This window comes from Nipponia nippon, unplaced genomic scaffold, assembly GCF_047370975.1.
Source record: "Nipponia nippon isolate SJK-2023a ecotype South Korea unplaced genomic scaffold, ASM4737097v1 scaffold_30, whole genome shotgun sequence".
NCBI classification, from domain to species: Eukaryota; Metazoa; Chordata; class Aves; order Pelecaniformes; family Threskiornithidae; genus Nipponia; species Nipponia nippon.
Window position 1 is genome coordinate 3551771 of NW_028262348.1, and position 144179 is coordinate 3695949.

Below are 144179 nucleotides of genomic sequence, written 5' to 3' on the forward strand. Positions count from 1 at the left end.
GGAGACGAAAAGAAGAATTTTAAGTAACACTAGATTACCAAAGCAACATGTAAGGCCATGTAGAAGGAAAAATTTCTGGAGTTACTAAAAGCAGAAAGCCATAAGGGTTTTATAATACCCCAGCTAATTCTTGGAGGAACGCTTATCCCAGATACTTGTTTGCCAGACAAGACCAACAGCAGCTGTAAAGACCTTGGTAGATAATGCTGTGAGACAATCCAGTAGTAATGAGCGAGGTGAAAGGAAGCGTCACCAGAGGTGTAACTACTGAGGAGCTAAAGTTAGTAAAGGCAAATGTGAATTTTTCCAGTTCTCCATACTTGAGTAATGCAACTGATGCCAATGGTTATATGAAAGCAACCAAACCATCCACTTACAGCAGATGTCCTTTCTCCAAAAGACATACTTCTCTGAGTCACTAGACTTGCAAGGGAAGAGTCTCCTTCGCGGTCCTTAAACACCTATTCAATACTCAGGAAGCCTGTGGTTCAGGTATGGACTCTTCTGCTTTTCTCTCCAGATTCCACCAACTGCAGAAAAGGTCAAAGGGCCACAGACCCCATTTCAGGCATCTAAATTGAAGGTCCAAAGTTAAAATGAATGTATTTTCCCGCAGCGCAGAACTTCCAGAAGTGTTTAAATGAATCAGGTAGAGAAACTCTCTGTAGTCAATCACACTTATGTTTGTAAATGCTTTTGACTTTGCCATTACTCATCTGACTCCAGTGCTTTGTGCTCTCCTCAATACATCAATATATAAAGCCAGGTCATGGACAGATGGGTGTTACAATGCTTCCCCAAATATTAGTGATTTATTTCCAGTCTCTGAGATATTATTTTAATATATCTTACTTTGTCAATATAATTGTGATGGAATGCCCCTTCAGGTGAGTTGTAAAGGTGAAAAGAAAAGCACCTCTGTTCAAAGTAGCAAAGAAATGAGGAAAAGCAAACAAGCAAGATGTGTTAGATACTGTCTTATAAACACCTGTGTTTCAACAGCAGTTAAATGGATGTAGACACAACGTCTATCAGGTCAGGTTTAGATCTTATATGGCTCTCCCACCACAACCTTTGACACGCTAGACAGGCATGGCAAGTCATGCAGAGTAATAGAGACTGGGGTATGCTTTTGTGTGAAATAAAATCTAGACTACTAAACCTACTTGTCTCACTGATTTTAGAGCAATAGGGAGGTACCTGGAAATATCCTATGGAAAGTGCAGGCCTCCTGTACACTTTAGCTCAAAGGTGATACATAGTAACCTAGGTATTATAAACAAGAATATTAAGTAAAAAAACAAAAACAAAACCCCAACAGAAACAGTGATACAATTTCACCATTTTAAAAGATCACAGTGTAAGGAAATGCAAATGTTGTTATTAACTATTACAGTCTTTTCTACAGCGTAAGTCTTACACGTTCCTGCATTTCCTACCAAGTTAAGGGACCTAATATAGTATTCTCTACATGAAAAGATGCTTATCAGAAGACAGCCATGACAGCCTGAGTAAACATCATGGTTCATAATTTGTATTTTTTGACATTTTGTGCAGCCTTAACGTTAAATTAATCTTGTTTTATTGCATTTAACTGAGCAGTAGTTGGAGCTGACAGCTAAGTTGCTACCACCATCGGAGCTCTGGGAACTGAATTTCTTTTCTCTTCATTTAAACCAACCTTCTACAAGCTTCATTGATTTTGGTAGAAGAACTACCAGGTCATACCTTCATGATGACAGAAAACGAGGCACAAAGTCTTTCTGAGAGCCTTTCACCAACTGACAGATAACTCGTTTCAAATGTGCTTTGTGAGAAGCAGATTAAATACCTTAAAATCTTTGGGCTTCTCTTGGAGCTTCTCCCAGCTCCAAACCCTAAGCACTTCCCTGGCATCTCTGGATCCAAGCAACGGCCATCAAAGTCAACAGCATCTTACAGGAAGAAAACCCCAACTGCCTTTATCTGCAAATTGGGCCCTGAAGTTTACCTACCCAGAGTGTCAGGCTGGATTACCCATGGCTGACCAAGACTGACACTCTCTCACAAAGCCTCATTATAATTTGATTCTTCTTTTAGTAGACTGTTAATGGACACAGATATGCAGTAAGGGACAAGAATAAGAGTATAAAATGTAAATGCCCATGTATAGTTTTTCTTTTGCTTTCTCCCTCTCTTTCACTGTGTATAAATACAGCTTCTCTATATATAAATATATAACTATGCATCTTTGTGTACTGGAGCCCAGGGCTAATGTTGAGCTGACAATAGTGGCACTAATGCTAATGAATTCTGATTATTCGGATCGGTCATTAAACTAATAAGCCCATCTCCAAATTAGCGTGGCTGCTTCAGCCAGCGAAAATTTAATCAAATCTGCTTCATTATTTCAGACGTGGTGCACTTGGCGAAAGTGACTGCGGGAAAGGAGAATGGGACCCTCATCTGATAATTTTATCACTTGACTGCCAGACCATGAAAAAATCGGTGCGATGAATTTTTTTTTTTCTGGGGGGTGAGGGTGTGGAGCAGAGGGTGTGTGCGTGCGTGTGTGTGCGTGTGCTGTTTGAGCTTTCTCTCTTGTTCCCTCCTAATTAAACTAAACCCATCCTCCCTTCCTCTGCCCTGTAACTGTTTTGGTTTTTCCACATCTTCCCCACCCCCTTCAACATCTTTGCTCTCTTCTCTTCCTTCCCCCAGGTCCTACTCTGCCCCCATCTCATAGCCTTTGCACGCATGACCAAGGAACAGCTTTCAGCATCCGAGACAGAGGTTGATGAGACTTTCATGAGCTATACAGCAATACAGGCTCTGTCTTTCTCAACTCCAGCCTCCTTGCACACAGATTTGCCCCCCTCCCTTTGCCTCCTCACCATTATTTTTCTCTTCATTTCTGAAGAAAACAAAAGCAGCAAACGTATCTCCAGGCAAAAAAAAAAAAAGAAAATTTTTTTTGGTTTCCCTCCCTTGTTTTCTCTTTTCTCTTGGATTATTAACATTTTCATTTTGATGGGGAACATAGGGCCTATGACTACACACATTTCTACGCGCAGGAGCACGGGGTGCGCATAACAGTCAAACTGAGGACACAGAATCCCAGTATGTGTAACCACAGACACAAGCACATTCTTAAATGCAAACTCAAAATTACCTTTCGTGGTTGTATTTTGTAGTACTCTTACACCTGTGCATAAATTAGAAGCACATTTCTCGATTTCAATAGCTACACTGCAAATTAACCACATGTGTCTACAACTACAATTTCTTGCCCACCCCTCCGTCCTCCTGCAGGTCCACCACCGCTCTAAGAATGAAGGCAAGCCCACCTTGGCAAGAGAGACTCATCCTTTACAGAAATCTATCCCACTCACACACGTCTAGAAGGTAAAGAGACTCATTAATTCCTCCAGGTACTAAAGCTAAACGAAACATTAAAGTATTCTCCCAACCAGATATGGATATAAAACCAATACTCCAAAGCCGGAACGTAAATAAATTATGAAAAAAAGATCAGGCCTCACAAATGCATGAGCCTCATCAACGTGCAGCCATGCTCAGTGCTCTTCTCTCAGTAACTATGTTGAGAAAGACAAATCTCGCACTCCTTTCAGTACTGGATAGCCCTGCTGGAAATTAAATAGAGAAATATATCTTGTCCGTACAGAAGTAATCAAGCACTGGCCATCCCAATAGCCAGGAACAGGGAAGGAGCCAAGGCAAAGCACCACCTTCTCCACTACCACACCACTGTCCAAAACCCGGCAACACATGCAAAGGAAGAACAGTCATTTCAAACAGCACGAGCCATTCCTGCCACAGCACGTAGCGGATTTAGCAGGACTTTATTGGCAATGGTATTAAAGGCACCTGAACACCTTACATTGCTCCCAGAGGTACTCAAGGTTCAACATCTAGCGCAGATTTCCTCTCAAAAGTTGGGATTCATTTACCCTTGACTAATAGCTTTCCAGATCTAAATTAGTCACCTGGATTCCCTTTATCTGCAGAAGACAAAACAGGTGCTTCCAAAGGGCTACTGCTTGATTTCAGTCATCCATCTTAGATTTCAAGATAGGATGAAACCCCTTGGAGCCTGTTTTTCTTCACTATTAGAAATACAGACAGTTCACTTTGACTTGACAAAAGTTACGTGTCTAAAATTAGGTAAGTTGAGGTCTGGACCAAGGAAAAATTATACATCCTAGCCTGACAAGGTTTATGAACATCTGAAGCATCTACGTGCACAAGATAGATCTGCAACAGAAATTCTTATAACTGAAATCAGACACTGAAGATAAAGTTGACTGGCAGCCGACCAGGCTGTCAACAGCATCAAATACAATTGTACAGATGCCTTCTGAAGAAAGGTACCAGAACGATACTCTGCCATCAAGCATATGAGCTCTAAATACTAACAGGAAAGCAGAAAGAAAGGCTATGGATCTAATGCCATCAGTTCAATGAGGCAAGCAAAATGTATGCCCTCTCAGTTGAATCTCAGCCTGTTTGCTGCCTACTAGGTGTCAAGCTTCAGCATGTTACATTTTCCACTTTGCTAAAGTACTCTTCCTTTCCATCACCTACTACTTCCATGTCCTATCTAGTCATCTCTCCTTATGCAAAACACAGCCTATGGATCTCCTAATAGACAGATATCTCATCTAAATGCTCTTTGATTTTGCACAGAGGGTTCCAAATAGCCTGGTCTTATCCCAAACAACAGTCAGGGCTCTCAAACAGGACCTTACTGCAATCTCCTTCCCCCGACCTTGTTTAGGCTATTAAGTGGTTCAGAGCGACTCTGCTCCTCCTCCTCCTCGCCGCCCTGGTAAGCCTTCAGAGCTCACTTATTCAGTAAGACATTTCAATCCAATTTTAGATTTGAAGAACTGCGAAGCTAAAAGGCAATTAGTCTGACTAAAGCTATAGAAGATAGTAGCTAGGAATGGAACTGAGATCTTGTGCCTCATAGTTTTACCTATTAGACAACTCTTCCTTTCAAGATTCACACTGATTACACTCAGAGAAGGATCTTTCTCACTGGGCCACATAAGAAAGGAGGAGAGGGTACAAGTGACAGGTACACACGTCAAGTCTCCACTAAAAAGAACACATGGTCAGTATGGGAAGCAATGCAAAAAGGAGCCTCACAGCCAAGTGTGGAAACCGTAATAGCACAGAGTATCTGTGCTCTGCTCCCCTGGAGAAGGAAGTCTGAAGTCAAGCAAGCTCAAAAGCAAACTCAGAGAACGAATGGCGCAAAACCCAACGCAGAAGTTAGGGGAAAAATATTATTGTGGAAACAAAAGAGCTAGAGAGAGAATATAAGCAAGCAGCTCACAGAACAGAATGAGGAACCAGGCTCTGCTACTTGCTTTGATGAGTGTCATCAGAATCACACAGCAGCGTTTGAAAAAGTTTGAAAAAGTCCAAGATTTAGCAAGACAATGTAAAGAACATTCTGGATGCAAGGTACCAACAGCAATAACAATCTATCATTTAGGAAGATCTTTTTCTGTCACCACAGTCTTTCCAAGACCTTATCGATTCCACCCTCCAAAAAAATTAAAATAGCATAAACTTGGAACTAGACCTTACAAAACACGGTGCACCTGGAATAAGAATTACTACCTTCATTCTTCAGTGACCCAAGAGCAGAGGTGAAAGCACTCAGCAGTATGCCAAAGAAAGATGTAACACAGACTTTCAGACATTAGAGGAACCAAAGAACAGACAATTTGAAATTAAGCTCAAGAACTGCAAAGCAGCCTTGCTCAGCCAGAGAGACCAGCTGCATCTCAGTCATTACCTCCCACTTCTACCCTCTTGTGAGAGACACATCACAGAAAAGGAGCCAGAAAACACTTGTAAAGCCAAGACCGTGCAAAGGCATTTAGAAAAACATTTCTCTAAGTAAGGCTGGTTGACCCTACTATCCTTTCAAATCAACACTGCAGAAACGATTCATTTTCTTTTTTGCCCAGGAATTAGTGACAGTCAAGATATAGGTGTATGTACAGATACACATACACACACACAGAGCAGGTTTGCGACGAGAAAGGTTCAAGCTCTCATGTCCTGTTGCCTGGAGGAGGCCGGGACATTTAGATCGTCCTCTGAGAGGGCCAGTGAGACCTTTAAAAAATGACACACACTTTGGGATTCCTCAGATTCAAAGAGACAGGTATTCCGGTGGCCTTCTCAACTCTCTCTTCAGTCGTCAAGACAAAACTTCATTGCAGACATGAACTATCCCCTCCTCTAAAAGGCCTCGCAATAGATCTGTGTCAACAGTGATTAGCTGTTGCCTGGCACGTCATCCATTTGCCATTTGTTAGGCCAAACATGCCAACATTGGTAATCTAATCTTTGGCCAGCAACGGCCTCTTCCAGGTTAAATGTATTAAAGGAGTCGAGGAAACCGGGCTTATTTCACAGGCTGTGGCCTGCAGCTTTCTAACATGGCCTGACCCCCCTTCCCGCCCCCTTCCCCTGGAGATTGCAGGGGTCAGGACCTCCACAGCATGGAGCTGAGTAAAACACTAACAGAGAGAGATGAGAGGATATTGGAAACATATTCTCAAGGCCTCAGTGCTTTGGAAATCTGAGAAGAACATGAGGCGTTAAGTTAGAGCTTTCACTGCTGGGTTGTGTGTGTATGGTTTTTTTTTTTTTAAAAACATGTTTCAACAAGAATTTGATAAAGATATCAGCAAGACAAGGTTGAGGGTTTTTAACACAGCAGCAGCAAAAAATGTAGTGCTCTGTTCATGGGAGAATCCATGCTACAAGACACCTTAACCCACAGCTTCATGTTGGGAAGAGGGATATTTTGTTTTTAAGGAAATATTTCAAGTGTATCAAGTATATCTTCTCCAGCAAAACTTTCACTTTTATCTGCCATAGATTCCAATGCATCCAGAGCATTGTTTGGTGGCCTGGCAGGAAGGGATGTTCCCAGGAATTCTTAAAACTGAGGATTATGTATCTGAAACCAAGCAAAATAGCCATCGGGATTCTCAGAGAGTTGTTTTTTCCCCCTAGAGGTAAGGGAACTCTTCTACAGAGGTGCCACGTACCTGTTTGTGCGAGACCCCGTGGAGCTCTGTCTCAGGCACAGAAGCAGACTGAATGCCCTAATGAGATAATTTCACTGAAGTTAGGGGTGAGGAATGAACAAAAGGCTTTAGCACAAAAAAATGTACACAGGGCCAGTACTGAATACCGGTCTCTGCAGCAGTTTGACATCAAATTACAGATGAAAACACTTACGAAAGATTTCCCAGAAAGTTCCCTTGCTTTGCACACAATACTCAGGATGTTCCATAAACGACCCCAAAAAAGACAGATTCCTCTGGCTTTAGTCCACCACAGCAGCCAGGATTGTGTTGGTTCCCAAAAAGCTCATGGACACGAGCTGCCCATTCTCATTATTATCACTGCTTTTATTTGCATGTTTCTCTCCAAAGACGAGCTTGGGACACACGTATCCTCTGTCCTGTCAACATCCATGTACTTGGAGGAAATTTCATACTTAGACGCATAAAAACCGTAACAAGTATGCAATGCCCATTCTGAATGAAAGACAACTTCCTTGTGTAGTGTGAAACTCCACACTTACGTGATGGAAACCCTTTATTTTGAGTGCCGCAGCGCAAAACACCATTTGTGTGTTGGAACCGGTTCTTTCCTTTGGGAGAAATTTTTAATCAAGCTAAAACATTTGTGGCAAAATGTAGTCTGTTCCTAGACACTGAGAGTTCCCAGATGCTTACTGAATGCTAACTTCAGGAAGCCAATTTCTTCTTTGTAGTTTGCTTAGTGGTAATGTGTATTTTTTATCCGTTATTTCTTTGGTGCTAATTCATTCAACATCAAATAGGCTGCTGACACTCGTCAGTGGGGTAGGAAACAGATACAAAGGTGGAACCAATCAGCGAAGGGAGAGCGATCAGCGCATTGGATTGTGCTGGCAATTTGGTGCTATGCACATACAGAACCTGACACCCAAAAGAAGGCATTTAATACCACTGATGCTAAGTGGAACAGACAGGACATAGCAGCTGCAAGCAAACTTCACTTTCTTTAATCCTGTGTTCCTGCTTAACATCCCCTTTAAGAGAAGAATGGACTGGGGGAGATGTCTATGATCTGTCTGAAGAGATGACAGACACGACCGAGGCTTCGGGGGGTTGCTAAAGGACAATGACTCTGGGCACTGAAAGATAGGTGCCATCCCGTTCACCAGTTACGCTTAGCATAATAGTCTGGTAGCTCAGGCATCCAAAAATCACTATATAGATTTAATTCGCACTGCTTCGGCCTGCCTTCCCCAATACCAATGTTACGAGAACAAGACTTTTCAAATGAGATCATCCTATGATATTCAAATGCTACAAAAAATGTTCTCTGAGTTTTGCACTTTCTGATTCACACGTAGAAGTAGAAAAGGCAGAACTGTGGCAAAAAGGCAGTTTACCTCACTTTTGCCAATTGCTTGCCTCAAAGTCAAAATAAAAACTCACGGCTGAAGGACCTATTTTACCTAGTAAATCCACCTACAACACAGACACGTAGCAAGGTCCCCTGAGAAAGATCACATTCTCATCTGGGTGCGATTCAAAGACCTGAGAGCTATAGGAAGTCTCTCATTTATATTGAGGACTTGGGAGAGACTGCTGCAGAGTCCAGCTGAAATGCTCCAACCATCAACCCCTCAGGACAGGTCCTTCCTCAGGTCTGGAATCTGGAAAACACTTGCCTTATTCACATCCCCTTCAAATGATCTGCAAGGTCTGGCTACAAAGCTTACCTCTCCCCTAGATTTTATTTCTCCCCCAGAAAGAAAAGTTCAGTGAGTTCAGGAAATGTTTTCTATTTTGGACAATGGTTCTATTTTCCCCATTTACTATGTGAATTCTCTACGCAAAGCCAGAGCCGAGTATGACTGTATTTATAAATATGTTTACTTTAATGAGTTTGATGGGATAACTCAACATTTCCTGGTCTGGCCCAAGTCCATCCTTCAAAATATCGTTTTCCTTGCTGCTCTCCAGGTTTGAGTTTTTTTGTTTTGTTTCTGTTTTCTAATCGACAAAGGTGAAATGCACTGAAACCTGAACCAGACACAAATCTGAGACCTACTGGTGGCAAACAGGTTTGGTATCAGATTTGTACAAAGATTACTTAAATTAGTGTTTACTGACTGCTGTGCATTTTGGATCAGGCCCTTGAACTGCAGGCATGCTTTTTTCAGAAGGAAGCTGTTTAGGGTTCTTTAGGGCAGTTAAGAAACAGAAAGGGAGCTGCAGTGGTGAATTATTGGCATGACATTACTCTTGGGACCCCAAAAAAGAAATCCTATTAAATAGAGTCCTTGTGATCTCATCGCTGTGTATTTCAGGACTCTTCAAGAGGTTCTGCTAAAGTCATTCACAGAAAATTTCCCCTGGAAAGGCTCAGGGGAGAAAGGGGCTGGATCACCAGTTGGTCTGTTTAGCATTTACTGCCTCTGAAAGCAAGAGGGTTTTTTCTATGAGCAGCACCACTGTCTAAAGATGCATGGAGATTCCTGGAGGAAAAAGAAAATGTAGCCAGGATGCAGTATTTCACAACGTTCTCCCTTTACAGGGAGCCCTCAGGTCACAGTACACCTTCACATATTAGAAGTATACTACTGACACTGTTCCCACTAATAACAATTACTTTTCATATACATAGTTAGCCAAAAGTCATGGTGTGGCATAACAAGGGCACGCACTACTAAATGCCTGAAATCTTAAATAATCATAACCCCTAAGTAAAGGGCCAGAGCGAGCTATCTCTAGGATACTGCCGATGTTCATTTTTACAGAGGAATCCCAAACTAATTCACTCCCTGGCAATTAACGTAGAGGTTTTAATAAAGTTCTCCTTTACAAAAGGGCTCCTTGGTAAGACCACTGTTCACTACTGATCTAATCCCTCTGGATGTTTTCTCTCTGTTACAGACCCTGGTTACTAATTACAGTAATTCAGCAATTGTAGGAAATTAATTCTTACCAAGACGTGATCTGGAATCACTCATCCTTTCTCACTTTCATTATCTTTTCTCACTCTTTTTAAGCAGATCAGTCAGGATAAAGTCGGAACTGTAAAACTCCTCTTCTTATTGCTTGCACAGCCAAACTCAAGTCTGTGGCACTCTCCGTAGCTGCAACTGGGAATAGTGGGGGAAGAAGTAACGACAGCCTCACCTGAGCCTACCCCAACACTACTTTGAAGGCTCAATTTCAAATCTACAAACCCAGCCCTCCTGGGCAGGCTGTATACATGCAATAAAGGACAGGTTGGAGGGTTGGAAGCCCCAAATTTAAATAAGGAGCCGAGGACAAGTCTCAGAGACACAGCAAGACACAGGATGAAAAAGCAAAGAGCTTTTCCAAAACAGTGAGTTCATTTCATTGCCAGCTGCTCTGGTATCTTAATGAGACTACAGCAGAGAAATCTCAATAATTTTATCTAGTTTTATATTCTCTCAGATGCAGAAAAAAAAAATCTCTCACTGAAGGAAAACTGTACATACAAAGAAAAATATGTCGAATAGCTAAGATTGTTATTATATTACATTCTATGTATATAATTAATCCTATGTTTAAGAGCTACACACAAGCTGCAGCTTTACAGATTGGTATTGGCATCAGGCAGTGCTGTTTCCCCCTTTACGCCCAGAACCGGCCAGTCCGGTGGTTGCTCCGTTGCAGGAGGTGCAGGTCTTGCGCACCGTGCCACCCCAGAAACCCAGCACGCGCTTAGGGAAGAGCGGGGGGCAGGTGAATCTCCGTCCCCTCAAGCGCCCCAGGCACACGCGCACAGCCCCCGGGACGCTGCCGCAAGCTCACCCTAAGCAACCCCTCCTGCGGACGGTGCGCACCTTTGCTGTGAGCCACGCAAGGGCTTGGGCGTTACTGCACTTTCACACACAGTTACAAAGATGAAAGCCAAAAGAAGCATTTTTAGCTGCTCAGAACAGTTTTATCAGATGACTGTTCCATACAGTTTCAGATGAAGTCCCTGTTAGAAATATCTCTGTTTCTTCTACATATTTAAAAGAACAAGGTACCTGTAACATTCTGTACAGAATCCTTGACAGCATAAGAAAGAAATCTGTTTCTGTTCAAGTTTCCTTACCCCATGGTCCTAGGCTGCAGTCTAGGTTGGGATGACTACTCATAACAGACGTATTTTGTAGTTTTTTCATTCTGACACTTTCCACAGGAAAACTGGTGGTGTAAAGTTCAAAGCTCAACGCTACTTGAAGCACAAATGCTCCAAATGACGTTTGACTGAAGTGCAAATGAAGCATAAACTACTCCTAAGTTTTCTTTGCTCACCAGCAGGTATTAGCAGAGAGCTCCCTCACCTTGACCTTTACTGTGGGATGTTGATGTTTTCTCCTGCCACAAGCAGATGTCATTAGCAGACTTCACCGACTGTCACTGAAACAGTGACATCAAGTGACACAAAAGGCTGGAAGAACTTGAGAAGGAAAGGAATTTGGCAACAAACCATTTAGTGTCCTCCGGCTTTGGGGTTTTTTTTCTGTCAATACTTAACACTATTAATGTTAACATATCAGACATAAATAACTTTTCTTAAAAATTCACTTGTCTCTTCAGTTAAGATTCTAGAGCACCTAGTATCTCTGGCAAATGCAAGCCCTCTTCCAGGAAAACGCAGGAAAGGTAACTGTATTTCTGATCTTTTCAAGACACAAGCAATACACCTTTTTTTAAAATATAGAACAAACATACAAACAGAAAACCCTTAGAGGCTTTCATTATAAAGAAGGCCAACCTCAAAAAACAAACAAACAAAAATAAAAACAGAAGGGAAGTCTTTTGCAAGTCACCTTCAAGCACACGTTTGCTTCATGGCTGTCTGCGCAGTCATCAGCATAAAACTCCTGTTTCCATGCAGCCAGCACCATTTTTCTAGAAACTGGTTGAATCAGACTCTGTCCTGGATGATAGCTGCATCACCCCCTCATCCGCAGAGGATGAAGGCAGCACTGCAGAGAACTGAGAGATATTTTCCCTTCATTTGAAAATCACCCTTTCTCTGCAACATAAAAAAAACGAAAAGAAGGGAGAAAAACAAGTGTTTCATGCTGGGAAATACTAAGCAAGATATAGAATATACTCAAAACGATAAAATCACATTCATCTTTAACTGTGAAGTTGTTAGGTTTTTAGCTGGATCCAGTTTGTACTGGATGTTGCTTTTCGGCTGTCATGTAGTGTACAGACTCCTCCAAGTGGGAGTGTGTGACAGCTAGTCCCATAGCGCGATTTGTGTGAGCTATCCGCGTAATGAAAATTGGGCCTTATCCCTTATTTCTTTTTTTTCCCCTTCTTCTTCTTTTCCTCTTCTCCTTTCTTCAGAGGAGACAAAATTTATCAGTGCTGCCAGTCGCAGGGGCAAACGTGGGGAGAGAGAAAAACAGGAAAGAAGGGGTAAGATTATAGTTCACTGGGGTTATAAAGTCCCAACAGAGCAAAATATATTTGGGCTGCTCCATTGTAGGCATTGTCTCAAGGATTTTTCCCTCTGATAATCTGTTCCTTCCGGTGAGAGCGCTCCATACGTGAGCTTTGCCTGTAGCGCCCTTCACATCCCATAAGGAAAGACAATATATCCTAAATACCTTCTTGATATATGGCAAATAGCCGCTTCCCATTTCCAATCACTCTCTTCACTTTTGCCCATATGCTGATTGGACTTTTCTGAAGATGATGCGTATTTATTTTCTGGGCTGGGTATAAAGTGGGGGAAGCTCACAGAAGTTAACTTTCTGGGGAATTTAAGAAATGGCTCTAAATTACAGCTGAATGGAGGGACTTTCCGATACAAATCGTTCCCCCAGCTCGGCAGTAAATCACATGGCAGGCATCTTTCATGCAGCTGCAAGAGGAGAGGAAGGTGGTCTTTCTTATCAGGAATAAGAGTTACAAAACATTAAGCTGAGAAGTAAGGCAAAGGAGGATGACTAAGGAAATAAGTGGAAACTTTCATCTGTACAGAACAGTCAATTTCCACAAGTGTCATGATCTGGGGAATGTAAAAGTTTAGGAGGGGAGGAAGAGTGAGGAATCCCTGTCCTTTTCATAAGACAATTTTTAGCAAGGCTTTCTCATTGTACAGTATTTTGTCTTTCCCTGCTATCCTGCCTCTCGTAGGAAAGTAGGCTAGAGATCACTCTTTATATTTTCAGAGTGGGGAAGGTAGAGAGAAATTTTGTTTTCAACTATTGTTAGTGTGAGGAGTGCGATGCTCTTGGGATTATTTCAGCACAGTTTAGACTCCTGTAAAATTTCTTGCGATGTGGCAGGGATTTTCCCAAACTCCCAGTGCTTAGGCTGACATCACAATCCCATATCCAAAGAGAAGGAATTAATGAGACATTTAGTCCAGCCTGGGCTCCTTATCACCTTGAATCTCATCCTAACATTATCAAGTTGCAGAGAGCCTCATTTTCTACAAGAGAAAACTCTAACAGCTCGCAGTCACCAGATTCACTGCTGTAATAAGCCCAAAGTGAAGAACAAGGTCATCCCTATGAATGAGACAAAGCCAAGCAACGAACTGAAATACAAGATCGGAACCCGAGGAAGTGACGAATGTGATCCTGAACACTGTTTCATTTCAGCTTCACATCCTTTCTTTTTCCAGTGACTCCTGCTCACAGCTGGTCTTATTAGAAACAGTCAAGAAATTTTATTTAAAAAAAAAAAAAAAAATCTTGAAAAAGACACTGGCTTGCTTTCTTCTTTGTTTCTTTCACATAATGTGCGTGCCTTTAAAAGATTACAATCAGAATCTCATTAGTAATTTCCATCCAATTCAAATTAAAATGTCATTAAAAAACGTTCATTTTGTCATTCATTGTTTTCCTGAGAAGCAAGGGCAACACAGCGTTTCACTCACAACAGATATCCAACATCCATATTTGTACAAGAAATAAAATCCATCCTTCCTGACTCGTAATACTTACTTTGCATGAGCAAATATAGAAATACCTTAAAATTTGGGAGTACATCCATTTGTTAATTTATTATTTAAAATTAGTCAAGCAATTTTTATAACCCTTTTCATGACCTCTAGCTAACAAATGACTTGTTACTAACCCTTCAAACTTTCCACACAATTAAAAAATGATTAACAACTGATGAATGGGCTACAATTGAAGAAATTAGGTTGCAGTTAAGAAGACATTTAAATGAATGTTTAAAACTACTTGGATTATAATTAGAACCAGATCAACTACGAAGGTCACTCTAGAGTGGTGTTCTTGTGGCATCAGAGATAATTCAGCCAATAAAGCTGAGCAGTGAGATTTTAGTGGTCACGATTGGCACGGGACCACGCGTGGCTGAAATCCTCCTCAAAGGATTAACTGAGCCAGCCAATGCCAGATGCTAATCTTAAAAGTGACCCTAGGCCTCACCCTTTAAGCTGCAGCCTTGTCAGTGCGGTCCTTTCAGAAGCAAAAGTTGCTGCATTTCTCTCCCGAGAGCATCTCAGAGCTGTACCCAGAAAGGATATAAGAAACGCGATGGCATGAGAATAGAAGAGATACCAGAATCTACCAGTTTCTCCAAGACACAACGCTAGACCCTTCCCACAGCTGTAAGTGAGCGAGATGTTACCCACAATTTTAGCCCACTACAGTAGTGTTGTCAGTCATGGTGACAGAGAGTCCTTTATCAACGCAGGGCTGAAAGCAAGGTAATTGCACATAAAGTACCGGGAATAGATTATTATTCTTGGCTGTTCTGCCAATCTCGGCCATATTTCAAGGCACTCAAAGGAAAGGATTTTCAATCTTTCAAGGGGGCTTGGACACTCATTTCAAATGGCTTAAGGCAGTTCTGAAGATCTCAGTCAAGAGCTAATACTTAACCAACTCAGCACACTAAAAGCTGTCCCTCACTTTTTAAAAAAAATTACCATCAATATTTATTATTCAGTTTACCGTTTATGCACAGCAATTGCTCTACGCAAAGCCAGTAATTACTAAATTCAAGTCAAGAAAATGTAAATATTCATGTGACAAACCTTTGGGCTCACACAAGAAACCACAGAAAACAAAAATTAAGAAACACAAAAAAGAGAAAACCAACGATTTTGATCACTCATTTTCTTCAGAAAAGTAACCAACTACAGTACAGCTATCAAACGCAAGAACTTGTGGAGATACACTGTGGTCTGCATTTAGCCTTGCGGTCATTCCTTGTAAATGTTCCATCTGGCCCGTTGCCACTGACCAAAACATTGCCTTTTACTGCACTCTTGTTTCCATCATAATTGCTTCTCCCTCCTCATCACCAAAAAGAAATGACATCACATTTTTAATCAAATTATTACTCCAGAAGACTTCATCCTCTGTGAATCTTCTCCATTTTTGTGCTCTGGGGGACAAGTTACACCCTTCTTTTGTATTTTGACCAGTTCCTAGCATGCAGTCAGACCTTAGCAAACAGCAGGACACATGGCTGCATCCGTTATCACAACGGAATGGTGCGTAGGCAAGTCAGTTAGAAGCACATATTTTCCAAAGACGTTGTCGTATCGGAGCCTCCGACAGCACCTTTAAGAGAGACTAAAGACTCTGTTGGCCATGTTGACAGCTCTCCAGCTGGAGTGGATGGCACGAACCGGTTCTGTATAATGAAAGGCAGTTGCTTCTTAGTACCCTTCAACCCTATTTTGGGGAAAAACACTGCCTTCTTTTGCACCATGTCCCATTAACCATTTCATCCCAAATCCAGCTCCTCACAATGTATCAAACACCTAAGGAAGGATAATGCAAGTGAAATTACTGATTTGCTATTAACAATAACTTATGCTTTCACCTTACTTGTCACTTCAGGATCTCAAAACAGATAGCAAGGGACGGGGAAACACCACTACAGTTAGTTCCCTACAAGCACTGACTTACCAAGAAGAGGGCAACTAGGCTAGCCCATGGCTGACTTGTGTAGCTGCCTTTACAGGAGCTCTGGATAAGATTTTTCCATGTAACTCCTTGTAGCTCATTTGGTTTTTTCCAGGACACAGGCTGAAGGCTCTTTCTAATATTCAAAACTTGTAAGACTAAACCATTAATTAGCTCAACTACTATGCCTGGTAAGGAAGGAGACAGCAAGTGTTAAAGTAGAGAGATTTTCAGACACTCGGTGCCTGTGCTGGAACCGTACGTCTGAGACCGCTCACGTAACAGATAAGGCTGGCTGCACATTTTTAAAACTGAGGCCTGCATGTATGTGATGTATCATGGGAACTCTTCAGCCTCACCTGCATGGAGCAGAATTCAGTCCTTGATTTGAGTACCGATTGCCATCCTCAGGTTTGTTGCACAAAACTGAAGCAACATTCAGCTCAGCTGAGTGTTTTTTGCCCTAAACAGGGAGACTGTTGCAGAACAGAAAAGACAGAGCTTTGCAGATTTAAAATAGACAGAGAAAGCTATATAAAGGAGCTACAAACCAGACTGAGGTTTGAATTGGGGAAGCTGAATCTTAAAATGGAATAGAGCAAGGGGCGATCTACAAACTAGCACAAATAAGCATTTCCACAGAAAGTGGAAACCAGTCAGGTCAGAAATAACTACGGATGCCTTCATTCATGTATCAAACACAGGAGGAGGAGAACGTATGGACAAGAAAAAAGACACATTGCTAGACAGAAGGAGAAACTCTGAAACTCTGTGTTGTCCCAGATCTTTTCAAACTAGCATCACCAGCCTTTCTCTGTCCAGAGAATTCAATATTCATTGAATTCACTATTAAATTGCAAAGGGTAGGTAGGAAAACAAAACAAAATGACCCTTTGAGACCAAATCCAGAGCTGATGTAAAGCCTACAGGGTAGTTCCAGCTTCCCCTAGGCCTGAACTGAGCTCCCACCATCCACTGTCCCTTCTGATGTCAAGTTGATGGATTACAACTTCCTAATGCAGGACTGATGCATTATGACATCCTAATGTTGGGACGATTGATTGTGACTCTTTTTTTAAGTATGGCTTACTAGGCAATTATTGACACCATCCATGCATTAGAGCCCTAATTCAGCAAAAAGGGGCTGACAGGCCAGTGCTGTGGGAAAAGATTAACCTATTCCAAATTTTATAGATCAGGGTGAGACAGGGCTTGTTCTGGGACAGGGCCACCCTCTCATTACAGGCCTTCGGAGACAGCAAAAACTAAACAGTTTATGCCACATCTTGAAGAAAATTGCTTTATCCCTTCACCTTTAAGTGGATTCAGACGCTGCCAGTTGACTTGGGAGTGCTTTGGGGTCAGTGCACACACGCCGGAACATGGAGAGGGGAAAAAATCCAACTAAAGGAAAGAGAGAGGTAAAAGCCAGTGCCGTCAGCTCCTACCCTCTAACATCTGTGAATAATGGAAGCGCGGAACCAAGGCTGGGAGTGGGGAGGTGAAGGGAGAAAGGGATGGTTGTAACAGTGACAAACAAGTCTAAAGGGACTTCTCTCCTCTCAAATGTCACTGGGGGAAGCAGACAGGAGACGGGGGAGGTAAGGAAGAGAGAAGGTCATGGCTGTAATACCCAGAGCGAGTGGACAATCAAATGTTTGCAGCTGGGCTAGGAAATGGCAATCCAGTTGCAGAGCACATCTGGCTCCCTTGCTGCACGCCATGGGGGCCACCTGGTTTTAATCATGCTGGGATCACCTTTGAAAAACAGAACTTAATCATAGGCCTAGTCCTAGCAATAGTGTTACATCCAGACTTCTCTCCAGGGGAGCAGAGGGCGGGAAGGGGGGAGAAGATGAGTTTTTTAAAAAAAAAAAAAAAAAAAAAAAATTCTTCTGTGTTTTGCTCAATCAAGCCTGGAACTTTGTCAACAATTTCCTCTTTGTCAGGTTAAAGGGAGTCACTTTTGATTTTCTGCCTCTTTGCATTTGATTCCTGCTTAGTTTACACTTTCCACTTTCCTTATTATTATTTAGACGTGTTACATGGGCGTGGGTGCTAAAGAGCACAGCAAGCAGAGGAGAAGCTATTTAAGGAGGCATTGTCTCTCCACCCCACCTCTGCCACCAGAGATGGACAAATGCATCGCACTTTGGATTAAGAGGCCTTACACCTTTCCTGGACACTCTTCAAGAACTCAGCTAGGGGTGCCATGAGGAAAAGCCTCCCTTGGCTCAGAAAAGGCCCAAACAGCAACATCCTTCACCATAATGGCCACACTGGGTCAAGACGAAAGTCCACGCCGCCCACACTTTCCTTACAACACTGCCTGGTAGCAGATGCTCAGGAGAAGGATTCAAGAAACTGTGCAAATACAGAGTAACCAGCCCTGGCACCACCTCACAGGTTTTATCAATCAAAATTTTGAAGACATGCTTTCTCTCCCAGATTAATGAAAATCAATCAACACATTTTGATCTGAAAAATGCTGGGGGGGAAGGAGGAAGACATACTGATCGAACCTTGGACACGGTACATCTTGAGAGGACCAAACCAGTTCAGCTGTTGCAAAATGTCCACATCATTTGCTCTTCTAGTATCGTCTAGAATCAATCCATGTCAGTATCTGAGAAAAAAAAAAAACAAACAACAAAACCCCAGCCCTCCTCTTCATCTTCACTTTCTTTGCATCCTCACATCTAATCTCTATCGTTCCTCATCTCTAGAAAAGAAGCACCTGAACAGCCTGTGATAGAGGTCATGAGAATCTGAGACATGGTAGAAAATAAGCATTCATTGTTTTTTCATAATACTTTTCCGTAATAATTTGACGGCATCAAATAGAGGCAGCAGATGTCAAGTTCAGAATAAGAAAGGCAGCACTTCTTTACCCAGACCACGGTTAAACGATGGAACTCATTGCCACAGGATGTGATACACGCCAAAAGTTTACACAGAGAACAGACGAGATCAGAAAGAAGGGAGAAGAGGCAGGAATCAATCTTTAAATGAAAGCATTCTAGGGGCAGAGACAAAGGTACTGCAACCACAGCATTCCTCAACAAAAATCAAACTTCTAATTCTTGCTGACTAGTTGCTGGAGCAACAGTAGGTTGGTTCATAAAGCCAAGGTCTCAGCCTTATTTCTTTCCCTTCATATAGAGGGCAAAACATATGTTATTTCTGAGCAGCTCTCACTTGAGCCAACTACTGTAGTTAAAAAAAAAAAAAGAGAGAGAGAGAGAGAAATCTAAAGAAAGATTCCTTAGGCTAACAGAAGTTTTCACAACCATAGAAACCCTCAGTTCAGCTCTTTACAGTCTAGTCTGCAGTGTAGGACCAAGAAGCATCCTGGATATAAGTGTGCATGAAGACACGACCTGACAAGACTCAAGATGTGTGCTTTACACCTTCTGGTAATGGAAAGGAAACCTCAAACCTTCAGTCCTACTTATCAAATGCTTCAAATAACTAACCTTTCTGCTAGAGTTAAGATCAGATCATGAATAATCTTCTGTGCACGTAGTTCATTTTGTCACAGATACTGGGGTTAGATTCACTGGAATGTTTCAGCTACTTCACACTCTTGTCATGCTGCAAAGGAGCTTTAAACTCAGCTTAACCACACCAACCACAAGTTGTTTTATATCTCATTAGAAAAATGACCTAATTTCCGGTGTAATCTTGTACAGGAGCTCAAATCTGCAACAGCAACAGCGTCAGTATTGTAATATAATCTAGAAGTATTATAATAAAAATAAACATAGTCAAAGAGTATTTTACAAATGTTAATTATTACTAGGGGAGAAAATCCTGTCAGGTAGGTATGTGATAGTAATAGTTATCTTATTTTACAGGCAGAGAAACTGAGCCAGAGATTAAGAAGGTAAGTGACTTGCCCAAGGCCATGAAGAGAAGCAAAGTTAGAGGAAGAACTAATAAGCAGGAATTCCCAGCAGCCCTCCAGGCTACAGGCCCTTTTCTATGCACCTTTTTCACAATTCCCAAATCAAGTTCCACTTGACTCCAATGGCTTCTGAAGAGATTTTCTGATAACAAGACCTGCCTGACAGAGAATACATAAAGAACGTGCAACTAAGACTTTAAAAAGTTATCTTGATTTTTAGGAGGTTGGCTGCACCTTCTTTCTCAACTTTAGCATGGAAGTAGGGTAAGGGCATCCAAAACTTCTTGACGCAGTGAAAAGAAAATTATCTGTTTTCTCTGTACCTGTCTAAAGCAAAGCCCTGGAAATAGCCTGAGAAAAGGCATGATGTTTTGGTAGCCAGCATATCACGCTACTCTTTTTTTCTATACTAAAAGTCTTTCCCATCACAGCTGCTTTTGCACTGTAAAACGATAGGAAGGGAAGACAGCGACTGCTAACATTGCTTGGAAACACAAGGCTCGCTGTGCCACCTGCAGGGCTAGCTTGAAAAAAATGCCCGTTGTAGGGATTAGCACCGTCTTGGAAGTCAGAAGCCACTGTTTCTATCCAGGATGGAGCAGCTTCACAACGTCTAATTAGGCTGGTGAGCAAGAACATAAAATGGACTATAGAACAATCCTGTCTCATTCCATTGGGATGTTTCACTCCGTTCCTGCCTGGGCTCACCTACCTGGGAAATTTATGTTCTGTTGAATGGGGGAACCTAAGAAAACAAAATGCAGATGAGAATCAAAAGCAGAGTTACAGTTTACATATGAGTTCTGTGGAACCATCTCCTACCTGTATCTGCCTCCATTTGCCTCTGCACTGAGCTGCAGTTCTTCCCCAGGACTTTCACATTATGTTTTGCTTCTGATTTAATGCAATTATCACCCCATAATTAGTTACTAATAGTTGTCCAAACGTACACTTTTATCCAGTGTTTTGCTGGAGCAAATAACCTGAACAAAGGAGTTCAGGATTTGGCCTAAATATATCCCTATATAGAAAAAGATCAAAGTTTTTCTGGATGGTTACAAATATATGTTCCATTTTGGCTGGGGCTTGCTCTACTTTCTTTTTGGGTTGTGAGAACCTACAGTGGAGGACAGCAGCAGTCTGAAGCTGAAAGAGATCTATTCAGTCATTGTGCTTTCGCTCACAGTGGTACATGCTGGACAGGCAGTCCAGAATAATGAAGTCCTCTTTATTTGATCCTTCTGCCAACATGTGATTATTCCCCAACACACTGATTGCTAGTGCTTTCTGCAGCCGAGTTTTAAATGTCCCAAGAGATAGGGTTTCTACCACTTTCACTAGAAAATCGTTTACATAGCCTAGTAGATTTGGTCCCTGGAGAGACTTTTTTATTGTGTTTGGTTTCACTAAGAGCCTTGAAGGTGTTGGTCAGTGATTGATTATTGTTTGTATTGTGGTAGCACCTAGAGGCACCAGCTGAAACTGCAGACCTGTTGTGCTAGGTACTGTACGTAAGCAAAGTGAGGAACTGTCTCTTCCCAAACACCTTGCAGTAAGCCAAGCAAAGAGGCACAGAGAGATAAAATGATTTACCAAGACAAAACAGTGGCGCGTAAACACAGCGAGGAGTGGAAGCAAGTCGCTATAAATCTGAGTCAATTCCTGCATTCACACCTGGGCACAACGTCCAGAACACCACCTTGAACACCCAGGTGATATGTGCATACCCACAGGAGTTGTTTCTGATGAAAGGAGCACAAAAAATAATTATGCTACAAAGTAGAACAATAATCCCATAAAAACTAAAGCCCATTAGGGGTGAGGCTTGTTTTACATTGCTCCAGTGCTTCAGCAGAAGCCACTTGCAAAGAGGTTAAACCTCCGCTGCACGATTTTCTCTCAAGCCATGGGGGAAACAGCGAGAATTCTGAGGACAGTAACAGAAATGAAGAAAAATAAAGAAAGTATCAAAGGTTAAGCCACCAGATGAGGTTGCAGGACGTGGTAGATTATATGACCCTCTCGTATTTTAATTCAATTCTTCCCTTCCCACTTTAAACAAATCCTCTCTTTTGGAAACCAATGGCCTCCTTCCCATTTGTTCTCAGATGAGGTTTATTATGAGAAGCAAGCACCCAGACTAAACCATCATTCCAGAGTTCAGGCAAATCATTTGCTGACTTCTCAAAGGGCAAGGGGGACATAGGTATTAAGATCAAGGTTAACACCTTCATTCAACCATCAGGCTCTCCATTCAGTTAGAGAATCACTCAACGGCTCTGCAAACAGAATCCAAGATCTCATTGATTTCATTACTTTCCTCCTTCCCTGTGCAACTCTTATCCACAAGCCATCAGAGAACAGAAATACAGCACCACATCTGAAGAATAAAAAAAATTACTACACTGCGGTGTCTGTTAATCTGATGAATGGTTAAAAGAGAAGTTGAGATGCATAAATAACTGATTTTGCTTTTACTTGCATTACAGAAAAATGAAGGAAGAGAGATCAGCTGGGCAGCAACGCAAAATGAACATAATTTTTTTAGATTTTTTTCAGTGAACTGAAAAACAAACAAGTAACATCTTGGCCTCAAACAAAACATTACATTTGACCCAGGGAAAAAAACTTTAAAAATAACACTGAAGTTAATTTCTTAGTTTCTAATTTGAAACAAAAATACCAAACTGCTTTTTTCTCCCACTGTCCAAGTGTTTTGACTATTTTCAAAAACTAGTAGCAGGGCACGTTGCCTCTGCTTTAACCAATGTATTTCAGCACCTATTTGTGAGATACATCATCTGACCCAAATCTGTATTTCCTGAGGGGGAAAAGAAGAGAAGAGAAGAGAAGAGATTTTGGCCAACAAGCGCCTTAGCTTTGGTCAGTAGAGATTGCACTTGCCATCCTCACTCCTGACACAGCCTTCCGCTTGTTTACTACCCTGGAAAGCACAAACACAGTGACATTCAGAAGACCCTCTCTCCCCAGGAAACTAAACACACATTCACTGAATCTATCTACATTCCTACAAACAAAATACCTTGTTGGGCTGCCCCTGATGACACCATGCTGGACTTGCCTGCTGTCCTGTGACAGACATTCTGCCCAGAGGGTGGTACGGGCTGGTTGCAGTTTTGCCGGCACCAAACCTCACAGGCTACACCCAAAGTTTTCTAATCGTTAGGTTCCCCATTTCCCAAGAGCGTTCACAGGTATCTTTCCCCAAGAGCAAGGAAAACCAGAGAACGTGAGGATCTTGTCAAAAGATTAAAGCTCCATTTCTTGTGTCAACATTAAGTCAGACTGGAGAGGACGCTGAGGCATACATTGAAATGAAGCGCTCCAATTCAGCCTGAAAGTCGGGGCAGGACCGAATGTGTATTAAGGGATGCTTTTACTCCCAGTGTCTTTTCTCCTGTGAATCATCCTACCAGAAGCATCTTGGGAGAATGTACTCAGTCATATGCCACCATCACTTGGATCCTCCTGTCTCATTCTTGAGGTCTGTTTATGAGGCTGAGAAAAGCTACCAAGAAGCCCACCATAATCCATGGTCTGTCTAAAATATCCACAAGAGCCCTCCTGAGTCACGAAGATGACAAATGTGTATCCAACAAGGACTGTTCTCCACTCCTTCAGTTTCAGCAATTCAAAATGAACACTTAGAGCATCATGACCCTGTGAAGCCAAATCGTGTGTCCCTCGAGACCCTCTCATTCCTTTCTCGTTCCCCCTCCAGCCCCCTCATCAAATAAAGCCAAGAGTACGTGCGTCATTCTGACACATACCCTTCAGGAAGTGATGGGAATAGGATAGATTTTCTTCCTCCTAATGCCCTGACTGTGTCCCGACAGCACGAGGTCCTTCATTCCCACAGTAACAGGCCTCCTCTGCTACGGAGCCGGACGGTAACCTGAGGAGCCATGACCAATCTGATGTCGGATTAGCATTGCTCTGTGACACTGTCAGCAGCGTTTTGCTGGGCTCTTTAAGAGAATATCCTGCTGTGATTCACAACAAGTCTTGTGTTCGGGAGACACAGAGATCTCATCCAGCAAATTAAAATGCGCTACAGTGAATTTCAGTATTTCTGCTTGGAGGTCTCCCAGGGACTGACCTAAATGGCGTGTGCTATATCAAGAGTAAAAGCCACCTGCTACAAAAAGCTTGCACTCCGAACCACCGAGACCCACCTGTGACAAATGAGCACGACCGACTGAACGAGAGAGACTGGGACCGGGCTGGAACTGCAAAGGCTGCTTCTCAACTTCTCCACAGTTTGGCAAAGTAAGAAATAGGTTCATTTCACTGCAGCAATTTGTCTAAAACATGTTGGGTCATGTATTGGTAGCTCTTCAATACATTCTGCATTATTCACTGACACATATTTGTTATCTTAATTACTAATTACAAAAACTGGGATGACTCACTCACGAGGTGGGTTGGAGAGACCACTGGTTTTACCAGCCTTGCTAGCTGTATTGCTGGATGGCTCGTAGTTATGTGCACAGCTGGCCGTGAACGAACTACAACAGAGGGCTGCTACTCTGAAACCTTCTCACTTCAGTCTGTTTTATCCGCTCTGTGCCAGACAAAGCCTCAGGTACCAAACAAAGAACAGATCAGTGAGCTAAAACTCACTGAAATATTCATAACACTCTGAATGTGAAAAAATGCTGAGCAGCCTATGAAGGAATGCAGGAATTACTTGCATTTTTGCTTGACGAATACCATAGTGCCAGAGAAAAATGCTGTATCCCTAACAAGCAACAACAGAAGTAAAACGGGCAGGGGGAAATAAGAGCAAGAACATAATTGCTTTCACTGGAACATGCCAAGAATACAGGGCTTAACACTTATTTTCTTGTAAAATAGGTTTTATACATCCTCAAATGTCAGAACCGTGGTTTTGCATCTCCTTGAGAAGTTAATGCTTAGATCAGCACAGCACTTGCTAAATCCAACACTGGCAATTGCTTCCCTTATAACCGACAGCACAGAATGCCATCCCTTGCAATGCTCTGGTTGCTTGCTATAGCAACACAGCAAACTCACCTAGGAACTTACTGCTAAACCGGGCCCTGCTTGGTCTGCAGAAGCCACAATCTCCAAGCCCAAGGTAACATGCCTCCAAACACATTTTGATTACACCAAAAGAACAAAAACACTCAGCTGTGCCGCGGCTCCTCCTTTTTTCTCCCTCTGGCCTCCCACATTACAGATTAAAACAACACCGCATCTGGCATTTACTGAGCGTCAAATACTTCTCCGAGACCTCCTAGAACAAACAGGCCCCGGCTGCCTTCCTCAGAGCTGCTGATAGGTCTCCAGCATTGTGCAAGGGGTCAGACTTAGGAACTGTCAACAGCTTCCTAATGTATGCTCTTTCTCCGGGAAAGGGGGTCCCAGGTTTTATAGCCTAATAGATTCGTTAATCGGAACACACACAGGCTAGGAAAGCCACTGTTTGTTTTCTCTGACAAGTTTGGCATTTTCCTCCTGGGAGCCAGGAAGCTTTAAAGGCATGAGACTCTCCTGCTTAAGTGGACAAGAAAACCAGTCTGGACAAACTGAGACATGTCATTGTGGCTGCTTAATTCTGAGCCAGAAGGTGCCACTTTAGAGACTTTACAACAACATCAATGTCAGGGTAAAGGAAATTAAATTCCCCTCCCTCTCCTCCCCTGATGTCTCCATTTTCTCCAGGCTTCCACTCCTGTACCTAAGGACAGAGTTTGGCCCATCGCAGGCACAATACATGTGATTATACTGATGACAATAACGTTCAATTCAGAAAGCAGCTCCAGAGGGAGTGCTTAAAGCAAAGCAAGGCTGTCTTGTGCAACAGTGGCAATGTGCCCACAAACTGCTTCTGTTCACTCATGACAGCAGTTTAAAACACAGAAACACGAAATGGCAAGCACAGTGCGTAAAACTTCTAAATGAGACTACACACCCACCTTCAAATCAGCAGTTCTGAAACTGTGATGCAGGCCCTGCCATCAGAATAAGGACTTACTATAAATAACCCACATATAATCACAAAGGGGAATTCCAAGTGTTTCCAAGGCTGTGTAGCCCACCCACTAAAAATAAAGTATCTTAAAACCTAGAAGCAGCCACAATTTATTACACCTCAATGGCCTGGATGAGACAAGAAAATTGTATTCTAAGATTTTATGCCATCAAGAAGAAGAAATCAACAGGGCAATTTCAGCAAAAATAATTTCAGCCTCTTTTCCTCATGTCTTGCTAAACGGCAAAACTTTCTCTCCTATGAAATCATTCCAGCGTCAGGACTAAATCCTCTCGGTCTGAAGGGGCCCTTTGCTGTGTTCCTGGCACAAAACAAACGTTATGGTCCATGTGCAGCGTCCAGCTCAGCAAGTCCCCAGGCCACTGACTCCCACCACCTGAGTGTTTATACCAGGGAAGGGAGTTTTCAGTACTTTTCCTATTTCTTAAACCGTTTCTCTAAGCACCTGCTGTAAGGCCCAGTCAGAGACAGCTTCTGGGGACAGATGGATCCTCGCTGTAGTGCTATCAGGTCTGAGACCCTGGTTCATGGGCACATTCCCATTCTTTCTTCATGCTGTTCCTCTGTCCTTCCTCCCTTTGACTGGAATCCCATGGTCTCCACAACCTCTTCCAGCTCTAGCACCCCAGCTATCGAGACACTGCGTGATAGGTACAGCTGAGATCAAGGAAGGCAAAGGAGTGCTTAGTCCAACAGCAATACCTTGCAGGAAGAATATTCAATTATCATTCTTTAGAATGGAAACTAGCTTTACCTTTGATTTTTAAGCACACCACACACCCCCCCCCCGCCAAGTCGCACAGTCATTTGGCTTGTCACTGAAGCAATGCTTATATCTTGCTGAAGTCAAAGCATGTTCCATTGAAGTTACAATGAAACACTGTGCTTAAGTGCTTTGCTGAATCAGAGCCATCGTAACTATCCATTAGGCTTTGATCTGGTTAATGTTTGTCCAAATATGGCCCCACAACAGGAAAGCAATGAACCATTATTAAAAGAAGGAAGGACAGCTGGAATTATTTTAGTGTACAACTACACGCACAAACACACACCAAGTAACAGACTGAAAAGCTGTTCTTGTTATTCCTCAGATTATTCTTCTCTCATTCCCTTAGTTAAAAAACTATTAATTAGGGTCTTATTTTTGTGTCCCCCCCCCACCCCTTAACGTAGTCAATGCTCATCCAATTTACACACACAGTTTATCTTGGCAAAAAAAGAAAGGGAAGGAGAAGAATCTGTGCGCAGAGGTGGAGGGGGGGAGAGGTGTTTGTTTGAGGGGAGTCACCGCAGTCATCACTCAGTCACTGTAGAACTGAAGGAGAAAGACTAAGGAGGCTTAACTCTTCATGCTATTTATACACGATAGAGATATGATGTGTGTAACTGAAAGCTAATTAAGTAAATACTTGCCTCTTCTTCTTCACTCATACACACAAATCTATTCTTTCCATTTCTTAACAAAAAAGCTGGCCTGTTCCAGTCCAGTTTCTTGAAAAGCAGGTTAGTTGCCAGAACATGTAGAAAGAAGACCTCTCAGCACAAAATTAGAAAGAACTGACTCCACCCATGACAGCAAGCTAAAACAAATGCAAGGTCCATTGGCAGTGAAATCAGTGACTTTCTTCCTCTTTCTGATCTGAATATTCCCTACTATATCTGAGGTTACAAAAGTCTTCTATCACGTCATTTGCTTATGCTTTATTGATGACGAGTTCATGGACATCCGCCACTGCACACTCCCAGCCTCTAGCTTGCATGACAGCACTAAGAGAGCAGCCAGGTCCACCTTCAAGCATATGGACGGCTCCAGCACTTTCAGTTGATGGACTGCAGCAGAATGACACCATTATTTTCTAAATCTTCCTGACCTCTTTCTCTGATGACAGGAATTGAGAACTGCAATTCACCTTTGCCATTGCAAAGATACCATATGTTCTGTTTGGACAGCAGAGGTTTAAGAGATAAGCAAACAGACTTTGTGGTATGTTCTGATTAGAAAACACAAGTAAAAAGGCTCTCTTGATCTGCCTGATTAGGCTAATATAAATAAGACAGACATTCTCTTTCAAAAACGGTCTTCCATTCATCCATAGTTGATAAAGAGCAGTTTTGCAGAGGTACAGAAGACTATAGCCATTTCTGCTAACTTCGGGGGGGCGGGGGGGGGGAGGGGTGTGTGAGTGAAGGTGTATGTGCATCCGTGTGTGGATATGTGCATTTAGCCCCTCAGCATACTTCTTTTCAAATGGAACCTCGTGACACTGCTCCACCTCAAGGAAACATAAATATCAAAGGCAAGCTTAGCAATAGTGTGAATAAAGGAGCCGCTTGCCCTAAGTTTGGCATGGACAGGAGGCACCACCCTGCCCGTTTCCTGTTTTCCACTAAAACTAGTGCAAGGAACTCCTGTCCCCTTGCCCAAATCCCATCCCAGCAGCTGTGCTTCAAAGACACTGCCCTGGGGATAGGAACTTCAGCACACGCAAATCAGGGACATCCCGCACGAGCTGCATGCGGCTGGTAACAAAGGGAGACTTTGATTTCACAAAGCTCACTATGGCACACAACCCTGCGTCCAAGGCTCCTACGTGAGGCTGACAGACCTGAATGTGATCTCCAACTTGACCGGTGACTGACTGTTGGAGACTGGGCCTCGACAGCTGTCAAAGCAGCACAGCGCTTCTGGCTTCATCTTGCTCAGACTTCATGCTCCATTCCTAGACTGGGGAAATAGCATCTCTTGTCCTACCTTTGTAAATGCTTTGAAAGCCAGAGACAGAAAGTGCTAAACATTCACATCATCTCACTGAAAGTTTGGCTCCTACCTCACCCTTCAAGGGACAACCATCCAGGTAACGCTGGCAGAGCAGACACCAAACCATTCCACAATGCATCATCTCCTGCCTACTCAGAAGGGAAAGCAGCCACCACCTGCCCCTCAGACTGCTGGCTTTGACACTACTCTGGCTAAAGCAAATGGGAAGACTACCAGTCATTTCCAGAGGAACATAAGAAATTGCTTCACGGATCAGTCCCACAGTTTATTGGTTTCATTAGATCCAGTCTAATCTGGCTCATTTTCTGTGATCTTTTTTTTAAACTTTTTCCCATTCAGATTACAATTCTTCATTTTGAAGCAGAACAATAAAACAAATTGGAAAACCCTTTTCCTCTTTTCTGACACTATGGCTTATTCTAGTAACCTATTTTTAGACCTCTGACATCTATATAAAAATATATGTTCCCAGAGGAATTTCATACCACTATGCAATGTGAACTTGTTAGAGCACTTACTAGTGACACACCCAGATTTATTGCTTCCCATGCTCTGTCTATAGTTTATTTTTTGATGTAAAAACACAAAACAAAACAAACCCATAACAAATAAAAAGGCAGGTATTTGTATGTTTGGCTAAAAAGAAATAATTTTTTTATAAGCTGTGCACTGATACAAGATTTATCTTCTTTGTATACAGCTTTTAGGCCAAACCCTCTTCTTTTTATGGAGATTTGATAAAAATCTAGCTATGCCAGTATTTTTAAAACAACTTCTTTCTCGCTTCTTTTTGTGCTGATGAAAACCTAGCCTGCATAGAAAACTAAGAATTTCCCCACAGAAATATTCAGGATTCTCAAAAACACAAGATCCGATTACATCTGGACAGATCTGAAGACCTTGGTAAATGATTTGTATATGAAGGTCCTGCAGTTTTGTGACACCTATCTGTTCTGCCTTCCTGCAAGTATTTTCAAACATTTCACTGCTGATTTAGAGGACCCAGCACATCTGAAGGATAATCCATAGTTTTAACTAAAAACTTGGTAACAAATCTGATTTCAATGGAAAAAAATGGGCAAACAGTTCAGAGGAGACACGTACCAAGATGATTTCTCAGGTCTTGATCAGATTTCTCAAGATGGGACAGACAGACGGATGAAAGCAAGCAAGCAAGCAAGGAAGGCAGGCACTTACCACGGACAAGAGGCCCAAGCTCTCAGCATCCGCCAGGGGCTGGTCCTAGTAACGGAGCACCGACCATTCTCTGGATACTAACAGCATATGATGGGCAGTGAGCCTGGACAGGAGAATTTATTGGTCCATGAGGTTTTCACAAGTTTCCAGATGTTTCACTTCCATTGAATCCACCAAGAACGAGCCATCTAAATACCTATTAAAATCTGTGTCTTAACATTTACCTCAAATTTGCATATGGGACTAAGTATCTTATGCATTTCTCAAAAGGTTACCTTTGGCTATATCTGGAAGGACTGTACTTCCCACTTCATTTATATCTCACTTGAGGTATTGCTGCCATTTACTTTTAAAATGCACTCCTCTGTTCCCTGTACTGGGCCACTAAACAACACTAAACAGCAGGGAACATAAAGCTGTAGTCCAGTTTAAAAGTTTGTTCAATCTTCAGCTCACATTTAGCATAAAAATACGTGTCCACATTGTTAAAACTGCAGAGAAGCAATATTGAAAATCAAGCCTTTTTCTATGTGTAAAAATACACAAGTGGAGCTTCTCTGCAAACCTGTTCTCAAAGAAGGACCCTGCAAAACTCGCTCAGACATTTATAGTACTAGCAGCCATACTCCCTCTCACTCATTTGAGCCCTCTCTCACAAAGGAATGAATATACTCTGGAATCCCTGTTACTCTTCAAGGCCTTTGGAGTAGGGAACTGTCAGTGCCCAGCTCATCATTGGCTTTACCTCAGTAACAGTATTACCCTGATAATATCTATGAGTAGGAGGAGCATCTTTCTAGGAAGCATGAATCCTCTATGGAAGATCTTAATTCAAAAGGAATTTGGCACCCTATTGAATGTCTCCTCCTGGCCAGGTCTCCAGGTCAAGTACTGCAAGCTGTGATAATGAGGCTTGATTCTGACAATTCTGACCAGTAGCTGTTGTCATCCTGACTGCTTCTAAACCATCAAGAAGACACTGAATGACTTAGGCAGGGTGTATTTTTGGTATACAAATGTAAAGGAAAATGTAATTCAATGTCACAATGTCTGCCACAGTCTCCAAGGAAATCTGATTTCAGAAGCACAGGGAGAATCCCCCCAGCCCAGTGTGCTTTCTCTGACCAGATCTCCCTTTCTCAGTCACTCGGGTAGGATTTTTTTGGGCTTTTCTTCTTTCTTTCTTTTTTCAGTCCAGAACCCTTAAAATTCCACCTTTCCTACAAAAGATTTTCTGCCCCGAGGAAAAATTCTGTCATGAATTGATGTGTACATTACATCTCAGTAAGCGAATACCGACTAGAAGCAGCTGCATTTAACGTACCAACAGCGGGGACAAATGAAAGGTGGGGAGCAGGAGACAGTTGAGTGAGAATACTAACTCCAGCCCTTTTCTTCTCTTTTCTTCTGGCCCCCAACACTTAAATTGCACAAACGTGCCCTCACTTCAGATCAGTTACACCCTGTTTACATCCCTTCGCAATACTTCTTAAGCAGTGCCAGTACGAACCAGCATAGCTGTCACTGCCAGCCTCCAGGAGGGACGTGGTTCTAAAGGCTCCAAGCCCGGGAGGCTTTTGAAAGTAGTACACAGTATTCTGTCAAAAAGAGTCAAATAAGAGACAGCCTGTGCTAAGCTGGAGTGGTATGTAAGACACCGGCAGTTTTGAGAAGGAATGACCCAGCACGAGGAGAAAGCCATGCCATTAAGGCCTTAAACTGGACATACGGACTAATTTCAGCTCTGTCACACAAACTATGTGACAGCAAGCACATAACTGACTGCTCCTCAGTCTTCCTATCTGTGAAATGGCAATAAGAATCTTACTTTTGTCTTTTTAAAGTTAGGATTTTTCCTTTTTTGAGACTGTCACTCACTCTGGGTACACATAACAGGGACTTGATCTTAGTTACAGCTTCTAGTTGCTATTGTAATAACGTAATATTATAGTGTGTTTTAAGACAATGAAGAGACATTTGCCGATACTTATGAAAAGTTTGTGTGAACAGCTGACTGCTGCAATTCACAGAGAGCTTTTGAAAGGTAAGCATAGACTCTAAACGCATGGATCCCTTTGTCAGCTCAGCATGAACAGCTGCAACTTAAGAACAGTGAAAATAATGGCCAGAGGATCACTGAGCTATTCAAATTAGCACTGCTAAGTACAGTAGCAGAAAAAACATCTAGAAAAAAGAACAAAGCATTCACTTGTCAAGTGCAAAAACTACAGTATGGATTCATGTTCCTATCATTTATCTCTTATTTATGTTCTTGTTAAATTATTCTACAGAAGGAATTTTATAAGTCTAGAAGGAAGAACACTGCTCATTTATTTCTCTAGGTCATTTACATATTTATCTATTAACTTTCAACTGAAAAGCTTACTCATTTCATTCACATTAAATCCCACGGAAATGTTTCAGAACATTGTAGAAGTGCAGGAGTAGCACCACTAAATGTCTGATAAAACGTTCAGCCAAGGCATGTCACCAGTAAAGTTAAGCTGTCATGTCTTTACCCTAGCAGAAGATCAGGCTCAGGTAAGTCAGACCTCTGCTGTCATTCTGCCAGAGTACGGCATTTAGCTCCGACAGTATGACAGAACCACACTTTCCCTGAGGCCACCACTAATATTACATGATCGCCGCAGATCCATCCTACCACAAGAACTGCATACCTGGAGAGGCTGCATGTTCTTACAACGTCTTGGACAATGAGTGTGAATCTGAAAATTACGGGTAAAGTCCAGTTACATATTAAGCATCACTGTTTCAACAGAATTGAGGGACTGAGATTTAAGATTTTGCAGCAAAGGCTGAAGCAGAATCGAGACCCACACTGCACAGCATCCTATCCAAAAATCAATCAAGTGTAAAGCTTCACAAGCTGCGACCAAAACCTTGGGCCATCTGGCTCTCTGATACAAGGCAGATGAACTTCCTCAGGGCAACACAGCAACATCCATTTTCACTTCTGTCAGCAGCATTTGAAACTCAGGCAGCAGCACAGCAAGGCTGGACTCCAGGACCACACTTTCAGACAAGCTCAGGGACAGAGATTCAAGTGTCCATCATCCAAACTCCAAGTTGACATTACAGAGGAGTTCAGACCCCTTTGAGCACTGAAGACACTGCATTATCTGGGTGAAAATGACACAATGATATTGAGAACATTAAGAGACTGGTCTCAAGCGCTCAAAGTGGTGTGCTAAAATATTTACCTGTTGTATTACTTGTCTTTTCACATCTCTTCAGGCTCAGAGGAAGACGTAATGGATTCAAAGAACACGTCAAAGAAACAAGAACTGCAAGAATAGCCCATACATCCCACGAGTACGTATGTTTTACTACCAGAACTATTTCTGATTCTGGGCAGTGGAACAAATAAGGCATAGGAAGTAAAAGAGAAAGAACCCACGGGGAAAAAAGGGGGCGAAGAAATAGAGACCACAATTTTTCTGCACTGAAGTCTGCAGAAATTTTGCTAGACAGAAAAGGCTCTGGGGTGGTAGAACAGTTGCACACTTTTTTCCAACAAGTCATCAGGATTATTATTACTAACGTCAGAGGAAACAGCACTACGCTTATATCCCGGAGCCTATGCTGCTTTTGGTTATACCATTATACATTTCACCATAAATCAACCATCACCAAATTTAAAACAACTCTGAATGGTGAGTGTGGAGCAACACTGCACAACCACGTAAGGAAACACAGGCACAGACAATCCATTGAGGCAACCTCTGTTTTATGCAAATGCCTGACATAAGGCACATGCAAAAAAAACAGGAAAAAAAACAGTATGATCACAATACTTCCCTTGTCACTGGGATGACATTTACTCCCAACCAGCCTTTACGATGGCACCAGAAACTTACTTTGCCCTAGGGTGAGAAGGAAACATCTAATTAAGCAGTCTTAAAAATCTGGTTGTCAGGACTTAAACCATGTTTTACACTGGGCAGACAAAACTCCTGCTCTTTGCAGAAGCTTGAACAAGACCGGACTAGAGAGGGGTCCTAAAAAACAGCAGAAGTGGAAGATATCAAAAGAGAAACAACAGGAAAATTGCTCAGTTAAACTGTCCTCTTTTTTTCCTCAACAAAACATCTTGTTGAGCCTCTCTGTTCCCCACTCTCTTTAAGTTCATTCTGGTTCAATGCTTGCTGAAGCTAAACCTTGCAAGCAACGAACAGGACATCACAACCCATGTGATCACTAGCACAATGCAATAGCAGAAACAGAGAAGATTTTTCTACTTCTGAGAGTGTCAGCATTCATTTTTCTCCTGCCCCTACTGAAACTTCCACAGGTACAAAAGCAAAGCCCACGGCCAGCATAAATCCTTTGCATAAACCTGGGATTATTAAAGGCTTTTGCAACACAACCCACTTGTAACCGTGTCTCCCCCTATGAAAGACAGATCCTTGAAGATCCAAGACAAGATAGTCACAAACCTCTAAGTAGTATCTAAGGCTATCGTAAAAGTTTATGGGCCACACCCGCATAAGCCATAGTTCTGATCTCTATCCAGACTGGCTCCAGTTATTTAACCTCCTAGTTATCTTCACATCAGAAGCAAAGGGCTCAGGCACTCGACGGTGCTTAAACTCACACCCAGAGCTGGTGGGTTAAATCATGACTCCACAACATTGCCTCATGTCTTTAAACTACAGGAGGGAAGGATATCAAACCTTGGAGACCTGCTCTCCCACAGCTTACATATTTGGCTTAGGCATAAATCAGCTGGCTATGTACTTAAGTAGAGTCCCAGGCATAGCAAAATTAAAAATAGTACAAAAATTAAAAACTAGCAGGGGTTTATTCTAGATGCTGTTAAAAGGGAAATACAATGGCTTAAATAAGAGGGAAAACTCTTGGAAGACCTGGAGCATCAAGTACCCTCCCAACAAGGCCTAGTTTTACTAATTTTTTTTCCACTACTTCGGGCATTGGTATGTGCATTTCAGCACAGGACTTAAAACTCTTCTGATACCTCGGCTACCAACTTCAGGAAGCTGGGATGGATCAGTTATAATTGTCCTGTTTGTTTATATTCTCTCCCAAGAGATCCAAGACAGGCCTTAGGACTAATCCAATATGGGAAATTCTTATGAGCCCAAATCACATAGATGCATGAATAGTAAGGGCAAGTATTAGAACCTGGAGGCCTGCAGCCAGTGAGAGCCCTTCCATTGCAATGCCTGCCTCTACACTTCAATATCAAAACCACTGGGACTCAGACATACTCGCAACAGAGGGAGAAGCACAGTTCACATACTGCCCGCCACCTCTGTACTCCTACCTTAGGCCACCCTGCTTCTGAGGCAACACCAAGCCAGCGAAGCCAGGCCGTTCTGGCCAGTACAAATCAGTCCAGCTTGTATTTCCTCTTCTGCTCATCACTTTTTTATTTTATAACTACATCTGTAACAGCCTACTCCATTGAGAGGTCATGAGCAGGGTGCTCCTTTGCAAGGCTAAGGAACACACCATGGCAGTGGCGGAACACATGCTGGAGCAGCGTTGACTGGGTTTCCTGAAGAAATTCCTCAACTATTTCCTGGAAAGGAGGCTGACATTACCTGTTGACCCTAAACAAGCAAAGCCTGCCTACTGGACCAGCTGTGACACACAAAGTCATACGAAGCCAAAGGTGCACCTATTCAAGGACTAAAGTTATAGGGCAAATGGCTTATAAAGTTAATCAGGAAGCACTAAGGTGGCATTTATGTGGCTGTCATGTGGACTTACCCAGAAAGGTCACCGTCACTGAGCAATTAGCTAATGGAGCATTTCTAGTTACTGAAGATTGTCAGAACTCAGTAGTCAGATCTCTTCAGAATACCTGAGAACAAAGATTATCTGGAGTCTACAGAGAAATGGGAAAGTAGATTTAGAAACACCATTTAGTAAAGCACTTCCTATGACAAAGGGAAGGGCAATCTATTTCTGAGTTAAGCCTTTCTTTTCTTTTTGAATCATCTGTCATTTCCATCTTTTACAATATTGTCACATAGTAATACTCGTGGGATGAAGAAACGCCCTGGGTAATAAACCTGGATCTACCTCACTCTGATCAGAACCAGAGTCAAACTTTCTCAGATTTCACAAGAAGTTTTTGCATTTCCAGCGTTTTGGATCATAGCGACATGGCCCCGTGGTCTGAGCATCTCTCACCTCATTACTGCTAGAATATTCTTCCTTCATTTGTTTCTAAGGACAATTCCTTCTTTCTTTCAATCTTCTTAGTAAACTTAACTCTGAACATACATCAGTTGACCATATTAAAAGACGGTCCTTGAAAATTTAAGAAGTGACATCCTTAATTAGCATTAAAAATTTAAGTTGTGTGGTGTTTTAATTGAAAAGAGATGACTTTCAAGAAAAGGTTTTCAAGGAAACAGAGAATTCAGTCATCTGATGTCCCTAAATCTTTAAATATATTCTCCCAAGATCAGAGAACCCAATTCTACCTCCAGCTCTGCCATTAATTTTCTGTACATCTTGGTCTCGCAACACATGCAAAAAAAAACCCCAACCTGATATACTAAGTTCCCGTGTTTCTCATCTCTCTGTGGTTACTTCACTGCAAGATACCGGACTAACAAAAACACAGTTCTCACAACTACGTTGGCAAAGACAACCTCAGACTTCAAATTCAAGTTAAATTCTCTCTCTACACTTCTGGTAACACAGGTTCTGATTTTCAGATGAGCGTCGGTCTGTTGAGCAAGACGGTGTGTTTCTATACAGAGCCTTTTAAGAGCAGCACACAGAAGGATGCTCCTGAATTGCTTGGATACCATCACGTGAAAGATTTTGGGGAGGACACACAGACTGTGAGGAGGACAACTACAACACTGGCTGAAGAACTCTTGACTTGCTTTGGTTTTTGAGAAGGAAAATAAAAAAGGGAGACACGGCAAACAAACGAAAGGTGAAAGTTCATCTCCCCACCATAAATGAGGGCAGGCGACAGTGAGGGCTGGAAATCAATGTGCACATTGTATGTTGTTTACTCATCCCTGCATGCAGATGACAGAGCCATCTGACTTCAGCACACAGCCGCTTTCCCGGTAGCAGCATGGCGCCTGCCTCTCTCTGCTCCAGCATGGCCATTGAAACGAGCCGATACAGACTTGACGGCGCCAGCAAACCTGCAATAACTTGTTTGTTGCCACAGTGCCCATCCCATCACCTATCTCCATTCACACTCCTCCTTATTGCTCACCTGATAACGATAGACTTGACTGTAATTGCTGGGGTGTGCTGCAGAGTGGCAGAGAAGCAGATAAGGAATATCTATCCCTTCTCTCAGCACAAACGTGTAAAAGTTTGTTCACGGTTTTATGAGGCATGGAGCAAAACAGCTGCTTTCACTAAGAGCTGAGGTGTTAACTGCTGAGGTATTGTGAGGTGGCTCCTGCCAGCCCACTGTGTCTCTCTGGACAGGTCAACACACAGGCTTCTGTGTTGGGCTGAAACAGGTGTCAGGAAGGAAACTATTTCATGGTGGAAGGTGGGACAGAGGTAGGGATTTCTTGAAGTTTTAAAGGGCTGGAAAAACTTGCTTTCAATTCAGGCTTCAAACAGAACATGCACGCCTGGGAAGTGAAGGCTTTCCCTGCCAAGTCTCTAGTTCTCCACCTCTGCCTGGCGTTGGAGGCCTCTTTCTAAAACTCCAAGAGGAATTCATCTGACTCCAGATCTACAGCGTCTCCTTCCAGGCTGTCAAACTGTGAGAGTGGATTCTGTGATGCAGTTGCAAGTCCTGTAATGATCAAATTGAGATTTCTGAGTCATTTTGTATATAGGCCACAGAACAGCTGTCAAGTAAGAAAATGTCTCGGGTGCAGGAGCCAGGCATTAATCAGATGAGAAAGCTGCAATTCTGAGCACAGGCTCTTATTAGTGGGCTTTTAATAGCATCTGAATGTATACACACAGAAGGATATTTCTCATGTTTACTGGACACTTAGTCCTGTCACCTGGGGAAGGCAGGTGTTGCAAACTCCATTAAGAAATGCCAGAAGGAGGATTTTCACCTCATTTTGTCTGCACATAAAGCTTATTCAAAGGAACAGGCTAATCCTTGGCCTCTGCTGAGGTTGGCCACAAAACTGAAGGGACAGTGCATTTCTGACAGCAATGGCCAGGCACTGGTCTAAGATCTGAGAGGCACCTCACCCAGGCTACCAAACATGTCAGTCGGTAGAACTTTATAAATGGAGGAATCATGTTGGCTAATGCAGGTTTCCAGCTGTGCAAACAAACTCCTAGAAGCTTACACTACAAGTCCCAAACTAGTTGAGGAAATATAGCAAAGAACTATTATCCCAGCAATTCATCAGGCCCCTCTGCTTCGCAAAGCACCTGAGACATGAAGGCATACCGAATCGCTGCCCAACACATCGTGCTCTACTACTGCCGGACTTAGCGCTGCCATGGGATGGTACAGACCAGCACCTCGATGTCCGGATAAAAGGGTTTTGGGGATCTTGTTTTTCCCCCTCTGATTTAAAGAAGTTATATATCACATACAAGATACTGGAGCCCTCAATCAGCCTGCTGGTGACTTTGAGGTTACTTTTTGCTAGCTCCCAGCATATGACCAGATATAATTTTTCTGCACAGGACAAACTGGGTTACAGAAACTTGGGGCTGTGGAAAATGGTCAAGAGGCAGAGGTTGTGGAAGGCGAGAATTGCAGATGGAGAAAAGATGAAGAAAAGGTGGAATTTCTGGGCACTCCAAGGGTAGGAGATCAGCTGGAAAACATGGTGCAAAGGGGATGCTGGGGGTGGGGGGTGGGGGGGAGGAGAAACAAAAAAGAGAGAAAATAAAATAAAAAAAAAAAAAAAGAAGAGGAGGAGCAGCACCAGAACTACCTTGTAATGGGAGCACGTAACACCCTAAGACAGGTGCCTGAAACCTCGAACAAGCACCAGTACTGTGAGCCTATGAAAAGTCTGCCCTTACCCTGTCATAAAAGAGACCAGTTCTGGACCAAGGCTGGAAAATACCACCTCAGGGCAATAAATCTCCCATTGATAGGGTCTGGCAAACACAAGCTTCAAGAAAGGTTGAAGTCAGCTCTGAAGTATATAATGACTCACTTAGGATTGAGGGAATTAGAAGGAAAGGTGACACTCAATATAACAGCGACATTAATAAGTAATCGTTGCCTGCAAATGTCTGGGCAGTTATAAAACATTGGCAAGACAAACCTTCATCTTACAAGTCTGGCTCAGCTACATAGAGCAAAATGTTCTTTACCAAGTCACCCTGGGGAAAGTCCTCCAAAGGATCCATGCTGATAGATGATCACAGGTATCTGTTACACCTCAGCCCACACCTCCATAAAATCCTGTCATCCAGTGAAGTCAGGGCCTTCTCCCTCACAGTCCTTCTGAAGATGCTTGTCAGTTCTCCCCCACTCTCACGTTTAGTCCCATAAGGGAAAATTATTCCTGGCCAACTCCTGCATTTTGCACTGTATTTTAAACAAACCAAGGTGCTGATAAGTAACACACAGCATTGGTGTAATCTGAGAAATGAGCTTTTTGGTCATTAGAAATGCAGCTAAAACAAATAATAAATACGGTGCAGTGACTTTTATGGTGAAAGCCGCCAGAGCTTCGCAGATTTCCCCGCCTGGTGCCGTAAAGGCCTACCCAGCACCAAAGGCATTTAAAGCTAAATTAAAATCCTCATTAGCTGCTCTTGAGTGTATTTGCATTGATGAGGTCCCTGGTGGATGTGGTTTTATGGGCATGGAGGTAAACCTGTGTGGCATAACTACAGAGAGAGCTTTCAGCTGCACTGATGTAACCTGCATGTGATATGCCAGTGATTGAGATATTCCATCATACGCCAACCCAGTATGAGTACTCCACGCCACAGAATAAAAATAAACAAACAAAAAACCCACACGCAATTGTCATTACGCTATCTGATTCAGAGAGGAAGATGTAGGTTTAAATACAGGCGAGGATGTTTATCCTTACACCACAATACATGAAGACCTCAGAGCTACTGTTTATGTTTACGGTGAAAAGACTGACCAGTACATTTTGTCCAGTTTAAAACGACAGAGATACAACCCGTTTGTTTGAAGAACAAGTGGCCATCATCACCCCTTCAGAGTCTTTCACATCATGTTTTCTAGCACCAGCTGGATTTTTAGTTGAACTTTGTTTAATGCTATCACGTGACAGTGATAGCTAATACATAAAACCTTAAAAAGATAGACTGGCATATTAAATATATCCCATCAGTTATGAGTTACGTTTAAAAGAAAAAGGACGTTCAAGAAGAGCTCCTGAAGCACCTTTCCAAGAAAAAGAACTGTAAGCGTGAGTTGGGATGAAAGGAGAGAAGCATTGTGAGAGGTATTGGATATGGTGCAGAAACTATGGGAAAACAAGCCCTTTGGGGACCTCTAGATGTGTGGTTTGATACAAAACCCCAAGATAGCTGTTTAACTGTAGGTGTCTAATTTCACATTAGAAAAGCACTGTATCTTGCACATATATCTCCATTACCATGATGAAATAACCCTCTCAACATCCTCGCCAGGTACTGGAGATTAAACTCCCTGCAGGGGGAATATCCACTTGATGTTATGCCATTTTGCTCAGTAAAGAGTCTGAGTCAAACTATATAACAGGCATTGCAGTACTTCTGCAAGGGAAAGCTGATGTTTAAATACAATTCGGAATAATTACATTCCACTTATTCATGATCCTTCTCTGACTCCTTGGGATACAGGAATCCGCTTTCTGTCTAAACAGTTTTTGTACATTTTTGTAACTAATGCCGGTTTCCATCTCAAATGTGACCGCCTTTCTGCGCAGGGTAAGCACCTCTGTGTGTATGCGTGCGTGTGCACGTTTTACATACACGCTGCTTTATACTGCCGTAAATGGGTTTGTGGTTTGCAAAATGGGTTCCATAAATCATTAATTAATGATAATACAAATATGAATAATGTAGGAGACAGAAGGGCAAGAGTCACCACTCCATCTTCAACACCATCTTGGACGCCTGGATAAGCAACGTGCCCACAACAGTCTTCCCTGCCAAGAGCACCATTACATACAGAAATGCTGAAGAATCACAAAAAGGTTGCAGTGTGTATCATGGGAAATGAAAGGACTTTATCAATAGTATGCTAATGCAGAGGACTTTAACCCTTTAAATCTTTCTGTCCGGTATGGTCAAACCCAGGTATTCAGACTCCCCAATTCCCTCAACAGTGGTTCCTTTTGGTTCATGGAATTACGAGATACTGCTGCATCCTGCTGTTAGAAACTGAACTGCAACTTGTGAGCTACTCACGAGTTCACAAAGGGAGTTTTCCAGTCTTATCTTTATTAACTGTGAATTTATCTCTCTTCCCAGATACAATGTGGAGAGAGAAGGTGAGCTGGAGGGGGTCATTCCTGCTGTACAAGGATCAAATGCCATAAACGGCCCAGAGTGTGACTGTGTTTCGCTTGCGCCCTTTTAATTGCCCCCGTTAAAGCACACATTAAACACGCAATCCCTGTGACCAAAGGTAAGAGGGAGTTTGGGTGTAAGCAAGCAATCCCTCGATAAGACAACAGCATTTCAAAACACCATAAATTAATTCCGTAGGCTAATTTCCCTAAGAGCAATGGAGATAATAAATCTCATTGTTGGCGTTAAGGGTGACTGAAGAATCTGCTTCATGTGCCTGCCAACACGCTACCGGAGCAATGCCACAGAACTGAAGCTTGCTGGCTTCTTCCAGAGAGGAAGAAAACAGTAGATATGTAAAAACGTGCTGCAGCCTGTGCTGCTGGGGCAGGTTAGTTTTAGCGGGGAGAGAGGGCAAGGGCGGGGAAAGAATACAGGAAAAGGAAGGTTCCAGCAAATGAAACCAAGCAAGGACATTTCACATGGTAGACTGCAAGAGATGCCCCAAGAACAGGGGCAGAAAATCATTCTTGAAGGCCCAAGACATAAATCTAAATTACTATGGATTAATGAGTCCAGAGGAACGGGTCAGAAGGGGAATTTCAGGACACATACTGTCCTTGATCAACGTCTGGAACTCCCCTTGAAGTTTAACAGAAGACCCTTTACACGTCAGAGTTACAAGAAGTCCATAATGGCCATTCACTCTCACACACGCCCGCGTGTCCACGCTGATGCTCACCACCTCTTTTTAATGAGTGTAGAATACCTCCCAAGTCTCCCATCTTCACTCCCATCCTTCCAATGTACATCTGCTCACACAGAAAGCCAAGATGGAGCAAGAGTGGATATTACAACTAGGAAATTTGTCCAACCACTTCTTTTACGTTTACACCAAATCCATTTCTTTCCCCACAGTGGTTCAATAGAACTCAAAAACTTTAAAGAGTTTGCACAATAAATACAATGGGGTGCTACATAAGCCACTGGTGTAAAAAAATCGATATCCACCAAGTTAAAGGTTAACTCTTAATCTCCCCTATAACAGCTTAAATTAAAAACAATTTAGTTAACAAAAGCCAGTATGGTAGCAGGATCGGATCAGCCTGTCCGCTTCTCCTCCTGAGTTACACCAGTTTATGTTCCAGCTTATGTTTCAGAGAAGCAGTAAGCAGATGCAAAGTCTCTCCCTTTGTCCCAACGCCAGCTTGGCTCTATCTGCCTTTGCTCAGACCTTTCAGTCTGAACAGTGGACTGTACTACCACTATTATGAGAGCTGTTCAGAAATTCATTGGAGTATCCTTACAGCACATGTACCTAAAGGGCTGGCAGGGGGGCAGAGGCACAAAAGGAAAACACAACTTGGAGACACAACATAAACGCTTTTTTCACAGAAGGGTCTCCAAAAGCCTGCAGACCCGTCCAGATGAGCAGACAAGGTATTCTACTTACTATAGCTCCAGAAACCATATTAAAGAAAGCTGGGAAGTGACAAGCCATCCCCATGCCCCAGTGCATGCACGAGTAGAGCTCTGCTGCTCCGAGACCACATCAGCAATGGCTTTTGATGTTAAAATTCAAGGTTTTTTACTTAGATTATTAACAGCATCATTAAGGCTAAACAACCTTGCATTTCTGGCATGCATTTGGAGGCTCATCTGTGTGTTCAGCAAATAAATAAAGGAACTCAAAAGGCAAAACAATATATATTCCATTTATATATACATATATAATACATACACACATTTAGGGGCATATACTTCCCATAACCATATTGCATAAATATATATTTATTAGATGTACTATGGTATCATAATGCACTGAAGATTTTACAAATAACTTAGAAAATTGGCTGGTTTCCTCATAATTTAGCTTACATGGTACAACACAATATATTTTAAATACCACAGAAATTGGCCAATTTTTCAGTATTTAAATATCTGTGATATATCATTACAAACATTTTACAAAAGAAACATACGGTAAATTTTGAATTCTTTCCAGATGAGTGATATCCAGACTCTCAGATATATGAATGACCTCCAGAAAGTCCTGCATTTTCACTGTTTTGAACGCTTTGCTTCTGGTTTGGAGTCCGTCATTGAAACTTTGTCAATTAGAATGAAACGTTGGGTCTCTCAAATTAAAAAGCCTTAGGAGTGACAAGTGAGCGGTTCAGCAAGGGTATCTAGGCAATCCGTCCATTCAGTTCAATCCAAAATACAGTATTAATTATTTTCATCCCAGACATGCGAGACTCTTCCCCTCTCCAACAACAATTCTCAAACCATTGTGCCAATTGAATGCCTATCTGAACAGAGAAGTACAGGACCCCCGAAACATTCGGTTCCTCTAAATTTCATGCAAACAAGTAGCAAGGGAAGAAAAGGGAGATCGTACTATTGCCTCACTTGGAAAGACTACAGCACAACCCACCCTCATCCGAGAATCTATGCAGCAGAGCCATTCATTCAAGCGCTCAGGAAACTACCTGTTGAACGCTGCCTTTTGTGCCAAGCCATCCTCAGCTGACTGTTGCTTCACAAACGCAGGAAGGTTGGTGATACATGGTATGGTGCAGTACCAGTGACATATGTCACAGGAGAAACACTTATCAGGAGTATGAATACAGACAGACAGGTCAGAACAACTGATCAAACTGTATTTCAAAAAACCTAATGTGCTACAGGTAGAAGTGAGTGTAAATTTACAACCCAGAAGAAGAGATGCATTTTCTTGCAGAGAGAGTTGCAAAAATAACACACCCATCGCAAAAGCTATACAACATATTTAACTGGGCAGTGGAAAATCCGAATCTGAAAGCCTGAAGATTTTACTCAAAGCTTTCAAAGTTGCTTTCCAACAGCGAAGTTGATTCCTTTTTGAAGGAAGGAGATGCCTCCTAGAAAAATGTTCATTTCAAATGAAATTAATTTTCCCGTGAGGGTGATTTTGATAGAAATTTTTTTTCAACCAGTCTGGTCCTCGCAGTACTCTAATGGCAGGCGCTGCAATTGCAGGACACTGCAGTCTGTAATATCCAACAGTATTAACTCAAGAGCACAGACATAAATGAATATAGGCTTTGTTTCTTCATTTGTACTCCCACCTCTTTGCCATCACCGCCTCGGCAGCTCCCTCCACTTCTCTCCAGAGAGAGCACATATGCACAAAAGAAGGCAGAAAAGATGCTCTTCAAAAGAGCTCTCTCTGTTGAAACACATGCAGGGTCTGGACAGATGACAGCTGCACAGACTGGACTTGTTTCTGTGTGACCTCTTTTTGAAAAGCGTTTGAATCCTTTAACTTTCATAAAGACCTGAATCCAGGATTACCCAACACTGAGAGAAGAAGTGTGACTCTGGCCAAATCATGTTCTGATAAAGGTATGAATCAAGTAGTGGATGTGACAGAAGGAAGATATGAGAGAGGTCAACAATTTAAATATATTGAAGAACTAAGGTAGGAAAAAGAAGGCCTGGAAAATGAATTCTATGCCATTTTGGAATTTCCATCAAGACCAAGATGCCAAATAGCACAGGAGGAACCATAAACTTGGCCTCAGTAGTTTTCTCCTTATCACAGGAAGGAAGAACGTATTTGAAGATGTAAGGCAATGTCAGACAATAGACAGGCAATTCCATAACTGGAAACTCACCAAGGTCAGAGGGAGGGCAAAAGTGCAATATAATGTTAATTATATCCACATGCAGGATGAACAATACATAGTTGCCAATCTCCCTCAGGTACCTATTCAAGACTTTCCCTGATACAGACAGAACCAGGAATCCAATCACAAAATTTCAGTTCACAGGATTTGCATTTCATGTCTCCCTCCACATCTTTTGTTTATAATTTTTAGTACTCAACATCAACTAAAATGAAACTTTCATAACAGAGCCAGAGTTCCAAACGAGGTTCAGATTCAGGATCTGTTTGGCCTTCTCCACATTACTAATGTTTTGCCTGTAAGACCGTCTAGCACCATGATTACCCAAATACTTTCCAACAGGATTCTCAATTTGTGCATAAGAAAGGCCAATTTAGAAGTCTAACCACACTTCAGGATGGATTTTAGTGCTTTCTTACAAAAAAAAAAAAAAAGAAAAAAGAAAAACAAGAAAAAACCGTAGGCCGTAAATGTCCCCTGCACACAGATATAGCCATTACAAATGATTAATTGAACATAAGACCCAGGATACTCTGAGTTTTTACTTATGAGAACTAGGCAAATAAGCAAATAACCTCTGATTCCATTCACACGGGTTTCAAGCAGACTGAGAAGTAAGCGATGACCATGGAAGACTACAACACATCTGCAAGTATATTAAACTCCGTGGTAGAAAGTTCTAGCAAAACTCAACTGAAATTTGTATCAGAATGTGGAATTAATTTCAAAGACTGGGGCAAAAAAACCCAGCAACCCATTAAAACAGATAGAGAAAACAATTTGACATAGCCCATTCTAAAGGATTAAAACTCACAAGAAAAAAAAAAAGTCCATAGCACCTGAAATTGCACCATATCTGCAGAGATATACCATGGAACTCTTTGCTCAGGACCTGCTAAAGGATTTAATCTGTCTGAAGAATAAAATTGCAATGAAACATGAAAGGGAAAGCGGATCCGTTCAAAGAATACATTTTGGCGCTTACCAAACCAATTCATTCCATTTGGCCTGCTCACTACAGCTCTCCTGTGTTACTGGAGAGCCTGGCAGTACAGAAGTATAGAAGAATACAGTACACCTGTTGGGAGAATACAGTTTTAAATCCATACAGTTCTGTCTTTAAACACAGATGGACCCTACCTCATCTGCAGTGGGAGACAGATGACACTTGATATTACAGCTGCTGGCTGTTTCCCATTTGCAGGCCACTTATCACAACTTGTTGCAAGTGACAGCATTAAGATATTGCAACCCTCCAGTCAACTGAGCAAAGCTCCGTTCAGAAAAATTTCCTGGGATTCTCTCCGCTCACAGACTCCCAGTTCTTTTTTTCCAAGAGGCAGAATCCTAAAGGCAGCGTTCCTAGGGATGGGGGAAGAAGATGCATTTCCTAGCAGTTAACAGAAGTCTGTTCACAGCACAGTAACTCTCAGCCTACAAGCAACACCCTTTTTCTGTAACATTCAGTTCTGAGGAAGCTCCTGTCAGTATTGATTTATGTATCACTAGCACCTTGAACCTCCAGCTGATGTCAAAACTTACTGTACCAGGTGTTACACAAGCCTGCAGTGAGGTGCAAAGGACGCAAATGGAAAAACAGGAACAGAAGCGTAAGATTTGTCGAAGGTTACCAGCTGAGATAGACACCCGGTCCAAGCAGTACATCATGCTGGACAGCTTGTTACCCATGTTCACCCAGGCTTAAATATCCCAGTGCGATTGTAGCTGTAAAGATGGGAAACCTGCGCGCTTATATTGGGGTGACGTTACCTCAGCCTAAAACAGGCTTGGGTTGCAATGGGCAGAAGCTAGCCTTGTACAAGCTGTGGAAGGGTCTTCATCTAGCAAGTCCTCCAGAATTGATTCAAGAGAAACTACATTGAAAATATGTGACAATGATTTCAAAACACCAGTTATCACTTCCTGACTCTGCCAACTCAGACTGAGCGCTAGCGAACAATACAATGAATAATACCAGAGAAAGATAACAAGGTTTCCAACTCCGTTTGGTACACGCAATAGGGTCATATTAGCACATAGTCAGTACTCTTCTTATCATCAGCAAAACAAAGAATTAGCAACCCTACTGATTTAAATACAATTATATTGCTGTAAAGAGATGAGGCTATGACACAAAGTTCGAAGAATCTCAGTTCCTGGGAGTCTTCTAGACCCTTTGAAGATTTTTCTTTTCTAATAATCACAGTGCAAATGATGAATGTTTTACATACGATATGTGAAACTTACTCTGAGCACCTGTAACAGTTGTTCAGAAATAAGATGTACTGTACTTTAAAGAACAGTGTTTTAAAAAGAGCATCGTCAGGTGGAAAAGGTTCAAGAACTTTGGGGGGTAAAGAAAGAAGAAATCTATTTTTATCCTGCTAACTAGGCAAATGCAACATTTCTCAAGAGGCTGCCTAAATCAAAACACTGAAAAATTATCGTCTTAGCATGCCATTAATATCACCTTCAGCAGCAAACACTCTACTGACCTAAACAAATCACGAAACATACATCTTAATTGAGAAAACATTTTTATAACATTACCACCACATTCACTATCAGGAGTTTCAGTTCTCAACATGCCTCAACGTCAGACCTAAAAGACGACAAGCCATGTTTACAGCTCGTGGGATATCTCACTTGAAGTGGCACCTGTATGTCCCTGTTTTCATTAATTCTGTAGCCTTCAGTACCTTACCGCACTTGTAATCAAACGAATGCACAAGAGCATCTGCACGAATTGAAATCTTACCTATAAATGCTGTATTACCAGGTTCCTTTGAGACATAAAATAATACTGCCATGGTCAGCCTCATCCTACAATGCTGAACAGTAATTACCTTTTTGTATTATTTAATGAAAGAAAAAGAGAGAATTTTTACACTCTGCAGAGGGTTTGGGGCAGAAATAGCAGTGGCCGCAGTTTAATAATGCACATCATTGTCACAAGTACACATGAGCTCCCTGCAGGGAGCGAGAATGCCTTTGTATACAGATCAAACAGAAACAGGAACCAGAATTTAGGAAAGAGGATTCGCTCAGTCTGGTCAAAAAGCATCTTGATCTTTACAACACTGGCCACGCTTGCTTTAGTAACCACTGCTCACCAGGACCACAGAAATCATGCTTCGTGGAAGATCTGGAGCTGCCTGGTGTGCTGCTCCGTGATCACCAGCCTGGTTCTGCTGCAGAGACCTAGATGTGGGGCGATGCAGTGGGGTGACCGCTTCTCTCTCCTGTTAGCTGGCAGCGCCAGCCTTCATCAACAAGTCTTAACTTGGAGTGGAAGGTGACATTCCCCCTGACTCTGCCCACACTAAACCAATTCCTGTGGCTTTTTCTTGATCAAGTCTCCCAGCAGAGTCCCGTAATCAGGGACAACCTGAAGTTTTGCGTTATCTGATAGCAAGCTACTGTTGATACGGTTGCAGGCAAGGGTTTTGGTTTTGTTTTGAAATTTTTTTAAGGGGTCTATTAGATACAGGCTTACACATATTGCAACCTTCCTAATCTTTCCAAAGGGTCAGTTTTATTTCCTGAAGTCCTACATACTGCAGGCCAGGCTCGCCAACTGCTCAAGAAATTAGGCAAGTTTAAACATTTTTGTTCTTTTCCCAGGGAGATATTTTTGCATGGGGGTAACTGAACAAGCATCGCCATCCCCTCCACCCCTCTGCTCCCCCCACTCCTACCCACTCCACCCCAAACCCTAGGGGATTCTGGGAATCCGACTGTAAATGACACTACCAGCTGAGATGTAATGGATGTTGGAGCAGCAGCCGTTTCCTGTCTAGCAGGAACCCGAACTTACAGGAATGTGGGAAGACTCCAGCGAGCCTCCTTAAGCAGCCAGAGCGGGCTGGGAACTAGAGAAGAGATAAGGGATGCCCTTTCCTCCTCCACCCACTCCAGCAGATAAGCATCATATGCCTCAGACATCTTGTCCACTGATCTGGGCTTTTCAACTGCGTCTCAGTATCTCTGACTCTACCTTCCTTCCTCTGCTCCCAAGCACACCCCCTGCTTAATGAGCCAGTCCACCCAGCGGACTGATAACGGGAGAGCGGTGCCTGCAGAGTGACGGACGAGGGGTGTGTAAAGGCTTCGCAGCCAGGAGTCACCTGTCTCTTCTGGGGAAGGGACATGGATAAGAGACTTGGGCTCCACAGAAAGCAAACTCTGTTTGAGGAGACAGGTGTGCTCTAACAGACAGAGTCAGAGGCTGTTTGTTCAGGCAACATCCACAGGCCAGGCTCTAAAAGCAATTGATTTATAGTCTATTTGGAAACCAGCACAATCACATACAAATAAAAAGTTAAGATTGCCATGAAATTGCAACACCTTGCTCAGCATACTGCAACAACATGCCACTCTCCAGTCAGATGGGTAAGACACTGACTGGTAAACAGCAAAGGGACTGGGAGGCAAAAACTTGCACTGAGGATGCGTTACTGTTCTCAGAGCTGTATACAAAGGGAGAGACAACCACCACTTCGGTGAGTTTGCTGTCTCGTCAGACAATACAGAAACATGGCCAGAGGGTAAATAAGAAGGCACTAAGTTAAAAGTAAGTTAAAAGGAGGCAGCAGAAAAAAAAAACGATCATAGAGTCCACATCTTCTGTCTCTGGAAGGAAGGCACTAAATAACCGACTGTTCTGCCTTGCAAACTTGCAGGCTTCAGGCCAAGATAACGACAGTAACGCAGGCTGCATGTCATTCCAGAGCATCCCACGATGCCGAGACAGAAGGCAGCAGCCAGTTAGGCAGTAGGGGAATTCAGGGCCAGGAGAAACTAAAGATAAAGGAGTAAAATTCTTAGAAAATGGATCTGGGGAACTTTAGATGCTGTGTACAAAAAGAAATAGCCTTTCTACCTAGTCACCTGCCCTCCAGCTGCCCCCAGTAAAACTAATTCCAAAGTTAGTTCAGATGAAACAATCCTAAATCTATCTGGAGATTCAGAGGACCAGAAAGCCTGAGCTTTTTACACGCTTTCAGGTTTTCTTGTTGCTCATCTAAGTGTTTGTCATGGAGATTGTGCAAACGAAAGAATTCTGAGTCTCTGGCTTATCGTTGGCCCTGCTGCAGGACCCAGAAGATAAGAGCAGGTGGGACTGGTCCCAGTGAAAAGACTCTCAGATCTGGCGCTGAAGTTTTCCTTTTGGGTGAAGAATCGCTTGAAACTAAGGAATGCTGCATTGGTTTGAAAGGAAGAAAAAAAAAAAAAAAACAAAAAACCAAACACCAAAACCACAAACAGATTCAGCATCATTACAAGGTTTTCCTCTGGAGAAAAGGAGAATGTTATTTTAATACCATCTTTCCACCTTCTCCCCTGCCATAAGCCTTCCTATAAGAGAAGGAAAGGCATTTCAGCCCAAGACCTCAACTACTTTGTTCTTCAAAGTTTCATTATTACTGAAAAATTCCAGCAATCTTCCAGACCCTGCTGCCTTTTTACTAAGCCTTGCCTTGCTCTTACTATCCCTTGCCTTGAACTGAATATTCAGGGTGTTCTGAAATGATTGCCGAACCTTCTGAATTTCTTCTCTGTTTCACCTGACATAAAATTGGAAAAGCTGAAGCTGAAATACTATTAAGAGGTGGGTCTTGGGAGTGTTCTAATTCAGTTTTGTACAGCCAGCTTCAAAGAAAGGCAGTAAAAAGACAATCCCTATCTGAGCAAGTTTTTCCCATTTACTGTAGGAGCTCACGCTGACCACTTCTCTGATAACAAACCAAACTATTCAACTCTGCACCACGCACAAGCTGTCAACAAACAGAGAGCACAAAGCCCATGCATTTGAATTGGTACCCACAGAGCTGTCCTTCTCTAGTCAGAACCTGAACCCTTCCAGGACCAGCCTGCTCCTAAGGGGAATTCAGTAACGTATTTCCACAAAAGGGGGTCACTTGCTCCTGCCTGCCCATTTACCGTGGTATCCTGAGAATCGGGACTGTCAGCAGTCTGGAGGACAGTGGCATTTTGCTGTCTCTGCCTGCCCCTAGCCCTCCCCGTACACATCCTCACACACCCTCCTTTGTCCGCGCCTCTCTTGTTTGGCTGTGATTGACAGACTCCTGAATTATGAAAAGGTAGAAAGAGCCTTGATGAAGCACAGAGGTATTTTTACCGCAGTTTGTGCCCCCCCCCCCCCCCATCATGTATATTGGAGCAAGAATGCTTTTACATAGGGGAAAAAAAAAAAAAAAATCTATAGAGTCCTCGAAGGAACAGTTTTTATACTCCTCTCAGCAGCCTGTCCTCAGTCTAGTTCCCTTTTCAATGGGCTGCTGGCTCCTAGCTGTCTGCTGATAGGAAGGATTAGCTACAGAAATGGCAGGGGGAAAGAGTCAAAACTAGAGGGGAGCACAGACCTCCAGCCCACCCAAGCAATTTGTTCACATTCAGCCACAGTTCCATAAAAGAAGAAACTGCAGGTGCTGCAATATTGCCTTTCACTCTGGCTGTGCTGTCCCTCACAAAAGGCAGAGAGTCAAGTGTGCTCAAAACTTCTGAGAGAGATTAAAATAAAAGAGGAAAATTTAAAGTTATTAATGTATTCACGCTTTCCCCCTTTCCCACCATTCTTTGTTCTAGGGACTATGTTTTCAAGTTGTTCTTTACAAACACAGACAGATATTTTAATCTGTTTTCACACTAAATGCTGAGAGGCAGAGTTTTCAAATCCGGATGGCAGACATTACAAAGCCAGACTTTGTAATCTGACTTAGTCATTATTCCTGAAGTGTTGAGCATTCCCCCCTCACTGCCTTCCACAGGAATCTTGGGAATCTTAGAAGCCAGGTTACTTTCTTTGAGATGCACAAAGATAATGGAGGAGGTTACATTCTGGACACCAACACTGTTGCGTAAGCAAATCAATGGAGGAGTTGGGAGCCTAGTTAAGAACAAGCAACAAACAAGATGACACCAAATATCACGAGACTTGAAATGGAATCTTAAGATTTATCAATGCTTCTACTACATAATCAATCTCTCCTTATGTTATCTAATGTTTCTCCTTCACCCTTCAGTCTCCTCTTCTACCTCTCATCAGAAGCAGACGTGTTGTAAACTTTCTTCCTAAAAGGGAGGGATGAGCTACAAATCCTCCACTAACCTCCCCACGACAGAAAACCTTAATCCACATTACCTCTGTTTCTGTGTCTTCAAAATACATGCCATCTTGAGCTGAGCAACTTCTCAGCTAAGGAATCTGGTGATTCCATTAACCAGAGGCTAGAAATAAAACTGCATTCAGAGAAAACAAGAGCTATTATCATCAGGTGCATGAAAGGACATCCAGTAACCAGAAGGAAAAATAGTTTCTTTAACACCAAACACACAGTGCTCAACCCGCAGCCTCCCTCTACTCCTTCTGCCCACAGCTTCCTTGCTGACCTTCCAATGCTGTCTGTCAGCAAACTGGGTGGATCCTGAATCCTGTAAATATCCTGAATTATGAGTAGAGGCTGCCTAGAAGGAAAACACAAATGCCAGATCTAAGGAGTGCCCTGGACTCAAGTACAATGCAAATATCGCTAGTAGGACTTCATCCTGACCTCTTGCTTAATTTGGTGATTATTTGCACCTCCTGCACAGATACCTGTAGTTAAACTGGCCTAAAATTCAGTGAAGAGAGAATCAGAGGAAAGCCACTTCTCTTCAGTTTTTGCTGCAGCCAAAAGTCAGTTCAACATCTTCTCTCTGCTTCAGCCAAATGTTTCCCTGCCTTTTATCCCCCACCCACTCAGCCACATGAAGGAACGCAGCTCCAAGACAAAGACTCCTAAATTAAGTGGGAGAGGCAGTCAGCCACAGAGTTCACGTAACAGGATGCACAGCAAATTATAGTGTTACCTGGGAACACAGTCCTGAGGAAGAGAAGCTGAACCAGGTTCCTCTGCATCCCCACAGACAGGAACACAGCGCAAGTGGGAGCACAGACTCCTGAAGTTCACACTCTTCTCAGGACAAATTGGTATCAGCTGCATATAACACACATTTTACTATTTATATAACACATCTTCTGGTTTGGAAATGCCTTGAGTCTGAACTAGCTTACCCGACTGAGAGAGAATTATGTAGAAGCTCGACAATGTTTTCACTCATCATAGAATGTATCTACTGTGGTTTGAGAATGAAGAAAAGATCATTCAGGTGCCGATAGTCCTCTGATGCCTTCCCACAGCTGCTCCACATTGACCAGGAAACAAATGCTAATGCAATTTGTCAAACAGAATTATGGGATATTCTTCCTGACACACAAGGAAAAACACAGAAACAGCACCATGAGCATGGTTTCCTGTCTTGAACGTTCAGATAAAAGCGTAGACTAATACTGATGTTCAGATCTGGGTGTCAAACATCACAATCAGATGAGCAGAGACAAATCCTTAATAATTCTTCCGAGTCACACATTAAGTCACTAGTAAAGTCACGGGACAGAACTTCAGGGTTTTTGATTGCACAAGGCAATTCCTTCCTTCCCCAAGTGCTGACTTTTCTGCACTTTGGACGTTTTTTAAAAAAATCACTTTGGAATTGTTTCACCTATTTGTCATGGTGGCCACCTTTTTTAATGAGACCCTCCACAACGCTTTGAAAGAGAACTCTTACACCAAATGCATGCAGCACCTTGGGACGGAGCCGATACCCCTGGTAAACACGCTATACCTCATCAATCACTCAAACCTTTACGATGCTTGCTCTATTACATACCTACTGCCTTTCAAAGCTTGCCATGATCAGTCTAGACTGCTGAATCAGCTCTCCCTCTGCGCCGCACATAACACAAGACTTTTTCATGTGACAGAATTATTTTGGGGACAGAGTTTCCAAAAGGGCACTTATGTGCCTAATTCCTGTTGAAGAACTATGAGGCTTAGGAGCTTATACCTTTGAAATTCTCTCTTGGCTCCAGCAGAACAGTTGTTGTATATACTCCGTGCAGTTTTATATTTATTTCGCAGCAGTGTAAAAAGTCATCTTCTCACCCATTTTAAGTACATGAGCACAAGTAGGCCAAGGCCTGCCTTCCTGTTTTAAGAAGTGAAAGCGCTAGGGCAGACTGCCAGAGGACTTAATATAGTCTCAGATCTAAATTTAACAACAATAACATGGCTCCAGTCTGACCCTACAAAGAAAAGTTTGGAGAGAAAAAAAAAAAGGGCAATTCTTCACAAATTAAGAAAACAATAAAGGTCCCTTTCAAGTGTCAAGGAATATTCTTAGCCAGCCTGCAACACCTAAATCAAGAGAGAGGTTGTTAAAATGGCATAATACCAGGAAATTCGCCTACAGGGTCCACTTCCTCCTTGGAGACTCCGGTCCAAAGTGCCGGAGTCAGTGTGCTTGCGATGGGGGAGGTGGGAGGCAGAAACAGGGATCTGACTAAAGTGACTCTATAAAAAAAGCCAAAGCTGGATATCAACACTACAGTCTCTAGATCTAAGATGATACAACCAGTCTTCCTGGCCTGAGATTCCGAGTCACATCAATAGCCTCTTTAATCCTTTCCCACCCAACATTTCCTGACACCGACCGCGAAAGTCAACAAGTTCAAACCCAGCACAGAAAATTAGCGCTTGCACACAATACAGCCAAGTGATAATGCGGCTGTATTTATAGCACAGAGGCAGCCCCCTCAGAGGAGTTATTAAAGATCCTGGTGGGAAGAAAACACAACTAGAAGAAAGTTATTCAAGTAAGTTAAAGATACACCTGAACCCTCCCTTCCTCTCCCACCCCTCTCTGAGGTCATAACATCACAATGTAGTCTCCTAAGCAAGGACGTTCCTCCGGGACACTCTGATAGGGAAAGTGTGAACAACAAAAGGCCATTGTTAACAGGGACCGTTGGTGCCACTTAGACCCTCGTTAAGTTCCCAAGGGGCTGTGGTTTGCGTTATGCAGGCTTAAAAATAAAAGGCACTAGGACAAGGGACAAACAAATAATGAAGTCATTTCCATTTACCTAGACCAGCAAGGGGGTTGCCAAGCAGGGTAACCGGTTATTGCTGGGTGTTAGCAGCATCTCCACCCTGGGACTCCCACCTCCTCTACTCCACACTTTTCAGAGCAAAATTTTTCACACCGAATTACTTGAGGAGTTCAACTCCGACCCAGAATTAGATGTGGATGATACCCTTAGACCAATACCACATCTTACAAATCTTCTGTATCTTGAGATTCTTCCTCATCCAATGCCAACGGCATAGAGTCTGCTGATCCTCCACAGAACAGGAATATGCCTTTTATTCCATCTGTGAAGGCTGTGAGGTTTTCACTGGGCATCGCTCCTTAGTTCAAGGAAGATTTTTAAAGGAATACCTCAGCTGCATCATGCGGTTAATTTGCCTACCCTCAAATTACTATTCCTGAGCCATAAGGATGAGCAGTTACATCACCTAATAATATCCCAGCTACTGAATCTGAAATTTCCTTGCATGACAAATACTGTAACTTTTTGCACTGCTGAGATGCTCCACTGATTCCTTCCCAGTCACCTGTAGGAGAATTTTGTATCTCACCCAAAGTGGAGCTGTGAAAGGGCTCAAAGGGAGTCACCTTGAGTCCAGATTAAAGTAGCCGTGTTAGTGGCTGGCGAGGCGCATTAACCAAACAACCAGCATCTCCTCTTGGATCAAACCCTTTGAATTAACGGCACTGCTGCGTTAATTCAAACTCTCTGAGTGGAGAGTTCTTTTGTGTGAGTGGACCTCCTGCTGGGGGCAATATACAAGGGATGAGCTAATCTTGCAGTGAAGGCAAGCCTTTAGGGCGACATTGGGTCTGACCCTCAAGGCCCAGCACAGTCCTGAGTACCTTCCTCTGTGATACAGAACAGCTCTTAAATGAATTTAGACAGCTTGCTGGAGAGTACTGCTGAAAAGGTGACACTTGGGTAGTATTGAATCCATACTCACCTCCGCATCACATATACCTCCTGCAGCCTGAAAAGAAGCATTTCTGCATTTACAGTGATTAATAAATGCCTGAGTAGAGGGAAATAAAGATGGTACAAATTCATCTTTGCCATCTGCTCTAGTTGCACTGAGTGCTGCTTCAGTTCACATTGGGAGCAATCTCATCAAGTGCACCACCATGAGTTTCCTCTTAGTCCTGGCTCTGTTAAGCTGTGAAAGCGCTAATGTCATTGGAAGCTACGCACATGGTGAAAGGAGGTGCTAGAGGCATCAGTAGAACGCTGCTTGTTTCCTGCAACTTAATCTTTGGTATGGACTGCCAACTGAAATCCTCCCTGAAGTAGACAGTGAGGACTGGGGAACTTCAACCACATTAACTCGTACTGATTTGCCCTGAAGTTTTGAACATGAGAAGTCGGAAAGGATGACACTTCCCTGCAGCCGTGGTTCTTCCCACTCCAGCCTTACCTTCTCCCCATCTGGGAAGAGTGAGAAAAGGCAATATTTGGGTCTGGAGAGTAGAAGAACACTCTGCAGAACTGAATTACACAACTTTCTACCTCAATTCAGTGTTGGTTCTTCCTCTCTCCTGCAGTTTGCATGCCCTACAATCAGAGACAGGACTTCTTTTTGTATTGTAGGATCTTACTGGCCACTACTCTGAAACAAGGTGTAAACTCGTCCCACCCAATAGGGCACGTAAACAGGCAGCACAGGAACATATCTTCCTTATTTAACTCGCAACTCACTCATATCTATGTGCAGATAGCATTTAGAAGACTAATTTCATTCCCAATGACAAGTCCTACTCATTGTAGTTTGATTTTGATGACCATTTACATGTTTAGCTCACTTACATTATAAACCAGCAAAAAACCAAAACTTCAAGGCCCCGTGCCTTGATTCAAAAGTTGCCCCTCAGTGTCAGTGGAGACAGCTTTCAGAATTTTGTTTCTAACTTCTCTTCCTCACAATATTGGTGCCTGGAGTCATGTGATTACACAAGACTGTCAAATTTCATCAAGAAAAAAATAGAAGAGTTTCTAATCATCATGGTTGCAGGGGACAGATTGAATACATAAGAGCCAGGAGGAGGAAAAATCAGAAGGCAAATGTAAAAACAACAAATGTGTTTTTAAATTATTTTTTTTTTTAATCTCACCATTTTTAAGCCAGTCTCCATTTCGGAAGGCCTGATTCATGTTTTCAAAGGCTTGTGGTTTTCAGTACTGCAAAGATGAAATGCCAAAATGGCCCTCTGAATGCCTGCGGGTCTAAACTAGCTGCTGGCTAAGGCTACAGCTGGAAAGTTCTGCATGTCTCTTCTACTGGTAGTCAGTGCACAGTTTGGTGCCTAGACTGTGTGTCCATGCTGGAAGCGGTCACTTTGCAGTACAGCATGCATGTTGTTTTCCCACTCTTCTGCCTTTAAAACAAAATAAAACAAACGTTCACCACAACTGAATACTCATGAAGCTTATTTAACATTTGATTGCATTCCAGTCACAAACCACTAGAAAATCCCACATGCCATGCCTGTTTCCATTTGACTTATGATTGCGTATTTTAACATGTGGTTATTTCTAGCCATAATTGATTATCAATAATCATGAGAAAGTTGCCCACTTTAATCCTGAAATAAAATCACAGAAAGTAGTTGTTCTACCCAAACCTAGTCCTTTTTTTCCCAGCAGCATGTATCCTCCATATGAAAACAACAATGCTTCTACCTACAGTTTCCTGTAACAAAGGATTGCCATAAAGACATACAAGCAGTCCAAAACTCTAGTCTCAGCTCTGTCTCATCTCCAAAATGTTTTGTGATCCACACTGCTATTTTTTCTTCCCCTCTCCCTCAGTTTCCCCATTTATAAAACAGTATTTATTTTCATCTTGGGTGGGCCGAGAAACACAGTTTTAGGACGCTTCAGTATGCAAATAAAATATTTATATGTGCTAAGTATTATTTCGTTTACTATTACATTAGTACTAGCAGCTGTGTCAGGATTAAGTCTGCATAGCAATTTTCAATTAAAGCGGGGATTTCATAATGTGAGAACACCGCACTGTGTAATCACTACCTTTATACAACCTATTACTATAACAAAGACTGAAGGTTTGTTTCACATTTACACTAAGGCTCCGTTATACCATTCTGACAGTAAAAAAAGAGATTTCAAGTGTATGCACTGCTTCAAGCCTCTCTGGTACTACTTGTAACAGGATTTTAGTAGTAAGGCAAATTGGACTCTGAACTTTTGACTAGCTCACAGTAAGTCTGTTGAGGAGATGCAAAAATAGAAGACTTTAAAAGCGACTGCTCACTGGGAACTGAGCTTGCTCTTTACGGTCCTTTAAGGCTACCTTAGGTAACAAATGGTTTGCCTCTACCCATCAGAGTCCCTAAACACAGACACAAAATCTCAGACAAAAGCTGTTCTTTTAATAAAACAATTTTAGTCAAGTTCTTACACATGATAAACATTTTCTGCCTAGGCCTAAAAATGCTGACATTACATAGTAAGGCTTTCAAAACTCCCAGCTTGGCACCTATAGACGTTTCCCAAGCTCTTATGCAAATGCAGCCGAAATTTTGAGTGCAGAAGCTTGGAAATCACTGCTGAGGTCCTCTGAACCCTGAGTAAAGGGAAAGGTCATTCTCTAAAGAGAGATGTCAAACACTTGAGAGAAGATTTGATGAATACCTCCACATAGCTCCGCTGTGGGTGATGGCCACTTCGCCACATTAGCAGCTACACAGGCTAAATACATGCATGGACTTGAAGAAATGCATTATTTTATCTTTATTTATATTCTCATTTCATTTGGAAGCAAGCCTCTGAATTTTGAGGTGCATTTCCTAAGTCAATGGAGCCTTCTGCAGTGTTGCAGTCAGTAACATGGCAGCTACATAGAAGACTCTGGGGTGGTTCAGGATTCACATACGGTTCCGGATATGAGGATCAAATGCGCCACACAATGAAATACATTTGTTAAGGAAATTGGCACCACTAAAAAAGAAACACTCTGAGGAGAGCCAAGTAACATCCAAGGCTCCTTAACCCAATTAGCTAAACACTGTTCAGCCGCTGAAAAAAAGAAAACAAAAACCACCTCATGAAATTGAGATGAGTGAGTTTGGGGTAGAAAGTGAGTATCTTGATAAACGGTTAGTATCTTTGCCTGCCAGAGCTATTAGCCACGAGTCTGCTGAGTCTAGACGAAGGTTTGATTTTGAATTGAAAGGGGAATCATTTGCAGAGAGTAAAGCAATTTAGGTTTTGAAAAACAACCATGAATTTTTAACTATTAACCCAAAAGAGAGACAAGGAGCCTCTGCAGGCACATCAGGCTTTTAAATATTACCCACTGCCACAGGAGGTCATTGAGATTGGAGCAATTTTAAGATCAGAGAGCTTCATTAGGCCAAAACATTTAATGTACCTGAGGGCTGGAAGGAAGAGATGAGATTGGTGGAGCTAGCGATGTGAAGGGCGTCTTTTGTAGTCACATCATTCGCTGAAATCATTGGTTCTGCTCCATATGATGCTAACAAGCAGCAGCTCACAGTCATGAATCGCAAGGTGATAAGCATGAAGTACCAGACTGTCCCTGTTCATTGCATGACTGCACAGAAGACAGGGATCAGAAAGCCTGTTTCTTCATTTGAGTCTCTGAGCAGATTTTGGGTATGAAATTATTTCCCATGCAAGAACTTCTTCCTCACTAGGTTGGTTTCAAACAGAAGTAAGGCCTGGGCCAGGTCTCTTCAAACATTTTTGTTTAGGAGATCTATGTTGCAAAAAAGACAGAAATAAGTAGGCTAGAAACAGAAGACAATGAGGGAAAAGAAAGAGAAACGCTGAGTGCAGCACCGGGAAGAGGCCCAAAGCCCTGGAGAGGAGGAGGAAAAGGGATCCTTTAGTGCAGGAATGCACGCATCTGCCAGTGTGGGTATGCAGCCCCAGCAGATTAAGTCTGTGCTCCCCAGCCCTGTGTGCGGCCCTGGGGAGAGAGGAAAAGGCACCACAGCCTCCTGTTCATCCATCATGAAGAAATGGGTGGCAGACTGCAATGCTCAGCCAGCGGGAGACTGGCAGTTTAAGCTGATGCTATGATGAACAACAGAACATAAATGATTAGGAGGCTTCAGCAGTTTTTTCTCCTCCCTGAGGTTATAGACACAGTTGAAGACATCCCCATTCCAGCTCACCCTGGACACAAGGGAAGCGATAACCAGGGAGGTTTTCCCTACTCTCAGAACACCTTCAAGGGTGACAGGCAGGCAGGAGGCCCATAACCTTGCATCTTCATTAACACAGACAGCACTCAGGCTGCAGGTAGGTGGACAAATGGGTAGGAAATCACAGGTGTTCTTCCTGCAGAGAACTCCAGTAGGAACTGTGACTCTTCTCAAATAGTTTCTTCAGATTATTCTATGAACAGTAGAGAAAACCACTTTCTACCACACAGAGCTTTGCAAACAAAACAAATGAAAGGCAACGACCTAGCCGGGGAGATCCATACGAGACCCAGAGAAGCACCAACCCACTGTCTCAGCATCACCACACTGATGGAGGAAACCTGATTGCTATTAGATCCACCACACGCGATCAGCAGCGTATCTAATCACTGCTGCAAAAAGGGGTCCCTGACTGCTATCAAAATGACAAATAGCGTTAGGCAATGCAGGCTGCTCTTCTAGATTTTGTGTCTGAGGAAGCTAAATGGGGAAGGGCTCTGTACCGACCTCACATGCTGTATGCTAGAGCCATGTAAGCTTATAAAATTAGCACATGCCCCTTTGAATGAGCAGTTGTTTTCTTTCAAGCTCCATGGCAAAATGTTACAGGAGGCTGGAGGTGAGAGCAGGGCATGGAACAATGGGAAACCAATGGAACAATGAAGAAACAGTCTCTTCACCTTCTGTGGCTCTGTGTCATGCAGAGGAGCCTGAAGGCATCTGGTTTGATCTCGGTTTCCTAAAACAAGGATATGGTTTGACTGACTTCTTTGGTGGTTTAATAACATCCAACTGTTCTACTCCACATCTGTCCACATTTCTCAAAATATTAATCATTTGGCAGATGGGGAAACTGAGGCACTCAAAGGAGAAGGGACTTCCCTGATGTCACTCAAGAGTCTACTGACGGTACCCACCCAGTCTGTCCACTGTACAACAGTGCCTTCTAGTGGATACATAACATTTATGCATGGAAAAAGGGGGTGGGCATGAGACTGTAAAAGGACAAAAAAATATCTATTTAGGTCTAAACTGCTGTAGGCAAGCGTCTTGACTACCGTCCTCTAAAAATTGTTCTTCATTTGGCAATTTTGCTTCGCATGTTGTAGCCAGATTCTTTGAGACAACAAGGAGTCACTCTGGCCTTTGAGGATCCCTGGTAATCAAGCATCAGGAAGTCTTCATTTTAGTAGCCACTAGCAGATCAAGCCACATCGTACTCCAAAGGTCACAACAGTGCAATGGGACAAATATATTTTTCGGAAGGCACAAGGCATTCAGTCTCTGCTTTTGTGTTCTCATGACAATGATTGTAATGACGCAGCTGGAGTGGGAAATGGCCCAGCATAAATCCATCCTGGCAACAATACTGTATAACAAAAACTGTAAAAGGAGGCAGGCATGTTTAGGATAAGTTGGAGATAGTAATCTGGTTATTATTCAGAGGCCCCACTCAGACACTACACTGAGGAGATCCTGATTGTGTCACCTTGGCCCCATACCGCACATATCCTTTGCAGAAGAACAATGTAGACAGGAGTCTCTTGGACCATATGAAAATCTGGGAGATAATTCTCAAAACAGGAAATTACATTACGCAGTGTGTCTGCCACAATCGCTAATGAGGCTGCATTATTCAGCCAAGGAGTTAAAATTACAGCTCCTTTCCTGGTGTGAGCTTAGGCAGCATTGCCAAAGTCAACTGGGTTACAGTGATTTGCACCCATGGAAGAGAAGCGCAAAAGACACGCTGCCATGAACAAGGCAAGGAACACCTATGAAAACTATGTCTGGAGATGGCTTAACCAGTGAAGAGGACATATTTCACCCCAAGGGAGTTCTCCTGGGCTGTTCTATAAGCAACTCATGTTCACATCTAAGAAAACAGAGAAAGTCAGTAAAGGCAAAGCAGCTGGTCAGTGGAGAGCTAGTCGGGAATTTATTCATGACAAGACCTTCTACTGGAAAAGTCAATTATCCAAAGCAGAAACTTTCTCCCCAAGAATGTAGCAGCGCTGAAAAAACTGTTGTAGGAACAGCGTTCTCGGGTTCATGAGTGAACTTCCACTCAGAAAAAAAACAAAACCCAGAACAGCTAATAAGCTGCTGCTTGGTCCTTGAACTTCAGGAGACTCAGGTTTACAGCTTGTCTTCTCTCCCCCAGCAGAGCACTGGTCTGTTTTCTATTTTGGGGGACAGCTGGGCCAGTTTGCTCCCAAGGAGGCTTTTGCTCATCTGCAAATCTCACCCAGTACTTGTCAGCAAAGGCACTTGGAGCTTTGATCTCTCACCTTTCAGGTGGCCATCTTGGCCACCAGACTTTGGGTTGTTCCAGTCTACCTGCATCTCGCACCTCAGAAATTGTTTCCTAACCCTAGGGCAAAGTTCCTGTTGGTATTTCCAAACAGCTTAAGTCACTCTCCTTTTACAATAAGACTAACCATACAAATGAAGAGACACCGGTATAATTATACCAAGGAAAATGGAAACACCCCTTGTGCAGAGAAGCAATTGTTGATGGACTGAATGAAGACGGGTGACAGATGAGAGTCTTTTCTTCTAACACGCATTGCAAATACAACATGCAATGCTGTTATACATTAGAGAATACATATCACTATGTACTATGTAAAACGCACTTATATAGGAGCTTATGGCGAGAGCTTTCATCAGCCCTCACTGATGTTTAGAAAAAAAAATTGTAATCATAAACCTTAATTCCTACAACAGCATTTTTCACATATAGCTCCCAAACGACTTTACAAACAAACGAGAACATCCTAAGGAGAAGAAAACTGAGGCACAGGAAGGCATAACCTCAGGACCGAAAGACATGAACGTGCAATACATCAGCCCCTGCCCCAGGCCAGAGACCCGCACAGCTGTAACTGCACCTGCTGGCCTAAATCACAAGAGGGCACCGGGGGCTCTTCCAGCAGCCCTGCGCCGAGCAGGAGACAGGGCAAAACCATTGCCACCCAGGCAAATCTGGCCTCTCCATCCCAGTGGAGATCCAACCTACATGGAGGGTGAAGTGGAAAAGCTATGCCTCACACCTGTATAATGAAAGTTCCCGGGCTGACGATCATCAGTTACAAACGAAACATGCATCAGAAGTTAAAATACCGATTTGCTGATACACCACCAGCAGCATCAACAGCATTTGCTGCCGTATCAGGGATCTCACTTCTTCATACCTTTGCTGCAAAAAGGTTGTAAGTGGACCTGGCTTCAGGCCAAGACCATGTTTAAAGTCAGCTCCTAAAATCTGATTTGTCATTAAAATGATTTCTGATCTAGAAATTTTAATGAGAAATATGTTTTCTACCAAAAATAAAAACACCAGTACAAAGCCTCCTGCAAATGTAAAGATGCCTTATACCAGAGCATTTTATTTCCCATCCCTTACAGGACCAAACAGATGAAAATCCCCATGCAGAGACAACAGTAGCCACAACAGAAAGACTTTATCACTTTAGCCATCACATAATCCACAGAACGAGGCAGATTTCTAGATAATTACATGATCCGTGTGTGTTGGAGACCCAACACAGGCTGATTTTCAGAAGCAACCACGAACTGCCAGCAAACCGAACAGCTCCCATGGAAGACACTGAGATCTTCTGGGTTTATAATACTTCCAAAGATCAGTTCCCTTGGGTATGTAGATTTTGCAAATCAAGAATCTCAGTCCTCAGCAGTACCACAAATAAAAAATTTGCTGTACCCTGAGAAACATGTTCCAGTGCAGCTCCTAATCCAGTGCAACTCTGAACCTTCTCCCTTCAGCAGTGCTTTTGTAGAATTTGGAAAGTATGAGACAGCGTAGATGACTGTGCAACCACATATAGCAGAGGTGATTTCTAGTGTGACCAGGGGATTTCTTGGGCTCTTGTTTCTTTCTGCCTAAGCAGAAAACAAGAGCAGCACATTCCAAAAACATTCAACTGCCATACCATTCCCTGCCCCTACATACAAATCCAGCCAGTGAACCCTGTGAGACCATCCTACACGGCTTATGAGCTCTCAGTGTCTCAGCCTGACAGAACATCACTCATGAATCACACAAATCTCTGCTAGGGCTTCCTTTGCAAGTACTAATTCATACAGTTTTCATTCCAGCTTATCAGTCTACCAGTGGATGTAGTGCAACGGCTATGATATTTCAGCACAGATACATAAAGATACTTCTGCTGGTGCCGTTAGTTTTTAATAAGCCTTTTTTGATATTGCTATCACTGTAGCCACACTGAAGAAATGCTTTCTATTGAGCTGTGAAGTAAAATTAAGAAAAGCTGCATATTTGCCTGACATGAAGGGGAAAAAAAGATCCCATTCCTGCCTAACTCCTCCAAAAGCCACTAATTTTGCACTTTTTTTAGACAACAGGTTGAACTCGCAATTGGGAAGGTTTCTCGGTTCTTAACGTTGGCACTTGTCTGTTGCCCTTGGACTAATTCTTCTAGATTTGCATTTCGTGCAGAGTATTGTCACCTCCTGCTCCTTGGCTGGGTCCATTGTGATACAGAAGAGGTGCTAATTACCAGAGGATTAGCACCTCATTGGGAGGTCACGAAGAGGTCATGAAAGTGGGCTTGTTTATTTTTCAGAAGAATTCTGGTTTGCTCCTTGTTTTCATTAAGGCTGTGAGATGTTGAGGTGTTCCAGCTCTAAGCACGCTGATGCTTTGCAGCACCAGAAGAATAACCGCCCGTGCTCTAGGCATGGGCACCATTCGGAGCAGCTCATCTCCAGAGCAGAAGGGATCTCGGAAGAGTAAAACAGTGATGACTCATTTTGACACTCCTAAACCTCGTCAATCATCTCATGACAGGATCCCCCGATATACTTGGCTTTCAGTTCTGTCTGGGGCTGGTCTTTCTCCAGCTCCCCGGGTGCAGATAAATGTTTGCACAAACTTTGTGTTGTGCAGCAGACAGAAATACATTCACCTGGCCAACGGTACCACAGGATTCATGACTCCTGTTGGAGAGATCAATGATCACACAGTGAGCCAGATTCAGGACCCCAGGTTGTCTCTAATGCTTTTGCTAGCAAAGGAATAGGACAATTTAAAGAACCAAAGAAAATTCCATTCACCTTCAAACCAGGCAGCAAGGTCATCTCGGGGGAACAGTGGTCTTCCTTTAAAAGCTGCTCTCTGTATGAGATCTCCTTCTCCTCCCTCAGCTGCTAACCTGTTCTAACCTGGATGAGGAAACCAGGCCCTTGCTGGTTTCTGCCACCTAACTCTCAAACAGAACTGGCTCTCCTCGCAAGTCTTCAAACGGCCCATACGCATTATTACCGTTTCTAGAACACTCCTCACTCTAACTTGCAGACACTAATTTGCTTTCAATTGCCATCACCATAAATATAGTTTCCTTGGCAACATATGATAGGTCCATCAGCAAGCAGAGCATCCCAAGCCTAACCAGAAACACACATAGAGAAAATATGTGTGCTGTATACAGAACATGTATATGGAGCTCTCAGTGGAGCTCTCATCTTCAGTGGGGATCTGATTGCTTCTAGAAAGTGCAGGGAAAGTTAGAAAAAGCCCTGGATCTTCCACGGCAAAAAATTAGGGTCTCCTGCCCCATGCCTTCCAGAGATATAACAATACACCCATAAAAACTCAAAAGGATAATTTAGACCCTGACAACCTTCCAAAAAGGGGCAATTGCTGACTTTCAGGGATAGTGTGGTAGTGCTCATCTGGAAGGCTGTATCCACCATTTACAGCTATTCTACATTTACTGGGGTATTCAAAGCAGGGTGTCACAGTAAACTTGGCAAACACAAAGGACATGGGAATCCCAGTTGCATTGTGCCTACAGCTCTGCTCTAATCACAGCTAACCCTGTCAGGTTATGTGTCATACTGCAAAAGGGCACTTCCCAAAGGATCTAGGGCATCCAGACATCTCTAGTCTTATCTAGAGAATGCTTACGAATGCCAGCAGAAGCTAACAATAAATGGAGATGCTTGTTTTCATGCAAAGGCCAGGACAACTGCATTCTCTAAGGGGTCACATCTCTTCACTAAGACTCACTGTTTGAACTCTCATTCTCCAGAAATTTCTCATTCCTCTAGAAATTGCAAGCACTTACACACTCCTCCACCTAAGAGCTGTCACAACCACTCTCGCTCCCACTCCCCCGTCCATTCTCAGGCTAATCCAAAGAGACTGCAGAGGAAGAAATGCTAGGACTTAAATCAGCACCAGCAATGCCAAGGGAGCCGTTACTGTTAGAATTCACTGTTACTGAGTGGTCTCTATTAAGATCAATGAACCCTTGTGCTAGGCCCAGTACACAAATTATTAGCTAGCAGACACGTTAACTATTACTGCAGTGTCTATAATGACACAGCATCCATGATCACTGGTTTCCATCAGGAAAAAATAAAGCACGGTTAGTATTTTCCACATCTTCATAGCAAGTTTCCTTGCTATCTAGTTGTGAAAATGATTTTAAATATATAATATATAAAATACAGGCTTAAATTTTTTACAGATTTGGCCAGTTTTCAATATTTCAGTATATGTGGAATGATCCAAATATGTTTTCAATATATTTCAACACATACAGTTGTCATATACAGACCTGTATATTTTACTTATTAGCAAAACTGGCCAAGTATGTGCTATTTTTCAATATATTTGCTCTATCGCCTCATATATTTTAGAGACATGATTGTACAGCACATTTTAGGAAAGATATTACAAATGAAGAGAGATCATTTTTCTCTTACAGAAAGGATGTGGTTTGCTAAATCACTTGGAAGACAGAAGAGAACCTGAACTGGATTGCTGCGTCACCTGGAACGGACTCTGGGTACGATGCCCAGAGAGAGAAGATCCAGATCAGAGATTTCTGTAGCATCCAGAAGAACCTGTTAATGTGCTGCCTAACAGCTACAGTGTTTGGAAGAGCTTTTAGATGCAAGACTAAGGAGAAGAATAACCTGGTGTACCTATTCAAAACAGACTTTGGGTTCAAGAAAGCGGGAAAGATGTTATGTTAGAGATGACGTAACCCGATTCGCTTTAAAATTACTAAGCTGGCATCACAGTGTGACTGATCCCATATGGACATCTGATGCCAGCATTGCCCAGTGACTTCACATGGCCCACAGACTTCACATTCACCAAATAGTGAGAAAACCGGTGACTTGCTCACTAGTAGGAGAGACCTACAAGGAAAAAGGTTGACAAAAGTTGCAAGGAGAAAGGCCTCCAGGCCTCCCAAAGCTCTTTGGTCAACAAACAGCTTTGAATGTTAAACTGAGTCCGGAGGAATAAAGAGCTGACCCAGACTGTCAGTACATTCTTTACATTTCCAAAGGACGAGTAGACAAGTCAGCAGCTTTAATCAGATGCATCAGATCAGTAAATCAGAAGCAGCCACATTCAACCACGCTTGGGTTTCTCAAGACTTGCAGCACTAGCACAGGGTAAACAACAGCACAGGACAAGAATGATCAGCCAGGACACTTTTCACAAGCACCGCCAGCTTAAGATGTCTGTGAGACTATATCCTAAGTCCTCCCACTAAATTCCAAGGACTCAGCTACAGCTTTTCTGTAAGACTTGTACAGGAAATGGATAATCAGATTTGTCAACAACTGTAGATCTGAAATGAGTATGGCTAACCTGTCCTGCAGGTTAATGGTGTCTGCAGCACAGGGTTACCAGATGGCCTATAGCCAGAATGCTGGACACCAGCAATCCTGAAATCACCAACAAAAGGCGGAGTGCGATAGATGAAAATTAAAAGCACTGGTCTCCTGAAAAAAAAAAACCAAAAAACAACAAACCACAAACCAAAAATACAACCAACAAATCAACAAACAAAAAAACCCCAAACAAATAAAAAAACACACACACACCCCCCGACCTCTGCATGCTTGCTTGTCCTTGTGTCATCCCAAGAGCATCCCAGGAACATGGCAAGAATTGCATTCTGAGAGGCCCTACTCCCTCCTTTCTCTTCAGCCAGCAGCATTTTACAGCATGCATCAGACAAGCCCAAGATTTATGCCTTGCAATGGAAAAGCTGCCATCCCAACAGCTTTGCCGAGGTACTGCCCCTACTCTCTCTTGCCACTTGTTTTGAAGCAGATTGCTTACATATTTAGAGGGCACTTTGTGTTGCTGGCCATGCTCTACACGGTTAGTGAAAGCTTTTCATGTTTTCTCTTGCCTCCTACACATTTGCAGATGTTTCAGTCGCTTAACTGGATCCCTAAACTGTCCTCCAGATGACGTTTTAATGCTCATTTCAAAAGCGGTTCTTATGGTTAGAACACAGCACAGAACAAGGAGAGGCTTGAACTTTGCCACCACAGGAACAGAATCATGAAACTGTTAAGACATCCCTAGCTATTTGTATTTGAAATGAAGCCACCGCATCTCTCAAAAAAGCCCAGACTTATATAACTTTCAAATTTTATACCATACCCAGATGAAAAAAGCAGCATTAAAATGATGCAAAAAGTGTTTTGCTTAATACAAAATATTTTCCTTGATTTATTTTCTTTTACCACAAACTGAAGAATGATCCATTGGTTTTCCTTAACAAATCAGAGCACATGCTCGCTGCAAGTCTGAGCACAAAAATCCAAATGGAAGAGTCCTACCTAGAATTCCCAGACCTGTGGCAGGTAATTCTCTTAAGCTTTGAAGTTGAAGAGTCTGAAATATCCATAGCGAAGTGTTTGCTCTTCCAAATGTGTCTATTTCAAAAGGGCTCTAAATTACTCACAAATTTGGAAAAAGTTTGCAAAAACATCACCAAACTGTTGGAAAGAACATGCTTGCACTGCAAGGGCAACTGCCAACACCCTCTGTCCAACCGTCACGCTGCCTTTCACACATTGCACAGCACTTCGGGATCGATCGCTTGGATCAAAGGGGGCCACGTTTTTCAAAAGAGCTCATCTGGGTTCCCAAGAGCTCAGCAGCCAAGGGGGGAGTTTCAAAAGTGCAGTAGCTGACACAGAAAGCTTACCTGGGGGGAAAAGAACCAAAAAAAAAAGAAATCATAACCAAACTTACTAATTCTGTTTTGCTGTACTGCACGGGTGCTGAGCCCTTTTGAAAATGTGGTGAATGCTATTCATTCCATTTCCCTAACTAATTATCCAAACCCTTGCATCTGAGGGAACAGATGAATTGTACGTCCCCTGCACAGGAACTGATGCAATTTCCTGCCTTCTACACCACTGTAATGACGTAAAATATGGGAAGGAGGGGGAGAACGAGGGAAAAAAAAAAAAAAATTCTTGAACTATCATCTACTGCACCTTGAAGAGTGACATAAAAATTCTCCTCTCTATCAGAAAAAAAAGCATCCTCAAACTCTCTAGAAGTTTTAGAGAGTACGTATATGTAAAGTATGGTAAGACACTCATCTTTCATCTTCAGAAAAAACAACAGATTCTTACATCCAGCACAGACTGAAAGGGTAGCCATCACTGGAAGAAATCCTGGCTTGGAGTCAAAACCCAAAGGTCTTTGCCACACCAGTTGCACAGCCTTTGGGCTTATAGATTTTAACGAATCGAGACTCAAGGCCTCTTTGGATGTCCGAAAATAACACAGGCTGCCTGCCGTCTTGCCAGCTCTCCTCCGATCTGTATCCTTCCTCTAAGGCTGACAGGAGTAGAGCCGGTCTGACTGCAGGCCCCAGAGCAATGCAATGACCCACAAGATACCTCTGCACCCTGGAGGCAAATGCTCCTGCACCCCAGGGAGGTGAAGGGTCATTAGAAATCCAGGAATAATGACTCCTAACAACATCATCCAATTGTGATACGTGATCAAGGAAAAAAAAAAAAAAAAAAAAGAATGGAATGATGGAGAAGCAGCGTTTTTCTTTTGTTTAATCATCTTTCAGTTTCATCTTACGGTTTCTTTGTAGAATTTGCTAATCTGTAAGAACAAAGAATATATCCTAGCAATGCAAACAGAGGGACTGATAAGGAAAGTCCATCTGTCCTTCTCTTATCCCTGTCTCCCCTGATTTCTAGGTTGCATTTTATCTAAACAAAATTTACAATTCAAAGTCGGAATTAAATTCTGACTCCTTCAGGAACAAAACAGTCATGTTCACTACAGTAACTCTGAAAAGGAAAAAAAAAGGGAGTTATGCTTACCCTGCTATTTTTTGCCTCACGTGAATATGAAGCTTGCACAGATCCTTAAGCGACCTGCCAGTCACTCCTATAAGGCTAGTGACGGCTACATGAAACGCAAGGGGTTTTCTTCTAGATTTGCAAGTTCCTTCTTCAGTGGCTCCCCTGTTATAATCTCATGAAGTACGGATGAGATTCTGATGCCTATGCCTACATTTAACCTAACTGATAAGCCTCCATCTCCTTGCAATGAGCCCTTCCAGTCTAAATCTCAGGGAAGGATGATAGGGCTGGTTCCCTCTTCCCCTTCATCGCAAGGACAGCCTGTTACACTGCAAGAAGATTTACAGTTTTGTACGGCACAGTCAGACTGCTGCGGGTATTTCTTCCACATGTTAGCATTCACAGGTGACACCCAGCAATACCTTGTTCCATTGGTTTTGTCAGTAGCCTGTGTTTGCTGGTTAGTCTCTCATTTTACGGTATGGTATGCCATCAGCGCATTTCTGCTTATCACAGTTGCTGGGATTATATTGCAGCTGACAACCTCACTGCCTGTGATCGAACTGGCCGCTAACCTAGAAATAAGGTGGCAAATGCAGAAGCTGGATAGCTGGCAGCCTTTTTCTCCAATGCTTGTAACCCAGCATTTCCAATGTGCCAAGCTTCCACGCGCTCTCTTTGCTGCATTTTCTAAACGTGGCCTGGTTTGCTTGTCAAATATTCTCAGGTACCATAGAGCTCACCGAAATGATGACTGTGTCACGTTTCATGTACTGCCCACTAGGTAATCGCACACAAGGACTCCATGCTTGTAAACTTAAAACTAGCTCTTTAGTATGAAAAGTAGTTGCAGAAGTGCTGTCTGTTTTGAGCAAGGCACTGAATTCTCATTTTAGTAACGAATGAACCTTTGACCTTATTTTGACATAAGCTCACATCCACAAAGTAACTCATATTAGCTGCTTAAGCACAAGAAAAGAAAGAATATTCTCTCTGAGGTACTATGCAAACTTCTTTTTTACAGCAAGTGAAGAATAAATGAAGAAGTGTAACTCAAAGATATGTCCTGAAGGCATGCTGCTCTATTCTGGAGTTACTCTTTTTTTTTTTTTTTCCTCAGCTATAGGCAAAATTTAGTAAGGTACTAAGGCTGTCATTAATTTTGTGAGTTGAAAGATAATTTTTAAAATGAGAGCTTATTTCCTGGGAACACTTAGCTGGATAAAGCTTGGGAAAAAAAGTTAAGGAGAAGTTATGTCAGCTACGTACAGACAAGTGTTGCTCGACCTTCCACTGTTCACAAATTTCATAGAGGATCTAAAAACTCACAAGCCCACAAAATCATCAATGAGCCTACTCAAGAGTGCAAACAGAGAGACAAAGGCATGCAAAGGGGGGGGGGGGGAGGAGAGATGTCCTATTTCTATCCTATCTTTCAGCAGAAGTTACCTTCAGGACCTGAACCAACCAAGTAAAACAGACAGAGAAAATAAACATAAGCCACAAAAACCTCAACCCTCACAGAGACCATTTAGAAGGAGAAACTCACAGGGCTTCTCCATTCCACCTCACCCTACTCATCAAATATTGATAAGAAACAGCAGTGGCAGTTGTTAGCTGGAGCGAGTAACGGAAGCATGAAAAATAAAAATCAATGGGATTTTTTATTGTGACGAAGAAAGGAAAAAATGTATGTGCTGTGACAGTGTATGCTGCATGTGCCTGGAAGTACTTCTGTTTGCAAGTACAGGGATGGACACATATGAATATTATTTGGTGCAGACATACACACTCTAATTTCTCTGAAGTCCCATTTCTACATCCAGTGGTAAAAGTGACAAATGTAAGTGATACACTTTGTACATTTGTGCCTATATCCGAGAAGGACAAATATTCTGGCATGGTCATCAGGGATTGCACATCAGTCAGCCGGGTTGAATGGGCTTGCACGTACGTTTGTGTGTCTTGTGTTGTTTCTTGCTCTGAGTACAAAGATGCATTTTCATTTTATTGGTTTGCAAAGACACTCAGGAAACCTCAGGCGTTCCCTCTTTGATCTTTAATGTGCACACATGTTTAGCACTGTTTAGCTAGCTATTCACTAAGCCCCAGCTTTCAATGAGAGTGTTTTTGTGTACTGACATTAAAGCAGCAGTAATGAATAGCTATTTACCATGTAAAAATTATCTTATTGCAATACACTGGCAAGTAAACCTTCATAGTAGTGATGACATCATCAGATTAATTATGCAGTTTGAGCAGCTCAGTAAGAATTTGCTTGTCTAAAAGGGAAGCCAGAGATGACTTCGGAACACATTTTATGAGGTCTATGTTGAGGGTCTCACCTATAGCACACACAGCAAAATACTGAGGGAGCATATTCTTCTACTGGTTAATGGAAGAGCGAGGTCCTCGGTTCAGATGCTTCCTGCTTCCACCCCAGTCAAAATTACACTAATCACAGCCTTACAGTACAGTTGTTGACCCCTCCTTTTTCAGCCTGGACTGGTTTGAAGCAGGAAGCTGAACAGAAGGTGTGAATCATCAGGCCTGTCAAACCAATCTCTTTCAGCACCAATGAATTCACTTAAAATGTATGTGCAGAGGAAAGGCATGGGATGGAGGGAGTAGCTTTAAAGAAAAATTATTTTGCAATTTAAGCCCATGGAATTGGGTTCTCCCTTTATTCTTTGGTCACAGCTGCCTTTCAAAGCAGTACTGCAACATAAAATGTAGAAATCCTCTGAAGGAAGAAAAATAAGACCCAAGTTGACAGAATGACTCAGTTTTTCAACTTCCCACATTTGGCACTGAACCACTGAAGCCAATACATTGAGAAAAAAACACTCTGTCCTCTGCTTAAAGCCCCAATTCGAAGCCTGCTGAAGTGAGCAGACTCTGGATTAGTTTTGTTCTGGGGTATTAACCCATTAAAAGTGAGGAAGCAGTCTGCTGTGACTTACATTCCACCAGAACGGCAGCTCTTCTTGTTTTCCCAATTCAGAGAACAATGAAATGTATCATCTATTGTTTTTCATAGAAATAACCCCTGCACACACCCCTAGGCTGAACTAGGGGAAAGCTCTTTTCTTAAAGCACAGTTAGATAGCTTCAAAGGTTCAAGAGAGACTCAGCATGTTGCCAAAGGGAGTTTTGTGCCTGAAGGTGTGAATTATTATTTACGAGATCCGGGCTTAGTGTCTTGCACTATATGCTTGGAAGCTGACAGACGACAGAAGTGCTACAGAGATCCTGCTCAAGACCCCAGCTCTACAGGCATTCAACTTTATGTTCAATTTTAAACGTAACAGTACGTCCACTCCTACTCAGCAAAGCACCAAAGTACACGCCCAGCTGTAAGCACTTGAGTCACCGGTCCATTGACTGCAAGCGCTTTGCTGATTCAGATCCAGATGCTATAGAGCAAGGAGATCCCTCACAGTACTGTATAAAGTTAGGCTCTTTTTAGTGACAGAATCTCAGTTTTACAATGGATTACAAAAGAGATCTATTTAACTCAAGAAATGAACTCAGTGATATGATCTCCATAACTTCTAGAGTGTTATGTGGTCAAGCAGGGTGTATTTGGATGAAACCAAACTACATTTGCTGGATTAAGTTTATAGCTGGATTAAGCCAAACTAAGACCACAAAGGGACAGTCTCAGTGCTCCTAACTACATGTTTCTGTTGCTTTCTTTCCGTCAGCACTAGTGACCGTGCCACTACCCAACTAGCCAACTCAGCTTTTTGATCTACAAATTAGCATAGCAAAAATAGAAGAAAAAAAAAAAAAAGGAAAAATAAGGTACCTAAGCTTTCAGATGGATCAGAGAGCTGATTTACCACGTCTGTAAGATCACTAGTGTTGACTCAAGGGAAAACATGAAAACTCACAGTAGAAAGAAGGAAAAGGAAGGAAAGAAGAGAACATGAGCGCAGTCTTAGAAGAGCTTACACCAACCATGCAACGGCATTTTTTGTTAGCTGGCTATGAGCTAGCCTGAGTATTTCAGACCAGCACTGCACTACAGAGCTATATCCAGAGTGACTAGGAAAACAAGGCGATTAATAAGCAGAATTCAAGCTCTGGTGCTAAAGCTATTTTGTACACCCTGTAGGATCCACCAATAGCTCTCGAGTAAATGCCACATCATCTGAGAAAAGGGTATGATGAGCCTGCACAAGTCATGAACTCCGTTGAAGAGGAGGACTGAACTGAGAAAGAATAGCCATGTACAGCATTTTTTTGTACCCGGTACAAGTCTGGCCCAATATATCCCTGATCTACAATGGTTTGCTTTTCTAGCAAGCTTATAGGCTATCTTAAGGATGCCATATTCTAGAAGTTCGTGTCTGCATGGAAGAGGTAGGCATATTTCGATTGTAAGACAGACCTGATTGTTCATGAGCTTGGGATGTGGAACTTAGGTTTTGAAACAAATCACTCCGGAGCTTTCACTCACTTTCTGCCTTCCTTAGTAAAAGTGACGTGCTGTCAAATGAGTTTAAAGGCCTCATACATCAGTTCTGTGATTACATTTTGAGAGGAAGAAAGAGGCAGAGAACTCTGGATGCCTAAGCCTTTCACCCACAAATCTGCACATTGTGGTAATTTATAAAAAGCTTAAAATTGCCTAGATATCAGTACATTAAAATTTAATTTTAGATTGAAACTGTTATCTGAATTCAGTGGCCTGTGATATATATAAGCATTCAGAACATCCTACCAAGAGAACCTATTAAAGTACTTTCTGCAATTATTATTTAATATTGAACATTTTATAGCAGTAGTGCCTTGAGGCCAAACAAGCCAAGTTATCATTGTGTTACGTATCACACAACTGTAACATAACAGTTCAAGGATGATAATTTTAAAGTTATTTATGCATTGTTTTGTGCAGCACTGCAAGGCCCAAGTGACTGTTATGGTCCATTTTTAGGAGGAGCTAGGGACATGAACATCTTATGATTTCTAATAAGATATTGATCATTCTTCTCTCTTCTGATCACACCTTCACGTCCCCCTCCTTTGGGAAGGAACAATCCGTATTTACTCCTTGATCCTGCTGAAAACTAATGGCAAACTATGAAAGAAAACAATTGCTTTCAACGGAATAAGGAGATCTGTTTGCAAATCACAGTCACATGGTTACTTGAGCTTGTTCAAAGGAGATGACAGGAACACACAGCCAGGGACCAGACTGCGTACCTCTGGATGAACTGCCCTGCTTCACACAATCACACCATCTTAAGTCAGTCACAAAACTGTATCACAAGGTTCCCGGGCCCTTCAAAACCAAGATACAGGTACCTAAGTCACTTTGACCTTAAAACACTGAGGGTAGGAAAGCTTACAACATCTGACAATCTAGCCCTTTTAGCTCAGGACAAATCTCTGCAGCATCTGGATTTGAGTGACAGGATCTGAATTCAGGTGAAGTTAGCTGCAACACAACACCCTAGTCAAGGTTGTAGTACGGCACTTCCAAGTTCCTGTTACTTGGACTTCCTAAACAAATGGTGGCAACTAGAATGCACAGCAGGGTTCCCAGAGAGACCGCCAACTCGTTCCTAGGATGTATTAAAGGCTGATGTACCATATCATCACTGGTAAAGTTATTCATCTTGGTTAAATTAGAGTGAAGAGTATTCTACCATATACCAAACTCACACCTTCAGCCAGCACACCAACGTAGTTAGGTGGTAGGCAAGTCACTTCTCCTCACAGGAGCTCTGCTCCCATCACAGCACAAGCTTAATTGGACTTTTCCTGCCTATTTAGAGATTAAAATCTTAGAAGCAAGACTGCATGCAGATACAATTCACAGCTCCAGTCCTGATCTCAATCAGGGGTCCTAGCTCAAATGATTATTTCTGTACATATGAGCAACTCAGTTCAGTGAGGGGGTTGGGGTTTTCCTGGGGAGGAAGGCTAAGATTTAAAATGTATAACTAGTGCAGATTTAGCCTATTCAGCTTAAAAAATTGATATATGTATGTATTTTTAAATGACAATTTATTCATAATACATAGCAGATGTATTCTAGGATATCACTTCCTGCCCTTGCCAATCTGCATTCTAGAAAAACAAATTATATGGTAGCAGAATTCTTTGGGAGCATAAAAAGAACAAAGGATTTCGGGGGAAAATATCCAAGCAAACAACAAAGAGTTCTGTAATAGGAAGTTGTGCTAGAACAAAGAGCTGCTTTTCAGGATCTGGACAGATGAAGGCTGAGAACTTTGACATAGTCAGCAGGAAAAATTATGTTAACGGCATATGATCAGCCTAGATCAAATAGCCAAAATACCAAAGTTAACAACCTACCTCCTGCAAACAAAACTCTGGGCTTTGTAATAGACATTTGAAAGATGCCACTGTCAACAGCAGACTGCTCCTAATGCAGTGCAGTACCATAGACCATTTCTAACTTAGGATAAGGATAAAGCTAAAACTTGTACTTTTATAAAGCAAGAAGTATGACTTTTTATCTACTTAGTTATACCAACTAAGTCCTAACGCGAAAACAACAGAGGACAGACACATTTTGCCAAATCCAGCTGTAAGGTGGAAATGATCAGTGCCTCCAATCCCAGCTTTCTGCCCCCACCGCCCCACGCACGCGCACTTTAGGAGCTTACTACCCAAATGACCACGTTGATTTGACTAACACAGGTTGGAGAGCACTCACGCAAGCATCTCTGCTGACAGACCTAAGACAGCATTCGTCTCCAGCATGAGCTGTGGGGATAAGGAGCTGAAAGACAGTCAGCATGCAGTAACTTGTTCCACAGGCACTGCTGTCCACAGAGCACACGTTTGACTACAAAAAAGTTGAGCAAAGAAGTATTTTAATATGCAGATAGAGTGCATATTTTGTTTGAGAAAGAAAAAGGAATGACCTGTGTGAAATATGCAACTCCCATGTAACTACACAGCTATAATTATACCCATACTGGGAGTACAAATAGCTGTTTTAACTGTGACATGTATATCTGTGCATTTAATACATGGACACTTTCTATGTAAACAAGTCTGAGTAACATCTGATACCTGTAAACCTCCACTACCAGAAATTCGATCGTACCTTTATAAGGAACAGCACCACACACGATCACCACTGCTCATCCTGGCCTTGCATGTACAAATCAGACGTTATCCAATTTCAGGGTAATGAACATGATCACAGCCTTAGCTGTCACTCTGTTCAGCCAAAACTTCCATGCGACGAAGGCCAGTACACATTTGACAGCCCTAGAGCTAGAAAAGCTGAATCTTTGAAATAAGGAATGAAGAAGTAGCAACGTCAGAAAGCGGAGAAGGTATGAAGAGGAATAAAGGATCATTAGCAATTCTCACAATTAATTAAACAAAGTGAAGGAGGAAGAGGAACACAGCCCTTCAGATAGCTCATTGCTAGGGCTGGAGGCAGGGGGGTGATATTCTCCAAGGCCTTTTGTGGGTTACCACAAAGAGAGTTCACAAATCTTCCACTCACTTACTTAAATATTTGATATGAAATTAAAGCCCTGTTCCAACTTTTATGACCACTGTCTCCCTCGCTCTCCCCTCCTCCTATTCCCAGCAGACCCCTTCATCCTTCACATGCCTGTCCTCAGACCAAGACATCAGCACAATTAGCACCAGCCCACTGGCGCCAATTAGCAGCCAATAGTGTCTATATTATGGGAGGGGGGGATGGAGGAGCAGGTCCTGTGTCTCCAGCCTGCCTTCACACTCAATTAGATTAAGTGGAGTCTCCTGGCTGTGGTTGGTTGGACAGTTGTTGCAGTAATTGTGTCTTCTCTGTTGCTGCAGGCAATCTCCTCCTAGGCTCTCTGATACCCCCTTTATTGACTCCCTGTGTTGTCCACTTACATCAACACACGCTTCTTCAAAGAGAAAATGGGGAGGGCAGCAAAGAGGAGCAGAGGGGGGTTGGGGATGAGAGAGAGAAAGACCCCAGTGTCTTCGTTTAAAAGTTTTATTTGAGTTCAAAACTATAGGGCCGTGTCGCTTTGACCTCCCCAGGGTTCAGCTGTGATTGTTCACTGTGACTGTCACATGTCCGAGCTTCAAACAGGGACAGAGCAGGAGAGCTCCAGTAAAAAGCCTCGCTGGTGATCCAACTCACTTGGCATTTCACAGGGGAGCGCCCAATGTCCTTGTGGGGAATGAAACACTAATCATGTGTTTTTAACTCAGAAATAAACTTGACTAGGAAACGAGCTGGTGGGTTTCCCATTCTTGCTCTTGGCCGGTGGCAAATGCTGGGAAATGAGGAGGATAATTGGAAGACCTAACTGAAGTTACTCTCCTCTGGAACACTGGAGCATTGCACAGCACTACTTTAACATCTTTACTTTGGCTTTGTTCTGCTTCAGGACAATGCTTTGCAGGTATCTGATGAGACTGAAATTCCAAAATCTTCAATACAGAAGTAAAAAAAAAATAAAAAAATCTGTCTTTATATGTGTTCTCAGTTAATTTAAAATACCCTTCTTAAATTCTGTAGCTTTTGTACACTGTTTTATAACACCACATCGAGACAGTGCACTGCTACCAGTGCTATAATAGGACGCACTTTGACAGAATACTCTTTGCTTTCATTTTATTTTTAAACTCGTGAAGGACAACTGCTACTTAGCACCAACACAAATATTTGTCCTTCTTGGGTAGTTTCAAGTGTCTTCCTGTTTTTAACAGGACAGTCTGATCTGAACAGGATTCATTTCTACTTTGACACCTATTTTAAGATGAGTTCAGTTGTGCTCTGGAGCTGCTGATCTTCTCATACCGACTACGGAAGAGCGGTGGTGGAAGATCATCAGACAGCTAGACCAAAATGAGATAAATCGCACCCTCGATACGACATTATGTATCACAATTATTCCAAGTACCGTTATTGATATGCAATTTCAAAACAATGGAAACATGGAAAACACATATGAACCTCTAAATATTATATTTGATACTAGGAAGGGGAAAAATCAATTTTCCAAGGTGATATTTTTCACAGGATTTAAAGAAATATCAGCACATATGAAAGTGTTGATAATAAAATATGTTATTCTTGGGAAGAAAAAATACCCCCAAACCCTGTTTTGGCAAAAATGTGTGAGAAGAACCAGTTGGTGCTTCTGTAGTAAATCTGTTAGAGGGAAAGTATAAAGGAGTAGGGGGTGGCTGTGAGAATGAAGCACATTTTCAAGGAATATAAAGCCATAGTTTTATTCCTGCAACAGAAGAAGAAGTGCTACACAGTCCTGGACAATTCTCTTATATCAGCTGTCACAGATGATTGCTGCTACCTCAGCAGGGGACTTATTAGTTGATGTTCATAGTTTGTGCAGTACTTAAAATGGATTCTCTTTTGCTTTATATCAAGACTGAAGATTTTCCTTGAGATGCTGGCAAAAAGGAAATTATAGGACTGATGTGGAATTCCTGAGGGAAGTTCTTTCCCTGTTCTGCATTTGTTGGTCAGCTGACCTTAGCCTAATAGACGTTTCTGGTCTTAAAACTTCTGTTTAAGTATTTCAGCTAAGAGTAAGGAACACAGCTCTGAGTAAGAACGAAGAAATTGCCAACAAACACTCTCTGTCCTAGCTCTGCTACCTTCCCATAGTCGAGGGAAGGCTGGGAATTTCCTGAAATTACTCACTGCAAACTTAGAGGGACAGAGTAATGTGCAGATTCAAGAAGAAAACAAGAGAATGCACGGAGTACTGATGAAAGACTGGACTGTAGACAAGCATAGCTTAGTAGTCCAAGCACCAATTAGTTAAGTCTCTTAGGAAGGAACACTTTGGGTTTAAGCAGGTACGCATAGTAGCTCCATCTCCAAAAGATTTTTTGGAGTCACACAAAATCAAATGTTATGTTTCAGTTATTTGGATCAAATTCCGCATTATATACTATATTCTACATTATATACTAATATACAGACAACATATAATGTTATATATATCTGTAAAATTCTCTTTGTATTACTGGTGTCCTCTACTAAGAGCAGAAACACCTGCACGGAATCCAAGCAATATGAAAGAATGCAAATATTCACTCCATTTCTACAAACTGATGAGCAATTTCAGCTCGCAGGCTAGATTTTCAAAACGGCTCTGCTACTTCCAAGCTTCTCTTGGAAACACATTGTCAGATTTTAGACAGAGGATACGCACGATAATGGACATCGAAGGCCAAGTCTATCAGTCACCTGTACTGAAAGCCCCTCCACTCAATTTCCAACAGCCCGAGAGCTGCCCGACTCCTAATCCTACCCCACTCCCAGGATGTTTACAGCACATCCATGCTGTAGTCTTTCAGCACGGGATGTCCACCGGCAACAATCATACAGAGCCTGGTTCAGGCTTCCTGCCTATTTGCACTTCTTTTCCCATCTTCTAACTTGAAGTAGATGTCTCACTTTTTCTCTTCAGTCAATAGACTACTTCAGGAGTAAGATTAAAAATTTTATATTAATGTCAGAAGTACTTTCTCCCTCTCTTTTCCCTTAACTTCTCTATGCCTAAGATTCCTCTTACAAGCTATGTCCCAGCCTTCATTGCCCTGGGCTTCTCAAACTTTTCCGTGAAAAGGATCTGTTCGGTTATCACTTCTCTCCCCCTGCTAGTGCTTTCTTCTGTTATTCCTTTACCTCTTTTTCTTCTGGTCCATTGCCAGTGTGCTTTCAATATTTCTCATCTCAGGCCCCTTCCATCTTTTTCTCCATTTCCTCCCTACTCCATCCAGACATCCTTGTTTTCTCCCTTTTGCCATGTGTTCTACTTTCTCTTGTCCTTCTTTTGCTCTTTCCCTGTCTTTTTTTCTCCTCCGTCAAATAATCTCTCTCCCTTTTCTTCCAATTCTTCCATCTCTCATCTGCATTCTATTCCCCGATTCTTTCATTTCTGTCTTCCACCTCTTCATGAGCGGGTTATGAGGATTACTGGCTTTTTGTTTTGATCAGGAGACATTTATTGACATCAGAAACATCCTCATTAGCTCTGGACAGGTGGGAACCATCTTTGTTTCCTGCAGGCACCATCTCCTGTCTGCCCAGTAACCCAGAATGACAGCTGCACGGCTCTGACGTGGAGGTATCTTCTCCTCTCCACCCTTCCGTCTCCACCAGTTAGTAGGGCCCCAGCTCAAACCCCCCAGGTGGTGAGTAGGAAGAGGCTGATGGGAAAAGACGACCCCAATTAAATTCAGTTAAAACTCTTTCCTCTCCTTTGGACTTTGCAGGGATTGGAAGGTCAGGCTCAAGGGCTAAACATTACAAAGCTCTCCCAGCTGACTATTGCAGAATGACAGAAGTCAAGCAATTAAGAGTGTGAGCAGCAAACAAAGGAAGAGAAACAAAAAGAGATTCAAATTTCTGCCCTCATATAAGCAGTACAAAATTCCAATTTTTTTACCTTGATTTCACTGAAGTGTTGACAATAGGTCAATGAAAAGGATCTGTTGCAGATCAGGCTCTGGTTCTGTTCTCGCTTATCGCTTTGTAAGAAATAAAACTGCAGGGAAGTCGAGCGCATCTTATCAATTTAAACTGACCTCAGAATTAGACAAGTCGCCTCTTTTCAAAAGACGTTTTTGGTTCCATAGTGCATGTGTGTTTCCTGACAAGGCACTGGGAGGTACATGCTACGACCCAGCTAGTCATTACTTCTTAAGACAATTTACTACAGAAAATCTAGTTCCAAAAGTAAATTCCTTCCCTTCACGCTACTAGAAACTTCTAACATTACTTTGGTTCGTAACTGGCAGACAGCATGTCAGGGGTCTCCGGGCAAATAATCCCCCTACACATTTCTGATCGCTTCCAAAGCGGACCAGAGTGCAGTGCACAGATAACCGAGCTAACTTTGAACAAGCTGACTGGGATACCAGAGAAAAAGCGTTAGGCATAGCTCATCAGCAGGACAAATTGCTTTGCACTGTGTTCATGACACCACTGCTATATCACATCCATTCCTCAAGACAGATACAGTATAGTCTAGTTTAGATGAGTCTTCACGGCTTCACAGACAATGCTACAGCGAAGTGACTAGAAGTACGTATGCTCTTCGATTATAAAACCCTGAGCTGGTCTGATTTTTCTGTTACATATTAGTACAGGAACTACTATAGCAGGACTACTTACAAGTCTTTGGGTATCAGATTTGCCCAGTGCCGTCTCCAACCTGATCTGCAACATTCCTGGAGGTAACATGCGATACACTTGGCCACTGAAAGGCAGCTGATTCATCCCATGGATATTTTTCTCAGAAAGAAGTCACATATTGGATCAAAGGATTTACTGATCTGGAGATGTTCCTGAAATAGAGCGGGCTTCAAAACCTGTTCAGGCAAAATGAGTTTTTGCTGATTCCAGTTGATTTGGGATCAGACCGATGGATCAAGGGAAGATGGCGGAATTAAATCTCCACCTTCAACTGCCCTTTTGGTCCTTACATAAGTAAAGAAGCATTATTCCATATTGAAAAATGACTTCACTCCCCCTCATCAAGCTGTAACCTGCTGCTCATTCCCCCATTATGAACCAGGGCAGCAACTCTCCTTCCGAATCAGGAACCACGAGAAAGATAACTCTTATCCTAAAAGCACTGCAAGGATATCTCAGACACATCTTGTCAGCACTTAAACATCCATGACAGGCTTCCTGCAACATTTTCCAGGTGAGCACCCTCGCTCCTTCTACCGTGTCACACGCTCATCATTCACCACTCAGACACGGAGGGAGCAGCCTGTTGACATGGTTTCTCTCACTTTTCCTGGCCCCTGGAGCTGACCTCCTGTCTCCCCAGCTAGATCAAATCCAGGAGACTGTACTTAGGGCTGGGTCACTGGATGGTGTTAAAAGCCTTTCTCTTCCTCTCTCAGCAACCGAAGTTGGAAGGTGGCAAGCGGGAGAGAAAACACTTCAAGTTGATTTTCCTTCAGGAGATGTTTCCTGTCAGATGGGAAAGGCTCCCAGGCACAGGCAAGGGATGGGAAGGATTTGCACAACTGCATATTCACGCTTTTGGAGATTTAGGAACTATAGCGGCAGTGACCATATCGCCAGATTTTCTTCCCTCTCTCAGCTCCACGCACACGGCAAAGGCAAGGAGAAATGACGATATGTGGAATGTTCCCTTATCAGTTCTTCACTGCTGCTTACAAAAACTCAAGAAAACCCCTCCTTTGAAGTGAGACTAATGTAAATTCCAGGAGGTTCTGGCATCATGAAATTCTCTGTTTCCAATGCCAGTGTAAAACACCACCAGTTTGAAGGGGTTGGAGAGCTGATTTTGCCATGTGAAATATGCTAAGTTGGTCTCCAAGTTTAACTGAATGATCTGTCACTGACTTCCTGAGAATCTGACAAAACACACTCGCAATTCAAACCACACACTCCCTTTTGTGTCTCCAGCAAACTGGTTGAGTATCTCATGCAATTTCAAGGGGATGTTGCATCAAACTGAAAAGCTAGTCTTTAGCTCTTCTTGTGCAGAAGTGGGCTAAGGCATCGCTGCGAAGATGCAGACACCCACCTTCAAGCCCCCAGTAGCCTAAGGGGCCTCAACAGCCCTGGAGAGCGTCGCTTGGGAACTCTACCCAGGTACCTCTGCTCCTTGGTCCTGGAGCTCCATTTAAGCTCAGGCCCCCTGTTCTCGCCTGAGCTGTGACACAAAAATACCTGTGTCCTGCCTGTCCTTTGTTGATCCTGATTCACTGGCTGGGCTTCCTGGTTTGACCTCAGACATGACTCATCATCTTGCATTTGTCTGCCTGTGCAAATTAGACTGTGAATGGCGGGCATTAATGTCACCAACCCTGTCGTCAGTCCTCTAGTACTGTGGGACTGCACCCTGGGCGGTGAGGTCACTGTCCCTGCCCGTTGTATGGTCCTCCTCAGCTCCCAGCTCATTTTCCCCCATGGAACAGCCCTGCTCTTGCTAGTCCCTGATAACCAACACCCATCCTTTCCTATGGCTAGTCTATTATTGTTCACTATTAGCACAGATAAACATAAATGTAATGTTTCATCTCATGCTTTTCCTAAAGGTGTTCTCCAAGGCCTGTTGTTCTAGTCTCATTTCCTTTATCTCAGCAAGATCTTATCAACACCTTTATATTGTACTATTTATGAAAGAAATACAATAGCACAAGTCAGGAGGGAGTCATCTGAAGAGAAGCTTTGCATCCCTATAGGGAATGAAGACTCAACCATTCTACTGCGGTTTCCATCTTGTTTGAATGGTGATGCACTGCATTGTAAGACGACTGACCTGCCCATAGTAAAATCATAAGACTCTGCTTCAAATAGTGAAGAATCAAGCAGAGCAAGTCAAATTTCAATCAAGAAATTACTGGTTTACATTTTCTCAAAAAATTCTCCTCTTTCAAACCCAATCCAATGAAGTAACACACAGTGCACACCATGGAACTGATCCTCCCCTGTCTCTCGCGAGCTCGCTATATACAGTGGGCTGCGGTGGTAAGGCTTTCGTACTCTTATTTTGCACGCTTAACTTCGAAAAGCACTGTCAGATATGGAGTCTCCAGTGGCTGGGACACAGAAGGCCAGCTCTGCAATCCTTCCATGTGGGAACTTACAGAGGAGCTTGCAGTCATACGAATGAACTGAACAAGAGTGACCACATCTACACGGGCAGCTATAAAAGCATAGCTACTTGAGATATGATTTTTGCTGTGATTAAAGGAACAATTCTTCACTGAAACTATTGAATACAGTCCTGTCACGCACACTCTTTAGCTAACTCCCTTTGTGATAATGAACACAGCTTCCCAGTGTTCAAATTCAAGCCAGGATGTTGAAATACTCTGCCAAAAAAGATAGACTGAAAATACCTTCACAGTGTGGAGCAATTTAAGACCTGGATGCATTGCTAAGGAGCATATCTGTATTTTCCTTTCTAACTCCACTTCTCCATCACATCATTTTTTCTTTGGCCACTGCAGGCATTTCCCGTCACGTGGCATAAAGTGAATCAGTATCGGATCCTCATGTGAGCTGAAACTCGTAGCTTTGCCAAGCTGTATCACAATCCCTGCATCACATAAGCCCCTCACCAGAACTCAAGGGCTAAGAACTTACGCACTCACAAGTCTTCTGCTAGCCGTCTCTAATTGTGCTGCTTGCTTTCCATGCAAAATATCGGTTTGTAACCACGGAAAGAATCTGCACTAAAAGTAGGCTCAGGCTCCCCCTTCCCAGAAGCAGTAACCAAACAACATTTCCATGGAAGCCATCTCCTTAAACGTGGCTTCCTCTCGGTTCAGAATGATGTGGTTGGGATGCTTCATCCAGCCCATTGATCTCAGGGCTTTATAGCACAAGCCATAAAGCACATTGGCAAGTGAGCAAAGCTGCAAACGCAAGTGTGTGAGCATCCAGCATGTCAGATCCTGAGTGGGTTGGCATAAACAGGGAGGGTAAAAAAAACCCATCATTTCAGCAGGCATACAGATTTCTCAAGTGGCTTTTTTTTAATAGGTCATGTGCCCCATTCAGCAGCTCCAGCTGATGCTTCCAAAAGAAACCCATTAACAGCCTCCCCTATGTGCTCCTTATTGTTTGCACAGCTTTAATGGCCCCATCTGGCATCATCTTAAAGCCTCCTGGTCAGAAGCAAACAGCAGCTTCTGCTTACAGTGGCCCAGGAAGTTGTACTTTTCAGCCCCCTTTCTTTACTCACAAGATCTAACTTTGAGAATAAATACATGTTCTGAACCAGGCAAGGGTTTGAAGGTGTGTAACCACCTGCAACCTGAATGACACCACTGTGATGTCAAACTTAAATGCTTTTCCTCTTCCCGAACAATATGGCAGTGCCCGCACACCAGGTGTCTGGGCCTCCTCATCGTTTGTGGTATTTATCAGTATCTCTAAGAGACTCATTCCATGGAAAGAGGGAACCAAAGCACATCTCTAGCAATGAGCAGCTGAAGAGACCAGCCTCTGCTACCCCAACACAATGTGCTCATGTAGGGATGGCCCACGTCAGCTGAATAGGTTTCTGTACAGACAGCTATTACAACGTATACTACCTCCCAGGAAAACTTGAACATCTGTTTTATTTTGTTGACAAAGGCTGCTCAGACATGACACAATGATTCTCCTAGGATAGAAAGTGGCCAGGTTACTCTGGGCAGCTCCCAATGCTGTTTTCCTTACGCAGATCCCAGCTAGCTTCGGCAACAATACAGTAAAGATTAGCAGGGCAGGCTTCAGCACAACTGAGAAAAGCAGAGTGCATCTGAAGTCCCCGGACAGCACCTGCTGTGTTTGCTGTGACACACCGGTACGACTGACTGATTGATTGTTTTATCTGACTGCACAGACACACTCCAACCTGGGACAAGTCTCTCCACTTGGGAGGTCTCAGGACGGCTCTTGGGCTTCCAGATAAACACCAGCTTATCAATAACAGATGCTGTCTGGATACTCTTCGGAAGGCCGTATCCTCTCTACGCTTGGCCCTAGCGTCTCCTACTACGGGAGTTACGCATACCTTTTGGAGGTAAGCCTCAGCCTAGCCAAGCATTTAAAAGCACATATGCCCTACTCCACATGTGCATGAATTCCCTTTGAAAGGCTTAGCCTGTAGGCACCTTCTGAAGACAGACTCCATGCCATTAAGAGGTTTCCAGTGTGCTTCTGGGAAGTGCAGCCAGACAGCAGGGTTATTATGAGAGCAAGAGCCAAGGCAGGAAGCTGACAGTTACTTTTCTACCCTCTCTCCTTTCTTCTAAAAAACAGTGTTGCTGAGAGCTAGCTGAAAGGCCAGAGACAGTCTGCAGTCGGCTGGTCTTTACTAAACAAAAGTTTACTTTCATCCACTGTGCCGCAGCCGCTGGAGTCACTTCCTCCTTCCTCCAGCCTTTCTTAGAGGCGAGAAAACAGTCGGCTCTTTCACCACGTTAAGAAACCCATTACAATCAATTTAGCCAGTGCACAGACTCCGTGTCTACTGTATTCTGTTACCACAGGCCAGGGGGAGGGGGGAGAAGACCTACTGCCCAGCCTCCCCTCGCACTCTCTTCCGTAATGGAAAGGATGCCGGCGCCGCCAGCTATTGGAATCACGCTAACAAATGAAGCTGTCATCAAACACCTCTTGGGGGAAGTGGTGGGCAGCAGGGGGAGGGAGCGTGCTTGTGGTGGAGTTGCCTTCACTGCAGTGGTCCTGCTGGCTAATTGCTCAGCATGGAGAGCACACACTTAAAGCGCTATCGTCCTTGTCAATAATGGGGTATTAGGTGCCTCCTGCTCGGCGTGGCATTGATCTGTTCCAGCTTTCCCCTGTTGTTGTTGTGTTGGTTTTGGTTTTTTTTTTTTTTTCCTTTTCCTTTTTAAGTGTTTTCTGAGCCTGTGTTTAGCATGAGTGCTGCTTAAGTGCTAATTGTTACACCACAGATTGATTGGCGACAAGATGGCTTGCCAAGTTTCTTCTCCCATCTCCCCAGGTGGGGTGTGGAGGAAGGACAGCGGGTGGGGGCCGGGAGGTGGGGAGAGAGGGAATCCTTTTGCACTCACTGACTTCCTCTCTCACTGTCTTTCTGAGCTGGAAACTTTTGGCCTTTCAGAGCTCCTCCTGCCAATTTCCATTCCTGTTTTGATGCTTTTCTCCCTGCTACAGAAACTGTATACATCTTTCCGCTATTTGAAATTTCCCCGTTACAATACTGTCCTTTGAGCTAGATGACTTGGTGGGTAAGAATAATGCTGCAATGACAGAAGACTAAGTGTCTTGCCTTTTTCTTTAAGAAAAAAAACAACAACAACAAAAAAAAACCCCAAACTTGAAAGGGTTTCATTCCTCCAGATACTTCCTTTTTCCTCCACATTTTTGCTTCCAGAAATCTGTAGTCCTGAGGCCAATGGTAAGATGCAAAGAGAACTGCATAATAAATGGCACAACTCCTCCATGACTCTCTAGAATCCTAAAACATCTGGGCAGGCCCTGGAGCAAAGATGCGAAATCCTCCCAGAGAATCTAGAACAAAGATCTGAAACATCCAGGTATTGGATTCAATACCTATACTATCCTGGGTAATGTGAAACATGAGGAGGTTAAAGAAAGTGAAACTCAAACACATCGTCTTCCAATATGTTCAACAGTTGCTCAGCTGAAGAAGTCCGTTAGGCAAAATTTCTATGACTTCAAACCCTTTTTGTTGTGGCTGGTCACCAAACATTCATAAATTGCTATAACATAAACAGAAGAAACAGTATCTCTGCGAGGTAGATGAGTACACAGTACAATCCCCAATTCATTCATAGGGAAACTGAGGCAGGAATGCTAGCTAACTTGTTTAAAAACAGAGTTAATGTCAAAGCTGAAAGTAGAACTCAGACTTGCCTGAACACGGTATGAGAACAGACCCTCTCACACTACATGTAATTACACCCTCATCACCTTTTGGGAAAAACACCAAGTATTCCACAGCTATCACATTTACTGTCAGGCACTTGTAACTGTCTTGCACCCAAGCCTCATGCTCAGTCCAAGAGTCAAATAAACAGCTCACCACATACACTGTATGCAAAACATTGCCATTTTTTCTGATTTATCCATCAAAGCGTGCAACTCACAACAATAATTTTGATTGCTACCCAGTGTCAGCTGGTCATGCTACTGGGAAACAGGCTTTGTAACTTACCAACAGAGAAGCGAGTTGTGAATTGAAGAAACAGATAATGAAGCTGTGCTTTTGCCAGTTACATGAGACTTTGAATATAAAGGTCTGCTCTCCAGATACATCAATTTGTGGTGACTGAACTAAAAATTGGATTTGCTGGAAGTATAGTATAAAAAAGGTCTAACAGAAGACACAGCCTTAAACTTTGCTGTCTAATTAATATTCACACTAGTAGCACGTACGTACTTGAACATGACCAGGAAGCAAATGCAAGCCACACAAGCATGCTCGAGTTGCAATTTGCTTTTGAATTCAAGCAAATATGCCCAGGCATTTTTTCTCACTGATCCCTCAGCTCTGTTAAAAACACTGAGGTCTGGCAGCTACCCAGCCCTGGGAAGGCTGCAAGAAACAGCTTTAACGTCACCAGGAGTAGCTTTTTGGTGGTCATTCATTTCCCTCAGGAGATTACGGACACCCAGGACTGGACTACCCCATCCCTCTAAAAAAAGCAGAGCACACTCTTCAGAAATCAGGTCAAACCATAGCAAAGGAAGAAAATGGTCCATTACGCTCTTACTAATTTTACCCCCTAACAGCATGTGTAACTCCCCTAGCTCTGGCTGCATAATGAGCAACAGAATGAAACGAGAAGCAAGGAACATTCTTAAAAAAATCAGCCGACTGGACATCAAAAGAGGCACAGGTGCAGCAGAATGAGAAACACAGTAAAACACAAGCAACTGAGGAACCAGGAAAATGGGACCTTTCCCGATTTCATATCAGGTAGGGTGTATCGTATTCTACTCCTTGTTGATGGTCTGACAGAAAGTTAATACAGTGATGCTGGTAAGACTAAAAAATACATAGGCATGATAGTCATCACCTGATTCTAGCCTGATTTTCAAGACACCAAGCACCTCAAGTTTTCCTTCGCTTTCACGAGTCCGCTTTCTGTGGACCTTCAGTACCTTTGAAAGTCAGTCATAAAAATACACTGACAAAAATCTAAGAGAGGCTTTGATTGGAAGAAGAAGGTCAGAAGGGAGGGATGAGGATGAGAACCTTCTCAACAACATTTTCTGTACTCAACTCTCACTGTTACAATAGCAAATCTGACCTCATTTGGCTACTAAACCCATGTGCAAATTCCAGCCAAAACTTCCCATTACCATTTGCAAATAGTAACACGTTAACTTGTACTCCCAAAAAGGCATTCGCTCAGAACTTCTGCAAGACACACTCAGCAGCACCATGACGAACGAGACCAGAAGGTCCAGCGGATCAATTAGGATTTACAGAAGGCTTTTAATCACACAAACACACAAAATAAACAACAACAAAAAAAAACCCAAACCAACCAACCAAACCAGAAAGAAACAAATACACACCAGGAAGGAAAGACAGTCATGCTAGGAGTGTACATACAAGGAAAACTGTTTTCTGAGCTACTCTTGTCCAAAAACCACAGAACAAATTGCGGAGTCTTTTCCCCACTGCACAAAGTGCCTTTTAGCTTCCAAGGTTTTCTCCTGAGGGACAGGAGAGAAAGGGAAAGACAACCGGCGTCGAGCTGCATATTGTCTGAAGATGCTGTCAAGAACATCATAAGGAAAGAGCTGTGTCTGAGGTCATCAGATTAGAGAAGAAACAAGGAACGGAGTAGGGGCTGGGAATGGCAAGGGAAGGGGGAGGCACAGTGACCTGTGTGACCTCTGCTGCACTAACTTGATATAACAAATAGTTCTGAAAAACCAAATACTGTTAACCCTTTTAAACTGGGTCATTCCCTGCTGTGGATGGCTCATAGAGCAGAATCCTTAACTCCTTCCTCCCCGCATGCTTTCAAACATCTACAGTTGACAGCGCATTATGTCATGTTAAATTTACAGCTCTCACTATTGGCAAAATTGGTTTAAAAAGAATCTCACTCTACCCAAATGAAAATATTTCAAGGATTTCAACTCCATATTTTAGCCAGCTTTTTCAAGGCAAAATGCAGCCTCTGCAATCTAAATGTGATCCTTTTATTGTAGAAAAGCTCACTTTTGGATGAAAAGGCCAGAGTTTCTCTGTGGTGATATCTTCACCCCCACAAAAATCAAGGGACATTCTCAAGACCTATGATAACATTCTGTGAAAATCTCTTTTCTCTTACGAGGGAAGACAAAGGCAATGATCCTCCCTCCCCCACCTCGGACTCCATGCAGCGACAAGTGCAACCTGAGGAGGGGAAAAGCTTCAAGACCCCGATCCCACCTTTACAGGGCCCCGCTCAGACAGATCTCTTTGCAAACCCGGGCCCTGTATTTGACCCAAGTATGCACTCATGACCGTTGTCTAACTGGAAACTGAAGCAAACCTCCTAACTCTGCAAAACTGGGCTCCAAACCTTTGAGGAAATTATTAACTTGTGTGTGATTTCTAGTACATTTTTACTTCTGCTCACAACTCCAAATGCTAGAAGAAATTGTGAGGTATCTTGGTCTTTCTGGTTCTATTTCCAACCACAAATTAAAATGGAAAAAATTATCCAGAAATTTCAGAACCCTAAAAACCAAGTTTTAATTCCACTCTGGTTTTGAACATGGATAACCATTTTGACAGGGAACCTAGATTTTCCATTACCATTCTTTTATTCCTAATGAAAAGCCTTAGTTTTCTCATCCTATTATTACTGTGACAACCACTTTTTAATATAGAGCACCATAGCTATGGGCAGTTTTCCACTTGGGTGGGTGAAACGAATTTGCAATTTTGAGACACCCACAGCAAACCCAGTCCATCTCTAGTCTAATGCAGAGGTCAGACAGTCTCCTTTTCCACAGTTACCACAGAAAGGCCACTCCAGCAGGGAGGGCTGGCAGAACTGCAGCAATTCTGACTCTTGAAAACGTTAACAGGAAGAGCCAGTTCTCTGTCGTATGGGCTTAAGAATGGACAGCAGGATCCTGAACTGCTATTCCGCTCTGCTTTGGGTGGGGCTTGGATCATATGACCTCCAAAAGTCCCTTCCAACTTGAATTATTCTACAATTCTGTAGAGAGATGAGGATTGCTTTGAAGAGCACTATGGTTGTCCTATATCAGATATCTAAAAATAGAAGATGAGGCATGTCTGTAAATATTTTCCTATGTGTGACTAGACCAGAAGAATGTGGTGCTATCAATAAGCTGTATACTCCACCATGCTTAATATAAAATAAGAGAGAGAAATTGTTCCTGGGGAAAAAAAAAAACAACACCTTCTTGACGATTGCAACACACCGGTGCATGAGGATATTTATAGTTCTCCCTAAGCAAAGGAGCTTGTAGCACTGAGGGATGTTTTTACTGCCTGCCATTTTATACTCCGGTTATCTATGTTAGGGAAAGGACTTCTCCCTAAAGTCTCTGTGTGGACAGAAGAGGCAGGCAGGCAGGTTTCTACAGAGCATTCAGAGCAGGAGCACAGCATATGTGATTAGTCTCCTAATCTTATCAATGAAGGTAGATACCTAAAAGCTGGGTAGTGAAAATACCTCATCAGTCCCAAACGTCAGCAGATTCATTCCAACAAAAACATCTCTTGTTTAATTACAGATGAAATAGTGTGGTTGATGAGAAACAAAACTCTGCAAGTAGGCCAGCAGGTTGACCTCCAATTGCCATCAAGAAAAATGACCTTCAGTCTTCCCTGCTTTATTTGTTGCTCATCTAAAATTGAAAAAGGAGTGATGAGAGGACGGTAGGCATTCAGTTACTTTTGAAGAGCTCCTTCTCTGTGTCTATGAGAGAGCCTGGGCAAACCATGTAAGAAGCTGGGAATGACTAAAGGGTAGCTTTGTCTCCAGGCTCTGTCATTCTCAGCTGTTCTGCTCAGCCTGACAAAGAAGCTGAGTAGAGGAAGGCATTTTAGAGGAATCAGAAATTCCTTATACAATTGCTTTAAGTCAAAGAACAGAACTGGATTAAAAAAGGGTTTCACTGACCTTCGATCAAGGATTTTGTCTATAGAGACTGCACCCACTACAAGAAAACTGCGGATACGATTCTTCCTGTTTCGAAACTTCAAATAAAGCTCCCAGACCTGGGACTCGTTCTTCCAGAATCTGGTAGGGTTATGAGGAAGTCTGTTGAGCTTTTTCCACTTCATATCAGTGGCTACAGTTAAGATGAAAATCTAGTCCATGTCCCATCATTTCATTTCAGTAGGAGATGATTAAATTCCTCCAAAACTATTGGCACTGTTCTTGAACAGTTTGCTGTCTACACAGCACTCCCAGGGACAGAAGACTGACAGGCAGGGCGCAGGCTGGAACCCTGAACTCCATCTGGCAGCGCCACTAGTAACAAATGAGATAAGGAGCAGACCGAGGGTCATAATATTGTGCCGTAACAACTGAGCCTTTATAAAGCTTACCACCAGTGGTGTGAGACTAATCAAAAGCTAATGCTTCCTTTGATTCTATTTGTATACAAATCTTTTCCATGATGGTTATAAACACCCAGATGCTCTTCTCTTCCCCTCAAACCAAAATAATGAACTGTAGCCATAGGCGAGCTGCGATGTAAGCTGCACACCCCATCCACAGAACATTGGCAGGATAAGCACTATTGAGGATTGGCATTGGCATTCCACCAAGATTGCTATTGCAAGTAAATGGGACATCAATCGGTTGTTAAAAATAATAATTGACTTTAAAAAGGTGATGTTATCGGATAACTTACTGGCTCGACAGATGCTTTATAAAATTGCCTACGCCTTTTACATATAACATCCTACATGTAACTTGAAGAGTCCGCTACTCAAATGGTTCCAAGTCCTAATGGAGCATCCAGCCATACCTCACACAGAGATACTGAAGAGAATACAGAAAGGATTTTCAAGTTTAATAGAGATTTGTGTTACCCTGCAGATCAATCGCGCTGAGAAGGCAAGCCTAACATCAAAGAGGAGAATTTAAATTGAATCCAGCAACTCTGGATTCTTGAGCAAGGAAAAGATTAGAGTACTGCAAAAGTTGGTAGAGTCTCCTAGTTACTCAGCAGCAACCATTCTGTCCACCTGCGTGGTCATAATCCTGTTGCACCAAATTTGTGGAGTATCCCCAGCACCACAGATGATTCCCGTAAACTTGCCAACAGAAAACTGTGCCAATTTCTGTGCATGCAGCAGAGGCCTCTAACTGATCTGCTTCCCTTTTTCTGTCCTTCCTCCCCGACCATTCTTACCCTAAATAATGGGAATCCAGAACGAACACTGCTAGGATCTTCTGCCTTCTCATTCATTACTCCCACCTGCAGCAACTACCTTTTCTTTATCAGTGAAGACCACTGCATGGGGAACCGAGGACTTCACAGATTGCTTACTAACCACCCTTGCACTGGAAGGAATAAAGCAGAAGGTTGAATTGCTATGGCCTAAACTCAACTGCTCTCTGCCTGAAACGCCCAGTTGAAATTCCATAAGGTATTTAAGCAGGTCATGTCTGCTTAAATAAATCTGTCACTGCTCTGAGATGGCTGACGCTCCTGCTCTTTGGTTAGTTCCGAACTTGAACAAGCCCACCAAGAGATAAGTGAAATGGGGATCTCGGGCAAATTCAGTGTTCTGACAGAGTAATGGTTTCCTTCACAGTAACAGCCAATAGATACCTGCTTCAGAGCAGCGTACACGTCCTTCCCCCTATGTGCTCTGCGCTCTAAAACATCTTATAAACAACATCTTAAAAAATAAACTTTAAATCTGGAGTAAGAGACCAATAACAACCATTGTAGAGTCCAAAGAAAGGAAGAAGTACTCAATCTGTGAGGTGCAGACATGAGACATGCTGAAGCCACGAAAAGATTCTCTCTCATCTAGCACTGGTGGGGGATTATATTCATTACTGACACGGCACCCTCACTACTTCCCTACCCAGCCTGTTCCACCGCAGCGACAGTTCCAAACAAAGCTTTAAAGTTTCACCTTCATTTACATTCAGGAAACACAGGCAGTCAAAACCATGACTGTTTCCAGTGCTTTCACTTGGAGAAGCAACAAGCTCCATCTCCTTTCCCTCTTGTCACTCGCCTGTTAGCAGAACTGAAACATGCCTTAGCAGCATAATCCTGCAAATTGCTCCTCTTTGGTCTGAAAATGAGCTGAAGTAACAGCAAGTTTGGATAAGCCACACAAGAAATTTACACCTGTATCTCAAGCAAGCCCCAGAAACAGGTTAGCCAGAAGAGATATGATCCTGAGAATCCCAAGTGACCCTCTGAAGTCAATAAACAGCAAGTGGGGCCTTTCATTGTTAGTGTTTCTGTAGTTACAATTACTATTCCTACTAAGGTTTACAGTTCTCAGGTAAGCTGGACCCTAAATGCCATCTGGCTACAAGGACAGAATCTGTGCAATGCACTTACTCCTTTAGCATCAGGTAAGAGCCAACAGGACCTTGCTGTCTTTAACACTGGTATCTATAGCAAGTGCAGCAGTAAATCTCACTGCACTTCAGTTGTAAGAAGGGCTGGGAGCTATTTCCTTCTGCCTTTCTCCACCCTCGTCCTCATCCTCCTGTTTCCATCAAGGAATGTCTCCTAAACCCAGCATGTGAGGAGATCTCCTTGGCCCTGCCTTTCTAAATAAAGGAGAAACTTCTCAGCTGCCTATTATGGGATGATTAAGGGGGAAGGGAGAATCTAAAGCAGTCTGATGAGAATTTACAGGTCGTCGGCTCCCTTTCCCGCTGTCAACCAGGGGGCAACCCTTAATGGGGTGAAACGGCTGCAGGAGAGCACAGGGCTCGCTCTTCAGTTCAGCCTCTAATGAGGGGCCATCGGCTCAGCTAGGTCAGCTTGTTAGAAAGGGAAGAACGCCGGCACAGAATGAGAGTCAGGGACAGAGGCTTACAATAGCTCTTGAGGGGCCATGAGCCTAAGCACTGGAGCTCAGGGGAGGGGGCAGCAACCACGTCCTCTGACTACTCCTTGCCTCTTAAAATCCCATTACCTTCCTTTTATTTCACAGTAGAGACTGGTGGGGAGGGAAAAGGAGGGGGAGAAGCCCAGGAGGAACTGCCTCCGTCTAGTGCCTTCCGTCAGCAGAGGTCGGGCCCATAGGATCAATTTTTTTTCTGTGGATGTGATTTTCTTGTCTCTCTCTCTCTCTCTTTTTTTTTTTTTAAACAAGAATACGGGCGCCAGGCTTACAAGAGGTCCTCAAGAGCTGTCAATCAGGGGCATGAAATATTCAGAGAGCTTAATCTTCTTAGGGGATCTGTAGAGACCCCCTCATGGGGTCTGAATGCTCTTCATGAACTTGCAAAGAATGGGAAAGGGGAGAGAGGAAAATAAACACCGCTAAAAAGAATGAAAAGAGAGACATCCTTAGACAGACACTCTCATATCTTGGTGAGGGGCATATTATAAGAATTTAAACAGAATAGAAAAGACCTTTTAAGACCCAATTAGTGGAACAGTCTCCCTTCTGACTGGGAACCTGGAAAACCACCTTTGAGTATTCTTCATCATGACTATTTCTTCCTTTTTTGCTCACGAGGTAGCCCAGTTCATTGGCATTCCTAGCTCAACCATGACCTAGTTTTTGACCTTCTACGAGTTAATACTTTTCCACAGATTTTGCCTTTTCTGTAGCTTGGTCAATATACAAGAATTCTATCAATCTGGTTAGTTAATGGTCAGGAACAGGTAGACTGGCCTAGTGGGTAGTCTGCAAGCTGCATAAATTTCCTTTCAGATCTCAGGAACCAGAAAGTAAGCCCGTCTTTAGTTAGTTAATTACTTTGGGCTAACAGCATGTACCTCTATTAAAGGAACACTATCTTAAAAAACCATATTGTGAGATGTGACTCAGATATGTGAGTAACAAGGGCCCTTACATATATCTAAGCTAGATGTACATTATTACATTTTATTCTAGAGGTGAAATCTGGACTCTCTATTTTTCAAAGACTAGCCAGGGGCAGGCTGTTTCCTATACAAAAGTTATAATGAGTTCTCTGAAAAGTGACTCCTCCATGTTTCTCTCTCTACCTCTTTATATCTCTACTTAAACATCTTAAGGAAAGTCCTTGTGAAGAATGAATACTGCAAATAAAACAGCTTGTATCGAGTTATCGCCCTCACAAAGTCTACTATGTCTCTAAAACTGAATCTCCCACTTCCGTTGTTTGAAGGACTAAAGCTAGCATCTGTAACAAGTCACTGCAGTACCCCACAAAGAGAATCATGTCCAGCACCTTTGTCTTTGGTAACACAGTCCAACCCTTAAGAAAAAAAATTATTAAAATGAGCAGACACTGAGAAACCTCCTATATTTTTCCCCTCCATCAGTATCTGAAATGCAGAAAAAAATTCTATTGCTGCTGCAAATTCCATGACAAGGAAGAACCTGAAATAACTCTGGAAGGATGATCCAGCATTTAAAGACACTAGTCCTGAATTGAAGCCATACAGAATTTGAACATAAATGTCTCATTAACCATTGGGCCTTCTTTAAGTCAAGAAAAAGAAATTATTTTTGTCTTCTAGCTGGTTCAGTAAATCCTAGTTTGGGAAACAACTATGCAGCACAGTGTGCGACACCTGAGGATTTGGCTTTTACCTCTTATCCCCGTCTCTCATTGACATGTGTAAATGCTGACAGTAGTTTTCCCTTCAGGAGACGTATCCACTTACCACAATATACCAGAATGAGTCAGAGAAGGACTGTTACTTTCCCCCCTCCCAGCCCTCAGGGCAAAAAACTACCTTTATGTATGCACTCATGCATCTTACAAAAACCGTGGCGAAGAACTGTACTCATACGATTTTACATCTGGAGGGCACATTAAGGTTGGAAGTGTTTGCGTATTAATTTGAAGGAGTATCAATAGGACAGCTACAGCTGTGCAGATAGAACAAAGTGCAGAAAGAGGAGAAAATCCACTAACCAGCCAGTTAAGCCTACAAAGGGAAAACTTATACTATAGCGTTTAGGAAGAGAAGGTGCCAGTGTGGGCTGAGAGAGGGGGCAGTACAAGAGCAAAGGCAAGGTATATTTTTTCCAGTGCCAGTAAAAAATTAAAAAAAAAAAAAAAAAGAAAAAAAGAAAAAAAGAAAAAAGAAGAGAGAAAGCTGCCTTCTCCCTCCTCCTCTTCTCCTGCACCTGGGGTCATGCTGTGACCTTTTAGAAGACGGGATGTAAAAGTGACCTTTGTCAGAGTGTGACAAAGCGTCCAGCCCAGGTCTCTGTGAGGAGACGTGGGAGCCCTACAGGCAGTGCTCCTTCCGTGGGCAGAGGTCCTGACCTGCAGCAGTGCACCCAGAGAGCTGTCAGGGGCAGGCTCCCCATCCCCAGCTCCTCTGCTTTAGGAAACACAGATAGGAATACAGGCTAGCAGACAAAGAGCCTGGTCTTAAAACTTTCTCATCCCACCTGTAACAACAGTAGCATGGCTCAGGAGCTCTGAGACAATGCTTCTCTCTTTCTCCCTCTGTCCTCTCTCCGAGTCCTAAAATAATCTTATGAAAATGCCACAACCCTTAGACGCTTGAGTTGCCTTCAAGAAGTCACAGGCACACCTGCACTCCTTTCAAAGACAAGAGAGAGGGGAATGGGGCCAGAGGCTCTTTGCTGCTTTACTTCCACTGCTTTATAAAATCAAACAACACAGCATGCCTAACTAGATGTGTTGATGAGGCACCCAACTAAGGAATGGCTTGGTGGGCATCCTTCTCTGGCTTCTCTCTGAGGTCCTGGGTTGTATGTGTATCCCTAAATACTCTACATCCAGAAGTTTTACTGGGCTATACCAGGGCAACATTCACATACTCAAATATTTCTTCAGTCACTTGCACAGCTGCAGAAGAACAAATGAAGGCACAGAAAAAATAATCCAGCAATGAGACAGACACCAGCTTGTTGTAAATGTGTCAGTTCTATGTAGCAAAGCAAGCAAACCCTGGAGGATATAAAGAGAAAACATGCTAGGAGCTGTCTGACACTGGGTCAGCCCCACACAGAACACAACTGCTCTGCTGCCACTCACAAAGACAGGCACTTCCTCCTTTCTTACCCTAACCCTGTGTTTTGGCTAACATACAGCAGATCTTCTGAATAAACAGATCTCTGTTGGACATGCAGTTCAGGTGCTGGCTGCTCCAGCTGTGAATCCCTCATCTCCTTGCTATGTCCTGGAGGCATGAGAGGGCAGAGGAAGCAGGGCAATCTTCAACCTCCATCTCCTGCTGCCCCACGACCTCCAGGCTGCCACTCTTGACCCTGCTGGGGTTGCAAGGGGTTGACTAATTTGGACACGTTCAGGCAATTGCTGTCATCAGCTTCCTGCTTTGTTGATCAGGGAGGTTTTTGCTGTAGGCGGGAGTCAATTATTTGGCAATCTCAGGATGATCGGAAGAGACTATTAGTGTTTGACATTTTAAAGGGAAATGGAAAACAGCCCACCTCTCGCTTTCTGCCAGCTAAACCAACCACTTCATATTAAAACTTTGCATAGCTTCTTCCTCATACAAATTAGCTCAACAACTGCTTCTCTTCTACAATGTCAATGGGCCACCTCAAAAAAGGATGCTTGACCGTGACTCCTAACCTGCTCTCACAGAAGATGGCCATCTGGACTGCAATGCAGTCTCTGGAAGCCTATGTGCAGCAAAAATCCTTCATGGAAGACATAAAACAGCAGGCTGAGCAGGGGATGCACGTATGGAAGTATCCACCAATTTTTTAAAACAAACAAGAACAGAGCTGCATGCTGTACATTCAATTTCCTGACCTGACATCACATGGATGAAGCTTGTTTGAAGCTTAAAAATCATATTACAGAGAAAGATCTGTGCTAATAAGTGGAAGGATGGCAAATCCGAGAGTTGCGCAACAAACCCTTACAATTCATGAGAACAAACTTCGACTGTTTCAGAGACTTTTCCAAAACTTTATCCTAGGCTTCCTTATGGGATGAGAGGGTTATCCGCTTCTCACCAAGATTCCTCTCCAGGGATTCATGCAGAAAAGACAACTTATCTTGGAAGTGTAGAGTAGGCAGCAAGACAGTCCAATTGGTTATATGAGCAGTAGGAGTCATAAATCAGCAGCCCTGGTTCCAACTGTATTTAAGAACTAGTCCTTGAGAAAGAAGGGAATATAGTAGGGCTCTTGGTAAACAATTTCTCCCAGAACTAGCAGAAAAAGAAGTGATGTCACCTGACGGGCAGGAGAAGATTTACAGCGCGGATATATCTCTCCTGTCTGTCTTAACTGCAGAGTGTGTAATATTACTGTTTTGCAGGCATGTGTAGAAATCCCATCCAGAATCAAACCCTCATTCTACCTCATACTGTACAAATATACAGAAACATTTTGATTTTCCTCTGCTTTAATACAACAGCTTAAAGTTTGAGCAGTAGATTTTCTATTTCCAAAGTCGATTGAAACCAGTAAATTCTCTTAGAAAATCATTAGGTATTAACAACCTGCTCACACTGTAACCCAAGGAGAGCTGAAGCTGAAGGCCATACTTCCCAATAAGAACTGATACAGGAAAGCTACTGCTCCAAGGCTTATAGAAGCCAGTTTAGCAAGAAAATGCCTGCCATGACTTATATTTTGTAAAATGGAGAGAGGAAGAAGACTTTACAGTTTCAAGATATCCAGGTTCCCCACTGCTACAAGTGCAAACAGTGACCTTAGATAAAGCCTTTTCTGCTCTTGAAGAATAACACATGACGGAGTCTAACAAGGTGCCTCTTGGTGGCGAACTGCTCTCTCCCCGCCCCCCCCCCAGCTTTATTACTACCAGTATCCAGTTGGACCAAGTTCCCCCGGGACTGCCCAGGATTTGTCTGTATGCAGACAGCTCTGATGTGGCAGCAGGGCAGACTCTAAGCGGTGGTGTGATTTAATAAACAGACACTTAAGGCAGTTTACGCTGGAGTCAGCCCACTTCGGATGGCCTTCTCTGCTAATTTAACACTGGCTGCAGCCCCCAAGCTGGCGTCTCCCTGCTCATTAGGGAAAAGGGGTGCGTATGCATGTGTGTGGGGGAGGAATTCTTGTTTCACATTGGTGCTCGAGAGATTTTATTATACTGGGCAGCTCATTTCAGTCACTACATTGCAGAGGGTTTTTAAACAGAAAGAGGGAGGCCGGGCATGCTAGTTCGGATCCTTCCCTGTTGTTATCTTCATTAATTTTCCTCTTTTTTTTTTGTTTTGGTTGGGGGGGATGTGACAAAAAGGGACAATAATTGCCATTTGCCGCAGACTTTGAGGAGTCCTCCTCAGCCATTACAGATTAAATTGCATTCTGTACAAGTGTCCATCAGGCCCCAGCTCCAGACTCCAGGCTGGTTAGAGGGCAGCTGATTCAGCTGCAAGAACATTTTGCTCCACTTCTGATCTGTCCTAATTATAAAAAGGATGCTCTTGCCTTTAACCCCTAGAGTTCTCTCTTTCCTATTAGTACGATACGGTCCCTCAGCCCACTATTCCACTGGTTTAACTGAGTTACCTGGACTGTCAGCAGCAGAGAATCTACACAGATCTATACTGCCTGAAGTGTCCCTCTCCTAATTTTTGTCTCTCTGACCCCCACACAAAGGCTTTTAGATTTCAAATACAGAATGGCAAAACCAGGACAGGTTCAGGACTTGCAGAATCTGTCTGATTAGGTTTTAGATTTTGTAAAATCACACCTAAAACTAAAGAAAATATCCACCCTCTCAGTCCAAAGCCTGAATAGCTTGAATACACATGGCTGAGCTAATTTGAAGGTAATAAGCGTCAGTACTCGTAGCAGTATAGCAAGAGGGAGAAACAGAGTCTATAATATTTTTTTGAGAACATCAGCCTGTAGGCCCACATGGAGTATATTATGGTTCTGGCAGTGCAGACAACATTATCGAAGCCAGCTCATTAACAGATGTCTCAGGAACAACTACACTAGCTGTACTAACAGCACTGCAGTGTAGATACAGAATAAACATCTGGACTGCAACCAGGAAGCAGTGGGTTGTCTTTTTCCCTTCAAATGGTAAACTTTTCCATTTTAAAACCTCTTACAATGGACCTTTCTGCATCTTTGATTACAATGAGGTGCAACAGGACTAAAAACAAAGCAGAAAAACATCGTGGGCCTGATACCGCTCACTTCAAGCTTTATTTTGATGCAACTCTGAACAACCAGCTTTAGCTGATTCACTCCTGACTGAAGCTGGTCTACGTAAGATGAGAATCTGCCTTTGATTTTGTCCCTTACAGCGCGTGCAGTGAAGCGTATGCGTCAGCACGGACTCATCCCCTCCTAACACCAAGCTTCTGCCTTTTTCCACTCACAACTAATTCTTATCCTTTCTGCAGCGCCCTTACTAAAAGAGGAGCAGGGTTGATACTCCATGCTTCTCTGAAAACTGGCATTGTGTCAAAGTTGCCCAAGGGTGCCACGAGCAGTTGTAGCCCCACAGCGCCACAAAGAGCAAGTCTGTGCCTTAGCACCACACTTGAGCAAAAGATAATTTCATGGATTCACCTATAACACCAGAAGGGACCAATACTGTCATATGGCCTGAAATCCTGCAAAATACAGGCTATCCAAAACTCCTGCAGTGAAAGGAATTATCCTTCCCCACTACATAAACTCAACATTACTAAGAGCAATATCTCATGGTCGAAATGCAGAATAGTTTCAGACAGACATGCAGTCTCAGTTTGCACACTCCATGTGATGATGAATCAACCACATCCTATGGCAATCTATTCCAATATTCTTGCTTTTATATTTCCAGTATCTCTTTGTCCTGAATACAGGCAAGTTCAATGGTCAGAAACATCTTGCTTCAGTGATATTGACAAAATCAACTTGCCCTTACAGACTGTTGTATTTTGGCTGATGGCATCTAGATGGTATTCTCCTCTTAGATGCCCCCCTCCTTCTGTTAATTTCTATGGTCTTCACTGAATTTCCACTAATTATTCCACCCATTCTGTTTTAGTAAGCCTGTGGGTTTTTTTGTTTGGTTTGGGTTTTTTTCAATGAGTTTACTTTCTGTAGAATATTTCTTAGAATCAACAGCCCTTTAGCCATTGGCAGTACCTTTAGAACACATTAGTGGAAAATGTAAAGGAGAGGGGGAAAGGAACTTAAAAAAATATCCAGGGAGAAAAGCAAGCACAGTATCTGTCTTCTCCAGCTAGTACTGGACAGCTCCCTCAAACCAGGCTCTCATCCTCAGTGCCGAGTGGCACAGGGAGCCTTTTAATACCCTTCTGATATAAAACAAAATCAGCTGTTACCAAATCCAGCAGTCTGCTATTAACAGTGACTATGAACATGGCTCAGGAGCACTGCGCAGAAAGCCTGCAGCAAACAATCTAGAGAAATCTTCCTTATAAAAGAATTTCTCCTTATCTCCAGCAGTTAAGAGAGCAACTGATGTCCTGAAGCAACAGGTTTGACATTCCTGTCAGATATCTTACCTGTTAAAAAAAAAAATCCTTACCACTGTACTTGTGGCATTTTCATTATGCCTACCTTCTAAATCACTTTTTAGGGAGAAGTTCCCAATACACTTTCTCTGCATCATTCACTATGTGAAGAGCATATTTATTTCTTTTGGACTTACCCATCCTCTTACAAAGCATGGAACATAGAGGTGCTGGTCAGAATTGGACAGGTATTTTAGCTTGGATCCCATCATCCAGTCCTTTAACACACAACGAGCCATCTCCATTTTCTTAAAACCTCATCTGTGAAAAATTAGAAATTTGCTACTTCAGTGGACAGAATGTTTTAATCACTGGAACCTTAAAATACAGATAAATAAAGTCTATGCAAGATCACAGTTTTTCCAAGTCTTTGTCACATGCAGAGCACAGGAAGGGGCAGCAATCTGTGCAAATTCCAATGAAGTATTCCTGAGAGGTATACAGGGAAAGGTTTGATTTCAAACACAAATCTTTTTGCAGAAAAATAAAGGCTAAAATAGCAGAACGCATGTTCGTGTCAACCTTCTGTGTAATGGAGACAGCTTGCTGGCAGTTGATTGAGGGTTTAAAAAATACAGATGAATAAAAACATCTAACAAGAAACCTTGTAGTCGTCTAGTCAGATCTTCTACAACTGAAGTCAAATAGTCACAGTGTAAAACCAAGACCCTAAAAAAAACATTTGCAGTTTTCCAAAGATGCAGACAATTTCTTTTTAAAAGGCATCAAAAGATGTAAACGAGGGTCAGCAAGACAAGTGTTCTGCAGGGCTTCTCCACAAACAAATCTTCTACCACACGTGTAAGTGCTACTTACTAACTGTCACAACTTACTAAACTGTAAGTTAAAGCAGTATAAACTTCCTACTGCAGATCCAAATATATGCATATAATTACTCCTTTGTGAAAAGGGAGAAAAGATAGTTACATCAATGTGAAATGGTGTTCAAAATAGATGTTGTACTTCAGTAAATAACAATGTAAAAAGATCACATATGTAAGTAAATTATTTATAGCAGTATAAATTTTATAAGCGAATGAAGCTGTAGGGATCAAACACATGATGAAAGATCAAAGGTAAACAAGGCATTTTTTACTGCATTTTACTGAGTTAGTTGAGCTTCTGCAACTGCTCGCGTGCGTTTTTAGCTCACCTTAATTTTGAAAAATGACAAGTTGAAATCAATAATTACTTAATGAGTAAATACTTAATTGCCCATTTATTATTATTATTTTACATATTGCTGCTAGTGCCAGGAGGTTGGGGAAAGAAGAGAGAGAGGAAAGTAGATCATAGCACGTATGTGAGACATGTTTGTTTAAGGAGCTTAAGAGGTGAGAGAAATGCTAAACAAGACTAATAGAGGGAATGTAAATTGACCCTGAAAATCACCATCTAAAATCTAATTAAAATGGGTGAGGATGGTACCGGTAAAGCAATAACACCAGCAAAAATAAATTACACTGCAGAACTATCTAAGAATCTCTGCCACTGACCATATCACTTGTGCTAAGACCCAGAGAAAAAGAGGGTCCCCCACAAGAAGACAGCAGAAGTAAGTGTGAAGAGCTCCACCTCAGTAAGTTTAAGAAAACATTGGATCAAAAAACAAATGTAATTTATTCTCTTAAGCACTGCCATCGTTTCCCACTCGCATTCTATGAACTCAAATCCTGGCTCAAGGGAAATGACTTTCCCTTAGTTTACACTGCAAGCACGTTAGAAAGATAAATACGTATCCTGGGTGGAAAGAAAGACTCCAGTTTAAGAAAAGGAAATAAAGGCCAAGCTTTCAGCCATTTTGTGCAGCAGTTTCCAATGCCCTAGTACTGAGCTGATCGTGTCAGTATCTCAAGGTCCCCAGAGACGGTAATCTTATGTGTTCAGAGAGGCTTTAGTTCATGCAAGGTCAGAGTAATTGTGCATGATTAATGGTTTATCTCTTCCTGAAAGCCTTACACAAAGGCTCCAAACCAAGTTAGCCGTAATTCCATACTCCTTACAGTCCGCTTAAAGGGGCAGCATCCTATTTCCTGTTGGTGGGGCCAAGCAGGTTGACTTTATCTATCAGAATTGGAAGTGGGCCATGTGGCCTTTGAAAGAAGTCCCTGTCCCCCATTCAGCTCCCTAGGAAACATGAATACACTGTAAAGTTAAAAAAAAAAAAAATAAAGGGGGAAAGAAAAGAAAAAAAAGTCCAAATTCAGTCTAAAACACCCTAATATCTGAAAAAAGACTTCCCTGTAACAGTCCCCAAACCTTTTGCTGTGAGATTCTTTGGTCTTCTACAGAATTGCTCCTTATCATATTGCCAGAGTAGGGCACATTAGAATCACCTCAGAATCTCATTTTTATTCTGCAGCCTTATTTTGTTACAAAAAGGATCATTTTTAATCAATTACAGCTTTGTGACCATGGGCAGCCAAATAAGCTGATTAAATTATTATTTGCAGATAGTGCTCACAGATAATTCCTTAGGAATAGCTGCAAATTTAGCCTTTTTTTGTTTTCACAAAGCATTAAAGCAGCCCGAATTCTCTGAATGCATGCTGTCTTTTGCTGGAGATTTTAACTGGCTGTTTTCAGACTATGGAGCATTTGTGAAGTGTTCGGTTCAGCTATTTAGTTACACACAGTGTGTAATTGGGCACGTAAGTCATATGCTGTTGTTTCTGCTCTCTGAGTGGATGTCCAAAGCCCTTTACACAAGAGAATAGTGAATAGTTTTGTTCACATACCAAATCTCCTTGCTCTCCTGTGACTAAGACGTTCAGATCAAACACAACATTCCCTGTGGTTTTATGCGAACAAAAACCCGTGCGCATCAAGTTTGTTCACTAACAGCAAATGACAAGGGATCACAAACATGGATGAATCAAAACAGCAGTTTGCAGTTCTTTTTTTTTTTTTCAAATGTAGTTCCCACCATGGAATCAGATTGAGCTTTAATTTAACTGGGAATTTGAAATATTATATGTTTTGTTGGAGGGAGGAAAAAGGCATACAGTATGGTTAGAAACTTCCACACAACAATAACAGGAGTCGTCCATAGCAGTCATAGAAGATTAGCTAGCTAGCCATTGGAAAAGCAATACTGCCAGTCATAGTCTGCTCACCCTGTTCTTTAAGGGTGTTAGGAACAGCATCTTCTTTTCAGAAGGTGGAGGAGTTGAACAATGTCATCAGCTGTCTTAGATGTCTTCCTACCTAACAGGAATGAACTGGCTGAAAACTGCAACCAGAAGATAACTTGGATGAAAGAGAATCGTGACCTCTAATGTTTTGCTCTCAGAGAAAAGGTGAGATTAGACAATGAAAAGGACACTGGACTACAAAACAGGAGATGCCAGCAAGCTGGGGGAGTTGGTAGACACTGGATCTCTTAGAAAGGCTTCCAATGGGAAGTGATATAGAATAAAGCTGGAACTTGCTGGAACTTACTGGAACAGACTATACTAAGGGTATAGTAGCAAACTGACAGAAGGGAAATGGAATGTCTCCGATCTTAACTCCAAAAATTAAACACTAATATGGAAATAGTAACACACAAATAAGGGTTAATATCAAGGAAGGGCATATGAGGAAGAAAAAAAAAAAATCAGGGACAGAACTGCAAAACAAATTACGTACACCAAACGTAAAACACAGTAAGGAAAAAAATAAGGAAGTCATCAATGCCTTCTTTACTTCAAATTCACAAAAAGATTAATGGTGACTCAAGGTAATTTTTCCTATCAAGGAAAAAGACACAGTCCAGAACAACGACAAAGCAGGTTAAATAACAATTTTGTCAGTATAGCCCAACTGGGGGTCTGTATGCTAAATCCTCTTTCCCCAGCAAGAAAAGGAAACATCATAAATTATTCAAGCTGTAGAACAGATTCTGTGCTTGCACAGGGCTTGGATCACCACATGCACCTACAGCCAAGAACTGGGAATGGCAGCAGGCCTCGTTCTGTAAAAATGGGTCTGGGGAGAGAATTCCAAAAATACTAGACCCCATGGAAGCCACACCTGAGCTACCTAAACTGCATACAACCAAGTACGCAGGGCTGATGAAATCTGCCCTAAAGCAGTTCAAAAGTAGCTGAAACAGTTAATATGTGAATAACTAGTATTAATCTTGATGTAATTCTGGAGGACAAGGAAGGTTCTAGAGAAACAGAAGGCAAATAAAGGACCCATCTTTAAAAGCACAACTCGGTAAACTACAACTTACTTAACTGCAACACCTAGAAAGATGCGGAAAAAAATTAAACAATCAGTATAGAAGTAACTGGAAAGTAATAGGATGATGAAAAATTGTCAATACAGAATGGTCAGGAACAAATTACGTTCCATTTGTTATGCTCCATCTAATGGGGTAACAGTCCCAGTGATTACAGGGGGAAGCATTAGAAGTGACTTACTTTGAAAAGTAAAGTAAAAAAAGCAATGCTTTTAATCCTTTCCCACCTATTATTTTCAAAGCGTGCAAGGGAAATCAAATGTAGATTAAAATCACCACAATTTGGGTGTACAGCTATCTATAAAGTCCTCTTAAATTATCAGCAATTTGCTGTCAAACTGACAGGATACTTTGCATGTAGTTCTACAGGGGACCGTATCAGCTCCAGGTTCATGAGTCATCAGCATAGATAGCCCTTAGAGATACACAGCAACCATTTTGGAAGGTATTAGAAGTCAACGATCCCAACAAATTAGGGGAAAAAAAAAAGATCGATTGTATCAAGATGGAACAAAATAGACAAGTACAAAATGCTCTGTCTGTAATAAACAAATTCAAACATATATGAACAAGTGGCAGGAATAAGGGAAGTGTCTTCAACCAACAGTACAATGCAAACTGAATTTTGGTCAACAAGTTGATGTCACCAAAAAAGGAGAAGGGAGAAGGAGGATGAAGACATCTCATCCCAGAATGTACTGACAGGTGAGAAATGCAACGTCATTCTCCCTGTAGGTGCTAGGCATGTCTCAAATTAAACCAACATATCCAGTTTTGGCCATCTCACTTCAAGACAGCTGTAGACAGACAAGAGACCATCATGAATGATAAGAAAGTTCAAAAACATTGCTGAAGGAAAAAGATTGATGGAACTGTATTTATTTTTCATCCAAAAGAGAGAACAGGACATGATTATTCTTTTGTAGTAGGTAAGTGGTGGTTATGAAAAAGACTTGACATTCATTTTTTTTCTCTGGCCACTTGGTGGTACAACAAAATGTAACCAGCTTTGCTGACAGCAAGAATATTTGGGTTTGTATTAACCTAAGCGTCATTAATTTCCTAACAAAACAGTTAAGCAACAGAATGATCCAGCTACATAGGCAGGAAACAGAATTCCCTTCAAAGAAGGGCTTCAGACAGATTTATCTCCGGGGTAGCCTAAGTACGCACTCACAGACATGAGCAAGACAACACTCAAACTACTGGCCATAAATTCGTTATGGAGATTTCTACTCACCTGAAAAAATGTTCGTCCAGCTCAGAAAAGGACCAGCTTGGTATCTCAGGACTTAGGCTTGCGGTTAAATAAGCAGCTTGTGGTAAAAGATGAGGAAGGTCTGGGTGATTAGTGTAACTGCATCAGACTACTATCTGCAGGTAAAAAACCATTGTGGCGAAGGATGCAAGAACAGTAAAGAGCAACCTGACTGCTACTCCTGATTGTGCCAGGTGCGCTCTAACCAGATAGACCCAGACTCCTGGTTGCCACAGCCGGTAAGTTACCTACTTGGACTGGCCTGAACCAAAACACTGATAAGCCCAGAGTGCTCAGCAGCAGGCAGGCATTCAAGATTTTGATCTGATTAGCAAGATGTAGATTTGTGAGATTCACCAGGAATCGAGAATCAGGAATCCTGAATCAGCTTTCAAGTCCCCCATCAAAGCATCTAGCAAGTTTTGCATCTGACAGTGCAGGACCCAACAGCGCCATACAAGGTCACAGTGCAGCGTTTTCTCTCAACATAGCGTTATATCTCAATGTCATAAGTAAGCACTGTCTGGTATGTGGTCAAACCCACAACAAATGGTGACCTGCCATGTCAAATTTCCCTGGTTCGATGGTTATAAAGTTAGCGTGTGATGCAGAACAGATTCAAAGAAGAAAAGCATTGCTTGCATCTTCAGTACACATTTTCTGAAGCAGACCTAAAGTTAATATCAGCTGGCCACCTTTTACTCTTTGTAACAGTCTGAGGAAAACAGGACAGAAGCCTATGTATGCACTGTTATGAACACTGCCTGTAACAGCAGGAAACAACCCTGGCTTGGGATGCAACGTCCTTTCCAATATGGTAGCAATATATCTTTCTAAGTACCTTTTTTTTAAAAAAAAAAAAACAAACACAAAAAACCAAAAACCTGTGTAACAGTTACCAACGTTTGAACAATCTAGCTCACAGTTGCCATGGAGCCTGGGCCTCAATTTCTTTTTCTTCTTGTTTCTTTGGGGTAAAGTAGATTTTTATGCCAGATTAACCAAAGTGCTGCTCTTCTTTGATCTGCAATCCAGGCCACAGTTCTGACTGGGGAGGGGAAAAGTAATTCACCAGGGTGCTCCTAACGTAACAGCAGCCAAAAACGCTTGGGTTTCCAAGGTTTCCCCTATTTCCTTTTCAGTAGGGACATCAAGAAACTAGTAACAAGTTAAATATGTTGAAAGAGGTTTCTGGTTTGCTCTTCATTTCTTTCTTGCTCGCTCTCTAACTTTCTCTACAAATAGAACTTGAACAAATACTGACCTTAGAAAAGCCTCCGGATAAACCATCAGAAGGTGTATAAAATACTTTAAAGTTATTAAATAACCACAGTATCCTAACCCTCAATTTCCCTTTTTTTACTTTGTTCGTCCCTGCCTTTGTTCAGGTAGGTAGCCCTTCACATGCAGAACTAGCAGGACCCACACCTTTAGTGGGTTATAACACAATCAACCTGCATCATGGACCACAGCAGTTCCTTTCATACAGCTTCTCCAGCAAGTATTTAGTTCCACAAAGAACACCTTTAAAATCCGTGAACTACTCAAGTGAGGTTCATTAAAAAATAAATAGTCAGCATAACGGAGCCTGCAGAATTTGTTTTTTAAATATTTCTGACACCACATCTAAGAACATCTATAAGCAGGAGAAACACTCTACTAGATAGCTTAATCCAGTCTGGTGCAGAACACGTCAAATGACAGAGAACTTACCACATTCCTCAGTGCTTATACTTGGCCTCAAATCTTCATTAATTAGCCAGCATTTAGCAATCTCGACATAATTCTAAAAACTGTAATAATAGTCACAGCTACAGCTGAGACAAACTTTATCGATTCAGACCTTAACTAAGTCAGGCAGAACAATGAGTCCTATGGATAACAAGAATAAAGTCATCTAAAGAAGGTAGATCTAGGGGTCTTCTCGTAGTGAGCTGTTAGTCTAATATGCTGATGACATCTGCTTATTCATGACAAAATTAACATTAAAGTCTGCATAACTCAGAAACATATAAACAATACCAGGTGCTTCAGTAGCACTTAGCCTGGTGTTAATTATATCACATGTGAAACCCTGAGCTCTGTCTTTCAGCAGAAAAGTTGCCAAGAAATGACTCTCCAGTGGCACCAGAGGATTTGGAAACAGCTCATTAGTACCCTACAGAAACAAAGGATTAAATTGTGCCCCAAAATACCCAGCTCATGCCATTACAAAGCCATTCAACTAAATCCAGTGCTTTTTAGAATCATCAGTGAGCAGGACACTGATGAAGTTAGAAGGAAAAAGTTGAGAAAGAAAAGCAGTCATGCCTACAAGGGGCAGAAGCAGGGGAACTAGAGCTCTGTCAGTACTGCATCGTACTTCAAATCAGACACCATGTCTTCTGTAGCCCTACAAATCCTTTTCTCCCACTACTTTTCTAGTTTTCCTCTATTTAGAGCTGCAGAACTCCTCCATTTGTAGCCTGGCCTGCCTTCCAGCTCAGCCAAAACATATATTCCAAATATTCCAGTCCTTCCTGTGAAATAGCTTGGCTGTTTCTAAGCCAGTCCTGAGGTAAATACCTCTTCTATTCTCTTAATTGGATGTTATGTTGTACACTGGAACAAACTGGTTTCAACAAAGCAGTTTGGTATTTTGCAAGTGCGAAGTGCAGTGTATGGATCAATATTAATAATCTACGCCTATCTAGTATACTATTGACCAAGTCTGGGACTCTGTTCAGGACATCAGGAGGTAAATTTTTTTCTGTTACAGTAGTCAATTTGCAATGCGAGTAGATTAGTTAGTGGTTTGGGGATTTTTTTTTCCCATTAAAAGAGACAGTCATGCCATGCCAAAAATTGACATTTTTTTTGAGTGATACAGATAGCTGTTGCACTTGACTTATCTGGGTGTACAGACAAGTGATATAGAGACGGAGTAATGGACAGATATCCCCCCCCATTGCTGTATGCGTTTTAGTAAGGAGAACTCACCAACTTTTAAAACAGTTTACAGACGCCGAGTTCAGCTGTACTAAATGGGTGCAACCCTGCTTTGGAACTGTAGAATGACAGAAGCAAGCAGGCTGACAGGGCCCGGAGAAAGCTCCTGCCTTTCCAGAGATTCAGTCAGTCTTGTCTGAACTTTGTCATTCAATCTTCTCTTGAAAGGAACGTTCCTACCTACTCAGAGAGGGACCTCTGCTGTCTCAGACCCTCTTTCTTCCACTAGGCCAGCAGGATAATGAGAAACCCTCTGTGCAGAATTGCTCTCCACAACAAATGCTTTTATCAGAAGAAAATAATGTTATTGCACATAAAATCATGGAAAACAAAATGAACTTCAACAGTTGCAGCAGCACCTTGCTGAGTTAGTAGCAGCTGAGAAAAAAAATGGTTTTTTGAGATGTAGTATTCCCAGGAAGTTTCGGTGGTTTACTAAGTGGAAAACACAAAGACTCCGAATAAATTCTTAACTATTTAACTTCTGATTCATTTAGCATGCACTTACACTCAAATCCAAACTATCTTCATATTTCCCTAGGTATTAAAACAGGACAAGTTAAACATATTGAGCAAAGTAGTTATCTCCTAATACCTAAAGATAGGAAATCTTTTCTCCAAGGATATGTAACATTGACGTGCACCACACTAGCCACACTTTGACAGTCACGATTTTGATGGGACAGCAAACACTGCACAAACATATTTTGTGTTTTGCTTAATATACGGTACAGAAAGGAACTGGTTAACAAGAACACAGGAAACTCCTTACAAATTGGTAGTGTTGGCAATTTCCTGCAATAAGTTAGAAGATTTTCACTTGCTTGGTTGGGTTGGTAACTCATATCCTTAGGTTGAAATTCAAGAACCTAAAGTCTTGACACACAATCCAGTGATTAATAATATAGACTGTATATACAAGAATGTGAAATATACTGGACCAAATCCATAATACACCTACATTATGTGTAACATAAATGCTTTTCAGGCAGATTTTTGATTTCAAGATACTTTTTGGAAAATTTGTTACTGGAGAAGAGGCTTAGAAAATTGACTCTATTCAAGAAAAGCTACCACAACAGTCAATGAGAGTTACGTCCAAGTGCGAAGAAAGAGCTGAGCAAAGACTTTAGGATTTAGGATGGGATTTTCAAAATCACGCAAATGATACAGGGCCTATGGAATGATTTTTGGAGGCAGAGAGGGCATTTAGGCATCCTACTCCTATCAGCTTTCTCAAGAAGGTATTAAGTTATCTATCTGCCATTTGTAAAATCTCTGCATAATCCTAAACCAGCTAAGCACTTCTAAAAATTCTAATGCAAGCCTCTACCTACATGGGTAATTCCTATATCTTTATCAAGAAGCACACAGCTAGTTTTCAAAAGAACAGACTACACTGACTGCACGTTAGGTGCTGAGCTCTTCTGAAAATTCAGTCACTTTATCCTGTTGCCAAAACGTAAACTTGACATGCTGAAAACATTTGTCATACAAACATTTGAAGATCTGTCTCTGACCTCTTCCAAAATCTGTATATTACAGACTGAAATCACAAGGAGGCGTGTGTTTAAACAAAAGACGCATTTGGATTAACAGATTCTTTCATGATTCTTGTTCTTTATGGGCACAGCTTTAGTTGATTTTTCACAAGAGAGATGCTTTTGTGTTTAAAGATAGAATATGTGGCTAGTATGTAGTATGGCTGAGGAAAACAGGAGGAGAAAGAGCTAGGAAAACACCCTGAAACCACCGTTGTAAAACAGATGCTTCCACCTCACAGCTTGACACGAACCACACGGTTTGATGTCCAAGGGGCAGTATGTCATGCTTTACTGTTACATTGTTCTCCCTCATGGCAGTGAGTTGCATTACAATCTGTAAAGTGGTAAACCCACATACACCATTATCAATAGTCATGGAATGCCCTGGAGTGACAGCAGCAGAGCTGGAACTGCGCTTTCTGAGCCCCTCAAGGAATTTCAGCTGTGGCTTAACTCTAGGGACATCACTTATCCTATCAGCTGAATATCTAGTAGACAGGTAGATGTGGGCCTTCACACAAGATGTGACAAGGTGTACAGCTGCTTCAGTGAATCCACGTTTGCTGGGATGAGGCTTTAGGGGCTTTCAGTCCCTGAAAACAGCAGTCATCTCTGTGCCATCTAACTTCCCACAGTCTTTCTTCTACAGAGAATCATCCTTCTTGTCCAAGGCAGGAAGCAGTAGCTGAGGCCCAGCTTAGGAGATCATTTTGAAAACAAGCATAACTGAGAGCTTCTTCCCTGGCCCACCTATGTGGTTACTCACATGTGCCCCACTGAAAGTGTCCCCAGACCACATGAGCAGCCTAAGATGTACTGACAGCATCTATCTTGCTCCACAGACGATGGCTTAGGGAGATGCCACCAACACAGCCACAACCACCCACTGCAGGGCGCTGCTGAACTCCACAGATGCTGCCTGCCCCTGGAGCTGTGCAGATTCCCACCCTCTAACATAAAGCTGTGCCTCAAACTTCCTCCAGATGTATGTGGAAATTTGACTTGTCCCATTATTTGCCAGGAGTGAAACACAAGGCTTGACAATCCTCAGCTCGTGCTCTGTCCATAGTCCCCACTCTTGCTCTTTCAAAAGTTAGTAACAACATGGCTTGAGGAACCCAGCACTCTTTGATTAAGGTACAGGAATACACGTCCTCTTTGCGAGGGCCTCTTATTTCCTTTTTCCTCAATTTCTCATTTCAACTTCTAACACATGCTGCAGTCACAAGAGCTGCACAAAGTTTAATTCTTTCTCACCACTGCTGTTTGTGTCAGCAAGCATCTTGTCCTGCAGAATCAGCCTAGAAACTCCTCCCAAGTCTTTCCTGGTTTTGTGGGTGACAATGGCTACTCAAAACTGAGGAAAACCAAGAACTGAAGAACATTCCCAGCATCTAAAAATTATCTCGTATTCTTACAAAACTGGGCCTGAGATTGACCACACTTTTTTTCCCCCCGAAAGTCCATTTGGCTCTTACTCAGAGCGTGTATTATTATTTGCTGCCAAAACTAGTGTGGTTTGATGTTCTGCCTTACTCAAGGGTTCAGAGAACTTATTCATGCGCCATCTCATTTGTTATAAAACCTCAGGCTGTAGGCTTCAGTCAGCCCAGCTTTCATCAAGTTTCTGCCTTACCTGCAATGTAAAAATGTGTTATGCAGGCCCTATCTTCCTTCACAGAGGACAGTGCAGGATCAAGCTCTCCCAGTAAAGCCGTATGCCTTAGAGAGCAATAATTCCTCTTAAATTGCATAACATATATATATAGGTTCTGCACCTAGCCCAGTACCTGAATGACACAGACAGAAGGAGACTGGGCCATGCTGTCTCCCCTCCCTGGTTCCCGAAGCAAATTAAGAGAATTGGCTCCTCTGGTCGCCCAGGAATTAAACTATCCCTCTCCCTTTCACGAACACATAAGCTGAGATCACTCCTTAACCTTCTCCCCAAGAACAGCCAGAAACTGTCTAGTTCAGGCAGATTTGTACTGCGTTGCATTTAACTTCTTGCACCACCTCACATGTTCACATTCAAGACAGAAGCTGTTGCCAGCCCACAGACAGGAGCCCATCTAGGTACATACCTGGGCAATCATTCCATAGACGGCACAATGTTTGTGCCTCTGCGCGTGTATTGAAGTGCCGCAGCCAGCTAATTCTTTACAGCTTGCACTTTTTAGCCCTCGTTACGGCAGACAGTTGGGCGCCCCTGTACAGTTAAAGATCACAGGCCTTGATAACCTGGCTCTTTGATTTATGACAGCCCAGACCTTAGTGATCACCTAATGAGGGGAACCTGGAGTGTCAACCTGTTTATTAAATACCCAGAACCAGCTGTAGACCTAGCCAAGGAAGTAAGTTAATCATATTTCTCATTTATTGCGTGTATCCCTCTCACTCCCTGGCTCTCCCCATTCTCTCCTCCGTTCTGCTTGGCTCCCTCTTTTCATCTCAGAAGGGGAGGGATTTCGGACAGGTCATTTACGGAGACTGTCAGGGGGCCGAAATGTTTGTGATTTCCTACTGATTTCTTAGGTGTTTAGAAGTTAATAATATTCAGCACCTCATGATTCTTTCCTAGATGTCAAACAAAGACATGAAAGGCAAGGAACCCAAGAGGAAAGGAGGGGGAAGGAGGGAAAGGGATGGAGCAGCAGGGGCAGTAGGAGAACAACTTTCCTTTTCCCCACCGTTTTAAAGATAGCTGCATCCAAGAAAAATCCAGCCTTAGTACTAACACAAAAAAGGCACATAAGAATCGTGCAAACATCTCTCTATTGCCTTTAGTGAAACAAAAATTTCTTTGCTCTTCCTCAGTAAGACCTTGGGCAATAAAAACTAAGATCCAGAACGTAAAGATTCAACCTATAAAACTACTTTAGATTTATGAAGTTTCCCTTCTAGTCCCTATTTATGGCTCTTACTTGCCTAATCCATTCAAGGGTTTTTGTTTGTTTGTTTGTTTGTTTGTTTAATCCCTTTGAAGAAACTCAGGAAAGACAGGACTTGCTGAATCACTGAATCCATCCACTTGATAGGACACAACTCAGACATCCAGGGAGAAAAAGATACCCGCTATTATAATGATATCAGACATCACATAAATAATCTGTAGAACTTAGATACAGATCTAGGGCACGGAGCAAATGCAGATATGTTTATATTAACATAATAATATGAACTTTATAATCATTAAAAATTTAATGAAGCTCAGCTGTCACCAGTTCAAAAATTTTCATTTCACTTTGACCACAGCAGATCACTTCCTTGAAGAGTTTTGATCAAACAAGTATAGCTCTTATCAGTAAGCACACATTCTGCTATCTCACAAGAGGAAGCTGGCCCCAGAAACTGTGAATCTGCCTCTGAATAAGCCTGTCTGCCACATCTGGAAAGATAAACCTCAAAAACTGAGGGAATAAATGCCCTCATTTGTAAATACTTTGATGAAACATAAATGTGGAGAAACTGCTTGGATACCTGATCTGATCCCACATGGGACTACGAATCAGACCATATGCCTTGTGCTGTACTCAGAAAGGATGAGGCAGCTGATACAGAGCACCAGGAAAATCCAATATTTAGTGGTTTTATTCCACATTTTACTTCATCCAAACCAGCAGCATGCTATTTGAACTGCAATCAAAACTTTTCTGAAAAGCTGAAGTACATTTCTGCATACTAGCCTTGGGGTCATCAGGGTTACAGACCACAGGGGGCAGGTCCACAACCAACAGAAACGGTTACAGCCTCTGGGCTAGCTGTTAGGTATTACTTGCCTCTGCTATCATCTGAGAGTCCAAAAGTAAAGAGGGCTATGAGATGACCCTAAGCTTTTGAGCTGCAAATGTCAGATCAGTATCTTCCCTTCTGGCCCAACCGCAACTGGATATGATTCCCAGGTCTGGGCTCATCATACTACTGGCTGTTCCTGTTCATACCTCTGCTTCTATCAGAAGCTAGGAGAGCAGGAGTTGGCTTTTCAGGGAAGGCGAAATAGGCCTGAATATCACCTTCTTACTGATTAGAATTTTGATCCTTCTAATACTGCCTTCCAGAGCCTTCAAGCAAAAAGCTTACCCGTCCTCTTGCACAGCTGTGTCTGCACGCTGACCAGGTGAGGTTACAGACTGAGGTCTGCAAGGCCCTCCAGGGGTGAACTAACAGGGATAGAAAAAGAACCACGTTATGATTCCTTGTTGTTTGCAGCTGCAGAAGAAACAAACCTCCTGATGTGCCAATCCTGCAAGTCTCTCTGAGTGAGTTGCCAAGACCTCCAGGAGTCAAGCTTATCAGAAGTTCTTGCCTCATCATTTCAGGCTCAACATTTGCAGAATTAGCCTAAAACATCAAGTGGTGCTATTTACAGAGGCTCCACTTTGATGGGATGATTTTCAAGGGTATCAGACACCTGATCTAAGCTGAGCAACTCTGCAATTCCAGCCTTTGGTATTCAGTGTCGTACCCTTTCCTCCCGCCTGGGGCGGCATTCAAGGTTATAGGCAGCTCTCACCTTAGCACACCAGCACCTCTGTCTCCTTCTGCGCCTTCCCAGACTTGCTATCACAGCAGTAACTGGCTTTTGCAGCTCAAAGGAGGAGCTCTGCGAGCCTTCTCTTGTTAAGAGTGAGACTGACAGGTTTACCAATTCGATCCCACTGCCTGTTCTCACAGATGAGTGCTTCAAGCTACGAACTCCTGCGCCCTCTAGACTACACAAGAATCTGCCTAAAACTTCCCCATAGCTCACTTACATACATTGGCCAGAAGAGCCCATAAGGGCAGCCCAGAGTGTACTTTCTCTGGTGCTTTGTCCAGCCTGCTTGGAAATGATGGGGAAACGCTTTCAGTTGCTGCAGACTAGCCCGATTTTTAGCTTCAGAAACCTTAACGCTTTGCTTGGTTTCCTTTTATCTGCCTCTTTATCTGTTTACATTTAGCCTGGTTCCTATATGCTGTTTCCCAAGTCCGAGCCAATATCTGTTACCCGGTACCCAAGGGGGATCTTTCTCTGCCACTTCCCTTCTTCCTTCAGTTTCACTCATTCTCTCTCAGGAACTGAGACTCCCTTGACCCAAAACAGCTATCCTGCTGGCAGCTGCTGCTACCGGAGGTAAGATGTCTTCAAGGCATGACATCAAGGAGCGCTGCAGAAAATAGAAGCAAATCCTAAAGGCTGCCTGTGTCTATATAATATATTTATTTAATTGATATGCTCTCAGCTTTCCTTAATAGAAATTGTCAGAAGCATCAAGCAAAATTGCCTCTTGCTATTCACTGGGTCCTGCAGAGCAGGCAGGTAGCACATGGGGATGGGAAGAAATTGCTAACTGCCCTTATTGTGGAAATGAGCCTGCAAGCACTTGCAGGAGGAATATTTCAAGGCTCAACGGAGAAATAATAATATGGACATTGCAGCAAGCAGCTGAAGTGGGAAATAGGAGCAAAACAGGTTTGTGTTGAGAAGGGACTTGAAAGGAAGAGAATGTACCAAGTTGCCGCTTGCATCAGAAGGCAAGGCTTGGGGGTGGCGGGGAGCAAAAGAGTTGGTTTCCTTCCCTCTGAAGACCCTGCAACCAACATGACCGGCACCTGTCACTCAGTCCCTGTCTGCTGTGCTCTCTTTCACTCAGACGCCCTCACTGGCATTGAAAAGAGCAGAATGTGTAAGGAAGCCACTCCAGGCAGCTGCCTCGGCTGTTCTCCTCTCAGCCCTCAAGACAGGCAAGAACAAGCGTGCAACACACAGAGCTGTCACTGGCCTGTTGTCAGCCGGACAGTCACAGCTCTGAACGGGCTGTCAGATCACGATGGCTCGAATGGGTCAGCAGGGATATGCCTTCCCCTCCTCCCTGACACGCTCCCTGCCCTTAATGTTTCTGACTGTGGTGCAGCCCCAGGGGAATAAAGGGAGCCTTGTGGCTACTCAGCCCACACTCTCCCCCCATCACAGAGCCACCTTAGGGGAGGAGACCAGTCTAAACCTTACCCGCATCCATTTCAGTTTAAAGCAAACCCTTGGCACTACTTCACTGCATGATGGAGTCTTCTGTGCAACATGATTCACAGACCACTACCCTTTTTGGTTTTAACCCCTCAGCAGTCCTATCGGGAGAAAGGATTTTCCATACCAGATGAGGTTCTGTTTCAACAGTTCTGTAGCAATCAGATCTAAGACAGCCAGGCCACAGGGGCAAGACAAAGAGCTGCATCTTTACAACTGGACATGAAGAAGCCTGTTAAAAATCTTACTTTTTTTCCCCCTTCTGTCAGGCAGAGTAGCAAATCCATTCTTCTGCTAACATCCTTTCAGAATAGCGAAGCATTATCTCGTGAGAAAGCCTTCAGGGCCAGCTATGACTGTGATGGCAACAGTAACGGAGAAAAAGGACTTTAGTGGTTTGGCTGCTTACATGACTTGCAGTGGTGATGCTGGGAGCTTCCCTTGCTGCATGGTAAATCTAGCCATGAAGTCTCTTGGTAAAAAACATCCTCACTCAGTAGCACAGACCTGGGGCTTCTTACACAGCTTTAAAACCAAGAGGAACATCCTCCCTTTTCCTCAAAGCCTTCAGTTACAGACAAAGACAAGGAGATCTTGCACAAATTGCTTCAGCTACTCTGGCACAGAAGTCCATTTGGCCCAGATTTTTTCCCTTTCTTTTTCCTTCCCCCCACTCCATTAGTTGATGCTCCCTTTACTCTTTGTCTCTCCCCGGACACATTGCTCGTTTTGCTTTTCTCCATTTTTCTATATTGGACACTTTATCCTCACCGGCTAAATACCCTGTACTCCAAGGGAAAACGCAGGAATCCCATTCTCCTCTTTCACGTTTGGCTTCATTATTGCATAACAAAAGTAAAGCATACACAGAACACACACCAGATTTCAAGCGAGTCAGTAGTTTCATTGTAGCAAACTCCTTCTGTCTGTCTTGAAGTTTACTCATAATTTTGGCAGGCAGCATTTTCAGAAATACCCACAACACCCTCACCTTCAGTGAGACCGAGCTGGGCTCCAAGGTAAGATGTGCTCTCCTAAAGATCAACTCCACAAAGCTATATAGGCAGCTTAAGACACAGATCTTGGACCAACCTTCTTATCTCTACAAGTCACTTTGAAGTCAAGAGGAGACAGGTCTAACTCATTTGGTGCTTTTGTAAAGATCACCAGGCATTTCAGATATCTATACAGCTTCGTAAATCTGGCCCCGAGGCTCAGACCCTCCAAAAAGGTATTTAAAGCTTCCAGCCTCCACTGCCTTCAGTGGAAGATAGGCACCTTAATACTTTTGTAAATCCAGTGCTCACGTCTAAATCTCCTTTGAAAGTGGTACACAGTGGAAGTCAATACCACACAACAGCACGCAGGGCAGAGGACCCTAAGCTGCTAAATCCACCACACAGTACAGCAGAGTGCTGCCCGTGTGCCGTGCAGATCCAGAAGCAGCCCAGCTACATTAGCAGGATACCGCATTCCCGCTAATAAGCCCCACCTGGTGAAGGCTTGCCCTGAGGCTCCTATGTCACTTAGGTGCTTTTAAAATGTTGCCCTTCAACTAAATCCAGCTCCCAAATCAGTCTAATGACAATTCTGCCCCCTTGGCTTCACTTCTCTTCTTAAACATTTATGTGGCTGGAATTTGCTCACACAAACATTTGACTTGTTTTTCTCCTGCAAATACAGATATCCATGCATAAACCAAGGTATTTGCTCATGAAACACTCCCTCAACCAACTTGTATATAAAAACACAATTACTTGGGGGAGTCCTGACAAGCAAAAATTCAATGCAAGCTTGCTAGGCGGCTGATAAATTTGGCTCATTTCTGTCTTTCTCCCTCAGTCAGGAAGGAACCCAGCTATTTTTGTATCTGGATTCGTGTATGTAGCCAAATATAATGTTCTTTCTTCTGTGAGAGAGAACAGGAAAAGACTTTAAATGTCCTAACATTTCCTAGGCTGGCTTATCACTCTGTCACCCTCCCCAAGAGAGACCCACTGTCTGCCTTGTCTGTTTAGACTGTTTTTCTTTTTTAAGCCAGAGCTTAAAGTCTTTTACTATGTGTTTGTACGAAGCCTGGTACAATGAGACCAGCCCACTCTGGGTACTGCTGTTGTAGGAATAACAAGCCTATGCTGGGGATGAATATGGCAACAAGATCCTGGTTTCCCAAAGGGATGAATATGCAGGTCTATGCCCAGAAATTGTGCCAAAATGTCAAAAAACAACCCCAAAAATTAAGACGAAGCTTTCTCAGACATGAGGAGCCTACGTGCACCCACATCTAATTTCCTTGGACCCCAGCACAGTAGCCGCCTTTACTTTCGCGGAATTGTTCCCATGCTTAAGTGTAAACAAGTACTTTTGCACTTTTTTGGATTGCGGCCCACACTGTCTGGCAGAATGATAACTACCAAAGCTGATGCACTTGGTGCGAATGCCTAGACATTAAGGCAGCCAGACACAGGCCTTTCAAAACACATCATTATTAAACAGAGGTGTGGGTGGGAGGAGAATTCAGATCAGAAAGACACACCCAAGGTTACCACATTGTGTTCTAATTTTAACACTTACTATGACCCAGCAGCAGTACCTCTCTGGCTTTAGCTCATAATATCTCCAAATCCAGGAAGCCATTATGATTCTCTAGGGTCAAAGGTTGCTTGCATTGTAATTTGCTTCCTCCTTTGGAGGTTTAATTTTGGAAATATTTCTAATTGCCATTGTATATGACATCGCCTTTCAGATAACCATGGAATGATTTTTCTATTTGTCAGCTATGACTCAACCAACCAAAATAAAAAGAAAAAGCAACCCCCTACTTTCTTTGGAACAATTATTTAATAGTGACACAAACTTTGCAGAGGCTGTTCAACAGTCTCAGTTATCGGCTCCAAAAATGGAAGGGTGGTGCCTCTCATACCTAGGCTGTAAGGACTACATACACTGACACGCTGTCAGTCCTGAAGCTCATTGTAAACAGTCTCCCTAGGCATCAAGATCCCTGGCCCAATTAATGATTGTCCCACAATCAGTTATAGAGGTAAATCTTTTCAGTAGATTTGAGAAATGCTATGGCTATCTGGTTCTTTACTGCTCAACCTTCTGGTCCTTGATGATTGTATCTGCCTAATGACTGTATCCGCCAGGTCTGTCTAGGTTCCTCTCCCCAAACAAATCCCCTGATTTTGCTTTGGCTGCATCTCCTCCCCATCTTAATTTTCATAGACTTTTTGTCTGACCTTTTACCTCCTCTCTTCTTGGTTCTTGACATTAGCCTGACCACAATACCCACTTCCATCTATGTTCCTACCACCAAGGACCTTTCAGTTACTGGTCATTATTGTTCACTGGCATCAAGAAAGCTTGAGTGTGTCATATAGTAAGCACTGCGCAAACGTCTAGAAAGTTACAGTTTCTGTCCCAGAAAATAAAGACAAGATAGGGAGAGAGAATAAAAGTAAAAGTGGTTCAGTCCAGTCCTACAGTATGGCAATGGCTGATCCCAGAATAGAACTTGCTTTTTTGGAAGTTCCTGGTTAGTACAGTGGGCCACACAGTGTCTGAAGCTCTTGGGATGCTGGCTTAACACCACGGCCAAATTGCATTTGTTTCCAAACGTACAAGAAAGAGAACAAAAAAATGTATTTAAATCTCTCTGTGACTCAGTTTCTCTAACAAGTGCGAGAACAAATAGCTCTTTTTCATTCATCATACTGTGACTCACCTTTATTTAGAGGACAAAATCTTTATAGAAAAAGAAGCCTGCTTTTCATCAGGTTTGTGCCCAGCACCTAGCACAGTGGAGTCTGAATCTTTCAACGGGACCAGTAGGTGCTATTATAACACTGTTATGTGTAAAGGCAAGTCAAGATATAATAGATTTGAGCAAATATAAAGAAAAAAAATTATTTACTACAATTTAATTTTTTTGTTCCACCTCCAGTCAAGAATTAATGCTTTGCTCACAATAAGTGCTTCACTCCCTGAAAGCATTCAAGTGCTATGGACTAAATCCTTTCAGACAAAAAAAAAAAAAAAAAAAAAAAATCGCCCTTTAGGATTAACAGCTTCCAGCATGCTAACCCCCAACAGTCCACCCAGTAGTGCTCTTGGTGTGGAGGAGGATTGACTGTAAAGGAATTAAAACACTTACAGCCCTGTTGACACCATGAACCAAAGAGTGGGGGTGGGGTGTGGAGGAAGTGTTACAAGTCAGAGTCTGCTGGAGAAAGTGTGAACAAGCCAATTAAATCCTGACACTTCTGGACAAAGAGGTCTCTTAGGAAGAAAGAGATTAGCACCTCCTATTCATCAAGAAGCAGCAGCCGGCCTGGGCCGACTGCAGGCACCAGGCAGCAGCAGCTTTTCAGGGGCTGTAGGCCTGCCTAATGTATCTCAAGTAGCAATGCAAAGGAATGCCTGCCCTGCTGTCATCGTTGGATGAATGTACTCACCACCCCTCCAGCAGAATGGCAGCTGGCACTGTAATGCACTGTAGTTTGCCTTTTTGCAACTTGAGTGTGCGTAAAGAAAAACAGGCAAGAGAGGACAGTTTTTGTAATTGCTGCCACACTGTTGTTCCTGCTTAGTCAAGTCATTCTCTACTTTACCACCAAGCTTGTATTAATAATGCTTATTACCTTCGCCAATAGCGCAGCAGATTTCATCCACCTATTCCGTTGTCCTTTCTTCAAGCCTAGGATCAACAACAACAACAATAAACTAGAGACAGACACAGGCACCTCAAGTATTCGAACAAATTTGGACCTGGGCATTTGTTCTGGCCCATTATGGATCTAGGGACAATTTGAAGCTTGGTCAAAAATCTCCATGATGCATGCATTAAGACTGTGCTGGATCTAGAGCTCCAGAAAAATCCTGTGGACCTGCTAATTGGACTTTTAAAGGTCCCAGTTTAAAAACACAATGATGATAGTCATGGCAGTAGGGTGTAGTATTCCTACGCAATGAAAACATGCAAACCAAACCATGCAAAATTTCTCAGTTAGGACACTGTAAACGAGGCACCCAAAGTACTAGGAACCGCTGAACTTATTCAACATGCTTCACTTCCAATTACGCTTTTCTTCCAGAAGTACAATTCCCAATATTATACACCCGATGCCACCCTGTTGCTCACCACTGCAGTCTTTATAAACTGCCACTTTCCACTTGTTTGCATAATGGCACTTGCAAATCTAGCAAATCACAAGTTTGACGAGGCTTTGTAAAACCAGAGTTCTAAGATGAATGATTCCATGTTTACCTAACCAAAGTAAGTTGCCAGAACACGAGGAGGTGATGCAGTTATGGAAACAGAAAATAGTTTTATTTCGGTTTTTTTACTAGAGAGTAAGGTGCTGACAACCCAGCTTTAAAGACGTTGTCATTTTGAGACTTCCTACTCCTCCCTTCTTTGACTTTTAGTTTCACACTGGCCTTGGGCTGCCGAATGCCACCAATACGGAAAACATTTTAGAGGACCTTTTCCTTTCATTCAGTTACCACTGAGCGCACACGCACATCCCTAAACAGTCATTACCCAGATGAGACTGTGTAAAAACCAGAATCCAAAATTCATACATAGGTTAGTTGAGGCACTTTAAAATAAGTGGACTTTCATTTAACTCAGCTCAACAACAAAAACCTGCAAATTATCTTCATGTGCTTCAGTTCAGACGCTATATAGCTCTGCTTGTGACGGGAGATGGGAGTTCAGTTTCTGATTTGGGTCTCAAGTGAACTTTCTACAACTTGCATTAAAAGGGCATGTACCATTTCACTGTTTCCTCGAACCCCTCCACACCTCATTCCCTTGCTCTTGACATAATGCCAGAGAAAGCACAAGGATGGAGAGTTGGGTTATTAATTTGAGTAGTCAGGAGGAAGCAAGAAGCCCGAGCTGCTAGCTACTAATGAGAGCTGATCAAATGCTTGACATTTTCAATGGCTATGCAACCCATGAACTCATTTTGCCTGTGTTCACGCTCCTTTGGGGTTCACTTTCCGTGAACAGTCCAGCCAACCGTTTTCTTGGCAGGAAAAGTCTCAGAAGCAGCCAAGTTCTAAAGAAACATTTAGAGAATACTTGTGGAAAAGGAATTTTCAGATTGTCAAACTTTGAGTTTCATCCTAGCAAACAGGTCCTCAGTGCTGCTGTATGTGTTCGTCTAATCAGGGCACAGAAAGATGCCACATGATCAACCTACCCAACAAAAACTAGACTAAATTAGTTCACTTCTAAACTTTGAGTACTCACACCCAGATGCACATAATTTGCCAACATTTTCCAGCCAATTATTAAAAATACTATGTTCCGGAAGACCAGAAGCTATTTACAAAGAAGAGCCATTTTTCAGAAAAATCCCACCACTCACCTGAGCTCCATTCACAAACACAAAATCTTTTAACTTCCTTTCTGTAACTGCAACGTTAGCCAACTGGAATGCACAACACTGAGTAGTAACCTAGACCTAAAATACTGAAATTTTTGTTCTGTAATATGGGCTCAGACAGACTTAATTTGCATTTTTAACCCCTTAAAGCCATCTCAAAATTCTTTGTATTTGGCAATGAAGGACAGAAGATCTTTTCCTTAGAACCACAGGAGACTTTCTGAAGTGCTTAGGACTGTATTCTGGGAACACAGATAGAATAAGAAGAATCCTACTTCACAAAACGGCTGCTCTTACTTGGCTAACTTGAGAGAAGTACCTTAACTGTAGATAACTTCAGTGACCCTAGGCAACGAAGCAGATAAATTTTCCATGTCCAACCTGAGAAGGTCTTTCAATGTCTATTTTGAAGCCCTCTGAAGTTAAAAGTTATCCTTCCATTAAATCCACAGACATTGGATTAGGTGAACACAAAGAAAGGGAAGAAGGTGTCCTTCAGTATGTACACGAGTCCCATAAAGTAACTTTTTGTCTTTCAGTTGAACCAATGGCCTCCTATATCAGAGATCATTAAGGAAAAATGAGTTAGTTTGGTCTGTTCAGTATTCTGATTTAAAACCTTCAAAGTCTTTCTCCTTAGGGCGTGTATTCACTGGGTCTCACTGTGTTTGGGTCTTTTCCCTTCTCTTCCCGCATTTAATCACAACATTACTAATGAAAACAAAAAAGAACCTCTAGCTGAGTTTTCATGATTTAGGTACCAAGTAAACAGTACTTAACAGTTCTAATTGAAGGTCAGTAAATCCCCAAGAGATTAAATGAATCCTGCAGTGAGATGTGTAAATCTCGCTGCCTTTTACGGCGTCCCAGCCAAGACCCTGTGCTCGGTTGTGCAAGACTTAATAAATGTGGTATGCACTTAATCAAAACCATTTTGCCACCAAAGGGGCAACGGGTGTAAATCACAATTACTCTTGGCACTAAACCACTGGCACAAAGAGGCCCACCGATGCCAAATATCATCAGGGGCTGACTTCTAGCGCCTAGTTAGCTGTCTGGCACCGCTCGCAGGTCTAAATGCCCATTTTGCTGCTCGGCAGGGGGAAATCCAGATGGGGAAAATAAAACGCTAAAAAGGATAGTGAATGCATAAGGGTTTTGCTTCTCTCCATCTCGCGCTCCGCTTGCCCTCTGCCAGCTCTCACCCCAATTTAGTAACTATTAATAAGCTAAAGCACGGAGCTTTGGCAACAGCCTAGCTCTTTGCAGCTAAACCTCGTAGATTTAATAATCCCATCAAAGTTTATGTTCCAAATTGTATTTCAAGGTTTAATAGCTGGTGCACTGAGAATACCCTGGAAAAAGTCTTTGAGAAGTTGGTTTCTTTTAGCCAGTCAGGAATCCAGAATGGGCAAAGGAAGAATGAGCCACTGATGGCTCATGATGGTCATCACCTTTGACCTTTTACCTGTGCCTAGATCAGCTACCAAACTAGAATTATGGGACAAGACACTGGCTTCCTCAAGAGTGTAATAACATATAAAAATAGGTGAAGACAAAGAATGCAGGATCTAACATTCAGCTCCAGTGCTGAAGAAGTTCAAAACAGCTACAGAATAGAAGATCGCAGCTTACCAGAGTTCCTATAAAAGAGAAAGTAACGATGCCACAGAGATATGTAACGGCTGTAAGAGATGGAAACCCCTTAGTATTCAAGAGATGGAAACCCCTTAGTATTCAAGCAACAAAACTGGAAAGACAGGAGAGATCTAGTAATGCTATTAAGTAGGAAAACACCTGGCGTTCATAAAGCAGATTCAACCCCTAATTCAGCTGTAATCTCAAAAGCCTGAAGCTCTCAGTACTTTAGTTTCCCAAGGGGCTGATCCCTGTATCTGTTCTAGTAACTTAACAAGATTTTTTTTTCATGGCACAGCAGGTGAGATGTCACCTAGCTTTCCAAATCTTAATTTTAAGCATTAATTCTGAGCTAGCCATTGTGCAACAGGGGTCTTGGACGCATCTGATTAATTGCTCTCAAAAGTAATTCAATGGTTCTCTCTTAATTATAAAGGAGCCTATACAACTGTTTGAGACAGACTAAAAGTGACATACATAGGGCAGGACAGAACCCCACAGCCTGTTTCTTCCTGTATGCTTGTACTATGATCATCAACAGGTTCACACGTCTTGATTACAACCTCTAGACCAGCAGTTACTGAACTAAAGATTACAAGATGGGGTTGTGACAGAATTGGGGTCAAGCCACAAAAAGAAATCCAAAAGCTCATGACATTTGATGTCATGAGCACTTCTGAATTGGGGCTTACAACCCAAAATACTGGAGTGCCACTGCTCTACACAGAACCATAACAAGGTATACTGGGAATGTTTTGTAATGCACAGGCAACATGATATTTCAGCAGAAAGAAATTCATACCATGAATTTGCTGTGTTATGTGACTGCGCTGCACCTTCACCCTCGAGGAGAATGATAGGTAGGTATTACGTGTTATTGCCTTACGGAAATCCTTCACCCGTCTAATACCATCTTTTGTGCTGAACACACAAACCTTTTATCTGGTCCACCTCTTACACGTAATGTCCTTTCTGCACACTCTTGGGCCTAACTGGGATGCGGCTTGGTTTGAGGCACTGAAGGCATTTATGCCTTGCAGAGCTGCCTTCTCCAGATGTGTAGGGATAGCACTGCAAGACCATGCATTCATTCTCCTTCTCTCCTGCCCATGTACCTCTCAATTCTGTCAAGTTGTCCTTCCCCACTGACACAGAGTTGTGAAACAGCAGCTTATTGGTAGCTCATTGGAAGTCAGGAATAAAGGGAATCTCCAGCACCATAGTTGGTGGATTGGGACAATATGCTTCTCTTCCATCAGCCAGCAGCAAATAGCTAAAAGCACACAAGCTGCCCTTACCTCTCTGCTTTCATTATTTTCCTTGCCACCTGTCTCATTCTATCACTTCCTCTCTCTTTCACCTCTCACGCAGAGCCACACACTCATTCCTTTATTTCCTTCATGCTTCCCCTCTCTTCATTATTCCCCCTTCTAAGACATTCTCAGATTTTTTTTCTCCATTTTCCTCCTGACTTGTCCCATGCTGTTCTTATTTCCCATTCTTTCACATTGTAGTTTCCCTTTCTTCCCCTCTCTGCCTTTCGCTCTCTCTCCTTCACTCCCTGCCTTCCCATTATCTTACTTTTCCCTTATACCTTCTTTCTCTCTCTTCTCCTCCCCCCGTGTGCCTGGAGCCTGAGCAGAAAGTCGGCTGGAGCCTTAATTGCTGCTCCCCTGCCTGATGTCAATTGGAGATGACATCTCCTGAACACAGAGCTGCAGCCATCCTTTTGCATATTCCCTCTGTCTGAGCGCATCAGAAGAGATGTCACAACCAGAAAGCTAGAAGCCATCGACGAAGCAGGGAGCCACAGAGATCATTGTGAAGCTAGCATGAAACATTGAAGAGGTTGGTAAACCTCGCTTCCACAACGGGTTCTTCCAGCGCTTTCTGCACTGTTGGTCTCAGGCTCGGAGCATTTACAGGAACTGACATTTCAAAAGTTGCACAGCAATGTTACACCAGGGTTTTTAAACAAAACAAATGTTTGTGTTCAACTCCATTACAGCTTTGTGGCTCCCTGTGGGAGGGTGACTTTCCAGTAATTGAGCAAAGATGGTATTTCATAGCATAGGGAACACTGAGTACTTACACTGGTTTAGACCTAATCTTTGTGAAAATGAGATGCTCACAACACAGGGGAAAGGAATAGTGTAGGCAGCTGTGTGAATGCACTCAACTTCAAGACCCGACACAGGAGCTTCCATGCACGCCTTCCCCAGAAGATGCAGACCATTTGCACTTCAGCCCTCACTCCCACATGGCCTTCCCCCAATCACTTAACTAAAAGAGTTATTACAGTATCAGCATCTTCCCCTGCTGTTTCTCCTCTAGTCTCTCAGTAGTTGCTATTCAACTCCTTAACCCCACTTTAATCCTGCAGATACACTTCCCCCAAGATCTGCAAACAAGATCCGTGAACTGCATAAATGCCAGGATGTCGGTTTGGTTCACATCAGCATACTAGAGAGAACTTCCAGCACTGGCTGGAAGTTTTCCCACTGAAACTCTCCCTGTAGCTCGTGTAGAACAGTGCTTGGACTTTGATCCTCAGAAATATTAGGCCTAGCACTCTAAATTGTATAGGGGAGTATAAACAGTAAGGAAATGCTGATGTCCAAGTCCTAAGCAGGAGCATTTCTTTTATATCATCCTTTGTTCACATGCATAATCAGGCACACCAATAGCCACTGTCATTTTGGTATGCTAAAGTAGCAACTTAAAGTTCTTGCAGAGAACAGTATTTCTCACCAAATGAGCAAACACTTTGCAGTAATTATAGATTCTATATTATGTTTCATGGCTTTGTCTTAATTCAAAACTTCTTGACATATATTTGATTTCTTCTTCTTCTAAGAGACTGCTATATATTGTCCACCAAATGGGTGAGTTGAATAGAAAACTGTTGTTCAAACCTTCGATCTTATCTGCATGCTTCATTTCAGAACTCAAGTTCAAAGACACAAAGGCCTGTCTTGCCCACATAAGCCCAGCATCCTTCATATGTATTTTTGAAATGCACGAGCTCCAAACACATACAGGAACACATAACATGCACTCACACATGCATCAGCAACTGCATGCAGTTCACATTATATGAGAGTCAAGAGTGGAGTTTAGAGCAAGAGATTTGCTTTATTTGGTGCCTCCAAGAGATTTATTTTAAGATTTTACCTGAAAGGGACTGCAATTGTCGCATTTTTAAAAAAAACAAAATAATTAAAAAATGGATAATTTCCATTTCTTGTTAAAATCATCAAGTGTCAAAATGTCTGTGTTTCAGTTAACCACCAGAGAGCAAGAGTTTCTTTCACAATTTTCAACGTGTTCATATTTCAATCCTTTTACTTGTCTCTGTTTTCTATTTTATTAAACAGAGGCAATACAGTCAAGAAACAGACCATGCTGTGCAGGCATAACATTGCTAAACACGTACAGATCAGAAAGGGCTTCATAGAGCAAGGTAAGTATCCTTAGCACCATATTCCATATGAAAACACTGAGACACCAAGAAGGGAAATCAATGTGCTGTATGACCACAGGCAAGTTAAGAACTCATGTTTCCTGGCTCACAAGTCACTATTAGTTCTCATCATACAGGCACTGAAAATTGCTTCATTGCACAAAGACTTGGGACTGAAGCTAGTGTTTTGAATTGTGTAAGTTTTCAGTGCCTGCCCGCCACTACAATTCACAAGCACAGCTTTACAATAAAAAATCCCTCAATACAGTTAAAGTATTTGCAAAGTACTTGAAGTGTATCCACCTTACCTAGCTACTAACTAGCTATTCAATAGCTATTCTCCTCCACCTTCACTCTGTTCTGATCACTTTCAGATGGACTTTCCTATTCATAATAAAAATCATCAGCAGATTTATGCAGTTCTGTGTTACTAGCACACTTAGACCCTGTACATTATCGATATTAAAAAAAAAAAAAAAAAAAAGGAAAAAGAAGTAACAATGAAACCCACCACCTGAAACCCAGGCATCTCGGCAAAGCAGGACGGAAAAAGAAAAATGACTGGGAGCCACAGCAAATCAACACCTCCTAGAGAAGGAGTTAAAGCAAGCCTTTTACTCTACATAGGCTCCACAATGCTCCGTGAGGCTACTCAAGCCAAAGTACAATGCACTGGTAGCCCATTCAGTGTGACTCCTTTTACAGAGTTAAGGCCCAAATCTGCTGGGGGTAGAGATGGTGGGAGTCATTTAGCAGCTCTGAATCATCGGCTGAGAATTGCATGAGTGAACCAGAACTGAAGTTATCTAAAGACTCTTCCACGTTCGCTTCATGCTAACCTCTTCTCGGAAATTACACCTAACAGCACAAGACAGAATTATTTTCTTCACTGCCTCTTAAATGAGAACACGTGTTGCTCTGGAACACAGGTCCTCAGACACCATTGTCTCAAATCACGTATTTACACTGTGCTACTGCAAAGCCAAAGAAAAATATTAGACCTGTAATCTGATGGTACATAGCCCCAACTCTTTATTGAATAAAGAGCTGGGCCCAATTATTGTAAAGACCTGATCTTGCAAGATGTAGCCACTCTTCAAGGTTTTCTAAATCCTCTGCTAATCTCAGTGACCCCCAGAGTTCAGGATCTATAGTGCAATTTTAAAATTGTCATACGGGTAAGAAATATAAACCTGCTTTCCCCATTTTAAACTGTTATATGGGACAAGGGCGCTCTGATTCTGGCAAAAGTGTCTGTTAACATGCTATCAGACAGAGAAGGATTTCCATAACTTGCTTAAATCACTGGAATAAAAGCAGACAAGAAAACCAGAGCAAAGAGCTCCTGAATGAATTACTACCATTTCTCATAAAGAACCCCAGGTTGGCCTAGGAAAAGCAGTTTCAGGTTTTAGAGATAAGGCAGTCAAGTACAAAATAAAATGGGAAAAAAATAGTAATAAAGAAAACAGGGAATTAAAGAGTTGCTATGCCAAATTCAAAGGATGGACATACTGGATGGGCACAAGTGAGAACAGACAGGGGTCCTCAAACTAAAACTAAATGCGTGCGTGTGTATATATGAGTGTGTACTCGTGCATTTCTATGTGGAGAGATTAGGTGTATACCAACTAAATTCAGTATTTTACCTATACGTCTATGATACCGTGACACATTATCTGATAGCACATACACAGCCGTTTCAGACTATAGCTGTATGAACCTGAACAGACATTTAAGGAAGGTATGATTTGACATACTGAGGCTAATGAAAGAGAAGAACAATAAACTGTTTTCCTGTACTGGGAAAAAGTGGCAGGTTTCTTCTTCCCCTCATCTTAACAAAAGATGAAAAGTTGAAATTCTGGAAAAAATGTAATCCAGTAAGTCACCGCCCCAAAAATTTGGTTAGATCAGTTAAATCATCAGCTAGGGATTCTGCAGTGTTACATTTTTGAGTGCTTGCTTTATTTAATCATTATACAAATTAACTAAAGTTTCAAAATAAAACTTCATTTGGTGCTAAAGGAGTTTCAGTTTGGAACCACTGAAACACAGTTTTGCTGGTCAGCTGAAGTGAAGTAAAAGGTCACGGGGAAAGAATCAGTTTTGACAATTTAAAAACTTCCTTTCAAGCAGAAGATCTGCAATTTTTCAATAAGAATTGTTACACTGGCAAAATTGTAACTGCCTTTCATACTTTTGCTTTAAAGTTCTAAGATCAGAAATGATCAGGAAAGTTGATTTTTCCATCTTCTCTAAGATACAGCATCTGTATCAAAATGAGTAACTAATTCCCTGTCAGCTCCATTTACAGTTGCCAACTGGTGGGAAGATTGCCTAGCTGCACACAGAATGGTATGTATTCCCTGTTATATATATGTGAGGTTAGCTCCGACCCTGCCTTTCACAGTACTGTGTTCCTAGATCACATTTTTAACACTTCTTGCAATGATATATTTGAAATCTCAACCAAGTAAAACTGGTGCAGGATTTTCCCAACCACTTCTGACAGGGAGGAACCATCCTTATTCACCTCAGCTGTTTTTAATCCTTGAGCCTCAAAGGATAATTTAAATGTCAGTTATTTGGATTGTTTCACTGCTGATCATTACTCAAATATTTTTTGTTGAAATTTGTGTCCCACAGCCAGAGTGACCGCTATTGTTTTACAGGCTGGTATGGAAATTCTATGCAAATTCCAAAAAGGAATGGCCCCACCCTTTTCTTTCTTTCCCCATCTTCTTGGCCTTGTTCTCCTAACGCCTTCCTCTAGCCTGGCACGGATGTTAAGGCAGTGGACCAAATAAGAGAACTAGTCTGAGGCACTGTTGGCTCAGAAGGCTCAAAGAACTACTGAGGGTGTGTGTGCACACATTTGCACATACATACACAACACATGCATGCACATATGTCTCAGCTTCACAGTTCCCATAGCTCCAGCTGAAGCTTCTCAACAAGAACTTCTGTTTTCATACTCAGGATGTAGATTTTTGTTTTGACAGGAGTAACCAAAAAAGGAAAGTGTGAAGACAGCTTAAGAGAAATAGTATTCAATATCACAATCAGTAAGAAGGGACAGACTGTATTGTGTACATTATACATTTCCTCACCCTAAATTCTCTTCGTCTAATTTCAGTGGAACTGCTACAGAACTCCCACCTTCCATTCCACTACAGAATTCCCTTCCCCACTGCTTCACCTGCCAGGTTGGGAAGGAGAGACGTGAGCATGAGGTCTCATACTCTCACTCATCTCACAGAACACGGCTGCCTGCAACTTGTGCTAGCGTAGGCCAGAACCTGGGCATGAAGATGCCAGTAACAGTCCCTCACCCTTCTTCCTCACCAATATCACCTCAGCTACAGAAACTAAACATTAGTGACAGTACTAAGTCAGAGAGCCACCTCTAGCATCTTGAAATCCCCCTATTCTCTTAATCGTCTGCAGAATCCAATTGCCTTTCGCTCTCACAATCCATCCTACTCCTTGCCTAGCCATTCACTTTGCCACTCCGGGCAGCTTGTAACCATCAACGGTCAGAATAAAACCAGTTATTTTCTCTTCCTCTTCTTCTTTGGGGCAGGCAAGGTAGGGAATTTAATTTGCAGAAGCTGCTGAAAAGTGTCGAGGTAACACTGCAAATCAGATTGTTTCTGTTGTGTATACTATATAGGCATGTATCTATATATCTCTATGTAAATATATATATACTCATAATAAAGACTTATTTGAAACACAGTTTCTGCTATTTTTCATAATGTGGCTGCCTCTGAGAGCATGTCTAAACCTTCAGTTATATACTCAGAGAGACTTACCTAGCGCATGAGATATAAGAAGCTGTACTGAAAAAGCAAAAATATTGATTCTAGCTGATCATTCTTGCCTGTCATATTTTCCATGGTTTAGGATTCAAGCAGTCAGTGACCCACAACTTGACCTGACCAATGGCTCTATGTGAGTATCTGACAGGATCCAGATTGCTTCCAACAAGCTATGCACACTGGTTTGTGGACAATCAGTTGAATATGGTGTGGTTGATCACCGGAGACGTTCATGAACCTCCTGCTCTTCTACAGAGAAAACAAGCTAGAAAGTTCAGGCCAGATTTTGGAGGTTTTTTGTGGTCTTTTGTTTTTTAATTTTAAAATTGTAACCTACTCAGAGACAAAAGAGGCAGCTTTGGTCCTGTGCAAATGCAGTATTACAGAATCAATAGTATGAAGGAAAAATATCCTCAGGTGCGGGAAGGAAAAGAAGAGATTCTTGAAATCAGCCATTTCCACGTCATTGACAAAACAGTTCAAAGATGTGAAGACCTCTGCATTCAGGACAGGGGCGTAGGCAGCTGCACACAATAAAACCTAAAAGTTTCTCAGCAATATAGCTAGGTGATTAGTTCAGTCAACTCAGTCAGGCTGGAAGAGCAAGACCACACAAAGGGATGTTTGTCTGGGATTCAAGCTCAAAAATCCCTGCTTACAGTAATGACAAAAGACAACATGTTAGTTTAAGAAAGTACCCTCACTCTCCCCTGCAGTGAGCCTCTCCAATCATCACCAACATGATAGCACTGAGTAGGATTTGCATCCTGATGGTAGGCAAAAGTTACATTTCTCAAACCCTCAAAAGAAGGAGGAAAGAAGGAAATTAAGGAATCTTTCAGAAAGTAGAGAAAACATATCTGAAGGCCATATTTAAGTTAGCCTAATTTTACTCTTTTTTTTTGACTGAGATTTTAAAGTGTCTAAGGGGGAATCTTCTTGTGCAAATGTAGAACAGTATTTCTTCAACAACGAACAACTCATCACAGTAGACTGTACCATTTGCTACACTAGGTCCTGTGACCTTTATCAGTATCCAACAGCTAAGGGAAACAGAGAAAAGCAAAATTAAGTAAAATTAACAGGCTTAAAGTGATTTAAAAGAGCAAATGCTAAGGCAGTACTAATCCCTTGCTAGAGTAAAGCTCTTTGGTTTTAGTATGGCTATCTCCATTACCACTGCACTGAGTGTGCTCAGCTCAGGAGGGACAGGGACATATCAGCAGTCAAAAGTGCCATTAAGTATCAAGTCCTTGTAGAATTAAGGCAGGTTGTGCCATTATACATTTTAGCACATGGTTAAACTCACAATTCTTCCCTTCGGCTTCGGTGTTTTTAGAACACTTGAAAGACTTACTTCTAATCAATCATCGGCACGCACCACACTTCTCTCAATTCTCCATTCCTGTTCCCAAACTCCTGATACATACCTGACCATTGTCAGACAAAGCTCTGCTAAAGGACAAGCACAAGGCCACAGCACAGGTACCGAGACTGTCCTTGCCCCTTAGAACACATATCCCCAAGAAACACAGCAACCTCAACTCCCTTTCAGCCACTAGAGGTATCTGCACCTGACTCTGACAGAAGCTAAAAACAAGGTTTCAGAGTAGTATTAGTGCGTTAAGGTGAGTACAGATGCATATCGACGAAGTCATGCCTGACAGAAATTTGTGAGATAGCTTATTTATGTATTCACTCGTGCATGTCTACATGCAAGCTATCCTTAGCTTATTTATGTATTCACTCATGCATGTCTACATGCAAGCTATCCTTAGCTTATTCTCTGAAATGGGCTTCTAAACTCCTGTTAAATCTCCAGCAAAAGCAACACTATACATAAAAGATTCTTGTACTCCTTTCTTCTCGAGTAGCTAAAAGGAAATTTTCACAAATTTTGCAATCTCCTTGCAAAATACAGACTTCTTGAAAATTTTCACCTGGTGTGAAGTAAAGGGTTTATTACGTCTCCATCAATGGGGATCATATGAAATGTCAACCTCCTATCCATTCCTCTCCTCTCTTTCTTCTCCTCTCAATCTCCCTGCCCCCCGCTTCTCTTTCACTCCCCTCTTAACCCCTCCCTGGCTCCTCTCACAGCTCCCACTGTCCCAGACAGAGCAGCTAAAGACATTAGCTGACAGACACAAAAGGCGGCAGAAATCAAATAAAAGGCAAACGCAGCAGCCGCAGGTCAGCCTTGTATAAATATTTATGCTGGAGGAAGGCTCAGTGCCTGAGTAATGACCTTGTGGCTGGTATTAATAGAGATAATGTGAGTCTGTAAAGACATGCTGCCAGAGAGAGGGAGAATTTGGAGGGTTATAAATCTCTGCGTCAGACTGCAATGCTAGCTGACCTTTACACTGCTCTCTCTCCTGCCTTCCATCTTTCTTTTTCTTTCTTTCAGTAAGAGAGAGATTGGTAGAGCACATTAGCAAGGGGAGGAGTCCCAAAATCCAAACCATTTGCACAAGTGAATTTGGATGCAAGTCAGAATTCTCACAGCAACAAAAATCAGAGCAATGAATCCAATACATGCAACGTGTTTACCTACACGACACACGCAGACCTGCACAGACTCTCCCATGCGCAAACCTATGTGTCGCTCATGATTCGTGGTCAGAAGCATACATTCATACTTTCCATGACTTGTCTGAGTGCATGTATATACATATTTGCATCTATTTATGTACACATCTATGTAAATACACATATATACAAAACCACTCAGGTACCACATACATATATGCTCACAGAAGTAATATGCACTCTCTCATACCTATATAATAAGCAGGACAGAGAAGGGGGAGCTGCAAAGAGCAGCTTTAATGAAAATTTAAGGCTATACTGAAAGGTATAGAAGTCTCTTCTGAATTTCTGCCACATACAGACCTGCAACAGGAGGTTTCAGGAGCTAAGGCTGTAATGGTTTCACTTCCAACAGCAGATGAGTGTCCCAAACATCTCTGCAGCTAACTAAAGTAGCTACGGATTCTTCACTGAAGTGTATTCGGCAATAGTAGCACCTGGGAATGCAGACCCTAGTATGAGGGGTGCCTTTGTTCGTGATACTGAGAAATTAAGTCACTTCCCACATTAACAGTGGAAGACAAGAAAGTAAATCTTAAGAAGTGGGCCCTGGTGCCAGGGACTGTACGACTGCAGCAGAAACAGACCAGCACGCAAGCCATTAAGTATTGCTGTGACATGTTGTTGACGGTGTTCTTGAATGTCAGTGCCCACAAGTTGCACTGAAATTTTCTACCCTGATTTCAGAGATGAAAAGGAATTGAAAGACACACATGTGCAGGACTGTGCCAAAAATCTGATCACAGTAGGTCTATCAAGCAAATCTAGAGCTAATTACTGCAGTAGCAGAAAAAGGAGAGGTAGGAGCAAGGGTTTGATCCAAGATACAGTACATCAACATTAAGCACTGCTGTCCCTTATTAAAAGCTACTCCTACTGCCACCAAAGTTCTAGTGAAAATCTCCAAATTATTATAAAGCGACTAGGACTGATATCTGAAACAGCCACAACAATTCCCTCTTGGGTGAGCATTACTGGGCCATTAGTCTTGAGTCCCTAGAAGATTAACCCTTTGGCTTTCATCATGTATCATGTCAGCTGTGCTTTAGTCAGGCATCCAGAAATGCACGCTACAGAGAACAGCAGCATTCAAACTAAAATTTAGGGGCTAAAAGATGGAAGAGAGAAAATAACAATTTTGTGGGTTTTGCTGGCTTTCCTCTGCAACACTTGAGTAAAAAGAAAGCGAGAAACCACAGCAAATGTGCATAAAGATCCATTTGGTAAGCACTTAGTCTTTAATATAGATTTATGCCTCTTGGTATTTTTCTCCTGGAAAAAAAATAAAATTAAAAAACCAGCCAAGCTTATTAATATTTGATGGGAAAGTCATTTGGTAGAAAGAGACTCCACAATCTTTTTAATTCAAACATCTAAAAGACAACTTTGTTATTTTATTGTACATTGCCTCAGCATTGGACCAGGGTTTTGCAGGGTCATGCACAAAATAAGATACAGAAAGTCTGAAGCCGGGATAGACCATGCAATGCTGTTGGTGTGCAGTTTGGCAGCTAGAAACCTTCGAGACTCAGAAGCACTACTGGACCAAGATTTTGTAATGTCATTCTGAGGCCCAGCAGGTATCAGCTACCTGAGAAAATGTTTCAAGATGAGGGCAGGATGAATAGATGCTGCTGAGTTCCTGAGACAGACAACGGAAGGCAGAAAGAACCATGAGGCTCACTGTGGCCAGGCAATAGAATCAAAATTAGTTTGGCACACAGTTCATGTAAGAACATTGAGGAATTACTGCTAACATTACTTACAACATTTCTGTCACCAGCATCACTTAATCCTGGTTCTATGATATTTGCAACATGGTGTGCTGGTTTTGGCTGGAATAGTTAATTTTCTTCATAGTAGCTTGTATGAGGCTACGTTTTGGATTTGTATTGAAAACAGTGTTGCTAACACAGAGATGTTTTTCTTACTGCCGAGCAGTGCTTACACAGAGTCAAGGCCTTTCCTGCTTCTCACCCCACCCCACCAGCGAGCAGGCTGGGGGTGCACAAGAAGCTGGGAGGGGACACAGCCGGGACAGCTGACCCCAGCTGACCAGAGGGCTATCCCACACCATATGGTGTCATGCTCAGCATATAGAGCTGGGGGAATAAGGAAGGGGGGAACAATTCAAAGTGATGGCGTTTGTCTTCCCAAGTCACCGTTAGGCGTGATGGAGCCCGGCTTCCCTGGAGATGGCTGAACACCTGCCTGCCCATGGGAAGGAGGGAATGAATTCCTTGTTTTGCTTTGCTTGTGTGTGCGGCTTTTGCTTTACTTATTAAACTGTCTTTATCTCAACCCACAAGTTTTCCCACTTTTACCCTTCCAATTCTCTCCCCCATCCCACTGTGGGGGAGTGAGTACGTGGCTGCATGGGGCTTAGTTGCCAGCTGGGGTTAAGCCATGACACATGAGGGTATTTGCCTCAGTCTCTGTGTAGGCCACCCCTAGGACTCTTTCCTTGAGTTTCTGTTCACTTTATTTCTACTCTATACTAATGATTTTCATCACTGCTGCACTGCATACAGAAATCTTAAGCTACCATGGCAGAACAGTGTTAACAGGTACCCAGAATATAAAAAACCCAAACTGTTATGAAGTCTCTCTCTGCCTCTTTAATAAAGTCATAGTATTAGAATCCACAAAACAGTCTCACGGTACGTGGGCAGTCTTTCTATTTTGCATTTCATTCTACCTGAGCTTCATTCAAAGTTTTTCATTAAAAACAAAAATCAGTTCCAATAATCTTGTCCTTTCTGAAAGGATGAGTTACCAAATTCTTGATCCATGTTTCACCATTTGCATCATTTGGGATCCTGACTTTTTTCCCTACAAGGCATTCATTCTACATATGACTTGTTTTGGTTTTTGAGCTATGCTGTGACTACCCTGCAAGCCAGAATTTGCAAGATCTTCCCTAATACATGTAGACATTCCTAGCCCAGGGATGTTTCAAGAAGTTACTACCTACATAGATGTCTGTGAAAGATCTGATTCTTTAGTTGGTATATAATATATGGTTAATGCCTAATTAGCCCATTCATGGATAATTCATGATTAGTTATTAACAAAAGCAAGAACAAACAAGAGCTATATGTTAAAGCTCCTAAATCACGGAACTAAACACGTCATACAAAAAGGAGAATGCATGATTTATTCAGGAAGGCAAACGTGGAGCCCGGCGACCACTGGGCAGCGCAAAGCACCTCCACTCCAAGAAACCAAGTTGTCAATCACCTGATTAACAGGCTAGTGTATACAGCAGTTTTAGAAAGAGATAAAGGTTTGTAGCTTAATTCTGTCTCTTCTGAATGGGTCTGCATAGAAGAGAACAGGATTGTAATGGAAAAACAGAGTGGCCCCAAGACATTTCGACTGAGAGGCTGACACACCAGAACATCTTAATGGATAGTTTAGGGACTTTATACTCAGAAGTACCGATATTTTCTGGTTTGAAAAGGAACTGGATGTCATCAATAAAGCCTGCTACACACTACTACTATGTGTGCAGCAAGATAAAGACAAACACATCATCCAGGGACAAGGAGCATCAGTGAGTGTACACAGTCATCTCCAAACGTTAGATCCCTCCCAGCAACATTGTTCCCCTCTATAAATAATTCCAAGTTAATCGTAGCAGAGACAGGAAAGCTATCCCATGACAGAAGATCATCCCTTATATTATATGTTACGCAAACTGGAAGAGCTCCAAAAGGACTTTTATGAGCTTAACCCAACACCGCCTCAAAGCTTGAGATAAGACCGTTACTCAAATGCGTATTTGAACTATTCTGCACCTAACTCAAATCAAGATCTAAGCAGTGGAACAAAGCTTCCTCTTTCATCATTTCTGAATCACACTTCTATTTGGACACACAAGTTTTATTCATTTTTGGGATGAATGTTTGAGCAAGTACTGCTGAGGTTCCTTCTCTACTGCTGAGCTATTTGCAAAAGGACTGTTCCTCAGGCAAAAAACCCATCCCTGAAGATCAAGAAAGGTTTTGCCAGCAAATTTAGGTAACTCATACATATCCCAGAACATTTAATCCCAATTAACATTTTTTTCTACAAAATTCCAGGAAGTAGAAACACCATAGTATTTCAGTGACCCGCTACAGAACACAAATACGTGCACAAAGCCCCCAAGCAAAGAGAAACCAGCAGCAAACTGTACAAAGTTACTCCTATAGGCAGAAACGTCTCCATATAAAGTGGTTGCTGAGCAATTTCAAACAATGAATACATTCCTAAAATATGTCTACTTGTGCATAATTCATGAACAGAAACAAGCACTAAATCCATTGGATAAATTGTGGACTATGAATCGTTTGCCCTGCTCTAATTATAATTCCATTTCAGCCTACTAATGGTACTATAAACCATTTGAGTTTCACCCTTGTGGTTTATTGCCTCATTAGCTCTCCTTTGAAGTAATTAATGTTTTGTCAATTTACCTGAATAGAGCTCCCATGGCAGCTCTCCCAGGTCAGATCCAACCAACTCCATGCACCCAGCAGACCTGGAACTTCTGCTCAAGTGGAAGACTTCAAGCTCTGTGGGACTGAGGCTTTCTATTTTCTTGTCCATACAACACCTACTGTAACAGGCCATATCTACCTACATCACTGACTACAATTTTTGAATGTTACAATAAAATGTACATAAATCTAGATATGGATTGCTGCATTTATAGGACAATGACACAGGATTAATTATTGACGGGTGGTGCAGAGTTTCAGCCAGCACTTTGCAGTGATACGACTTTTCTCTCATAAACTCTCTCATGTAAGCAATAAGCACTAGATCTTGGACTAGTTTGTCTAAAGTTAATACTATAAGCCTAGCTTCACTGAAAAAAAAAAAAAACAAACCCCAAACCAAAAAAAACCTCTTCTTTTTACCCATTCCTCTCTTTTACTCAGCTAGCCAGAGAGCTCCCTATTCTGCCTAACAGAGGGGAATCCCAGGCTTGGGCACAAAATATACTTTCGAAAACTTAGCAAGCCCCGCGGTTGGATTCAAACTGGACCACACGTGAGAAATTCAATAAACATCATTTGTCAGAAGCCTTTGTCGGCTCACAGCTGTATTTATTTATAGGCTCCTTGTTATTTATAGGTCCTTGTGCTCTATATAAAAGCTTTGCAAAAGAAAAGTGGTCATGATGCAGGGGGAAGGGAAGGCCAAGCGTTCTACTGCTTATACCAACCCCAGTCTCTCTTTTCTAAGAACAAGCAACTGAGTGTCTGCTTCATTCCCATCCCCTTCATGCAGACAGTGGAGCCAATAATTGTCAAAGCCTAAATCAGGCTACTTTCAATTTCGTTACAAAAACCGTTTTAAGAACTACACCGGTTTAGGAGTTCTCCAAACTTCGCACGCTGTGAACTCTTGCTAAAGTTAGATGACCTCTGTAGATGTTAACTACTACAGGATCTTCTCATCCAATATACAGGAACTTCTGTACCACAACCATCTTCCTGCCATTCAGTTTACCAAACCTTCCATCAGGCAATGCTAAGGATGCAAAGCTCAACTGAGTTCATCGTGTTGTGAAGGATAAAGTTGCATAGTTCTACGCCCTCTGCTTATTGCCTGTTTCGTATCAGATCCTTGGATTCAAGTTTTCAAATGCCCTGTCAATGGATCCCCTCTAAATGCTGAAAGTCTCCATTATTCTCACTTCTAGGATCATTTAATATTTTATTGCATCATCATGTCTTTATAATGCCTACTAGAGATCAAAATTACACAATTCAAACCTACTGAATCTGCTAATTAGAATTGACGCTACTTAGATTAGTGCGCTCTGAACTTTAAAATTAGATTATAAATCCCCTTGATCTGAGGGTTTCATTCTCCCTGTAAAATTGGAATCCAGATTAGAACACTTGAGTTTCAAGTTCAAAGAAATTTTTAGTTTTAGAAGACGTTTTAATGAAGGACTAGTGTTTGGTTCTGTTGAGAAGGGTTTGTTTATTGTTAGGGGGAGACCAGCGTATTAATTGAAATTAAGTAGAACTGATACTGTACATTTGAAAAATTATCCATTTCAAACAATGTTTCAGGGCTTATAAATTCACAGCTGAGAATAACAGCTAGTAAGGCTGGTAACAAGAAATAAGGACCTACGTACACATAGTATTAATTCACTCGAATTCTTGCTAAAGGCATTTACTTTCCTTACCGACTCAGACCAGCTACAGTGGATGAGATCAACCACATACAATTTTCAAAAAAATTAGTAAGCTTCAAACAACTTTGCCATAAAAGATGGTAGATAGTAGAGTTGAAGTAAGGCAGAAGCACAAATAAATAGATCCTACTCTGTTGGACTTATTAGGACTTTATATGACAATCAAATTGTACCTCCAAAACTGAACCTATAAGTTCTGTCTGATTGAGATTTTTTTAAAACATCAAAGTGTTTATGATGTTCAGAGACTGACTTCTTGTTTGAAAGAGAGGTCCTAAATTCCATTAGAGTTCTCAGTATACTCCAGTGATGTTCTGACTTCTTTTTCAAGTTGCAATCTCTTATTAGTAAGACAGAGGTTTTGATGCAGCACTGTCGTGTTTCCTTGCTAGCCTGATAAAAGAGAGCATAGGGCAAATGAAGCCAAAAAGAGAACAGGCAATAAGTACTTAGTAAATATAAGTACTTTAGGAAGCATTTCTTTACCGAGAGGGTGGTCAAACACTGGAACAGGCTTCCTAGAGAGGTGGCTGATGCCCCAAGCCTGTCAGTCTTTAAGAGGCATTTGGACAATG